The 144,179-nt window shown below is 38.8% G+C and overlaps 5 protein-coding genes and 2 long non-coding RNA genes across 10 annotated transcripts in view; 2 read left to right on the forward strand and 5 right to left on the reverse strand.

Moving 5' to 3' along the window:
• Positions 1 to 7,971: 7,971 nt before the first annotated feature.
• On the reverse strand, positions 7,972 to 35,508 carry LOC103044366 (interferon alpha/beta receptor 1a). 2 transcript variants are annotated; one of them, XM_007237680.3, is made up of 7 exons: positions 35,266 to 35,498; positions 30,580 to 30,706; positions 26,442 to 26,611; positions 22,986 to 23,125; positions 10,729 to 10,873; positions 8,986 to 9,116; positions 7,972 to 8,704 (listed from the first exon to the last, which is right to left on the reverse strand). In XM_007237680.3, exons 1-7 carry the CDS (start codon positions 35,312 to 35,314, stop codon positions 8,519 to 8,521), a joined length of 948 nt encoding a protein of 315 aa, XP_007237742.3. In that variant the 5' UTR covers positions 35,315 to 35,498; the 3' UTR covers positions 7,972 to 8,518. The 2 variants fall into 2 exon arrangements, with proteins under 2 accessions (XP_007237742.3, XP_007237743.3); XM_007237681.4 differs by lacking the exon at positions 8,986 to 9,116 and having other exon boundaries at positions 8,632 to 8,704; positions 35,266 to 35,508.
• Positions 13,814 to 23,866, forward strand: LOC111196470 (piggyBac transposable element-derived protein 4-like). Of its 2 annotated transcripts, none has more exons than XM_049485387.1 (3): positions 13,814 to 13,910; positions 15,401 to 15,581; positions 18,979 to 23,866. In XM_049485387.1, the coding sequence occupies exons 2-3, from the start codon at positions 15,421 to 15,423 to the stop codon at positions 20,498 to 20,500; spliced, it is 1,683 nt and encodes a 560-aa protein (XP_049341344.1). In that variant the 5' UTR covers positions 13,814 to 13,910; positions 15,401 to 15,420; the 3' UTR covers positions 20,501 to 23,866. The 2 variants fall into 2 exon arrangements, with proteins under 2 accessions (XP_049341344.1, XP_049341343.1); XM_049485386.1 differs by lacking the exon at positions 13,814 to 13,910 and adding an exon at positions 13,931 to 14,441.
• Positions 35,509 to 37,434: 1,926 nt separating the features above from the next.
• il10rb (interleukin 10 receptor, beta) lies at positions 37,435 to 71,980 on the reverse strand. Its single transcript, XM_049485392.1, has 8 exons — positions 71,738 to 71,980; positions 68,626 to 68,685; positions 59,144 to 59,273; positions 57,704 to 57,894; positions 52,080 to 52,240; positions 46,628 to 46,775; positions 43,606 to 43,763; positions 37,435 to 41,247 (listed from the first exon to the last, which is right to left on the reverse strand). The coding sequence occupies exons 1-8, from the start codon at positions 71,793 to 71,795 to the stop codon at positions 40,906 to 40,908; spliced, it is 1,248 nt and encodes a 415-aa protein (XP_049341349.1). The 5' UTR covers positions 71,796 to 71,980; the 3' UTR covers positions 37,435 to 40,905.
• A 23,550-nt stretch (positions 71,981 to 95,530) lies between these two features.
• Positions 95,531 to 124,435, reverse strand: LOC103045513 (interleukin-10 receptor subunit beta). The gene is made up of 7 exons (XM_049485393.1): positions 124,270 to 124,435; positions 121,497 to 121,614; positions 119,924 to 120,093; positions 115,791 to 115,945; positions 114,752 to 114,914; positions 112,632 to 112,786; positions 95,531 to 96,059 (listed from the first exon to the last, which is right to left on the reverse strand). The coding sequence occupies exons 1-7, from the start codon at positions 124,322 to 124,324 to the stop codon at positions 95,754 to 95,756; spliced, it is 1,122 nt and encodes a 373-aa protein (XP_049341350.1). The 5' UTR covers positions 124,325 to 124,435; the 3' UTR covers positions 95,531 to 95,753.
• LOC125805055 (uncharacterized) lies at positions 109,587 to 110,011 on the reverse strand. The gene is made up of 3 exons (XR_007441336.1): positions 109,937 to 110,011; positions 109,720 to 109,784; positions 109,587 to 109,665 (listed from the first exon to the last, which is right to left on the reverse strand). It is a non-coding gene; the product is annotated as an uncharacterized LOC125805055 (long non-coding RNA).
• On the forward strand, positions 117,009 to 118,574 carry LOC125805047 (uncharacterized). The gene is made up of 3 exons (XR_007441326.1): positions 117,009 to 117,499; positions 117,715 to 117,757; positions 117,801 to 118,574. It is a non-coding gene; the product is annotated as an uncharacterized LOC125805047 (long non-coding RNA).
• A 6,014-nt stretch (positions 124,436 to 130,449) lies between the features above and the next one.
• The window catches only part of LOC125805043 (interferon alpha/beta receptor 2-like), a 24,863-nt gene continuing 11,133 nt past the window's right edge, over positions 130,450 to 144,179 (reverse strand). The window contains exons 5-7 of one of the 2 annotated variants that reach the window (XM_049485394.1): positions 137,032 to 137,188; positions 133,981 to 134,096; positions 130,450 to 131,070 (exon numbers count right to left, since the gene is read on the reverse strand). In XM_049485394.1, the coding sequence (XP_049341351.1) occupies positions 131,056 to 131,070; positions 133,981 to 134,096; positions 137,032 to 137,188 (288 nt within the window). In that variant the 3' untranslated portion in view covers positions 130,450 to 131,055. The remainder of the gene's footprint in view (positions 131,071 to 133,980; positions 134,097 to 137,031; positions 137,189 to 144,179) is intronic. The other variant, XM_049485395.1, reaches the window with a different exon arrangement.

Here is a 144,179-nt window from a genome sequence, read left to right on the forward strand (position 1 = left end):
TAGCTAGGTTAGTTAATGTTATCTATATTTCATTGTGAAATGTTTTAGCTAACGTCAGCTAGGTTAGCTAATGGTAACTACTTTATTTCAGTGGGGAATGTTTAGCTAATGTTAGCTAGGTTAGCTAATGGTAACTTTATTTCAATGGGGAACGTTTTAGCTAATGTTAGCTAGGTTAGCTAATGGTAACTACTTTATTTTAGTGGGGAATGTTTTAGCTAATGTTAGCTAGGTTAGCTAATGGTAACTACTTTATTTCAGTGGGGAATGTTTTAGCTAACGGTAGCCAGCTAACTCTTATTAGATGTGCACAGAAAAAGCTTTTGGGCACACACACACACACACACACACACACACACACACACACAAACTCCATCCAGTTATCAAAATCATATTTATTTAGCTGCCATGTGTGATCAAATGTAGGCTGCTTTTACAAATATCTAGCTTGCTAACCTAATGCTAGCTAAGTTAGCTTAGCTTTAAGGCTTTCATTGCTCTCTGTACAATATATGGTAGGCTTGGGTTAAAGTAGCTGCTGTGTTTGGTGTGTGTGTGTGTGTGTGTGCGTGTGCGTGTGTGTGTCTGTGTGTGTGTGTCTGTGTGTGGCTGTGTGTCCAAAAGCTTTTTCTGTGCACATCTAATAAGAGTAAGCTGGCTAATGTTAGTCAACATTTCCCACTGAAAAAAAGTAGTTACCATTAGCTAACCTAGCTAACGTTAGCTAAAACATTCCCCACTGAAATAAAGTTACCATTAGCTAACCTAGCTACAATGGCGTAGGAACCGGGGGGGGGGGGGGGGGTTAGTTTAACTTTGGAATTAGATAGATTGGAAGTCAACGTTAAAGAAAAAATAAACTATATACGTAATGTTCAACTTGCCCTGTACCTGATCAGCTAATTACCCAGATAGCCACCGAGTGCTGGCCCAGTATTGGGCCTTAGCTGGTTTCTGACTGTCCTCAAAGGTGGCCCAGAACCGGCCACCGGACTGGCCCAGTGTATTTTTGAACGTAGGACCAAGTCTGGGCCTTATTCGGTTTCTGACTCCTCGAAGCTGGCTGAGAGTCGGTCACCGGACTCGGCCCAGTGTCTTTTTGAATGTACTACTACTACAAGCTACAAGCTATTTGTACATAAAATTTATGTAAATAACCACTTTGTACATCAATACATCAATATGATTATTATATATTATTATAGGAAACACTACTAAGGAATTCACCATTGGTTTAAATAGAGTATTCTGTTTACTCAATTAGTGTTAATGAGAGAAAAACTTTGTCTGGAAGCTCAAAGAAAGACATAAAACAAAGATTTATATTAAATTTGTGTTTAATTCATAAAGTTTACATATTTAAAAAATAAAGGGAAAAAAAGAAATCAGAAACAGATTACAATTTGCAAATTCTTTTTAACTCATTCAATTGCATACACTACAAAGACAAGAAATTTAATGTTGCAAATATTCACTCATTTTGAATTTGATGCCTGTAACATGTTCCAAAAGTTAAGACAGGGGTAACAACATTATGCATGCATTATGAAGACCAAATACGAGAACGGAGACCCCGGACTGTTTCTTTAACTAGCTGAGCTCTGCGGTACAGTTAAAAAGCTCCCCACGACAGTGCTCTTACTGCCTCTCCCTATTAGGCTACAGAGGGGCATGTGGTGTTGTGTTACAGTGTTTGTTGTTGCACCGCTAAAGTATGGAGGATGTAGAAAAAGAAATCCAACTGATTTGAAAGAATCAGGAAAAAATTGAATTGTGACCCCAAGAATAAATTTTGAATCGAATTTTGGGATTCCCAAAGATTCACAGCCCTACTTTGTACTATGAAAAACATTGGTTTAATAGGTTCGCCCAAACAAAGGTTTGGCACCTGTGGACTTCTTGTTACTTGTTACTTTTTACCGTATTTATTTTTATTTGTATCTGTTTTAATACGTGGTACCTTTGCCAAGTAAAACTCAATATTAACTCAACTTAATATTGAGATAATTGGTTTTAAGAAATTTGCATCGGCCTAAAACATTTTCACAGTACTGTACATATACACACATACTGTATAGGTTTTTGTGTGTGTGTGTGTTTGAGCTGTACTATGGAGGACCAAAAATGACATAAGTATAAATAAATAAATGCAAATATAAATGTAGAAATAATAAATATATACATGAATAAATGAATAAATAAATAAATGTTGAAATAAATAAATATATAAATAAATGCACATATAAATGAATGAATGAATGAATAAATATTTGCATAGGTAAATAAATAAATTAATAATTTCTTATTTATTTACATATTTATTTATATATTTACTTATATGTGCATTTATTTATTTATTTATTCATTTATTTATTTCAACATTTATTCATTTATTTATTTCAACACTTATTTATTCATTCATTTATTTATTTATTTATTTCCACATTTCTTCATTTATTTATTTATCTCCACCGTCCTGTACTTCCGGTATCAGTGAGACAGAACAAAAGGGACGGCACAGCAACATCGCGGCTATAACCCCTACTGCAGTAACAACTGCTGAAAATGAATGAGGGTCAACAGCTTAAAAATGTCACCGCTGCAGGCCAAGGCAGGATGCAGTAGAGCCAAAACTTTTGCAGCTCAAAAACCAATCCTGCTTTAGAGCGAGGATAGGACCGCCTACCTAACTATCATACAAATGCAGAAATACAGAAATAAATAAATTAATAAATGTGGCAATAAATCAATAAATAAATGTTGAAATGTTGAAATAAATGAATGAATAAATAAATGAAAAAATAAATAAATGCACATATAAATGAATAAATAAAAATAAATATAAAAAATTAGAAATTTATTTATTAATTTATTTATTTACCTATACAATTTTTCATGCGTGTATTTATTTTTTATATATTTATTTATTTATTCATTTCTATGTGTATTTATATATGTATTTATTTATTTCAACATTTATTTATTTATTCATTTATTTATTTCAACATTTATTTATTTCTACATTTATATGTGCATTTATTTATTGTGCATTAAAACATATTAATTTACTGACAATAATAAAATGTATCTATGATTTTCCTATTTCCTTTTTTTGCCAATATAAAACATGAATAATTTAATTGCTCTGAAAAGCTCCACTATTTTACTTAATGTTGTTTAATTCTCCTGTTGTGTCTAACAGGATAACTGTGTGTGTGTAATTTAATTTTAAACTTTTTCAAGTAAAACATTTTTGTCTCTAGTATACACTAATATACTGCATACACAAACAACTTCTAGTGTGATTTTACAAATTAGAGAAATGTTGACTAAAGCTTATTTGGTAGTAATGAGTGTGTTTATATAAAAATGTGCTAGCTAAGCAGAGTGTGCAGGAACGTATTACTGAACTCTGGAATAAACAATACAAATAAAGATTTTTTTTATATTAACTCACAGACACAGCACCATTTTATTTAACTAAAAAGCTAGCTAAAACAAACATTACACAGTGACTGGTAGAGACACACAACCACTAAGTTAACCTAGCTGACTAGCTAGCTAATGTACAACATCTAAACAAAAGTTCTGTGGAAGCATTTAGGTTAGCTAGTAAAGACCAATTCGCTAGCTAACTACCAAATTGGTTAACTAGCAAGCCTAAATGCTTTTACAGTATGTATGTTTGTAAAAGCATTTAAGCTAACACTAGCAAACTGGCTGGTTTCTATCCTAGCTAGCTAACTGTTTATAGCTTAGCTAACGTAAATACCGAAACAGTACTTCTGTTCTGGCCTTGTACACTAGTTAACAATTTTAATTTCAAGTAAAAACATACTTTTTGGTTGTCTGTTAGTAACTGTTATAGCTACATTAACATTTACATTAACATGAAATGTGTTTAATGCTACGTTCTGAGATAATTTAGCTTCAGATAATATCACCTTGATATGCTGCTAAGTTAGCTAGCTTAGCTAACTGAAGAGGCAACACAGATAGGGTTATAAATCATATTTGATGGCCAAAATATTTATTAAGTCAAAATAAATTATATTTCAAAAAAGGTACGTAATACTTAGTTAGGTTTGCTACCTACCTACAAACTTAAAAGGTTTCAGGATAGCTGACAGTTGAGGAACGTTGTAATGTTTGAGGAATCCGCGCGCCAAGTGCTACGAGAAACCGCACGGGTTGAACTGGGCTGATGCGCAGGGGCACCAAGGTAAATATCATCTAGATTCATTTACACTCTAAACGTGATCACACGTTTGGGGTGTGCGCGACGGTTGGTTTTGGGGTCTAGGGATGCTGATCGTGTGTGTGCGTGTAGCAGTACTATAACAGGCTCTGTGTGTGTGTGTGTGTGTGTGTGTGTGTGTACTATAACAGGCTCTGTGTGTGTGTGTGTGTGTGTGTGTGTGTGTGTACTATAACAGGCTCTGTGTGTGTGTGTACTATAACAGGCTGTGTGTGTGTGTGTGTGTACTATAACAGGCTCTGTGTGTGGGTGTGTGTGTGTGTACTATAACAGGCTGTGTGTGTGTGTGTGTTTGTGTGCGTGCATGCGTACGTAAGTATTCTTACTGACAGGAGTCATCTATAACTGTAAATAAAAAGAAAATATACAAGTCAGCTTTGGTAGAAAAGTGCTAACAGTAGGGAACAGTCAGTTTTCCACTTTGGTACAGGGTCGTCTGCCGTATTTGAGCCAGTACACACCTGTGTTCAGAGAATCAACAGGTTAGGTGCGACAGTCGTTCACCAGCACCAAAACGACTGCTCAGTGACACTGATGTAGAACACTCAGAAAGTGACACTGGGCCAGCTGTGGGCCAGAAGTATTTTTCTGCTAGCGACTCTAAACCAGCAGTGCCGACTTAGAAACGACTCCGGGCCAAAGTTGCTGGCTATCTGGGTACTGTTTAATTTTTAAACTGTCTTTATTAATTTAGGATTACAGGATTTACTGTGAGCAATAATGAACAAAAATTCATTTAGTTAACTAGTTATCTAGAAGCCAGATGTAGTGGATAGTCAGAATTTAGTACAGTACTTTATGTTTGTAGTTTAAAGCAGTTTCCTGATCCAGCTGATCAGCTAATAAACAGTCATTTACTGAGTTTACTGAGTTTAATCATGTATATCCAGCAGTGCATTAGACACATCATACCACCACTTACTTTATTAAATGTCTTTAAAACAGAGAAAGCTCTAGAATATGTAGAACAGTGTTAATATTCAGTAGAATATGTAAGAACAGGGTTCACAGTAAGGCCACATGTCCTGACGTTTATAATTAAAATCTTTATGAAACGTAAAGTTACATTCTTTTACATAAAAGGACACCAATCTTTAGAAGAGCTCTTAATAGAAAAATAAAAGCGTAGGATTTTTTTTAAAGAGTGGAGAAAATGTAAATATACAACAGAATTGACAATACATGATTATAATAATAATAATAATAATAACCAAATCTGTTATATTATTTTAAATATTAGGTGATAACTGATCATTTTTGTCAGATGTATATGTATATGCATAATTTTTTCTTACAACAGTAAATGTAATGTGAAGTAACATGTTTAGGTTGTAAAATCACCTTGTTAACTAATAAAAAACAAAAAACAGAAAAGAAAATATTATTTGTGATTAAAAGTAATTTCCACAAATGTTGTTCTAAGAAACTATATGGTGGGCTTGGGTTCATATTGGCAAATGTGTCCCCCCCCAATATCAAACCTGCTCCTACGCCCTTGCCTAGCTAACGTTAGCTAAAACATTCCCCACTGAAATAAAGTAGTTACCATTAGCTAAACTAGCTAACATTAGCTAAAACATTGCCCACTGAAATAAAGTAGTTACCATTAGCTAACCTAGCTAACGTTAGCTAAAACATTTCCCACTGAAATAAAGTAGTTAATATTAGCTAACCTAGCTAACGTTAGTGAAAAAATTCCCCACTGAAATAAAGTGCTCACGACTTAGTATGTGGTGCTCACAACTTAGTATGTGGTGCTCACGACTTAGTATGTGGTGCTCACGACTTAGTAAGTCGTGCTCACAACTTAGTATTTGGTGCTCACGACTTAGTAATTCGTGCTCACGACTTACTATGTAAAAAAAAAAAAAATTACACCACGTCCCTTTAGGGGCTCCGTATTTTCTGAAATACGTTGTTACTTTTACACCAGATGATCTTACGAGATGACCTTGATGGATCATCAACACATTTTCTGGCTAAATTTTGACAAGCCTTAATGTTCTTTTTGCTCAGCAGTGATTTTCATCTTGACACTCTGCCATGCAGGCTAAATTTGCCCAGCCTCTTTCTTAAGGTGGAATCATGGACACTGATCTTACATGAGGCAAGTGAGGCCTGCAATTCTTTGAATGTTGTCGCTGCACTCTTGGGGTAATTTTGGTTGGCTGGGCACTCCTGAAAAGGTTAGTCACTGTTCCACATTTTTGCCATTTGTGGATAATGGCTCACACTGTGGTTCGCTGGAGTCCCAAAACGTTAGAAATGTCTTTATAGCCTTGTCCAGGCTAATAAATATAAATTACTTTCGTAATCAGGCCTGAGTGTGGTTAAAGAAATTGAACTCAGATGTGATAAACCACAGTTTCACACAGTTTTTGTGTTTACTTGTGTTGTCTTTGATTTAAATTTGTTTGATGATCTGAAACCTTTAAGAATGATAAACATGCAAAAAAATTGGTTTATTAATAGAAGCTGTTATTGAGAAATATGTATGGCTATTTCTTACAACAGATAACAGATCGTCAGAACCTTTTTTTCACTGCAGTCATGTCATCATTTTGTAGTCGGCCGCATGTTGTTTATTCAAATATTTGGTGTTTTGGGTCTAAGCACAATAAAATCTCTAGCTTAAGAGAAGGAACACCAAATATGGGCATACAGACTAGGTCAGTGCACATAGCTGCAGAAAGCATAAAATAAGGTAATGCTGATTTGATCTGAAGCACAAAAATACAAATTATGATATGGAGTTATTAAATCTTAGTTTCCAGGGAGACTTAAGGAGTTTGTCTGCTATAAAATATATCTAGTAATATTAACCTAGATAGTGCAGCAAACCTGATGACCTAATAATGCACAGCTAAATGTTTTAGGCTACACATTTTTAGAGTTCTTTCCAGACATTTTATGCAGTCCTAGGAAGTTAGACATCCTAACAGACAGTACTTTGGAGAAGAGTAAGACTAAATATATAACCAAAGTGCAGAAGAATTAAAATCTTAATCAAATTTGGCAGGAGCTTCAAAACTCTCATCCTACTCCATTAAAGCTCCACAACGTCAGGCTTTCTGTCTAAACTTCCAAATGCTCCTCAACAGAATCTAGAATAGAATTACTGATCACAAGAAATACTAATATGACATGTTTGTAATTTATATAATTCCCTACTGTATTTCTTTTATATCTTTCAGCCCTGATGAGCTGTGCCTTCCCTCTCTCGCAGTTCACTATTATGTCATTTTTGTAAGAGCTGATCATCATTTGGAATGCACATAGTGCACCTACTACCCACCTACATATAACATAAAACAGGCTCTGTATCTCCAATGACTCAAGTCAAATAAAAAATAGCACAATAACACTGTAATACCCTCAGTTTCAGTCATTACACTTTAGAATATAATGTTTAGTACGGATCACTAGATAACAGTTTATGTCAGTGATGCACTCTACATTACTCCTACTGGTAATAATTTTATTTTTATTGTGATAATAAGATATTTGTTGATATGGAGATGGGGTACCTTTCATAATGATATTGTTAAATTTTTACTTGAAAATGTTATTGTAAAGTCACCACCATCAGAGGACGTTTTAAATGAATATGTTTACAATTCGTCAGTGCTGTTGACTTATTAAAGTAATCTTTTAATATAAAATATATTTATATAAAATATGAGTAAGAATAAGAATGAATTAGACACAATAAATAAAAAATAATGAGCTTTTATTGTGTCTGACATTGTTGGCAAAAATAAAGTAATAACTGGAAAAATGCCAAATTTTATGAAGAAGAGGTAGCACAAGTACATTTGTGAACAGCTAAGACCTTCTATAAAGTCTCTTATGTAATACCTTCAGATTTAGTTCTCTAACTAGCTTTTTATTTTCATAAATAAATCCTCAAGAACCACAAACACATTCCAGATTAATAGGCCGTTACCTGCAGCAGTAAGGAGGGTGACCATTACGGGGGTGTTCACACCTACCTCATCAATATTCATTGTGAAAGCTCCAGGCTAATGTGTTTAATTAAAAAATCTCCCACTTAAATCTTTACACTTATTTGGTACAGACCAGCAGAGAAAATATCACAGTTACTCACATCAGTACCCTAAAATGACAGTGTTTACAAAAGTGTGAACTTAATCACAATGATTCAATGCATAAATAAACAAACAACACAAAAGTGCAAAACAGTTCAAGCCTCACAATGGTTGGAAATGGAGGATTTTTTGGTGTTTTTAAATTCAGATTTTAACAGCTTTCCTCTCCAGAACCGATACCGGAGTCCTGCTCTGACCCGCCACTCCACTGGCTACACCCTGACTGGAGCTCTGCAGTGGTATCAGGTACCAGGTGTGGAGAGGGTGCAGTCACACATGCTACCTCACAGCTCATCTCCTGAGCCTCCAACAGGGGCGGATGGTCAAATGGAAGACCCTGGGAATGACACACAGCACATTAGGTTATCAATAGTGTCTCTTAAATAAAGATCATCACTTCATTCAGGAATCCAGATTCCAGAATTTTGGTCTGTCACAACAGCCATTTCTGTTCTAATGATATACTGTTTCCCAAATAATTACAATAAATTATTTATTTTCATATATATATATTCAGACACTGAATTTGGCATATTATTTTCCCCATAAAAAATATTAATGGATATTAAATAAACATAAATAAAATAAGACCAGTGTATGAGTGAAAATAATCCTTACTAGAATGCTGTCCGGGGGTTTGTATTCTCCCAGTTTCCTTCTAAATCTCAGAAACATCATCGCTGCCAGTACTACTAGTACAAGAATACCGCACAGCACAGCAAGACCTATCTGCCAGGCTAAGTATTGACCTAAAAGGATAAAAATATATTTTGTTAAAATTTTTCAACAAATTATTATAAACTATATTTTCCCAATTCTTCTAAAATTTAGCAACAGCTTCATGTGTGAGGATGTATCTACTGCACTATTAAAGGTAGAATGGGACATTCACACAGACAAAACTGTTGGTACCCCTCAATTAATTAAAGAAAACCCCCCCAATGGTTACAAAAATAACCTGACAAAAGCAATAATAAATAAAATGCTATGAAAATGAACAAATGAAAATCATTTATTTTGAACCATGCTTCAACAGAATTATTAAAAAAATCAACTCATGAAACGCCTGGACAGAAATAATGCTGCCCTTAACTTATTTTCTTGTTGCACAACTTTTTGAGGCAATTACTGCAATCAAACGATTCCTGTAACTGTCAATAAGACTTCTGCACCTCTCAGCAGGTATTCTGGCCAACTGCTCATGAGCAAACTTCTCCACTCAGGTTTAAAGCATGCTTTTTCCAGACAGCATGTTTCAGCTCCTTCCAAAGATGCTCAATAGGATTTAGGTCAGGGCTTACAGAAGGAAACTTCAGTATAGTCCAATGCTTTCCTCTTAGCCATTGTTGGGTGTTTTAGCTGTGTGTTTTGGGTCATTATCCTGTTGCAAGTCCCATGACCTGCGACTGAGCTTTCTGATACTGGGCAGCACATTTCTCTCTAGAATCCCTCGATAGTCTTGAGATTTTATTTTACCCTGCACAGATTCAATATGTTGCGATTTAATAAATACCAGTGTTTAAATTAATTTTTGCTGTACCCCACTAAGGCATATTTAATTTGTTAGAGAGAATTATGAATATTATCTATTTCTTTATTTTATTATTGTTAATATTGCTGTTGGTGAAGTTCTAGGTTACTGAGGAGGTGCTTATGAGAGGAGGGTCTCTGTGTAGGAGAGTGGAGAAGCTAGAGAGAGAGAGAGAGCTTAAGTGGAATGAGCTGGAAAGAGTGGTGCTAATGGCATTGTGTAAAAACAGCTCTAAAACAAAAGTGTGCAACAAATACACCCTGTGCCAGATGGAGCAAAGCAGCCCCAGAACATAACAGAGCCTCCTCCATCTGTCCATAGAACATTCTCCCAGAAGCTTTGTGGCTTGTCATGTAGTTTGGCAAATTCCAGTCTGGCTTATTTTTATGGGTTTTTTCTTTTTCAACAATGGTTGTCTTCCTTGGTCGTCTCCCATTAAATCTATTTTGGCTCAAACAAAGATGGATGTTCCGATCTGCTACAATTTTGCTTTTTTCAATTTCATAGCATTTTTATTTATTATTACATTAACCAAGGGGTACCAACAATTTTGTCCAATCTTGGCCTCCGTTTGGAAGCCAAGTCCTGCCATATAAAATAATAATAAAAAAATATTAGTAAATCTTTGGCTTCCATTTAATACAAACTCAGTTTGGGGGCCATGTAGTCCTATCGCTTCACCCCACCCTAGGTGTGAACGTGTAAAGTGTAGGGTAGGAATTAATCATAGGGGCAAGGTCTAAAATGGGATTGGGCCTATGAATAAGAAAAGATATAGAGCTCATATTTCTATAAACAGATGAAAATAAAGCAGTAGGGGTCTGTTGTACCTGTTGTAGACACACACTGCGGGGATGTAAAGTTGCTGCCCGTATTGTAGTCCTGACTGTAGAGGCTGACCTGCACGCAGTACTCAGTCCAGAGTTTTAGTGCAGTCAGCGAAGCATGGCAGTTCTCAAACACCTTCAGCATCTTCTGCAGGTGAAGACAAAATGAAAATAAAATGAGAGTTCTGTAAGGAAATTATGGCTGATATGCACTCAGGCTAAACATGTGTTTTCTGAATTTTTGCTGTTTTGTAAAATTCTGCATTTGAATTCCCAAAACCCACAGAGCAAAACAGCAAAAAACAGCACTGTTCAGTGGTCCAGAAAGCATCACATTAAACAAACAGCTAATTGAATCTTAATATTGTGAAGTTATGATAATTGAACAGAAATAAAGAATCAAAATTATATTAAGTTGAACTTGAGCTACTCAGTAAAAAGCTTGCTTTAATAGGAAAAATGTAACATAGCTTGATGTTTGAGGTTTAACTTGGACATCAGTATTAAGTGCAGATGTGATGTTTTACACTGAGGTCAGTTTCTCAGCAGTTAAAGGTCAGTGAGTGTTCATGTGACTCGGGGACTTAGAGATAGGGAAGTAAGTGCTGCCTTTGTAACAGTCAAATATGAACTGCGGGAACAAACAGTGGTTAAAACTGAAACTTTGAAGATCATGAGTCTCTGATGCAGAAATTCTCCCAGTATAAGGATTTCCCCTCATCTGTGTTTACAAAATAAAACAAATGCCTGACTGGATAAATTGGCTAAATTCAGACTCAAGGTAAATCAAATTTGTTTCTTAAATTACATCTAACGAGATGATCGTGTGCACTGGTATTTGCAATTGATCCGATTGTATTCGCATGTATTTGCATTTAACAATCTCTGATCTGTGCTGGACTGACTGAAATCTAATCTTCCAGAAGATGCTGCATCAGTTATGTTGGTGGTGGAGAGCACTGGAAAACACATCAGTCCAAAATCTCTAACTGGGTTTCTGTTGGGTCGAGTGTGAAGGCCTCAGCATCTGATTTGAATAGTTTTAATTCTCATTAAACCATGTAATGACCCCACGTGTGTCTCACAGTACACACTAAACTTTCTAACTGATATGTGTAGGGGGAGAATCGACCACAGTAATACTGCAGATCACTCCTTACTCACCTTTGGTACAGGGCCATCTCAAAAATATATAAATATCTTTGAAAAGTTACTTTATTTCAGTAATTCAGTTCAAAATGTGAAACTCTTATATTTTATAGATGTATTACACGCAGAGTGATCTATTTTGAGCGTTTATTTATTTTATTGTTGATGATTTTGGCTTACAGCCAATGAAAACCCAAAAATCAATGTCTCAGAAAATTAGAATATTATATAAGACCAATTGATACTTTTGGCAGTGTTGGTATTTTGCTAAGTCCTGTTGGAAAATGAAATCTGAATGTCCATAAAAGTTGTCAACAGAGGGAAGCATGAAGTGCTGAAAACACTGACTTTGGACTTGATATAACACAGTGGATCAACACCAGCAGACATGTCTCTCCAAACCATCACTGATTGTGGAAACTTCACACTAGACCTCAAGCAGCTTGTACTGTGTGTCTCTCCACTCTTCCTCCAGACTCTGCTTCCTTGATTTACATATGAAATGTGAAATTTACTGATGATCAGTGATGGTTTGGAGAGCCCCTTTACCTTCAGTGCAGCAAACTCACTCCAAAAGTTCAGTGAGGATCTCTGAATGATCCAATGTTGACCTAAATGACTGATGATGATCAATAGAATCCACCTGTGTGTAATTAAGTATAAATGCAGCTGCTCTGTGATAATCTCAGAGTTCTGTTTAAAGCTCAGAGAGCATCATGAAGACCAAGTAACACACCAGGCAGGTTCGAGATGGAGTTGTGGAGAAGTTTAAAGCCGGATTTGGATACAAAAAGATTTTCCAAGCTTTAAACATCTCAAGGAACACTGTGCAAGCGGTCATATTGAAATGGAAGAAGTATCAGAGCACTGCAATTCTAACAAGACCCCGCCGTCCCTTTAAACTCTCAGCTCAAACAAGGAGAAGACTGATCAGAGATGCAGACAATAGGCCCATGATCACACTGGATGAAGGTGGAAGAATCTGTTGACAGACAACTATAAGTCATGCACTCCACAAATCTATCCTTCATGAAAGAGTGGCAGGAAGAAAGCCACTTTTGAAAGAAAAACATAAGAAGTGCTGTTTGTACAGCAAGCTTGTGGTAGAAGGTGCTGTGGTCAGATCAGACCAAAGTTTAAAATTTTGGCCTAAGTACAAATTGCTTTGTGTGGCTGAAAAGTAACACTGTTCATCACCATGAACACACCATCCCCAAAGTGAAACATGGTGGTGGCAGCATCATGGTTTGGACCTGCTTTTCTTCAGCAGAGGCAGGGAAGATGGTTAAAATTGATGGGAAGATGGATGGAGCCAAATACAGGACCATTCTAGAAGAAAACCTGTTGGAGTCTGCAAAATACCTGAGAGTAGGACAGAGATTTATCTTCCAACAAGACAATGATCCAAAACAAAAAGCAAAATCTACAATGTAATGATTCACAAATAAATGTATCCAGGTGTTAGAATGGCCAAGTCAACGTCCAGACCTAAATCCTAGCGAGAATCTGTGGAAAGAGCTGAAAACTGCTGTTCTCAAACGCTCTCCATCCAACCTCACTGAGCTCCAGCTGTTTAGCAAGGAAGAATGCACAAACTACTGAACAGTGGGAATGATAACGGTGGACCTGGGCTTCATTTCCCCAGTGAACTCTGCAGCACCACCCTGCGGCCAGACACGGTACTGTGACATGAACACTGGAGGAGGGGGTGGCGACAGCCGACGAGAGGAAGACGGGAAAGTGCTCAGACCTGCTGGCAAAGTGCAGGGAAACGGGGTGAGGCACGAAGCTACACCGTGTGGAGATAGGGGCGAGAGGATCTGTAGCTGACTCAACAACCCTTCTGCAGAGAGATCTGGAGCTGCATGAAGCCAGGCTGCAGCGAGCTACAAGAGAACTGTCTGAGGAGGCGGAGAAAGCTAGCTTCTGGCTCTGGCTTAGAATACGGGTGAACAAGCACTTCCGGAGTTGACTAGCTGCAGGGGATGTGAGGGAGACGTCCCTGTTCACTGCCCCGCACCAGGAGGTGTTCTGCGGTAAGAGGCGAAACACCTTCAAGCGGTGGTCCCCAGCTAATGACCCTGTAGTTAGAAAACAAGGGACCGGCGCAGGTGCTACATGCTTAGAGCACAGCAGCAGCAGAACATCAGCCTGTATAAATAAAAGTCCACTAAACCTTATAAATGACTACTTAGCTTCAAATCAATTAATTTTTACAAAACACTGTAAAAAATCTTTGACTAAGTCAAGGAAAAGAAAGTGATTATGGTTGCAATTTTTGTACACCTTTTTGTAAGGGGTGGAGGGGGGGCAGAATTAAAACAAATAAATAAATACATAAACAAATACACACATTCGGTGGTAAATAAATATGTTCAGAACCCTGTATGTTTTATTCTGTGTACATATTCCTCCAGGAACCTCTGAATTACGAGATTGTTTAAGAGTAATTATGAGAATAATCCTTAAACTCATGCCACAGCGCACTAAACTGACGTCACAGCACAGCGCCTCAGAACACCAGCGAACTCCGGTTGGAAGCCACTGTCCACACTGAGGCGAACTGAGTATGTTACAGCGTGAAAACACTAAAACGAGCTGTACAATGTTCCTTCAAAACCAAGCTTTAAACTCTGTAGCTGAGGCCAGTGTTATTAGCGTGTTTAATTATAGAAGCAGATTCTACGCTGTTCTACCTGGAATTAACTAAGAAAATTACCAAAACTTCATAACAAATCCGCAGGGAACCGATACTCCAGAACCAGCACCGACAGCCGCTGAGCAACTAAAGCTCACTTTATCTGCCTTTTAAAGCTTTAACACAAACCTACACTGCTGAACATCACCAGACTTAAAGTGTTTTCACCTCTTTAAATTCTAAATGATCATTTAGAAGAATGATTATTCTTCCGTGAAGAGTAATAAAAATCTGAAACGTGATCTGACCGGAGTTCCACAGTGCGCTGTAGCATTAGCTTAAAGCTAACGTTAGATCTTTTCAAATTACGACTCTTAAATGGTTATGTAATTCTGAGGATCTAGTGATATTAAGGAGAAAAAAATTACACAGAAAAATGTATAGGAAAATATTTACCACAGAACGTGATGGAGGTGATTTATGAAAAGCCATTTTGGTCATAGACAAATGCAGCTTAGACATAAAACCCCACATTTGGACATAAACAACATGGTGCCAACTTCAAAATTTGTCTATTATTAACAGCAAACTTGAAACTCAGATTCGAACTGAATTAAATTTATTTGAATCTTAGTGTTTCAACACACTGATTCAAAGTCTGTCAAAAATGAGAAGTATAGTTTTTTGAGGAGAAACTGAATGAAATGAAATACCAAACATTTAATTCTCTGATGCAAAAGGGATTGCCCATTAACAGTCTGAGGTCTGCATATGCTAACAGTGTGGTGATTCCCAGTCATTACTTGGTGATTATGGGGCTAGAAAGGTGTGGAAACGCCTCCTCTGACTACTATAAACAAGAGTCTTTGGGTTTTGGGTTGTTTTCAGGCGGACTGAGGAGCTTCAGGATGGAACACTCTTGCGGAGCAGCTGCTAAAACCCTGCAGCAGATCCAGGAGAGCTGTGATGATCCAGGAGAGAGTGATGAGGACTGCAGCTTGTCCTCAGAAGGGAGCAGTGAGGAGAGTGAGGAGGAATTCAGTGATTCTCCTGAGGATGTTTGTGAAGAGTAAGTGGGGTTTGCTTCTCTAGCTTTTATAGATATAGATAAATATATATTATAACCATTGTGATAATAAATGAACATAATGTGAGTAGAAGAAGAGAAGTTTGTTTGAACAGAAGTTTTTTTTTAAACAAAACCCAGAAAGATCATATTGTTCAGAAATGGTATTTAACTTCCATCCACCACCTTCAGCAGAGTAGGAGCTGCATATGTGGTTGTAGGAGCCACCCTACCACACTTGTAGATTATCTCTTAAGCTAGCATAGTCTTCGACAGCCTCCGAGCATCAGCATGTCTGCTTAAGAGCAGAGTTTCCCTCCACGGAATAGTAAAAGCAGACGTATGAACGTTTTAAATGTGTCTCCTGGAACCGCAGACACAGCTTTTTTTTCTTTTAAAAGTGGATATGTTAGCTAACTAGCTATGTGTTATTTACTTTAAACACAATGCGACCATAATATGAAATGATATTTTTTTCTAACCCAAAGAAAGAAGAAACAAATTGTTGAAAGTGGGCGTGACAGAAAACTGTGGATAATAAAGCCACTTTTACAGTTCTAGTCTGTCTGTCTTTCCATGCGTGCACTTATTTATCTACACTTTAGCAACACCAAGGATACCAATCGAACCATTTAGCAGCACCTTAGCAACCACAAAAATGCAATATCAACCACCTGGCAACACCTTAGCAACAAGGCTATTTTCAGATAATAAGACTACTCAAATATGTCTAAATGTGTTACTCTATATTAATAACATATACCAGCCTGCTGAATGAGGTGCAAATATTAAGAGAATTTAGATATTATATTATATTTATGAAAAGGTTTGAGCACCCCTGATAATTTTTATGATTATCCTTAATAAGTCATTGGTTGTTCGGATCAGCAATTTCAGTTAAACATATCATACAACAGACGAACACCGAGATATTTGAGAAGTGAAATTAAGTTTAAAGGATTTACCGAAAGGGTGCAATAAATCTTTAAACAAAATTAGGCAGGTGCACACCCTTGTCGTTTTATTGAATACCTTTAGCACTAATTATTTGAACACACACATAAATATATATATATATATATATATACAGTTGAGGACGATATTATTAGCCCCCCTATGAAATTTTAAGTCTCCTCAAGATTCTGGCAAGATCCTTTTTAGCAGAGCAAGGCAGTTCTAACAGAGCATTTCTGAACATACAATTTTTCATTAGAAGGACCAAAATATTTATATTTGTGCACCAAAATATTATTATGTAAGAATAAGCTAAAATGACCAGGGACATTATTATTAGCCCCCTTTAAGAAATTAACATTTATTAAGTCATCACACAAGCCACTTTTGTGCAGTGATGTGCTTTACCTTCTCAGGTGATGTGCATAAAGGTGATCAGGTGAAACAGATGACTGCACTCAATTAAGTTAAAACATGGTATAAAAGCCTCATTATGGAGCTGGCAGTTGAGGAAGCAACATGCCAAAAACAAAGGAAATCAGTTTGGACCTGAGAAAAAGAATTATTGATGCACACAAAGCAGGAGAGGGATAAACACAGAAATCCAAGCGTTTCCAAGTGTCAAGAACTGGAGTGAGAGGCATCATTCAGAGATTCAAAGACAGCAACACAGTGCAGAACAAGCCTGGCAGAGGTAGAAAGAGAAAGATTTCAGAGAGACTGGAAAGAATACTAGTGAGAAATGTGTCTAGAGACCCCAGATTAACTTCCAAGGCACTGGCAAATGACTTGGCCACATCAGGAATCATAGTCTCTAAGAAGACCATCACTAGAGCTCTGCACAGGAATGACCTGCGAGCGTGCAGACCAAGAAAAACTCCACTTTTGAGGAAGAGGCATCTTCAAGCAAGACTTAAGTATGCTAGGGACAACCTGGAGAAAAAATATTCATACTGGAAGCGTGTCTTATGGTCTGATGAGACTAAACTAGAGCTCTTTGGCCACAGGGACACTGCTTATGTTTGGAGAAAAAAAGGACAGGCATTCAACCCAAAGAACACCATCCCCACAGTGAAGCATGGTGGTGGGAGTATTATGCTATGGGGATGCTTCAGTGCATCTGGAACTGGAAATCTTGTCAAGGTGGATGGAATCATGAATAAAGAAAAATATGTGACTATTTTGAAAGAGAACCTTAAGCAGTCAGGTGTGAAACTGGGTCTGAGACGTCACTTCATTTTCCAACATGACAATGATCCTAAATACACATCCCTCCTGGTGAAGAACTATCTCCAGATGACCAAAGTGAATGTCATTGAATGGCCTGCACAAAGCCCTGACTTAAATCCAATAGAAAATCTGTGGGGTGACCTAAAGAAAAATGTCCATGCAAGACAACCATCGAATCTAGAGGAACTTGAGAGATTTGCCAAAGAAGAATGGGCCAGGATTCCTCAAATGAAGTGTGAGAGACTTGTTGTAAACTACAACAAACGTCTGCAGGAAGTAATCCAGCAAAAAGGATACACAATTAACTATTAGGATGTGGGGGGCTAATAATTTTGACCCTGATAGTTTTTGTGTTTTGTGTAATATCTTCATTTCTGAGTGGAATACAATATAGTGTAAGCATCCAAAATAAAACTACGATGTCTAAAAAAGCTGTGTTTAGTTTATTTTGCTCTGGTTAATATCACTTGGAAAATCCTTAGAAAACAAGGACTATTTTGTAAGGGGGCTAATAATATCGTCCTCAACTGTATATATATATATATATATATATATATATATATATATATATATATATATATATATATATATATATATATATATAAGTATACAAGCTTGCCATAGCAGGTTACCAACTGCCATGATAAAAGTATTACTGAGCTGTATTAATCGCTGATTTTTAATTAAAGATTGATGTCTTTGTGCTGGTGTGATTGGGTAGGTCCTGTCCCTACCACCTAGCAACACCTAAGCAACCACCTGAGATATGATGGCAACCACTTTGGAAACCAATCCAACCACCTAGCAACCATTATGAACATCTTAGCTACCACCTGGTTGGTAGTAATAGGAGAAAGAAGAAGAAAGCTATAGAGATATAGACATCCGTCTGTCAACAACTTCCCAGCAACATTTAACAACCCAGTTGAGCTTGTCCACTGACTAGCAACACTATGGACACTAGAAACCACCCCTTCTATGTCTATTCTATGTCTCAATATGTATGTATAAATCAATGAATATTTAGTAAACACACCTGTCGATTGTTTTTAATTAGTTAATTGTTTCTATTTTCCTCTAGTTCCTGTTCATGCTAAAATCAACATTGTCAATTATGTTGACCAATCATTGCAGCCCTAATATAATAAAGGATTATTAGAATGTTGGAGTCACTATTTGACTATTTGCTCACATATTTTCTTTTATTATTTTACAGAAATGAGGAGAACATTGCACCTGCAAGGAAAAAAGCAAGGAGTCAGCCAACACTGTCCTGGAAGACAGAAAGAGATGACGATGTCGCTCCACCACCACTGCGCTTTCTTCCTGCAAGGGAGCCTGGTGTGCAGCTGAGCTCAGGGGACAATCACACTCCTCTGGACCTCTTCAAGCTCTTCTTTTCAGAGGAGGCTGTGGAAACCCTCTGCAGAAACACCAACAAGCAAGCTGCCAAGAATGTAGCCGGAGGGGTTAAGTACAAATGGACAGATTTGGGACCGGAAGAATTTTACAGATACGTTGGACTGACCTTCTACATGGCCATGATCAAACTGGATCAGATCACAGACTACTGGCGGAAAAACAGCATTTTTACCATCCCCTTCCCGACACAGGTGATGTCAAGGGACAGATACCGGTTTATATCCTGGAATATACACATGAGTGACCCAGATGAGGACCCAGCGAATGATGCCAAGAAGGGAACCTCAGAGTACGACAGACTTTTCCAGGTCAAACCACTCATGAGCACCATTCAGAGTGCCTGTAATTCATACTATCATCCCCGCAGGAATCTTGCTGTGGATAACCGTATGAACGAGAAACTTAGAAAGTTGGGGTTCAGGATGTTTGTGCTCTCAGACTCCAGCAATGGGTACACTGTAGAGTTTTCTGTCAACACCATACGAAACTTGTACGAAGACCAGGAACTCTTGTATGAGTGTGTCATGTCACTGATTAACAAAAGGTATCTGGGGTCTGGGTACCACGTGTATATGGACAGTTTATTCACAAGCCCGAAGCTCTTTAAGGACTTAATTACATGTAAGATTGGTGCTTGTGGAATGTACAGAGAGTCCATCAGAGACTGTCCACACGATGCTGACAATGCGCTGACCAGGACCTCACCTAGAGGAAAGTACCGCTGGATAAGGGATGGTTCTCTTCTCTTTGTGAAGTGGATGGACAAACACGAGGTGTCTGTCTGTTCCACTATCCATCGAGCCTTTACTGGAGATACGGTACAGAGAAAAGTAAAATCCAAAAAGCTTGTCTACACCACACAGTCCATTCCATGTCCTTCACCAGTGATGGAGTACAACAAGGTCATGGGGGGTGTGGGTTTGTCCAACCAGCTGATCCAGTATTACACAGCACAGCACAAAACTTTGAAGTGGTACAGGAAGCTCTTTTTCTACTTTTTGGACATTGCTGCAACCAATTCCTACATTCTCCACAAAGAACTGCACCAGGACAGCAGAACCTACAAGGCCTTCATGGAGGAGCTCACTACTCAGCTGTGTGGTGTGAAACAGAAGAAAGGTGTTCATGTGCCAGTTACTGCAGCTGACCAAGTCACTGATCCCAAGGTGAAGATGACAAACCTCCGCAGGACCTGTGTATATTGCCGGACGTATAGAGGAACGAAAGCAAAAACCTACTGGATGTGCAAAGAATGTGATCTGTACCTTTGCCTTTTACCAGAAAGAAACTGTTTTTACGCCTGGCATTCTGATTAGGACTGATAACTTACAGCTTATTTTTTACTCTTCAATAATTTATTGTTTGTACTTTTCTACTATTCATTAATGTCCATTGCATGTGTTGGTTTCTATACAGCATTTTCTAATAATCTGGGGAAAGGCTTTTATTGTTCTTGTTAGGGGTGGGCGATATGGCCCTAAAATAATATCACGATATTTCATGGTATTATCACAATAACGATACTCTTGGCGATATGACAAAAGAATAAAAAATACACTACTGCAACAAAACAAAACTTACATTTTATTATTGTATAAGATATGATATTGCACACCTCTAACTGAGATATTTAAAAAAAAATCCAGAATTTTTGCATATTTGTAACAGAAGTCAATGATTCAGAATGTAATGATACTAATAATAACGCACTCCAAATATCTCCATATATCCAAGATTTAAGTAAAATAAGTGATACTGGACAGATATTATCTGTCTCTATTAGATATTTAATCGGAAGTGACAAATGTGTGAATTTGTCTTTTGCTTAAACCAGCAAAAAAAAGTAGTACCCTAATGTGATATTTAGGGGTGAGTTTTATGGTACGATATTTCAGGGTATAATATCGTTCACAATATTCAAAAATGTTGGCAATATTATCACATACGATATGATCTGGCACACCTCTAGTTCTTGTTGTTATTATTATTATGAAAAATAATAATGAGAACAGAGTAGGACACAAATACATACAGACTAATGGCCATTACATTATATTAGATTGTGCATTTACACTTACTTCACCAGCATTAATTGTGTAAACTCCTGACTTTGAAAAGTGACTTAAGTAGAAGTTAAAGTGTTGAAGCTCCATACTTAAGTAAGAGTACTAAAGTATTGCAATAGTTTATTGTAAAATGTACTACTCAAGTACTGAAAGTAAAAGTTTAGTACTAGACACAGTGACAAGTATTGAAAATTAGCGGTTGTGATAAATTACCAAGCTATGGTTTGCTCACCAGTCCATCTGTCGAACTCGCTGCAAATATTTACCCTCATTTTACACTTACATCTATTGGTAGAAAAATTTTAGACATGCAGCTGCCAGGAAAAAGACAAAGAGGAAGACTAAAGAGGAGATATATGGACACAGTTAGAGAGGACATGGAGGTAGCTGTTGTGAGGACAGAGGACAAAGAAGACAGAGGTAGATGGTGGAAGACGACTCGCTGTGGCAACCCCCGAAAGAAAAAAAAGAAGATGATGTTACACTTACATCTCTGGTCGTAGAGCTTTTTAGACAAGTACTAAGTTTTTCAGACTGTGTGAAACCTAATGCTGCTTCTGCTAAAACTACCATGGCTGCAACAAACTGCCAGTTTTTGTGTTCTACTGTATACCTGGCAACCTGAGGTTTAGAAATTGGGCTGAAAGAAATGCAGTGGGCCGGTTCAGAAGCTAAAACCCACACAGATTCCTGTGATGCAAAACATCACAACAAATAAAATACTAAACTTTTTACTGCACTTGATTTCTTTTTTGAAAAACAATACGGGTTGTATTTTGTCTTGGAGCAGTGTGGAATTCGCACCAAAATTAAACGTAATAGCTGTTCAATCAGAAACCAGTCAGAGTAAAACTCAGTAAGGGGAAGCGCCACGACACAGACCTTTGCTTAGTGGTGGACTAAACAATAACACACAAACAATAATGTATAATATGGACATCAATCACTTGAAAATATTTGTTTATAATTGCTTTAATCGCAACACTATTCTGTGATTAATCATAATTAAACGCACGATTAGATTTTTAGGCATATCTCAGGATAGTTTTAAAGACTTTTTAACATGCTGAGTTTAATTGTGAACTTGAATAAAGAAAAGAAATGCTAGTGTAGCTGCATATTCTACCTTCATCAACCTAAAGCTGTGTATGTGTGAGTGTGTGTGTTTGAGAGAGAGAAAGAGTGAGATAGAGAGAGAAAGAGTGTCTGAGAGTCTTCAGCACAGTGACTTTGGTTCATAGGTAGCTTGCTGGATTAGCGTTATTGTTAACCGGGCACAGCACAAGTGGGTTTAAACCGATACAACCTGTGAAACCTGTGGATCGATAGTAAAATCATATTTATGTACTGTAGTAAAATTTGTGATGCATTTTTAATGAAATGCTTCATAATGTACGTAAATCTATAGAGACGTCTCTGACTGCTCCTGTGGATGAGTCTGGTCTGAGATACAGGTAGGTTGCTCTTGCAGAGCCAGATGTGCATGGATGAAGACATAGCTAGAGCATTTAATCATGTGACGCATACTGATTCTAGGAGATATAACACTGGCTTCTCCTTACGAATCCTTAGTGAACCAAGGTCATGTAGACACGCCATTGAATGATTCAGTGGAAGTGCTATTTTGAGGTATGAGCATTGCACATCTGTATCACAATGCCCACTAAAGTAGGCCTAAGTGTAGGAGGTTTCGACTAACACTAATTTGTGCATGGAATTGTGTGGTGTGTGTTACCTGCTCGGGTTTCAGCTGCTCCCAGTACAGAACATGGTATTTCAGCACCATCTTAGAGCTCATGATAGACTCTGATATGATTAGGATTATTATATCCCTGTGTACCCTTATGTCCACTCTGCTGGGAGGCCCAAGTAGCACTGCAACAATCAGATAAAACAGCACCATTACCGTCTTAACCTTTTCACAGTCTTATTAATCATGTTAGGTAAGTTTTCTTGTGTTTACATGCACTTAACCATCCAATCATATTCCAGCCAATCCACCTTATTCTGTGTGATGTGGAGGAGGGGTGAAACAGAGAGGACAGATGAGGAACGAGTCTCAATATGTGCTTTCTTAATCAGCCTTTTTTTATCTGTACTGGAAAGCACCCTACACATCTACACCCTGGGACTCTTTTGCCTTTTTACTGTATATACTGTTCATTTGCATCCCTGGACACTTGGCACTTTACTGTACACTCTGTACCTTTTCACTCCTGGACACTTTACTGTACATCCTGTACTTTTGCACTCCTGGACACTACACTACGCACCTTACTTAAATACAATACTTGCACAGGTTTATGTTTAATATTGTCATATCTGCTGATACCTTCTATACTTAAATTATTATTTTACTGCACTACCTCATATCTATGACTGATTACTTTCACACTTGCATAGTTTTTTTGTATTTATATATTTATGTATATATTTTTAAGTCTCAGTTTATAATTTTATAGTTTAGAGTCTTATATTCCTCACTGTGCTCTTTTATTTTATTTTATAATACTTATTGTTTGTTTCTACTGTGTACTGTTTGTTTCGACTGTGTTGTGTAACTGCTACTGGCTGCTAAATTTCCTTCGGGATCAATAAAGTATCTATCTATCTATCTATCTATCTAGAGAAGAAGAGTTACCTACACACAGTGTTAATGAGCTCGATATAACTTAAAATGGGGTGAAAAAGTGTTCCCCTTCATGATTTCTTATTTTTTTGCATGTTTGTCACTCATAAATGTTTCAAATCATCAAACAAATTTATAAATCAGTCAAAGACAACACAAGTAAACACAAAATGCTGTTTTTTTGTTATTAAGGAAGGAAAATATCCAAATATGTGTTTGCCCACTACATCTTTAAATCGGTTGTGCCACTATTAGCAGAAACATCTGCAAAGCATTTGCGGTAAATGGCAATGAGTTTCTCACAGCACTGTGGAGGAATTTTGGCCCACTCTTCTTTACAGATTTTTTTTTGTCTTAGCACTTTTGCCCGGAATCTTTCGGATGGTGGAGTCATAAACACTTACCTTAACTGAGGCAAGTGGGTCTTTTGTGACCTCTTGGATGAGTCTCTGCTGCGTTTTTGGGCTACGTTTGGTCAGCTGGCCACTCCTGGGAAGGTTCACCACTTCTACATTATCACCATTTGTGGACAATGGCTCTCACTGTGGTTCGCTGTAGTCTCAAAACCTTAGAAATGGCTTTATAACTTTTTTCAGACTGATACATTTCAATTACATTATTTCTCATTTGTTCCTGAATTTCTTTGGATATTTGTATGATGTCTAGCTTTTACGTATCTTTTGGTCTACTTTGCTTGGTCAGGGAGGTTCTATTTAAGTGATTCCTCAGTTGAGAATAGGTGTGGCAGTAATCAGTTCTTCGTGTGGCTAGAGAAACTGAACTCGGGTGTGATTAACCACAGTTAAGTCCTGTTTTAACTGGGGGCAAACAGTTTTTTTACACAGGGCTGTTTTAAAAAACAGCATTTTGTGTTTACTTGTTTTGTCTTTGACTAAATTAGTTTGATGATCTGAAACATTTAAGAGTGACACGTGAAAAAAAAAAAATCAAGGGAGCAAACACTTTTTTTTACACCACTGTACATCCACCAACCTCCACAGAAGAGGCGCTGAATCTGTGGTTAAAAGCTAAACTTAAACCATCCACCCAAACATCCATACATCTGCTCTTACCATTCTGTGGAGGAGAAACCAACACTAGACCATTCTGACTGATTTTTGCGGTCTTCCCTCTTTACACATCCATGCTCATAGATTTCCTATTAGATTAGTGTGTTCTTCAACAGCCTTACAGCTGCCAACACAACTGATTTACTGGACCAAGTTTCCCTCCACAGAAAGGTAAGAGACACATGGACATTTGGATAGAGTTTTAAACCACAGGTCTTTCAAACATATACGCAGCTCCTCTTCTTTAGAAGGTATTTGGTGAGTTAGCTAGCTAGCTATACTCTGAATAAATAACTGTAAATAATGTTTAATAATATGTTGGACTGTAGGATTACCATAAAAATATTTGCTACTGTATGATCAGTGTTCTCAGCAGTAGCTACCTTAGAGTGCATTTACTTTAAACTTGATACAACCAGAAATCATTCTATATGAACTGACTGTATATTCTAACACAAATGTGGAAGAAACAATAATAGTTATTTGAGAGAGAAATAATATAGTTATTTGAGAGTGTGTGAATTTCATGTCCACTCTGTCATCTTGGAATAACCCCACCATTTAAGAAAGTATTTTTTGTGAATTCACAAATGTCCCACTGTTTTATTTTTAAGGGACTAAAGACACTTTAAGCTCCATGTACAGCAATTAATAATGTTAATTTCGCTTAAGACACTGTCGGCCAAAAAAAAGGTCACACTATTATATTTTGTTGGACTGTCTTAAGCTTTGATTACAGTAAGCATTTGCTGTGGCATTGTATCCACAAGCTTCAGTGTCAAAACATTGATTTCTGTCCAGAGGTGCATACATTTTTCCCGCAGAATATCTACAGTTTCCTTCGCATTGTGTATGTGGAAATGCTGTTATTTTTACTATTAAACATGTCTCTTCTATCATAGTAATTTCCAAATAATTACATCCTGACCACATTCCTTCCTGAAAGATGTTTCCCCACTGTTCTTCCACTTTTTAATCATGCACTGGACAGTTCTCAACCTGGTTTCAGTAGATTGACCAATCTCCTTAGATGTGACCTCTGCTGGATTCATGCCAATAATAAAACCTTTCTGAAAGATGAACAGCTTTTCCACGACCACAGGATGAGTCTTTCCACATTGTGGTTTAACAAATGAAAAGCTACTCCCTGCATCAGTTAGGTTTACATAACTTTTTGTCAGCTGAATCATAATCGCCCATGCTGTATTTTTCAACAATTTCCATACTGAGCTTAAATACAGTAGATAAAGCTTAAGCTGTCCACCCTGTCACTGTAAAAGTATTACAGTAATTTAATAATAAAAAAGAAATCAAAATGAACAATTCTACATATCTGCAACTCTAGCTCAACCACATTTCACAGGCACAATATTCTGATGACATATATATATATATATATATATATATATATATATATATATATATATATATATATATATATATATATATAATTAATACTAATACTGCCCAAATATGGGTGTGGTTTGCTCACCATCCTCATCTGGGGTAAACCTGAGATAAGTCCAGTTGGAGTGCAGATTTTTATCTTCTGCTCTGACCCTTATCTGGTAGGTTCCTCGGAAATTCAGCTTGTTGGTAAAATCACACCAGAGTTGTCCCGAACCTTTACACACCAGCTTATAGGACCCATCATCTCTCCATCTGAAACCGACAAGACAGAGTAAACCACGTCACATGACCTGATTATGATGTAGATATTAAAAATCACATTACTGGTATATTACTGTTTTTATTTATTTGGAGTGACCTTGACACAACACAAACCATTCACTACAATTATAATTTTAGAAAAGAAAAGCATAATATATATTTTTTTATAACAGACCCAAGACACATTCATTGTAAGTGAAAGCTGCATCTGAAACACAGGAAACAGTGACCTGATGCACTGCTTTCCATGCTATTTCACTTACTAGTAGTTAGGAAGGACAAAAGCAAAAATATGTCCTGACATTGCCAAGATTTACTGCTAGATTACTAAGCTTAGTTGTCATAAGCTATTAGCATTTTAGCCAAGTAAAGCAGAAGACTTGATTACTAAACCTGGTTTATGTGCCTTTTAATGTCTCAGAATTCTGAGTAGGCATCATTTGCTCCATTTAAGACAGCTAGATCTGTTTTTTATTTGTCTTCAGGCTACAGATGGCTGTGTTTGGCTGCAATAAACAGTGTTAAAGACTACAGCAGCAATACAACTTTGGGAGTTAATCCTCTTGCATCCTGATCCTGCAGTCTGGTGTATGTGAGGGGCCATTATTGTTGCATTGGTCTCCCTAAGGTTGGTCTCTCTATAGTTGTCTCTCTAATCATGAAATTACATAACATTTAACCTTAGATCTCAAAAGCTTGTAAATTATGTAAAACACTACTTGCAAATGAAACTGTGGTTTTATGATGCCTGATGACCACACCCCTTGTTAAAAAAGGGGGTGCACACATTACTCAACATCTTGAGTCTGCTGGAGTGATAGCGACTCTAGTGACTTTCTGGCATCATAGAGCCACAGTTACATTTGTTACTAGTTTTGTTTTAGTGCCTCCGGACCACCAGAGCTGTTAGGTAGTGGATGAAGCGCACCAAACATCATAAAGACAGATGTACCACTACTCCAACAAAGCCACTCCCTGGTCAGTAACAGCCAAGTCTGAGGATGGGCCACATTCATCCTGAAATAGCTGAGTAAAGGATTAAGGGAATATCCACATTGCTGTCATTCAGATGTCGGCCAGTGGGACCTCTCATACAGCAGCCCAAGAGGCTGACATTCTCTGGTGGAGCTGCTCTAAGGTAAGAAGTTTGGAGTAGAACAGCGTGTGAAGTCTGAATATTTGGGCCACCAACCAGTTTGTGCATGCATAGGTGGACACCCTCAATGCAGAGATGGCTGCAATATACACTATAGATAGATCCAATAGGTGTTTGAGGAAGTTCAGTCCCACCAACAGATCACAAGGTCCAGGAGGTGTCAAGAAGGCCTTGCACAAGCATAATTTTTTTTTATATCTGTAAGCATAGCTCATTCTAGTGATAGGAACTCTGCCATTGTTCACAGAGCAAACAACAGCAGGAAAGCAAACTGCTAAGACACTCTCTGGTCCAGGGGCCAAAGTCAATGCTGGAGGCTTTCTAGGTTCATATGCCATATCCATCCTTCTAGCTGACAGATGGATGTCTCCGTGGTCTCAGTGGCAGGGGCTATGAAGGCCTGCTCAGGAGAAAATAAAAGAGCAGAAACCAAGCTCTGATGGCCCACCGTAATGGGTCCAAATCTGCTGTGCTATGTCAGGGTGTAGTCTCCATTCCCCTGGGTCGAGACAACTAGATGACTTCTCGTCAGGGAGTCTGCTACCATGTTGAGAGCTCTTGGGTGTGCCCAGCTCAGCAGAAGGCATACCAGCTACAGGGTCAAGGGAGTCAGGGTTCTGCCCAGTGGTTAATGTAATAGACTGAATGAGGACATGATGGTCCCGTATCTGTGGAAGAAAGTAACAGAACTATAAAGAGATTGGTTTAATCTCAAGTTTGAACTGGGCTTCGGATCCTTGTATCACTCTGTGCTGCCAAACCGCTTCCCAGCCTGATAGCCAGACGCTGGTTGTGGTGATGAATTCCCTGCACACAGGATAGACCCCAAGGGTACCCCAACAGCTAAAAACAAGCAGCGTAGCCAAGGCCCACACTTGGAGGGGAGAAAGTCCTATGAGACCGCTTGAACCCTCTGTTCTGGCACCAGATCTGGAGATGTATGGAGTGAATTTTGTGCCAAAAGTTTTACGTAAAAAAATAAAATCCACAATCAAAATTTTAAGAATCAAAAGTAAAACATGTATGTTGCAAATTCAAAAGAGAAAAAATATATATCAAATATATATATTTAAATATACTTGGTTATTTTATTATTCTTTGCACTTATTTGAAAATTATTTTAGTTTGGATTTTGCCAGTCTTTGCTTTCATTTTTGGATTTTTTTGGATTTTCTGTGGATTTTTGTGGATTTTGCTGCTAAAGACTTTTGCTTCTGGAATCTCTCCTTTGCTTCTGCTTCATTTTTTTGGTTCTGATTTTTGGCACACTTTTCACGGGTGGGCGGGGCTTAGAAGAAGGCGTTCCCCTTTAATCTCTATTGGTCACCTACCCTGAACCCTCGTCTGAGACAGACCACGCCCACCCCGCCAGCTTCAAGCGCTCTTCCAAACAAGGCGGAGCGAACGGGGTTCAGCTCACAGCAGTACCAGCAGGTACTTTTCCAATTAAATTTCATACAGACGTTATGTTTAATGTTATATTTCTTTTTTAAGTAAGTGTTTAACTCTATTAAGATGCTCATGTTAGCGGGGTGTGCTAAATATCCATGCTTAAATTATACTAGTTAGTTAGTGAACACTAACCTACCTAGTCAGTGAGTTAGCTAGTTTACCTAGGTCATCTGGTCAGTGAGTTAGTGGGTTAGCTAAGCTAGTTAGGTTACCTAGTCAGTGAGCTAGTGGGTTAGCTAAGCTAGTTATTATGCCCCAGGGTAAAGCCAAGTAAGTGCTGGTTACGGTTAACTAGCTAACTCACTGACTAGGTAACCTAACTAGCTTAGCTAACCCACTAACTCACTGACCAGATGACCTAGGTAAACTAGCTAACTCACTGACTAGGTAGGTTAGTGTTCACTAACTAACTAGTATAATTTAAGCATGGATATTTAGCACACCCCGCTAACATGAGCATCTTAATAGAGTTAAACACTTACTTAAAAAAGAAATATAACATTAAACATAACGTCTGTATGAAATTTAATTGGAAAAGTACCTGCTGGTGCTGCTGTGAGCTGAACCCCGTTCGCTCCGCCTTGTTTGGAAGAGCGCTTGAAGCTGGCGGGGTGGGCGTGGTCTGTCTCAGACGAGGGTTCAGGGTAGGTGACCAATAGAGATTAAAGGGGAACGCCTTCTTCTAAGCCCCGCCCACCCGTGAAAAGTGTGCCAAAAATCAGAACCAAAAAAATGAAGCAGAAGCAAAGGAGAGATTCCAGAAGCAAAAGTCTTTAGCAGCAAAATCCACAAAAATCCACAGAAAATCCAAAAAAATCCAAAAATGAAAGCAAAGACTGGCAAAATCCAAACTAAAATAATTTTCAAATAAGTGCAAAGAATAATAAAATAACCAAGTATATTTAAATATATATATTTGATATATCTTTTTTCTCTTTTGAATTTGCAACATACATGTTTTACTTTTGATTCTTAAAATTTTGATTGTGGATTTTATTTTTTTACGTAAAACTTTTGGCACAAAATTCACTCCATAGAGATGTTTGCTGTGAAGCAACCATCAACAACAACTGTATTTGAAACACTCAGACTTTGGCTATGCTGCTTAACCCAATTTTTTAAAACAGAAGTCCACTGAGGTAAAGAACTGGATAGCCAAGGGTTAATTGGCTAGTGTACCCACCAGCTCGACAAAGCCTTTCAAGATATGAATTCGGCTCTAAGCTGTAGCACACATACTGAAGTTTGAGCTGTAGGCTGTGGTTTAGTGGTCAGGAGGCATAAAATAGCTTAGTGTTTTCTAAAATTGCTTAGTGTTTTCTAACACACACAATATGCTGGTAGAACTCACAAGGCGTAATCAGAGGTGAAGTTGACAGGATGATTCAGGTGTGTGCCCCTCCAGGCCCACCACAGAGTGTAGTTCAGGTCCACTGCAACCATTTTTACATCATAAGGGCTGGGCAGAGATGTGGAGACTGTGTGGGGGGGGGGGGCAAATAGAACACTGGATATTATTAATATTCAAACAAAGAAAAACATCAATAGCATCTATATCAGTCTATATACAGTGCTGAAGTGAAATTGTGGAATTCACATAATAGTTTGCATAAAAGTGATAATAGTGAACAGAAAACTGTGGCAGGCCTAGTTTTTCTGGACCACCATTGACGACATACCATTGTCAATGAGAGTTAAACAGTAGAGAACTCTTTATTTTAAAATGTGCTGTGGCATGCAATATTATATATATATATATATATATATATATATATATATATATATATATATATATATATATATATATATATATATATATATTACTGTATGTTTTATGTGACTCAAGCCCTGCTTTTATAATACTAGATTTTACATCTAAAGTGGCCTGAGCCTGACTTAACTAGCTTGGGCGTAGCGATGAGGTGGAGGTGGTGCAGTTGCAGTGGTAATGTGGTGTTAGTGATGTCAGTAATGCATTGACAGTAGTGATATTGAGCGAGCTGGAGGCCAGTGCGGTAGCAATGCTAATGGTACGATAATGATGCTAACTGTGATACTAACGGCTATGCGAATACCACAGTCCTTACTTTCAGTACATCTGGCAGCAGACAATGTGGCACTTACAGTGGAAAAAGCTAACGTAAAGGTTTTCCATAGCAAAGCATTTCTATAGTGACTTTAGCTTTAAACTTGCAAATTATGCTTCCAATTGTGTCTTTTTGCTATCTTTTTATATCCTTATCCTTACTTTTTCTTTTACCATTTTCTGAGCATTTATGTTGCAAAAACAGCATTAACTGTCTAGAAGGGGCTGAGTATCCTTTTAAATCTTAATTGCTTAATTGCTGCTCGTTATGGTTCTGTACAGGTCTATGTCTGTGCCTGATTAAAACACAGTTCTAGAGTGTAAACTAGAGTGGTAATATTTAAAGGGTTGAATAACTTTGTCAATGAGGAAATCACAAAAAGTGCATTTGTTGGTATATTAGACAAAATATTCTTGTCATTTAAGTTGTATTTTTTATTATACAAGTCCTCATTTGATCTGATTGTGAACAAAACATACATGTTAAACTTGCTAAAACACTTTACTGGAGTGGGGGTTGAAACATTTTAAACACAAATGTAAGTTGCCTTATTTGCTTTTGTACTGTTTACATGAAAACAAATGGTTTACATTTACATCATTTGTTTACATGGAGAAAATAGGTGTACTGTCACTTTAAGAGTGACAGGTGCTGTTGCTTTGAGCTGCATTGGATGTTAGTAACAACAGTTTTCCCACCATGTTTTCGTTACGGTTTAAGGTTGCATCACAAATATGGTTTAAAATTGAGATTTTTGTTTGTTTTCAGCATTGTACAGCTTGGAATAAACAACAGTTTTTTTGTTCATTCTTACACAGAGTCCCGTGGAACGCAGTAAAGCAGCTGCTTTAGCCAACATTGTACACCTCACGGGATCATTGTATTTTTGTTTAAAGATTGAATCATTTTTTTACTCTCTATTGGGACTCTAATGAGGGGTGCTTGAGCCCCCCTAAAAAAGGCATAAAATTAACTTTTAAAAAGTTAAAATGAAATGGTCTTTTTTATTTAGAAATAATAAAGTACAGGTGTTTCAGATGAATGTAGCTAGTTGGGATAAAAAAAATGTTAAGTGACAAAAATAATCAAGCACAATACAACTACGTCATATATTAGTAACCAAGTTACTGACACATCATTAATTCCATCTCCTGTACTCAGAGGTGGGAATTAATGAATTACATTTACTCACATTACTTTAATTGAGTAGATTTTATGAGTAATTTGTAATTTTTAAAGTAGTTTTTAAAATTGGTAATTTTGCTTTTACTCAAGTACATTTTGACACAAGTAATTTACTTCACTACATTGGGAAAATTCCCCGTTACTGAGTAAAAACTACAATGCTGGGGGAAAAAAATTGTCTGAATTAAAAAAAATTATAATAATTGGCGCAGATGTGCTAGCACACGGATGCTCGAGCATAGAGTAACAAGGCAATGACTTCCTCATGCAATACAAAATGTGTCCCGCCGGACAGAGCTGTCAGCTTTCAAAACTTCCACATCAAACCTGCAAAAGCATGTGGTGGTAAGTATTTTTATCATTAAAAAATCTGCTTTAATGTAAAAAAACATGTAAATAGCAGTTAAAGCATAGCAATGGTAAGTTAAAATATAACAATGACCTGTAAAACTATACAAATATGGTTTATAGTCACATATATGACCATAACTTTTTAACAGTCAAGGAAAAAAAATGGATCATCACTTGTTCTTAAAAATGTTTTAGGGGGTGGTCTGAACAAATACTGCCTGAAAGATCCAAATTATTATGTGAAATAATAGTTCATTAAAAACTATTTAATTCATGATTTGTTGTACATTTTACATCAAATAATTAAAAGTAACTGTGTAACTTTTACTCAAAGTACATTTTAAATTGACTACTTTTTACTTGAGTAGATTTTTAGATGGGTACTTTTATTTTTACTTGAGTAGAATTTTAGCAAAGTAAAGGTAATTTTACTTACTTAAAAATTTTCAGTACTTTTTCCATCTCTGCTGGTACTGAATGCTAATATAATTAGCGAGCACTAAAAGCTTCATTTGTTGAGAAATGTAAAAAATCTCTGACAGTGCAATAAAAAAATATTTTCCCCACATTAAACAGTTTCATATCCTCATACAAAACATTACTCACAGAACTGATCTTCAGTCAAATAATAATTCCCCTGGAAACACTAAATATAGCGGAATCCCCCTGCTAGCAACAGTCAAGACTCTATTCATCCCAGAATCACCAGGGCAGGCAGTTATAGGTCTCGCTAAAGGGCGCCTCATTCTCTTTCAGCTCTGCTAATCAGAAAGGCCCAAATCTGAATTCTGTGTGTCATCATGGCCAAGAAGACCGGATGCTGTAATCACTGCCAAAGCTGCTTCAACTAAATACAACTCACCTACACGTGTAGAGCAGGATCTACAGGGATCTAGAGGCTCCAACAGGGTACTAGATAACGCATCCTTTCAATTACAGTACAGTTTTCACTCTAATACTGTAATCACTTTAATATATCACCAGAGGTGGAAAAAGTACTGAAAAAATTCTACTTAGGTAAAAGTAAAAGTATCCATCGAAAAATCTTCTTGAGTAAAAGTAAAAAAGAACTAAATTTTAAATTTACTTTGAGTAAAAGTTACATAGTTACTTTTAATTATTTTATGTAAAAAAGTACAACAAATCATAAATTAAATATTTTTATTGAATTTGTATTCCAAAAAATAATTTGGACCTTTCAGGCAGTATTTGTTCAGACCAGCCCATAAAATATTTTTTAAGAACAAATGGCATAGGTTTCAATGATCCATTTTTTTCTTTACTGTTAAAAACTAAAAATGTTATGGTCATATAGGAGACTATTTAGTAGTTTTACAGTTCATTGTTATTTATACAATAACTTGCCATTAACTGATATTTATATATATATATTTATTTTACAGCCAATCAGATTGTTTAATGTTTCCAATAAAAACTTATCATTAAAAACATGAAATCATACAAAAAAACTGTTGGTCGGTGCATGCGCAGTGCCGTAAAGAAGCACATATCGATAGGTAGCATAACTCGACAGAACACTGATTCCCTAGAGTAATAAGCATTACTGGGAAAAGTTTAGCTGCACTACCACGGAGAACAAAACTCACATTTAAAAACAAAATTAAATTTAGTTCTTAGTTTTAGTTTGAATTAGTTTTTTTCCCCCAGAACTTTATTTTTTACTCAGTATCGGGGAGTTTTCCAATGTAGCGAAGTAAATAACTTGTGTCTAAATTTACTTGAGTAAAAGTAAAATTACCTATTTTAAAAACTACTTTAAAAATGACTCATAAAATCTACTCAATTACAGTAACGTGAGTAAATGTAATTCCTTACTTTCCACCTCTGTATATCATTACATTCACAACATTACTATCACATTCTTACTGTATTATGTTTTAGAAATAATTTGCATAAGAATGAAGATAGAAATGACAAAGAACACAGAGAACACGACACCCCCACTCGTACAATACCGGCCTGTCAGGTCAAGTCAAAACACGCTCCTGCATCGAAGGTATTACTGTCTGTTCATTTACTGATACTACAGCACACACTCCTATACATGTGATCTGTGCCTGCTTACCCTACACTGTCTAATACTCTCTAATACTGTCCAATACTCTGTAATACTGTCTCTAAAACTCTCTAATACTGTCCAGTACTGTCTAATACTCCTTAATACACTGTGATAAGGTGCAATAATGCCTATTACTGTCCAGTACTCTCTAATACTGTCTAATACTCTGTAATAGTCAATTACTCTCTAATACTGTCTAATTACTGTCTAATACTGTCCAATATAGACCACCTATCAGTTGTCATACAATGTCTGACTAAATGTGTGAACAGGAATGAATGAAAGGCAGACAGACAGGCAATTTTACTCTACTTTCTCTTTCGAGTTCTCTTACCAGAACAGAAGATGAGCAGATACAGTCCCACATGAAGGTACAGAAGCATTCCTAATGCCAATCATCCAGTGTTGCTTTTTTTCAGTGCCAGCTGCTCGTCTCTCACAGCACGGGCCAGTACCGGTGCTGCATTCCTCAATCCATCTACAGGAAACACAGGCTAGAAAAATGATCTTTACACACCGACTCAGACAGACAGACAAAGACCTTAACTACCACTTCCGTGCCAAGCAAAACCAGCCAAGCTGAGAGAAGCAGCAGGCGTGCTGTGGTTTGAGCTGTGTGTGCTTGTGACAGCCTCATCCTGCCCCGATACCTCTGATCTTTGGCAATATGATGACATTTTGTCATATAGAAAAAAAAATACCTTTTAGGCACAAATACACACAAATATATAAATATATATACATTTTACACTCAGGAATGTTTTCTAAAATTGTTCCAGTGTTTGGCAGATTGAAAATCTCAGCCCATCTTTGGTTCTGAAAGACTCCGAGACTCTTTAAAATTCTCTTCTTATATGCAGTCGTGTGAGTTGTTTTTAACAGTAACACCTACTTTCCAGCCTTCTGTTGCCCCGTCCCAACTTTTTTCACATGCGTAGCAGGTCTGAAATGCAGGAATGAATGTTTATTAATAAATAACATGCAGGTTCATATGGTCTGCAATCAAATACAATAACCATTGCCACTTTTAAGTTTTTTTTGTTTTTTTTTCTTCTTCCATGCTCTTCCCAACTTAGTTTGATAAAATATCATAATAAGCCACACCCACTAGGAAAAATAATTTGTACATATACACTGACCATAAGCCGCAGTTGTCCATGTTATATAACATGATATATTTACACAGAAAGATGTTACAGAAGTGTTTAATGAAATAGACTATGTACACAAATAACGTTAGGAACCACGAACAGTGCCACAACGTCGCTACAGTACTGTACAAATACAGTAGCCTACCAGGAAAAGTCACGTAAAGTCATAATATTAAAAGGGAAAAGTAGAGTAATTACTTGGGATGGCAGTTTAAAGCCAGACAGACACTTTAAATTGTTTGTCATGAACAATGCTTGCCATTCATATGCTCCCACTTTACAGTTGGACACCGCTGCGACACAGCGCTCCGGTTCAGCAGAACATGTTGAGAAACTGTGTAGCTCTGCTAACTTGTGCCCTATTGTTCACTGAAACTACACATAAAAAGAAGACATGTACATGGACTTGTAGGTGGCTGAGACGATGTGTTTGTCCATTTTAGAGAGGGAATTGGAGGTATGCTGCTACTTCAGTGTTTAAAAGTGTCTGAAGCATTGTCCAATCACTGTGTGTATTTAGTTACTTGCATTTTGCCTGCTGGTTAAATAAATATCCAGTCTCAGTGTGTATCACTTTAGTGGCAGTTAAATTGTTAATTTATGAATTAGTTTGTTATTTCTTTGTTTACTTTTGTTGCCCAGACAGTGTATTTTCTTTGATATTAGCGGCGTTTTTTTTTTTGTAATATTAGTTTGTTTTTCTGCTGTTGTGTTGAGTTTTTTTGTTTTATTTCTTTTGTAATTTGTTTACAAAAGTAACAGTAACAGTCTATGCAATCTACAATACTGGTTTTCCTTTTTTATGTTATATGTAGACGGAAACGTTACATTAAGAAATCAGCTTTACATCATTTTCTGCTCATGATATGTTACAGGGCTGCTGAGATTACCATCAGTTAGCTCCATCTCTAACCTATTGCTTATTAATGTTCTGTACACTGTGCAATTTTATCCCGATTTCTAGCCTTGGTCGGATTCACTGAATTTCACGATCAGCTGAGCATTAGCTTCATCGTGCTTCCTCTGTCATGCAGTGTGTGAGGGGAAGCTATGTCCGATAAGCTGTGAAAAAAGGAGTGGCTTATAGCCCTGAAATTAGGGTAATGAAAATAGCATTTGTTAGAGAATTTTTTAAACATTTCATTGTTTTATGATCTCAGTGTTGCAAATGCAAACATCAGAATAAAGCTTAACAAACAGTACACTGCAGCCCTGCCACACAGGACACAACGACAGCACTCAGCAACTGTACTTCTGAGACTGATCACTACCACTCAAATAAGCTGATTTTGTGTTTGACATTCGGAATAAGACTCTGTGGAGAAAAGTTGAATAAAGACAGGAGGCAGAAGAACTGGGTATTCTGGTTCTCTTTATTTTATATTCCTGTTTAACGGTCAGTTATCAACAGCATCACTTCAACAACCACAAACCTGCCACTGCTGGAACTGTATGAGAAACGTTCCAAACAAATAATTTCTTGATTATATATTTTTTCATATAAAAAACTTCGTGGGCACTTTTAACATGCATGCAGAGCTACTCAGAAGCTACTTTTCTTAGAATTGTTATTTCAGACAGCTTACTTAAACAAGAAAACAAAAAGACCTTACTCCAACATTTACACAGAAGAGAAACTGATATAAAAAGTGCATACATATAAAATATCCACTGTTGAAGACAGATGCAGAATGCAGCTTTATAGAGCTTCAAGAAGCATCTCACAAACACTAACAAATATTTAAAAAAAATCTGTATCTTTAGATTCTATAAGAATCATATAAAAAACAGCCTCAGCATGTATCTGGACTGCAAAACGCAGACACACACACACACACACACACACACACACACAGACAACTCAGTTAGCATTAGCATGATTATCTGCAGAAGCATTAAAAAATGGGTATAAAGTATTATAATATTGTTAAGAGTTTGTATAAAGAAAATGTGTTTAATTTATTGAATGAATCGAAACCAACATTATTATTAGGTAACTTGCTGGCTTTGTGGAATTTAAGTTTAATAATTATTTAATCATATATTTATTGGAACTATCACGTTTTAAAACAGTAGGCTAGCTCGAACTTACTGTTAGTTTTGATAAGATTTTGAAGCTCTGCTACTAGGTACATACAGGTTTATACTGAAACTCAACATGCTGCATTATGTTATGGTAAGTATGTCATTTTCTGGCATAATTATGGTAACAGAGTTAACCAGCATGCTAGTTCTACTACTTTTTAAACTATAACAGTGTGTGGTACTGTACTGAGGTTATTGTGTGAAGATCAGGCATAATGTTGGCCACATCTGGATTCTGATTAGGGTAACAGAGGTAACCAGCATGCTAGTTATACTGAGTTTTATACTATAACACAGTGTGTGGTATTGTACTGAAGTTATTGTGAGGTTATTGTAGCCATTCACAGAAAATCATTTCCTGCTCACCATCTACGATTCGTACCACAGTAATGCAGTAACACGAAGTGGTGCAATTTGCAAACAATCTTATGGAAATACAGCTCTAAGCTAAGCGCAGCTCCAGATGAATGAATGAGTATTTATTTGTGTTTTAACTATTCATATTGGTACCTTAGTCAACAGATAAAGTATAATATGGTGCGGGATACATTTAATTGTAAAGGTCTTGAATTTGATACAGCTTATTCACTTCACAATTTATGCCAGGTTCACACTCCACAACTTTTTGAGACATGTGTGTGTCCTTCAGTTGTTGGAGACTTTCATGATAGATGACTCATCAGCAACATGGGGTCACAAATTATAAATTTTTTCTCTGTGAGAAACTAAACGCACATGAGAATCTCTAGTCCTCAACACAGAACTATTTTTATAAAGCACTGTACAAATACATTTGATTTGATTTTAGCTCCATTCACCCTTATTCATGAAGGACTCACAGCAGGCATCCTCTAGAGCAGGGGTAATTAATCAGAATTCAGTTTGGTCCAGTTAGAGAAAATGTCATCAGGCTAAGGTCCGGAACGTCGCCAATGTTAATTTGTGTTATAATTCAGTGTTTTATTCTGTTTACTGAAGAAGCCTTTAGTAGTTCTGTCAGAGTTTTATGTCACCAACAACTGAAAGACAAAACAAATTACACATACTAGTATATTTCAACAATATTTATTGTTTTAAATAGACCTGTCACAATAATTTTACGATCAACCTATCATAAAATAAATGGAAACACCCTCAATAATTTAACATATCGAGTCTAATAATGTAAATCTGTATGGTCACTTTGTTTTAAAGTGCTATATTTATTCTATTTGATTTTATTTATATTAGATTTAGGCCTGCCTGTCATAAAAATAATTACATGAATGATAAATCGTACAATATATGGAGAAATGTTTGCTGAACTTGGCCAAAATGTCAGCTTTTTTTAAAAACAGCAGCTTTATTTTATTTAATATTATTACTGTAGCATACTTTATTATGTTGTGGGTAAAACTGATGGGGGAAGTTGCCAATGCTTTTTGTCCCCTGTGGGCTGCCTTAGTTTTGAGGTAGGGTTGTTTTGTGAGCAGAGAGAGCGCGCCTGCGAGCGAGGGTTTTTCTGATCAGGTTGAGTAAAGTGGAATATTTTGCACTCTTGTCTCGGTTGTTTCTCTTTAATTCCTCAGAGTAACACCGCAAGGTTACATTACTGTTAGTATGTTTTATAACTGTAGTATTTTAATGTTTTTTCTGGTGCGCACCATCTGTATCCACTCGCCGCCTGCTTCAATTGTGTGGCTCCACGCTCTCGCATCTGCACAGATCTGATTGGCTGAGGAGAGCGTTTGGTGATCTTACAGCACACGTGATTGGTCTGTAAGTTTACTGCACTGTAAAGCACGTAAACCATAAAGACAATAAACGTTCTGCTGCTTTAAATGAACACCGTCAGAATTAAATCCTTCTCAATAGTTTATCGGTTACCGCAGTCCGCCTATTAGTGACTCCTGCTCTAGAGTTTAAAAATGATATAACAGGGGAAGATGCAGATGCAGGGGTCAGACACAACGAGAGACCTTCAGATGTCTTGTGTAGAGTCTAGGTCTCAGCCAGAGCTGAGCTGGGAGAGTTTCGCAGATGGTCATATTAATGCATGTAAATGGCCATGTGGGGATCGTTACTGAGACCCAGTTTGGTTTCCTAAATGTCCGCCCTATCACTACAGCTCACCTTAATCTCACAGTGCAGTATACAACCCAGATGGAGCCCATGCTTAACCCCTCCTGGTCCCATCACTGACTACATGTTCATATGTCTATATGTGCAGATTATCTGGAAAAAAAAGTAAACATCAGACACTGAGCACAGGTTGGCTCCGCATTCGTGGCTAAATATGGCTTTTTAGAATGCTGCTAATCTCCATAAAAGGCGCCCTACATGTGGACAGGGAGGTACTGAGCACTGAAGTCTTCCATATTGTCCCAAAAACACACAGCAGCAGCTTCAACGACTCCATAAACATTTATGCAATTTTCATGGCCTGCCATGAACAAACAACAAAATCACAGCATCCTGCCCTAGGTTCTCTGTTTCAATTATACAGAGGACGAGAAAGAGACAATATAACGTGTCCCTCTCCTTTATCACAGAAGATGTGTTGCATTATTTTTCACTTGCTGTTCGGCCTGTCAAACTCTGACAAAGTCACTGATCAAAATCTCCTCGCTCACCTTCTCCCTCTAACAGTGAGAAGCTGTCTGTTTTCTCACTACAGGAAGCAGGTGAGAGAGGGCAGAGAGAGCAGCAGCAGAACATGAAAGCGCTCTTTCATCTCCAGGCTGTTTCCTGAGGCAGTGTTACACACAGGCATCCTGTATCCTCTGTTCCTGCTCCGCCTCTCGCTCCCTGTGAAAGCTTATCGCCCCAATTTTCTCCAGTTTCACTTTTTCACCTTCTTTCAAGGCCTGGCTGGCACCCGTGCCCTCCTCAGTGGAGTACACGCCAGAGTCTCCGCTGCTGTGGCGAATGTGGTTCCTGCTGTCCTGCTCTGAATCCTGGGGCGGGTTGTGGATCTCCATCACCACGTCTGTGGCCACAGTGTCAGCAGCCAGGATGTCCAGCCGGTCGCAGCAGATCTCCACCTCTGACTCGGTGGTCAGCAAGTGCGGCATGTCTGAGCCAGGGGAGTCGCAGAGGTACTGCAGTGGGAGGGGAAATAAGGAAAGAGTGAAAATCAGTCATAAAATAATGTAGTGTTAACCAAAACAAGAGTTAGAAATGTAAGAAGTGCTGAAAGTGGATGACTAAATAACTCAAGATCAAAAGCACAGAATATTTCGCAAACACTATCAAAAATACTAATAAACACTGATAAAAGTTCTGTTGATCGATGCAAAAAATGCATTTTTCCTTTTTAACATTGAATCTTAACATTGCTCTTTATAATGCATAATTAAAAACAACATGAAAGCATTAATGTAAGATTACCACAGTGGGATTAGATTTATACTGAAGTATGTATGTTACATTACATCTTTTTAATTTAACGCACAGATTTTCCTTTGTGAACTATGTTCAAGTACCAGCTGATTTTCAGAAAGGGTTCAGCTCAGCACTGTTATACTCTTAACCATGACTTAACAGATAAACAGGGGGATTAAACAGGTAGGAGAGGAAACATGGCAAACAGGTAAAGGAAGAGGAAGTTTTTATTACATTGCTTAGCATCGCTGTTTACATCGCTAAATAAAACTGCTAATATGTCAGCAAGCTGTGTAAAATGAGTGAAGCCTGGGAGGAAGTTGAGGCACTTAAGTTTTTAAAAGCCAGGGTTTTTAAAATGTTACTATCTTAGCTCAGTGGATCAGCACTGCATTAGCTTCCAGTTAAAGTATAGTATAGTAAAGTCATGTTAAAGTATAAAGCCCTACATGAGCTCGCTCCTGAGTATATGATATAAATCTCATACTATGAACCATAATGATTACTTAGATCACAGGGTGATGGTGTACTAGTAGTTCCCAAAATTCAGAGAAGCTCAAGAGGAGGTTCTAAAAAAATAAAGTGCTCCAACTCTGGAATAATCTCCCTGAACATGGTTGATGGACAGAGGGAATTGTGGTAAACTGAGATGCTGGTGCTGCTGTTCTCCCACTGCACACGGTCACTCAGGTTTGTGGACGGTGGAGTGGGTGGATGCCAGTGTTTCAGGGAGCCTCCGTGTCTATGTAACATCCTTCTGGCTTTCTCTCTTTAGTTGTTTTATTTAGATCTGCTGGAGTCAGTCTCTGTCTTTCTGTGAGTAATTAACTGACCCCCTGATTGCCTCAGACTAGTTGCTCACTCTCCACTACCAATTACATAGAACTCTACCATGGTATTTTCTAAATACTTCCACTGCTTTTGTGGGTATTCTCCTGAATATATTACACAGTTATCAGAGAAGAGGAGGATGGATCCCTCCTTATATATTGGCCTTGGTAGTACATGTGATAGAACATGTTACAGTACATTTGATAGTAAAAGGTTTCTCCTTTGTTGCTCACTGGATGTTCTGTTTTGTATGTTCAATGTTTTGTTTGTTTCTTAGTCCTGTGATCACATTTCTGTAAAGCTGCTTTGCAACATCACACAGAGTTATATAATTTTTTTTTATTTGATCTGAAATTAGTTGATGTGTTAACACCTTAACGCTGACAGCACTAACTGATACATAACATTAAAACACTGAACTTGTTTCCCACCATTTTGTTAGCTTTTAAATCAAATGCTTCTTCCTGTTTGTGCTTTCTGTTGACCCACATAGGCTTGCGGTGTGTAGTGATAAAATGGTAAGGAGGGAAACGATGCATCAGAACAGTTGCAAATAAAGCAATATATCGTCAGGTTTCATTTAGAATGGGGAGGTGGAGTAATAATCATACTGATGAATGTGTAAATAATTAAAAAAAAAGCTTTCAGTAATTAAGGCTGTTTTATTTATGTTTGTATTCTATGGTACAAAGCTTTAATTTAAACTAAAGCACAAATAAACGTCATGTGGTTGATGGTGTGAGTAGTTACTCATAAAAAGTTCATATGTATAAATATTTAATGCTGGTGTTGGCTTTTATTAGAAACCACACGTTACGCCATTTAGAGCGATCAGGAGATGAATATATAATTTATATGTTCTTTTTTTTTTTATAAAAAAAAAACAAAGTAATATGATGCAGGAAGACGCTATTGTGCCTGATACTGTACCTGTTTCATAAAGCAAAAGGAGGCCATAAATGATAATTGAAAAATATTAACTAAGTAGAAATACCTAATAAGCTAAAAAAATATTTCTGGGATATGTTTTTTCTGGGAGACAGACAGTAGTAGTAGTGTAGTGTGTTATGTGTAGTATAATATATAAATATCAAATTGTTTTTGACAGTGCTGACATAACAATTGTTTAATATTATTTTTTTGTGTTCTTGCTTTGTGTAAGTATGTTTGTTACATACAGAAATGGATACAACAAAGTTTCCCTCAGCACAGCTGTGCGTATGATTTGGTGAGTTGAGATGTACCTCTTGTATGTGGGTCGGGAGCTGGATGGAAGGGTAGAAGGTGTTCTTGATGGCCTTAAATGACTTAAAGAAGCAGAAGGAGAGTCCCAGCACCAACAGGAAGCTCACTGCCAGCGAGAGCAGGAAGTAGAGAAAAATCTGCCAGTAAGGCATCTGACCTGAAACCACACAGATATACACACACACACACACACACAATTAATTCACACCCAGATTACACTCATATATAAACACAAAACATTTTTCCACCACAGTCACTATAGTGTCAGGTGGTTTGTAATTTTGTCTATGTACATCACATATCACAAGATTTATTTACAGTAATTTAATATACATGTAATCCTTTCAGTTACTTTTAAAAGGGTTTTAAAAGTAATGTTGCATTATCTGTTTAAGAGTTGTGGAGATTTTTTTAAACAGTTTAAAACTGTCTCTTAATTTTTTCCATGCTAAAAAGTAATTGGACAAATCAACATAATTTATAACATAAATCAACATATATCAACATAAAATAAATCGCCTGCCTGTTTTTAATACCTGGATATAGAGCTGGGTAATTAATCAAACAAGTAATTAAAACTGAATTAAACCACTGTGATTTGTAGTCACGTGGCTCTCATCCAGTCGGCAACAAGAAAACTCAAGTCCAAGAATCACATCAAGCGTCTCATACCTGAACAATATCATTTGTAATTAAATTGTAATATTGTCTATATTTAGCATTTCTGTGTAAATGATGATCACATGCTATCTGGACTTTCTGGATCCAGGTTTAATCAGTTAAGACATTAGATAATCACCCACATGATGATCCAGCCTCACAGGCTAAAGGTCAAATTCCTTTTAAACTTCTTCCTTTTAAACATCTGGTTTCCTGTTCCTGCCCCCTTTGTATTTAGAGGGCTAGTTAAGTGGAGCAGTTGCACCCTGCCTTTCGGGGCAATAAGTGGTGCAGTCAGGAGTCAGGTGCAGTCATAAGACTTGGCTGTGTCTAAGCTTTGGACAAACACCTGATAAAACTATTTTCCTGCACTGACGGCCTTGTAGACTCTTCTTCCTTTCTGTCATCATCGACTGGTATTAAGCAACGAGATGACCAAATGTCTCTTCACTGACCACTTTAGAAATAATACAATTATATTAGTCTATGATGAGGCGATTCACAAATATACAACACAGCAAACAAAACACCCTGTCACACTACTCCCGCACTACGTGCATGTAAATTATTTGCAGTCTGCGAGAAGACTGAAACCCTTCATCTCCACAAGTGAAAAGAAGCTCAGGTGACTAAATATGTAACAACATTCCCCAAAATTCAGAGGACTTCAGCAGGGGGAGGAGCCTTCTCTTATAATTTCCCCCAAGTTTAGCTTTTGATAAATCACTTTTCCGCTTGGATAAATAGACAGATACTCTTAACTCCCTAGCAGTGATGTCAGTAACTCAACAGAAGCTTCTGTTAATGAGGTACAACCATTGGTTTACGCACCCCACTCCACTGTTTCACTCTTAACATGTGATTATAAAATAAAACCAGGCCAAATTAACAAAAGTACACATGATGTCAGCCTAGACCATATACACGGTTTTGTTTTATAAAACAATATATAGTGTTTAAAACTTTTTTATTTTATATTTTTTATAAAAACAAGTATTTATGTTAAGTGAAATCAAGAAAGACCATATTTTATTTTTTATAAAAACAATTATTCATGTTAAGTTAATTCAAGAGAATTTTTTTCAGGAAATAGTTCAACTTTAAATGTCTAGAGATACATTGTTGCTGTTAAAAATGCATTTTCCAATAAAGGGAGTATTGCCAAAACTGGTTATAATGTTTATGTTAAGGCGGCGGGAGGTGGTGTCTGCAGCTGCTAAAAGTAACTAATAAAGTAACTTGTAAAATAACTTAGTTACCGGTACTTTTAAAATCAAGTAATCCATAAAGTAATTAAGTTACTTTTTAAAGGAGTAATCAGTAATCGGATTACTTTTTCAAAGTAATCTGCTCCTAAGGCTGCTGACTGAAAAGATTCAGTAAATATTAATAAAAAAAAAGGACCATGAAAATTTCCATACTGGAAATGAAACCAGGCAGTCATATCTAAATGTGGAGTCAGTCTAAATGGCAAACACTGTTTAATCGTTTAATGATCCATGTAATGAGTAAGTTAATCACCTCAGACATTTTGTTTGATTATTCAAAGCAAACACAGCCATTTAGTAAGAAGGACATTTAGAAGCAACAGGAAAAACGTAAAGAAACATTAGGTAAAATAGGCTAAAAAAAAAGGACATTTCACCAGATATTAGATGTGCACTCTTTAGATTATGTTGATTTCAGAAAATGTTAAGCATGTTAAAAACATGAGGCTGGATTCTAGTTATTTTTTATTAAACATGTTGGCATTCATGCCCCTGTAAAAACAGTTTAAAAAAATGACTGAAAGCCCAATATTGCCATGACCTTCATGTATGAGGCAAGCAGAGATCAATATCCAACCACAGCTCCTGCCCAGGTGGGCTGAGTCTTATTTTTACTTTTATATTTCTTACTTCTTATTTTCACACAGGTGGCTGGTGGTTTTCTGGTATTACAGCTAACTAATAGATTTGTGTAGTTGCTAAGATTTGGGCTAAACCAGCTGGCTGGCTTTCATGGCCTCTGCCCCTTCCAGAGATATGTTTTTAAACCTAGCAACCAATGACTGTCTTAAAAATGCTGTTTATTGCAGATACACCATCTTTTTTTTAAATCTGATAGTATTGGATATTTAGCAAACAAGCCAGAAGAATGGTTCTGTTCCATATATGGTGCTAAGTAGGCAGTCCTATGGGGACTGACACAAATGTTGTTTCTGTTCTTAAACCAGTCGGTTTCAGGTAGAGACCTTTTCTAACATATAATCATCTAACAGCCTCATCTGCCTAGCTTGTGTTTTGTTTACTATCCTAAAGTGAGTTCCAGTGCAGATCCAGTGCAGTTGTAGATGAGCTGTGCGCTGTCTCTGTAACTCACCTTCGGTCTGTTCACAGTGGATGGGACTGAAGGTGCTGCTTTTGTTGTAGAAGTCATATCGGGACTGAACCCGCACACAGTACACCGTCCACGTCTCCAGATCAGGCAGAGTCACCAGGTTAGTGGTGATAACCAGTTGCTTTTTTTTCTGTAAAATAGAATGAGAGCTTAGATGCTTAGAAATTTTGTATAAAATAATAATAAGATTGTGTGCAATAATGTGATTGGACACTTAATAGATTCATTATAGGCCAAGTTAAAATAACGGTTTAATTTTACTTAACAACATCAATCCTGAAAGGAAAACATCAGAAAAGAACACAAAGACCAGAGTAAACAGAACTATTAAAACAACAATAGTGTAGCTCACCCACAGCAGCCCATCCATATAAGCAATCATTAAGCATTAAGCTTAATAACTTTTTTCCCCCCATTTTCTCCCAAATTTACACGTCCAATTACCCAACAAACTCATAAGGACTCCCCCCATCACTAGTGATGCCCCAAAACACCAGGAGAGTGAAGACAAACACATGCCTCCTCCGATACATGTGAAGTCAGCCACCGTTTCTTTTCAAGCTGCTGCAGCATTGCTGAGCAGTCAGCGCGCTCGGAGGAAAGTGCAGTGACTCGGTTCAGATACATCAGCTCACAGACGCCCTGTGCTGCAGACATCACCCTAGGAGTGATGAGAAAAGCTCTATCTACCCACCCAGAGAGAGCAAGGCCAAATGTGCTCTTTCAGGCAACAGGCTGAGCTTATTGATTGGATTTGGTGTAGTACAGTCACAGGCAGAGATAGCTAGTAGATTAACACACTAACTCTGTTATTAAGAGCATCCGAGTGAAGAGGTTTTTCGGTGCTATGCGTTTTACACATCACAGATAAATGGTTAAAAACTTAAGTCTTTGATAACAAAAGACCCTGAAGCTGCACCATCTACAAGTAAAGCAGCCACCATATCTACGACCGAGAGAACTGAGAAAAGCAGCATTAAACCAAACGAAGAAAAGACAGCAGTTATAATCCAGTGCTAGACTTAATGTGCACAGGAACAGAAAATGATTAAGATGATTGTGCTTTAATTGGATTTAAACAGCAAATAAGGTTTTGTGCTGGGTTAAGTGGGCCCTGAGTTGAAAACAATTAGAAACCACTGGTCTAACCCAGTGTAACAGTTTGTTTCTAGTTAGTTTAAATTCTCTTCATAGTGTAGTAAAGTATGTTGTACTTTTTTATGGAAGCATCCATGTTCTCCTCTTTTTTTAAAGTTAATGTGGTTTGTTGGTAATATGTTTGTCCTGTTTTTGTGTGTGTTTCATTAAAGAACATGTGAACACTGTTCTCACACCTTTGTTTCCCTAGACTACGATCCCAGCTGTGGGAACATAACACCCACTCAATCACTTACTTCTAGTCGTAAGGTTTAAAAGTTAACATACTAAGTCAGAATGCAACTCTATCCTTTGAGTACAGGAGCACACGCAGCAGAATGAGTGTAGCAAATTCTCCTCAGATTCCTTTTATTTCTGTTCTACAGTTACAGTACATACAGAAATCACCAGCACCGTAATCTTTACCCATACTGCTGCGTGATGCACCTGCACACCTTTCACTGAAATTGTGAAAATCTGCGTTTTAGTTCCAAAGCACTAGCCAGCTGGAATTCACTGCAAAGCTCAGCTCGCAGGAGTCACTAAATCATTTTAAACATTTAGTTTCTATCCACCTTCAGACAGCCTGCAACTGTTTTAGTCGAGTTTTTTTTGGTGAGTTTTTATTTTTTATTTTTTAAATAATTTCATAAATTTATTAATTTTATTTCCCATTTTATTTTTGCCTTTTTGCCTTTTTTTTATTTCATCCTTTATTTATTTCGTTTTCTGCTTTACCTTTTAATTTTATTTCTATAATTTACTTTATAATCTAGGAGTTATTTTTAGCTACATCGTTGTTTAGTCCTGTATTATTTTTTATTTCTTATTATTAAATCTATTATTAAATTATTAAAAACACACAAACACACACACAAACACACACACAAACACTCACACAAACACTCACACAAACACTCACACAAACACTCACACAAACACTCACACAAACACTCACACAAACACTCACACAAACACTCACACACACACAAACACTCACACAAACACTCACACAAACACTCACACAAACACTCACACAAACACACTCACACAAACACACACACACAAACACACACACAAACACACACACAAACACACACACACACACTCACACACACACTCACACACTCACACAAACACACACACAAACACTCACACAAACACTCACACAAACACTCACACAAACACTCACACACACACTCACACAAACACTCACACAAACACTCACACACACAAACACTCACACAAACACTCACACAAAAACTCACACAAACACTCACACAAACACTCACACAAACACTCACACAAACACTCACACAAACACTCACACAAACACTCACACACACAAACACTCACACAAACACTCACACAAACACTCACACACACAAACACTCACACAAACACTCACACAAACACTCACACAAACACTCACACAAACACTCACACAAACACTCACACAAACACAAACACTCACACAAACACTCACACAAACACTCACACAAACACTCACACAAACACTCACACAAACACTCACACAAACACTCACACAAACACTCACACACACACAAACACTCACACAAACACTCACACACACACAAACACTCACACAAACACTCACACAAACACTCACACTCACACAAACACTCACACAAACACTCACACAAACACTCACACAAACACTCACACAAACACTCACACAAACGCACCATTCTGATTGGAAATTATTAGTAAAAAAAAAAAAATATATATATATATATAGCTGTTTTTGTACATTAACCTTTAACTATTAGATCTCAGAGTGGATAATAAAGAGGATGTGGGACACTTTCAGCGTAATTATAACTATTTTAACAAGGAAACTAGGAACTAAAGCAGCAGGTAAATCAGCGGCTGAAAAAAATCCTTCAACGCAAAACAACCAGAAAGAAAACAAAGTCAAATGAAAGTCATGCAAACAGCCACAGAACATCTGCAACGCAGACCTCAAAAAACCCCAGCTGAACAGTGCTGCTGTGCTGCAGAACGAAGTGAATCTACTTCCTTTGCTTTTTCCACAGATCTCGCACCCATTAGTATTAATATCCTAGCAATATATCACAGTATATCAACAAAATATCACACAGAAACATTTAGTACATGCCTTTATTACCTCAAGGCAAGATTGTTGTAATGCGCTACTGTCAGGATGTTCCTGCAGTAACGTAAAGAAAATGTAACCATATTAGTTCAGTCCTATCAGCACTGCACTGGCTTCCAGTCAAATTTCGCATAGACTATAAAATTCTCCTGTTAACGTATAACTCGCTCCTGAGTATTTACAAGACCTCATCTCCTATTAAACATGACTGTGATTACTCAGATCACATGTTGCTGGTTTCCTAGTAGTTCACAAAATCTTGAGTTCTGCAGGCAGAAGAGCTTTCTCTTATAACAGATAATCAAAATCAAATGACTCAGAAGACAATTCAATCTCCCACTATGATGATAGGTGATGATGTGGGTTTAAAAGTGTGAAGAAACTGGATTAAGAAAAGAGGATTAGAGAAATAGATCAGTCTAAACATGTGGTAATGCAGGTGTGTGTGTGGTGTGTGTGAGTCATATTTAAGGTTGTGGTCAATCTGCTGTGGTGTGGTGGTGTTTTTACATTCTTTTTTTAATTTGTGAAAAATAAGTACTTAGGTTTTTTTTTTTATGTAACATAAAATAATTTAATCCAGTCTGGATTCTAAATTATTTATCAATATCACATTTGAATTATTCTGGGGGGCGGGTCAGGACTGGAGGCAGGCCAGGACGTCTCTGTAAAGGATCTGGTGTTAAAAGCAGCATAAGTTGTTCTAAGATTTTAAAGTACATTTCTACATTAATGCTGCATCACAGAAGTGTAGTGACACGCCATCATGCCACTACAGAACCTGACAGCTTCTGGACTTGTTGTGGAGAACAGTCTGGATGGTGAATACTGATTACGCCAGGTTCACACTACAGGATTTTGGGCCAGTTTTTCAGTCGCTGATAAAAACTCTGCTCGGAGGCAAATCGGGGATCACTCTGCGCTCGCGCTGTCGCGTAGCGTGAACTAATGAAAGACGCTCGCCGAGCCGCTGCTGACTGACTGATCGCCCTGCAAATATTCTACATGTTTGATGTTTGGCTACATACAGCCAATGAGATCACAGAAAGAGAACCAGGGGTCAAAAACGCATCAGAGCTGTTTATGGAGAGTCTGACCACCTTTATGTCCTTTATGAATAGGGGTGAATGGAGCTAAAGCTAAAAACTTTAAAAACTACTTGTTTTGAATAGTTCTTTAATTTTAGAAAGCAGAAAAATTTTTACAAAAAAAAAACTAATAATGTGTGCCAGTATATTTCAGTTTATCTACAGAAAACACTGTTACACTGTAAAGCACAAGCATTACTGCTACTGTGAGCTGATTGGTGGGCGAGCTGATCCTGGAGCTACATGTACAGCATGTTTAAAAGGCTTATAACTGGAGTTCAAACCGATAAAATATGATGTCTGTGGTAGTTCTGTGTTGAGGACATAAGTTAATATTTCAGTATAAGATGATCAGACATTTATAAATTTAGATTTTGCTCAGTTGCTTCATATGAACTCAGTCATGTTGGACAAGTGCTGCATCGTTTTCGTGTGCGTTTGGTTCAGGTGTGTTCTCGTGATGAAACGTGTTTCTGGAGAGCAGCCAGGTGAGTCGGCGATTTCCCACAGTGAGAAATCATGCAATTAGCTGTCATTTGGGGTCATTTAGTGTGAAAGTCTCAAGAACTGAAGGACTCAGGATTACAGCACAACCAGTCGTGTAGTGTGAACAACACAATGACTGACGACTCAACAAGTCGTGTAGTGTGAACCTGGCATTATTAGGACCCCAGTACATGTTTTTACTGTTTCATTACCAGCCCTACATTTGCTCCTAGCCAGCCTTTTTATTGGAATGTGTAGCAGACCTGATTTTAACATTAACAGATGGAACAAAGTTGACTAGATTAAAATTGAAATGATGAAATGTTAAGTTATTGTGAATTACATGTCCTGTTTATTTCTGATTTGGGGTTGTAGTAAGTTGAGTTTTCTGATAAAGATGTCACAGGAATATTAGAACTACAACAGCAGTACTCTAAAATACTCACACGCTACCAGTTCAGGACAATTATACTAAGAAGCTTTTATCTGCCTATGCTGACGACACATTTTAATAAAGTGTAAAAAGAATCAGGTCAAAGCGTGGCTTGCAGTACGACTGTGGACAGGAGATCCTGTGTGTGCTTACCTGCATCTCCAGAGGATCCTTCCAGTACTGGACAATATACTGGAGATCTTTAACCCAGTCTTTCATTGAAGTGTTTTCGCTAGTCAAAGGGTCAGAGATGGCAACTTCCAGCATACCTTTTACAGGCTTCACCTCCACTGCTGATGGGGGACCGATGGCAGCTGCAGAGAGAGAGAGAGAGAGAGAGAGATAGATAGAGAGAGAGAGAGAGAGAGATAGAGAGAGAGAGAGAGGGAGAGAGAGAGACAAAAGTATAAAAAAGTGAGCAAACACCTAAACCTAAAAAATCATCATGTTTATTTATAAATAATTTTAGGCGATAGACAACACCAACTAAAGCTGTTAGTTGAAAGAACTCTCAAAATCTAAAATGTATCCAGCAAGCTTAGTGAAACAGACTTATATTTTAAGTAATGCTTTTGTTTTTGTTCGATATAAAGTGCCACAAACTAATTCATTGTTTCGTTCCAACAAGATCAGAAAAAAATTAGTCTCTAATGATGACAGAATGAGAACGAGATTCCTCATGTCGGCTGTTAAATAAATATGTTGTGTGAGAATTATTATTGTTTTTTTTTTTTTTTTGGTTACAATTTACAAAAAGGTATTGGAGAAAGAGTACTGTATCACTGGTATCAGTACTGAATCCAAAGTATTGGCATCGGTTTAGCTAAGCATTCACAGGCATCCCAAAGCTAAGGTGAATTAATCACTGCCAATTAGGGGTGGGCGATAAAATAATATCACGGTGTTTCAGGGTATTTTTGAGATAACGATACACTTGGCGATATAGGAAAACAGAAAAATAATTAATTAATTTCAGGAATATAGTATAATAGTATAACAGTATAATCATAATGTGGCAAAATAAATAATATAGCATAAAATAATATAATGCAGCAAAAAATATTGCAGAATATTTCCATGCATATAAACTGCAAACAAAAACTATAAACTAAAACAATTACACAATAAATTCACTTAAAGCTTCATAATGGACTACTTTTAAGACAAACCATCCCTATTATCACAATATGGATTTTTAATATCATGATATTTCTGTGTCACGATGTATTGTATACGATATAATATTGCCCACCCCTACTGCCAATACAAAGAAACACAAAACACAGTTTAGGACCCTTTCACAACCAGCGTGAGAGCAGGTTTATATAAACACTTTTCTCCTAGACTGAGGCTCTTCAATTTGTTTTGAAAATGGGAAGTGAAAGCTGTCTTTCATGCATTCTGACGGGAGAACGGGTTGAGAGGACACAGCAGAATGGAACTGAACGAATCCTGTGGCACAAAGAGATCAACAACTAAACTTATGTATACTTTGCATAGTTCCAAAGTAAACATAGAGGATTTGTTTATACAGTAATATTGTAACTGTTTATCTCCATTCACACCTATCAGTTAAGGACCTGGAACTGAAAGCTGTAAATATATAAATGCTTAGTTGTTTATCAGCTATGGAAGCCTATTTTCCAAATATTATTAAAAATAATAAAAAAAAAAAGACCTAATGATCTGTTTAGCACAATTTATACTTTACATAAACCGTCACTTGGGTTTGGGAATAATTCTTCCTCCTTTTATGTGTATTTTTATTAGCGAGAGAGTAGACGACAGATCTTTTATTACTGTCCCGAGTCAGTAGTGTCCAAATGTGTTTTATAGAATCTGAGACTTGAGATCTGATTTTGTGATCAGAAAGCCCACAGCACCCAACCACCCCCACCTTCCTCCACTCCCCTGCTTCATGTTATGCCCTCACAGCTGGTTAAGGCCTTTTTTGATGTTTTGGGACCATTTGTTGAGAACATCAACATCTTTGGGATCAGTAGTATGATTCCCGCAGTTTTCAAACATGAGTAGCTACTCCTCTGTTTAAAAAGCAGAATCTTGATGCTACAATGATCACAAACTATTCACTTTCTACGTTGCCATTTTTATTTAAATTACTGGACAATGATGCGTATCATCAGCTTTTACCATTTTATGTAATAAAAATATCTGAGATTTTTAGTCTGGTTTTAGGAGTGTGCACAGCAGAAGACAGTTAACTTTCTGCTGATTCTGGAAATTGCTCCATCCTTGTTATTAGATCTGCTTTTAAGTTCTGCTTTTAATACAGTCGATCATAACACTAATTTGTCACTCAGAAAAATGAGGGGGGTTACAGAGTTTTTTTTTTGATGGTATAGGTCTTGATCTTGAACACTGGATTTTTGAAAGCAACTTTTTTTCACTCTCTCTTCAGACGTGACCTGTGGTGTTCTGCAAGGGTCCATATTAGGGCCTATGCTCTTTTCCATATACTAGGGGTGTCACGATTTCCAAATTTTATCGAAATCGATCAAAATTATTTCATGGTCTCGAGCCTCGAAGTCAAAAAGAGGATCGACGATCCCTCCCTCTAAGCTACGCAAGCACGCGCTACACAAATGGAGCAGCACACTGTAGCTCAAAGAGCAGCCCTTTCTCTAGAGTATGTAGGCATTCTCATGTTCTTAAAGAAAAACTTATAAACTTATTCTTAAAGAAAAAATATAAAAATAACAATTGTTTCGTCTAGCCTCAAATAGTTAAAGAAAAAAAACATGTCATTCTCAGGGACTGAAAAAGTCTTAAAGTCTTATTTTTTTATGTAACTGTTATAGTAGAATAGAGTTCAGTTTGTTAAGGCTCTAATTGTTCTATTATTTTGTACATCACTGTTCCTGTATTTTTTTATTATTTATTTTATGTTGCACATTGCTGTTTTAATAGTGCACACTGCTGCTACCAAAAAAAAGCCACTAGATGGCATTACATATATATCGTAATTAAATTATTTAAATTTGACCATTAGTGTCTAATGTGGTGAATTACATATAATTTATATCACTTTGCATCACTTATATCAAGCCCACCTTTTGAAATAAGATATAGTAAATTTGATGAATCAAACCAATGATTGACTTTAGACTAATCTAAAACTGGCATAGGCCTCTCTGCTGTAAAAAAAAGAAAATCGAGAATCAAATCAAATCATGACCCTAAAATAACATTTAATCGAGGATTTAGAGAATCGTGACGCCCCTACCATATATATATTACAGTTGTTAATAGGAAGCATAATGCATTATCTGGAGGACATCAAAACGAAATGAAGAAAAACAACAATTTACAGACACTAAAATGGTAAAAATCTCAAAGCAGCAGTTTAACAGACAGCACGACCATAGAAGAGCAGGCGCAGCAGCAGTGTGACCATTCTAGCGGAATAACTACAATGTAAACACACAACAGTGCACCGTGTACCACATAAAATAGTGAGTAAGTCGCCTAGGCACTGCAGCAGGAGCAGCACATTAGGTTGTTTTAGCACAACCACTCATTTTATTTTTGAGTTATGACCAAGCAGGCTACAATAAATGGGCAGTACATTGCTTTAAACCAGTTTCTGCTTATTTCTTTCCGCTGGATAAAAAACTGAGTTTGGGTATTACCCCAAAGCAAGTGGAAGGGAAAGTTTAGCTGAATTTAAGCATGCGGTGAAAACTAGCTCCCCTGAGCTCCGCAACCACGTCCGAGAGACAGGAAACGGGATATTATAAGGACCAAGCAGGCTACGTGCCTGCAGGCTACATTCAACTTGCGATGGAAACGTGAATTCCTCAAGTTCACACGGCAAAACTAGTCTAGCTTATCCCTGACACTTAAACAGCTGGATTAGCATTCACTAGTAAATCTTACAGAGTCTAAGAGGAAAAGTTACAGAGTGTATCTTAACTCATTTCACTAAACTCTCCAGCTCTCTATAGAGATCAGGGTGCTTGTTCGTCTTAGCTCCTTTGTTCTGGAGAGATTTTTAACACCGTTTGTAAACTGGGTTTTTGGTGTTGCTGGGTTTCCGTCTTTATTAGCGATATAAGCAAAACATGCCCAAAGTTCTCTCCTCGAGCACATTTTATCTACAAGTGTGGACGAGAGAGGATGTATTTTATCTTAGCTGTCGCCATTCTACACACGCTGTTGGCTTGCATGTGCCTCGCAACAGAGTCAAATGAATACTCACGAATTAATTATTTTTTTCAGAAAACTAGGTTTACCTAAATCCTGCCACACCGGTCGCAGTGTGAATTAGTATTCTTATGAAGTGAATTAAATTGCACTAGTTTGACGCATTTGAAGGTAGTAACAGGGCTATATAGCTATAATATTGAAAGCATAGAACGTGTCAAATGTGGAGAGCGCGCAGTGACACAAGAACCAGTGCCATGACCTCTCCCTATCCCAATGTCTTAAATAAACTGGATTATCTGTCTACGTGGGTCAAGTCTTCTGTTTTGTTTGAATCAGACCTCAGATTTGATAAACAAATCATCCCAGTAGAAAGAAGCTTCTTCCAACTCAGAAACATTGCAAAGCCTTTTCTTTGTTTCTTTGTCTGACCTGGAGAAACTCATTCATGTACATCTATACTCACTATACTACCCTATGCTACCTTGTCCTCTTCTATACTACCCTATACTCACTATACTACCCTATGCTACCTTGTCCTCTTCTATACTACCCTATACTCACTATACTACCCTATGCTACCTTGTCCTCTTCTATACTACCCTATACTCTCTATACTACCCTATGCTACCTTGTCCTCTTCTATACTACCCTATACTCACTATACTACCCTATGCTACCTTGTCCTCTTCTATACTACCCTATACTCTCTATACTACCCTATACTCACTATACTACCCTATACTCACTATACTACCATATGCTACCTTGTCCTCTCCTATACAACCATATACTCACTATACTACCCTTAACAGATTCACAAGAAACATGCATCACCTTACATTTTAAACATTACATAGTTTAAAACATTGTTTAAACGTATTTGAAACTATAATTTTTAACTATAATTCTGTAATATGTAAGAGTTTTTTGTGATTTTGATTTTAAAGAACTTGTTTCTTTGTTTATTTAAGAAAAAATGTATATTTAAATGGAAATCATTTATATGGCTATTTAGTATGTGATTATTTTGCGATAAAAATGGTACATTTTGGTACCGTTGTTTAAATTATAATTAAACAAACTTAATAACTTAATTAAGTTATAAAACTTAATCATAAATTATTTACCTTTAGGGACATCTCAGATGTGTTCTCTCTTTTTTTTACTGCATTGTCAAAGTATCAGATAAGGACTCGGCATCGGTATCAAACGACTTAGACTTGGACTCAGAGAAAAAAATGTGATCGAGACATTCCTAGATTTTATCCCTCATTACGTGAGAAACTGCCTGAACTGCCCGACATACATAAACTGTAACCAACATGGACATAAACAATCTGCAAATGAAATGAAAACAGGATTCTAAAGTACAGTTAAACAGCTCCATTTTGTTTGTTTCAAGATCACTGCTAATCACAGTAGCCTATGCCAGCTAAAGTTACTTTGAATAACACAATTTATTTTTCTTTTGGGAAATGTTTGGATGGAAACCCAGCTACAACATCAAAATGTGTCACATAAGCAAGCCAATTAAAGATTACTCAACAAAGTGAAATGGTTGGAGTTAGTGTTTTGTAAACTAGTCCAGTAAACTGGAGCAGGCAGCTCACCGTCTCTGTCAGGACAGAATTCAATCTGGACCCAGGAGGACACGTGCGACTCGTTCTGAGCTCTCACACGAAGCAGCCACATTCCCAAATAGTACAGTTCCGCACCAGTGAAGTCGCAGTGGTGTTCCGATGTGCACTCACACACTGTTTTCCAGTCATTCTTTCGCTTCGCGTTTTTGACCTTGTACTTCCTACAGAGACAGAGGGAGGAACAGAACAGCTCAGAGACACTGGAGACTAAACCTCATTCTCAATTGTTTTGTACAACCTTGTATTAATATAATGACAACAAAGCTAAACTGAATAAGAGGCAACAACAGATGCAGCTTTATAATAATGATAATTTAGACTGAACTTTTTCCCAAAGTTGCCGAAGAAGGAAACCTATGAAACCCACATGAAATGTTTTTGTTCACATTTTGGTAAAATTAGTATACTTATCTTTGTCTAAATATCTGTGGACAAACTTTGGGCATGTAACAGAAAGCCTGGTTGGCACTTTGCCAGTCAAGACAAAAACAGAGGGAGGATTATATCATACTTTATTTATGTAAATAGTGATCTCTGGAGTACACAACGGTATTCCGCAAGGTTCAACATTAGCCCATGATTATTTTCTAGCTGCCCGGATGACACTCACTGTCTATAGACTCTAAAAATGTTAATACAGTGTATAGAAAAGTAAAGACTAGATCATGAATAACTTTATCAAGTGCAAAAGTATTACACAGACCTCAGGGAACAATGCATTATTTACATTCACAGTATTTTACCAGTATTTTATTAGGATGAGACCCAGTAAACAGTTCATGAGATCCTGAACAGCAAAGTTATGTGTTGTGTAAACTTAATAGTTATAGTCCTGCAGAAATGTTTATCACTTGCCAAAGGTTCTCAAAACGTAGTGCTCTAACCTCTATAAGCGTAAGATAAACTAAGTCATTTATCTTTATGACGGCCACAAATCCACTTGGGCTACACAGCATTTTGTCTGCAATGTAGGGAGTAGGGCTGGGAGGTTAATTAAATCTATTCGATTAACTGAAGTACTTTTTTTTTGCACTTTGACATGTTTACCTCTCTGGTTTTATGTCACATTTTTGTATGTTGCTGTGTAAATTTTTTTCGGGTACTCAGTAGTACCAAGACATTTCAATTGGTACCTTGCTGGTATCAATTTTTTTTTACCCAGCTTCAGTGGCCATTATGCTATCGTGAAAGCGTAATTAACAGCAATTAAAAGCTTTATTCTGTTACAGTAGTGAGTATGTTAATCCAGACTGTAATTGTATAGAAAAATAGATAAAATAGATTAGAATAAAAACATATATCTTCCATAAGGCCATGTAGAAGTAGCAGTGACAGCAGATCAATTACAAGACAATAAAATATTACCATCAATACTAAAGTAATGATATTGATTAGGTAGCACAATCTTACGCCAGAGACTGTGCAGTGAAGGTAGTGCTACTCTCACTGCTCGCTGTCTGATCCCAATCCCATTTCAGGATGTAATCTGTGTTGAGAGTCTGAGGCCTGACGTTTCTAGGTCTTGGCAAATTAGCCATACCTGTGGATTAAAGAAGAAAGAGAGAGAAAGATTAGCATGCTATTAGCTGGATGGCTGAATATAAAAGTAATAACAGCTTACCCTGCGTTCACACTGGAAAGCGACAAAGCGACAGGCGACCATTCATTTCCTATGGCAGGGCGCGATTTGTCGCCGCGACACGCGAGAGGCGACAAGCGACAAAGCGACAGAGCGACAAGCGACACGGAGATGAATTTTTCTCAACTTTATGCAAATGAGTTATGACGCGGTGAAGCGACATTCTAACCCGATTGGCTCCTAGCTTTTCTTTGGACCAATCACAAACAAGGCGGTTCGACGTCCTCAAGCTCCTGCTCTCTGAATTTCTAGTTTCTTTCCCGGTTCTTTCTGTTGAACGGGGTGGACCCACATCAGTCTGTGGGAACGGCTGCGTTTCCAGCGCAGTTAAATCACAGAAACGCACAAGAGTCCAGCAAGTTTGGGAGTTATAGCTGGAGAATAAAGTGGCCAAGTGATTCCTTTTTTGTGCCTTTTTTCTTGTCGGAGGCTGGACCATGATAAACGCGGGCGTTGAGCTTGACACGCCCACAAGCGACAAACGCTGGGCGACACAAGCGACTCGTCGCGTTCCAGTGTGAACGCAGGGTAACTGTTACTACACCCTGTTCCAAATTATTATACACATGATTTCATTATATCACTTTCCTAAATGGCCAATGTAAATGACAGTCAGTATAATTCATAATAAGTCATGACCCGTTAAGTATAAATCCAATTTTATTAAACAAATATTTTTATTAAAAACTCAAATTGCACTGTTCCACATTACTAAGCAGGCCACAGGTTTTAAGCAATATGGGAAAGAAAAAGGATCGCTCTGCTGCTGAAAAGTGCGAAATGAATGCAATGAATTGGACATGGCATGAAAACATATATTTAATGAAACAGATATTTAATGAAAACTGAAGCGTGATCTTTGTACTGTGCAGAGACTTGTGGCTGATTCAGAGTACAGATGGGTTTGTGCAGATAAAGGCAAAATGAGGAAGGCTGCGACATCAGCAAGGAGGAGGCGGAGTCATGTTTTGGGCCGGAATCATGGGGAGAGAGCTGGTAGCCCCTTTAGGGTCACCAAAGGTGTGAAAATGACATCAGTACAAAAATAACTCCTCTGCCTAATGTAAATTCAAGCAGAAATTGTCCAAAAACAATTGTGATAACAAAAAAGATGTCCTATGTTAACATGTAACTTAGCCTGTTAGGATGTTTGTACTGAAACAGATATTTATTTGAGTAAATGTGACCACTTAATGCTTCAAATAAAAAAGAAATGACCATTTGCAGTTCTTTACAACCAATAAAATGTTTTGAAAATGTTTTATGGTGCATAATAATGTGGAACATAGCATTTTTGTTTTTTTTTATATAAATATATATATATAAAATACTGTTAGCATTAAGAGCTTTGTTCAATAAAATTAGATTTTCATGACATGAATTTTACTGACTGTAACTTCTATTGACCATTTTGAAAATCTAAGAAAAATATCACTTGCATAATAATTTGGAACACCGTGTATATACTGTTTAATGTTTAATGTTGTGTCCTGTAGTACTGAAACACTATTATTGTGCATACAATTATGTGATGCAATTTGTTTTGTTTTTATGTGTGTCAATTCCTGACATCAATAGAATTAAGACGCTGTTACTAGAAAGCCTGTGTGTGACCGTGTAAAAGAAACACTGCTTTGAAACGAAAGCTCACAGAACCCATGCACATTACTAAATCCTGCTTTTCCAATCATAATATTACAATATGAATATTTGCCTTAATAGAGCTATTTACATTTCACTTTTTTCAGTTTTCAGTGCAAGAAGAGTATACATTATTTTCATACCAGGACAACCTTGTACAATTAAAACCGTACTGGCTAATATCTACAACCCTACTGGCCCGTCACTTAACACCCCAATCTCAGCCCTTTCCCACTTCTCATAAAACAATACTTTTGCGTTTTAGGTTATCTCCTGGATTCTAATGAGAAGAAATGCTGATATCTGCCACTTGCTTTAGACCAGCCCTTTACAACCCACAATTCTGTTCAGTTCTTCTTCTTCTACTGTTGATTACATGTGACAGATTAGTGGCAGAACAGGTGTATTTGTGCACCTGACAGATCAGTTATATCACTGCAGCTCTGCTGTTCAAATTCTAATACACTACATAGGGCTGCACAATATTTTCTGATGTCTATATTCTGCACTGTTTATTGCTATACTCGCCAACAGTTTTTCATTGATTACCGTAGTCACAGACCCCCACATATATTTGCCATTCTAAATATCTGATACAGTCAGCGACTAAGAGGCGAGTAAACAGGTCCTAATCAGTAAAGATGCTGCATCTCTGCTACTGTAACCTGATTGGTTGGTAATTTGTGACCCTGTGTCGCTGATCGGTCGTGCAGTGTGAAAGTCTCAACAATTTATGACTCAAAAAGTCGTGTAGTCTAAACCTGGTATAAGAAAAAGATAGAAAGATAGATAGGAAGAAAAATAGGAAGTGTAAATTACGTTGTTACTTCACTAACATGTGACTTCACTATAGACTCAGCTGAACGCACTCAGTAAGACTACAATATATGCAGCTATAGCAGCAGTGTTTATTTCCTCTATTAAAGCTCTTATTTTAACTCAGTAACGTAGCAACAGAGTAGCGAACTTAAATAATTTAATTTGAAAGCATCAAAACTGCCATTAGATATCATAATACAGTAAAAAGTCTAGTAGGCCTGGCGCCGAGTGGTCCAGCGGTCTAAAGTGCTGCCACTATGAGCAGGAGGTCGCAGGTTCGAACCCGCGCTCATGCAGCTTTGCCGGCGTTAGAGGGAGCAAAATTGGCCCTGCTCCCTCCGGGTGGGTAGATGGCGCTCTCTCCCCACATCACTCCTATGGTGATGTCTGCAGCACAGGGGGTCTGTGAGCTGATGTACCGGAACTGAGCCGCTGTGCTTTCCTCCAAGCGCGCTGGCTGCTCGGCAATGCTGCATCGGCAGCAGCTCGAAAAGAAGCGGTGGCTGACTTCACATGTATCGGAGGAAGCGTGTGTTAGTCTTCACCCTCCTGGTGTGTTGAGGTATCACTAGTGATAGGGGGAGTCCTAATAAATGGGTTGGGTAAATGGCCGTGTAAATTGGGGAGAAAATGGGAAAAATTTGAAAAAAAAAAAGTCTAGTAGGCCTAAACTACCCTACACTAGTATTACTGTATCAAAAATAGGAAAATCACAGCATTAAAAATGTGCTGATTTAAGAAAACATGGACATTCAAACGGAAATCATTTATGTAGCCATTTAGTACTTGTTTATTTTGTGATAAAAATTGACTTCAGTAACATTTATTTTTTTTTTTTTATAATTTTATTTCTAATTTTTCCCATTTTCTCCCCAATTTACACAGCCAATTACCCAACACACCCACTAGGACTCTCCCTATCACTAGTGATGCCCCAACACACCAGGAGGGTGAAGACTAACACATGCTTCCTCCGATACATGTGAAGTCAGCCACCGCTTCTTTTCAAGCTGCTGCTGATGCAGCATTGCCGAGCAGCCAGCGCGCTTGGAGGAAAGCACAAAGACTCAGTTCCGGTACATCAGCTCACAGACGCCCTGTGCTGCAGACATCACCATAGGAGTGATGTGGGGTGAGAGCGCCATCTACCCACCCAGAGGGAGCAGGGCCAATTTTGCTCCCTCTAACGCCGGCAGCTTGATGGCAAAGCTGCATGAGCTGGGGCTCGAACCTGCAACCTCCTGCTCATAGTGGCAGCGCTTTAGACCGCTGGACCACTGGGCGCCTTCAGTAACAATTTTGATATGTTTTTTTTTTAACTGCATTAGCAAAGTATAGGATGGGAACTCGGTATCGGCAGATACTCAAAATCAAATGACTTAAACTCTGTGGCAATAAAGTGTTTGGGACATCTAAACCCTAAACTTTACCACTTAATAGATTTACTTGCATTTGAACAGTTGTATTTTCTAATTTCCCACCTTGATCTCATTCCTGAGATTTGAACCCACAGTATCTGATTTATTTTTCACTAATACTCTACCAGGAGGCTCTTGGTGGCTCTAATCCTATCTGAAGGTACAGAGGAACAGATGTATGTCTAGGAGTAATGTGTATGTTTGCTAAGCAGAAGAATGGAACAGAGAGTTTGGAAACTGGCTTTAGTTGTTCACATTCTTTTGTATAGATACAAAGGAAAATTGTATGATTGAAGTTTGAGAAGCCAGTTTAACCCATGTTCTCCTTTCCATAGATCTATAGACAGACTCCTAAAGCAGCTGCTGAACAACAAATAACTTTTATATGCCTAAATACACAACAAAAAGATTCAGCACAATGAAAAACAACAAGTTCAAAAACTCTCTTTATGCAGCTTAATGTCTTCTGGTATAAAGAAAAATGACTCCTAACATAACTGTGTTATAACAAGTGAAAAGGGAACTGACATGAACTGGGAGAAAACACACCAAAAAATAGTCTGCGGTTCAAAGGGTTAATTGGAATTTTAATGTAAATAAAATAATCAGCATTAAAATGGCAAAATTAAATGATCTTGATATTAGTGGTATCAACATTTTACTTTTTACCTCGCTGTGCACGCTTGCCACTTTCAGCACCTTTACGTGCGTTTCATTCAAAGTACCGAAAATAAGCACAGATTTTATATACATATTTTTTTAAACTTATCGGTACTCGGTAGTATAGACACATTTTGGTCAATGTCTTTTTGGAATTAAATTTTTATACTCAGCCCTACTCATATCCCTATAATGATACAAACCTGATGTTCAAGAGTCTAGTGGTGATGGATGTGCTTTGAAGAAGCATGTTTTAATAAGATAAAAAAGAAAAAGTGGACAGGCTCTAATTTTGGCTAAGCAAAATTTAAAAAGAGGAATTAAGCACTGCGCCAAGGAGCCTCTACAGGGTTCTCTCCCTGAAACTTCAAGCAGCTTGAATAGAGATTCACCCTACGCCTCACTGAACTTTCAGCTAAAAAAAAGCAAAAAACAGGAAGCTGTTCCTCTTTAGCAGAAGGAGCTCAGGCAGCTTGTTCCACAGTTTTCTCTCTTTGTCATTTCATACTGACTCAAACTTTCCATCCACAAAAACCCTTCACAACTCAGTGCCTGAGCTCAACATTGGCGACGTGTATTTGATTAAATCACCTGTGCTTCCATACCAACAACATAACATCCACCTGTAATACCATACCAACCACCCAACAACAATACCAACCACCCAGAAACCACCTGTAATACCATACCCACCACCCAGCAACCACCTGTAATACCGTACCCAAAAAAACATCAACCACCTGTGCTACAATACCAACCACACAGCATCCGCCTGTGCTACAATAAACCACCAGGCAACCACTTGTAATACCATACCACCTACCCAGAAACCACCTATAATACCATACCAACCACCCGGCAACCACCTGTAATACCATACCAACCACCCGGCAACCACCTGTAATACCATAACAACCACCCAGCAACCACCTGTAATACCATACCAACCACCCAGCAACCACCTGTAATACCATACCAACCACCCAGCAACCACCTGTAATACCATACCAACCACCCAGCAACCACCTGTAATACCATATCAACCACCCAGCAACCTCCTGTGCTACAATACCAACCACCTAGCATCTGCCTGTGCTACAATAAACCACCAGGCAACCACTTGTAATACCATACCACCTACCCAGGAGACACCTGTAATATCATACCATGCCCAAAACACAGCAACCACCTGTAATACCATACCAACCACCCAGCAACCTCCTGTGCTACAATACGAACCTTCCAGCATCCGCCTGTGCTACAATAAACCACCAGGCAACCACTTGTAATACCATACCACCTACACAGGAAACACCAGTAGTACCATGCAAGCCATACAGCAACCACCTGTAATACCTTACCATACCCAAAACCCAGCAACCATCTATAATACCATACCAACCACCCAGCAACCACCTGTGCTACAATAAACCACCAGGCAACCACTTGTAATACCATACCACCTACACAGGAAACACCAGTAGTACCATGCAAGCCATACAGCAACCACCTGTAATACCTTACCATACCCAAAACCCAGCAACCATCTATAATACCATACCCACCACCTAGCAACCACCTGTAATACCATACCCACCACCCAGCAACCTCCTGTAATACCATACCAACCACCTGTTCTATCAGGTTTGTGTCCAAACCTTTGACTGGCACTGTATAAAGCTGTAAGTACAGCCTTGTAGAGCAGTGCAGTACATTCAAACACACCCTAGAAAAATATTAACACAGTACAACCCTTCAGGGAAATGCCTGACACAGCATGCCATTGTGATGACAGTAACCAGCATTTGCATAGATACAATCTACAAACACAAACAGAGGAATACATATAAAACTTCTGAGATGTCAGATAAACCCTCCTGACTTCACTACCACACTTGTTGCTGAGAGCACAAATTAACTCAAAGAAATGCTCCAGAATGAAGGAGAAAGTCTTCTCTGGACAGAGGAGACAGTTACTCAAACAAAAGCAGGATAAAATCAATGTATTTTGGTAAATGAGCAGGTGCCCCAATACTTTTGTCCATATAGTGTACAGTGGTTTGAAAGGATAATTGAAGGATAATTTTCGTAATTAACCTTTATAAATCATTGGTTTAGCAATTTTAGTTAAATATATATCATACAGCAAACGGACACAATGATGTTTGATAACCTTTATAGGATTTACAGCAAGTGTGCAATAATTCTTTAAACAAAATTAGGCAATCAATATTTAGTAGATCCTCCTTTTTGCAGAAATAACGGCCTCTAAATGCTTCCTACAGCTTCCAATGGGAGTCTGGCTTCTGGTTGAAGATATTTTGGATCATTCTTCTTTACACAACATCTCCAGTTCAGGCAGATTTGATGGTTTCTGATCATGAACAGCCCGCTTTAAATCACACCACAGATGAGATGATCATTCCAGAACGTTGTTCCTCTGCATGAATTCATCAGTAGATTTTGAACTGCCACCAAATTTTACTGAGGGTAGCAAGTGTTTGTCTCGGAATGCTGTGTTCTTTTTCCACCATGCATACCCCCCCTCCAAATAACTTAATTTGGTTTGTATTTTGGGGTGTCAGTGCATATATAGCTTTAACTGGAGTATTCTGGGATGTTTCAGTGCATATATAGTAAGGGTGTCACGATTTCGATATTTTATCGAAATCGATCGAAAATGTGTCATGGTCTCGAGCATCAAAGTCAAAAAGATGATCGACGATCCCTCCCTCTAAGCTATGCATGCTACGCAAATGGTGTAGCACACGGCGCGGACAAAGAGCAGCCTCTCCAGAGAATGTGGATATTCTCGTCTTCTTAAAGAAAAACTTGAAAATATAAAATTAACAGATGTTTTGTCTAGCCTCAAATATGTTAATAGTTTTGGTACCTTAAGGAGCATCTTTTTCTCAGATAAATTTAATACTATATATTTGTTAAAGAAAAAAAAAACGTCATTCTCAGGGACTGAAAAAGTCTTAGTCTTATTTTTTTATGTAACTGTTATAGTAGGATATAATTCAGTTTGTTAAGGCTCTAATTGTTCTATTATTTTGTACATCACTGTTCCTGTATTTTTTTATTATTTATTTTATGTTGCACATTGCTGTTTTAATAGTGCACACTGCTGCTACCAAAAAAAAGCCACTAGATGGCATTACATATATATCTTAATTAAATTATTTAAATTTGACCATTAGTGCCTAATGTGGTGTATTACAGATCACTTGTATCACTTTGCATCACTTATATCAAGCCCATCTTTTGAAATAAGATATAGTAAATTTGATGAATCAAACCAATGACTGACCATAGACTAATCTAAAACTGGCATAGGCCTCTCTGCTGTAAAAAAAAAGAACAAAGAAAATCGAGAATTGAATCGTAATAAAATCGAATTGAGGATTTAGAGACTCGTGACACACCTAATATATAGCCTTAACCGGAATATTCTGGGATGTCTCAGTGGAAAATAAGCAATAAGCAGCGTGGAAATAAGCAAGCAGTGTTTAACACAACAAGATGCTGTCCAAACACTTCGATAGCGACGTCAAAACTGAGTTTAAATATTCTTCTACATGATGTATGATCAAATTGCAGCTCCGTGTGTTAAAAAGAGCTGCAGAATGAAATTCGGCTTTTACATCACTTCTTATTCTGTGAGTTTATTCACTGGTTGCAAAGGAAAACCTGGACTCATGTAAACTCGTAAAGTTTTCCTGTTATCAAGTAAATATTTTGATTGGATTACTGACAATCTCAGATGTTCTGCAGTAACTGGATAATAAGGTGCAAATGTAAATGAACTGCACACCTCCAAACTTCCCACCACCATCAGGCCACACTAAACACATTGAGTGATGTTGAGGCCTGATCTCCAGATTATGTGGTAGTTTTAGCAGCACATCCTGTCAGACCCATGACATGTGATGTCCTCTTTCTGTGGATGGCTGAAACATCAGTGGGCTTGTTTAGATCTGAAGGGAGAGAAGTGCTCTCGGAAATCTTTAAGTGCAGCTTGTCTAATGGAGTGGTTTTGTGGTATACCAGGTTTTGAATGATTATAGGGAAACCATATCCTCTGTATCTTTGATTTATTTATTTAACTTTGGGTTTGGAAACCTTTGCTTTTCATTTGACCAGCTCCTTCTCCTCAGAAACATTTCCTGATATAGAAACAAGTTGTTTCTGACTTTTCTCTGAACCTTGGGACACCTCGTGCTCTGCAACATGAAAAACAGCCCTGTTTAAAAAAGTGCTCAATTTTTGGAATTGTCTTTTGTCAGACAATCCAGAGCCGCCTGAATCTCGATTTGTTATTTTATATAGGATTTGGGATCCATTTGCATATGGAATTGATTTGCATAGTGTGTGTAATAGGTCAACTGAGAGTGTTGTATCACTTTGTTTACAGGTGTTGCATTGTATAACACTTAGTGGCAAGTATTTTTAGACTATAGTGCTGCATTTACAGCATCACCCCCCATATTTTAGTAACTATTTTATTATATAATTTCATGGGATAACACTGAAGATATGACCCTTTAATACAATGTAAAGTAGTCAGCGTACAGCTTGTTTAACAGTGTAAATTTGCTGTGCTCTCAAAATAACTAAATACACAGCTATTATTGTTTAAACTGCTGGCATCAGAAGTGAGAATGGGTTCCTGCTGGAACGATACAGATTGTTCTTAATAATTTCTGTCTTACCTGACATAGAAATAGGTTCTGGTGTCCTGAAGGTCCACGGGAGGCAGGGTGAAATTGTACCTGTAAAGAGAATCGATTGGCAAGAGGTAAAATCTTCTTTACTTTTAATGGAAGTCAATGTAAATTTAAATTCTATTAGTAAATTCCTCAAGATAAAACCATGTTTTATTCTGTGTACATTTTACTCCTGAACATCACTGGATCCTCTAAAGACCTTTTAAACAGAACTCTTCAAAAGCACATAATCTCCTAACTCCTCTAACAAACTTATAGCTTCATTTCTTGCTCCCCCTCTTTTCCTTCTCTTCCAGGCCCTGCCTTACATGTTTATGCCTTGGACTTTATGTCCTGTACGGCTAAAGTACCTCATTATTTGTAAGTCACTTTGGATAAAAGCACTAAATGCGCTAAATATAATGTAATGTTTGGCCTGTCACAAAAGCTGTGGACAATATATTGCAGCAAATTATATTATTGTAAAGCTCTGCACTGGTTTCCAGTCAAATTCTGCATAGACTAGTCTCCTGTTAACATATAAAGCCCTACGTGGGCTCGTTCCTGAGTATTTGCGAGACCTCATTCCCTTAAATAATCCACCACAATTACTTATATCACAATATGCTGGTTTCCTAGTAGTTTCCAGAATTCAGAGGAGCTCTGCAGGTGGAAGAGCTTTTTCTTATAAAGCCCCCCAACTCTGGTATTACCTTCCCGATTATGTTCAGGACTCAAGACACAGTCTTAAATCTAGACTAAAAACTTTCTTGTTTAGTTTAGCTTTTGGAAATAAATGTTTTTCTCTTTAGATAAGGCTGCAGATTCAGGGGTTCATGGACAGAGGGAATTGTGGTAAACTGAGACGTTGGAGTTGTTGTTCTCCCACTGCACACGGTCACTCAGGTTTGTGGGGACGGTGGAGTTGGTGGATGCCAGTGTTTCAGGGAGCCTCTGTGTCTATGTTACCTTCTGGCTCTCTCCCTTTAGTTTGGCTGTTTTATTCGGATCTGCTGGAGTCATTAGCCACACTCTGATAATATTTCATATTTTGTGTTCTCCATTAAATCCAGTCAAAACTAATCTTGCTTTCCTCCAAGGTACTGACTGCCCACCTCTCTGACCCGATACAGATTGATGTTGGACCATTTGTCTCTACTCTCAGGCTAATTTAAAAGTTGTCTGACCAGTGGTTTTACTTGCCTCTGCGCTCACTGGAGGTTCTATGTTGTATGTTTAATGTGTTGCCTGATTCTCTGTCATGTGATCATATTTCTGTAAAGCTGCTTTGTGACATCAGTTGTAAATAAACGCTATGGAAATAAATTTGAATTGATTAAGACCATTTTAGTAATACCACTGATATAATGTTAAATAATAACATAATGCAATTACACCATTTGAAAGAGTGATTAACTGTATTCCCTTAACAACATTTAGACACTGAAATTGGATTACACACAATATATAATATATAAAAATAACAACATATAAATACAATAAAAACACTGATTTTAATGTCAACTCTTGGCTAGTTAATTGTTACCCACCGCACCAGCTGTACTACTTAAATCTGCTAGTTCTCTGATTAATTACACTAGTCTCCAAGCTGTGTTTTTTTCAAGAGCAATTTAAATTCTTTATCCCAGTGCACTGAACTCATAACAGTAAAGTAAATATCTCCAGGTGTAACAGACAGCAGGTGCTGCAGTTTAATGTCTGGTAAACTCTCACCCTTCACTTCACTCAGGACTCCTAATGTTCTCTGTTATGGCTGCGTTCCTGTTCTACAGACAGATTTTTACATTGAAGTGCAACCTGTTGGGGCTTATCGACTACAGTAAACAACGTTGTATTTAACTTTAACAGCTTAAAGTTCCACACGAAGAATGTTAACAGTTAGCAACAAAGTCCGAAGCTCCAGTTATTACTCCCAGTCCTAGCTTAGCTAGCCTAGCCTAGCTTAGTTAAGATAATAGCTTTTAAGAGTGGTTTACTGATAGACAGACATTGCTACCCTACATGTAGCTAGCATTTTATATTCCTTTAAGACATTAAACAGAGTTACATATAAACTCACGTTATCTGGCTATCGTTCTCTATCGTTATTGTTATTAAATGGCTAATCCAGGTCCAGACAGTAAAAATCCAGCCCAGGATTTTGTTTCAGCTGCCTGGGCGGCTCTGTTGCAGATAGGCTATACACAGATACATTTAAAGCTTATTTTACCCAAACTACTCAAACTACTTTTCGACAGATTTAAATCTTTTTGGAGTTCTTTACAGGTTTCTGACAGAATCCAACAAAATTCGACTATTAAAATTCACACACGCACAAAAATCCAGGAACTTGGTACAACAGTATTTATTAATACGTATTTAACGTTATCAAGAGGCGCTACACTATTTTAATGTACTTAAACGTAGTGAACATGATGAATATGGTATTTTATATTTTTATCAATGAGCTAAGCATATATTAGCAAATAATTATCATATCGCGCTATGCTTTCATTAAAAATATAACTTACGCTAACAGGCGATTAGAAACTATCCTAGGCTAACACGTAATGTTAGGTGCTTGTAATGCTTTTTACGCTTTGTATACAGTCACATCCTGTGTAGATTACATTGATGTCTAATTCAAAATATCAGAATATTTTGATACATTAAATTTAGGCTATAAATCATGATTCACATTTCGACCTCACATTCCGACAGTAATCCATCGTGTCCACGACCACTTCGCTAGGTGGCCGTGTCGCGAAAACATGGGGGTCCTAGAACTGCAGCCTCGGGTTCTGCAGTCAGACCCTTCTCGATCCACTCCTGAAGTTGGAACAAAATCCTGGGCTGGATTTTTTCTTACAGGATATGGAATGCGTAGCTAGTTACGTTTCATGAGCTTTGATTAGCTCGCTAGCTGTAGTTTCGTTTATATCTGCACATTTAGCCCGAGCCCGTCAGCCCTCAGCGGCCACAAAAAACCCATGAAGGACAAATAACGCTATCTGCCCATATAACCTACAACACGGACCTTACGGTGACTTATGGTCACAGAGCCGGATTCATTTTAGTGGGTTTATATTAACAACAAACGCAGTCTAAAAAAACTCACCCACTGCTGGAGAAATTCCAAACCACAGGAGAAAGCTGAACACGGCGCGGAGCTTCATTTCTCTTCAGCTTCTGATCGGAATCTCCCTGATTATCACACGTTACGGTAGGAGCGTGATCCGAACCGAACGCAATGTTCCACACCGAGCGGAGAGCGGACTGAGGGGCGGAGAGACTCCTGCAGGTTTCGGTGTGACTCACCTCCGTCTATCGCTGGATCTGAGCGTGGAGCCGGGCGGTAGAGCGCCCCCTGCCTCTCACACTGTTTACCCCCTGCATTGAGTTGCGCAGCACACAAAAGGGTGAGTGGCTAGGCGAGTACCAAAGTGAAAGGCTATATTTAGTTGTGAGAATCTGTAGACGTGCTTTCATGCAGAATATAATAATCTCATCACTAACTACAGCGTTTCTAAAATAGTATGAGATACTGAATGATCAGCAAGTGACAGTTTGGCTTGTTTTCCTTCAAGCCTCAAACTAGATCATTGGAGCTGCTACATAGATCATTAGGTCTGGCCAATCTGATGATACCCCAAATACCTGAGTTTAAACATCTAGCTTTCCATTCTCCTTTTTTCTAAATCCTAAAAAATTGTCCTGTTCAGCAGAAGCTAGCAGGATTTTGCGGCATCTAAAGTCCAAAAACAATGAGGCTCTCTGAAACTTACACCTAACTCAGGAGCTCAGTGAATTCCAGCCTGGTACTTTGATATCCAGGGTGCGACTTTTACAATGAAATTGGAGGGGTCAGTGCAGACGCTTCAGTGAACTGAAGTAATGCCTTCAGTACGTAAATGATAAATCCATTCTGTTCCACATTTTCAAGCCTGTGTGTCACCGCAGCAGCATTTCATGTGAGTGTTTCACGGAATATATTTAAGAAAACTAGATAGCAGCACTACTTACACATAGTGCCTAATGAAAATGCAAACCACGTGGCCAATAATATGAGTAAGGCAGGCAGCCTAGAGAAATGTAACCAACACAGAATAGTATGGTTTGTTTGTGGTGTTTGTGTTACAACTTCTTTCCACACTTAGATACTATAAATCTACTGTAATATTTAACAGTATAAGTAAAAAAAGATTTACAAATATCTACCCCCCAAATATTTGGTAGGGTTAAGGATTATTTAACCCCTGATTCCCAACATAATTTGTGCCCTGGTGATAGGATGCCACGTGTCCAGTCGTGAAATTTCATCACTACTAAATATTCCAGCTGTCTGTCCGGTTTTGGTGGTTGCCAAGAGAATGATACAATGATCTGACTGTATTGTGCCCAGTCTAAAGTTTGGTGGAGGGGCAATTATGGTATGGGGTTGTTTTTCAGGAGCTTAGTTCCAGTGAAAGGAACAATAGACAATAATTTCAAACAATTATTGACTGCCAGGCACACATTTATGACACATTTAAACACATTTTGCCCAGTTTTGCCCATTTTTCATTATAGTTTAATTTTATTTGGTTTTTATTCATTTTAATTAGTTTTTAGAGTGGGTTTGCTAGTTTTTTATGAGTTTTTATTTTTTTTATTAGTGCTTTGTTTAGTTTTTATTTGTTCTAGTATTAGTTTTAGTTTTTTCATACTTTGGCTTAATTGTGAGGTGCAGTTTTTAAAACAATGTTATAAAACTTAACAAAAGAAACCATTTACAAAAATATTCAGATACTGTTAAACAACCAACTGTCCACAAACACAACAGTAACAGTCCAAAAGCTAGCAACCTTAAGTACAAAATATATGTAATACTGCTGCTTAAAATAGCCAATAGAACAGACATGAATATGAAACACACATCACATCAGAGGGCTTAATCTGAGAAACACAAACTCAGAAACCCAATAAACGCTATAGGTTTCACCATTGGTGTAGGAACCGGGGGATGGGTGGGACAAAAATAGGTGGATTGGCCCCCCAAAAAAGATAACGTTCCCGCTCAACTCAGCTGTACTATTAACAAGGGGACAGGCCACTGACCGCAGTGTGAATGAGAAATCTCTTAATGCCTATCATGGAGCCGGTTCAGTGTTAGTTTTAGGAATACCAACATGTTTTGTGTGGGGCTTGAGGCAGGATCTCTCTGGGGGAATAATATTCATATTTAATATTCAGCTGGATGAATTGGGCTGGATGGTTGTGCTTTAAATCAAATTTTAGATTAGCAGTGTTGCCAGATTTCTTTGCCACTTATTTGAAATAAGCAAAACATACCGGCTCATTTGTGCTGATGGTTCTCCTCGCTCATTTGGCTTAAAGGCAAATGACTCCCGCACCGGAGACGTGAAATACGGCTTTAAAACACCCAGTCCAACCCAGACTGGAATTACTCTAAACCTTATCTAAAGCTGTTTAGTTTTGAGAAAGTCATATTCGAATAGGTTCGCTAGCTAATACATGTCCACACACTCACAGTCTCCACTGTGTGCGGAGCCGAAAAGAGAGCAGCACGGCGTTAACAAGCCCACGCAGAAACGCAATGGCTATTATCCACGTCAGCAAACATTATCGCAAATAAGCCGATATAGTTATTGCGACAGGCCTGATATATAATTAATATATAATCTGAGCTGGCTTGCACTTTCACCTTTTTGGGTGCCAGCTTTACACACAAGGTCAGTGATAAGAGCAATGAATCACAACAATAACAATATATGCAATAAAAAACGCTTTAGGGTAATGTTTTGTTCTGCTAACAGACTAGGAGGGTTTGTGTTATCTAACATTTATATTTACTTTTGCCAAAAATCTTTTTCAGAAAAGATCACCATTGTACTGATTTTTTTAAAGAGTGGAGTAAATGTAATTAAACAAATATACAACAGAATTGACATGCTAATACATAATAATAATAATAATAATAATAATAATAATAATAATAATAATAATAATGATAACCAAATCTGTTGCTATATTATTTAAAATATTAGGTGATAACTGATTTTTGTCATATGTATATAATTCAGACATTGCGCACACAATTTTTTCTAACCACAGTAAATGTAATGTGGAATAACATGTTTAGGTTGTAAAGGGACCTTCGATTGGATGTAACAAATAAACATAAGTACAGAAAAAATGGTTTATTCGTGATTCAAAGTAATTCCACAAATGTTGTTCTACAGCACTATAGGGTGGGCTTTATATTAGCAAATGTGTTCCCCACTCCTACACCCAGGGAAATATTTGGAAGGTCTGGGGCCCTAAGCAATGTTTTTTCCAGGGGTCCTCATCAAATGGATTCTTTTGTATAGCAAAATGGGATATTACGGTTTCATACACCTTTTACAAGGTAAAATTCAAGCACTTTCAAGCACTTTTTCCAGCACCTTTTTCTTTTAGCTGGGGTATATTAATGACAACGGTGATACATCAAAACTGCGATTCAGCGATAATCAATATATCACAAAACTATTCTCCAAACTTTACAGTGACTATGCTACTGAGAAACAAAATACTTCTAAGTAAGTAAATAGCAGAAATTATGAATTTATTTGTGTCAGTTTCACACTATTTAAATACCAATGTTCTTCACCGTATGTTTACCCTATTTATTTGATTGAGCAGTTACTGTAATATGTCAAATTTGGGGGTGGGTTGAGAGCATTTATTCAATTCAATTCAATTCAATTTTATTTATATAGCTCTTTTTACAACAAAGGTTGTCACAAAGCCGCTTTACAGGAAAAACAGGTCCACGCCTCTTATGAGCAGCACCACAGAGATGCCAATTTTATGGTGACACAGTGGCAAGGAAAAAACTCCCTTTAAGAGGAAGAAACCTTGGAAGGAACCAAGACTCAGTCCGAGGAACCCATCCTACTCGGGTTGACCCGCTCAGTACAAACAAACAACAAACAAATAACAGAACAAAACAGTACAGAGAATTAATGTGAACTATGGCTAATATAACAGGTACTAATTTATGAATATAAGAATGTGATGGGCACAAACTATAGAGCTATGGCTAATACAGAAACAGATACTGAGTGTGTTAATGGTAATCAGTGCAGGGTTGCAGAGCCGGAGAACAACACAGCGGGCAGTGGAGAGCCAGGCTGGAACATCAGGAACAGGGCATCTCCATACATGTAAAAGAGATAGATAGAGAACACAGAAAGGAAAGGAAGAGAAAAAAAAGCAGAAGTTAGAAGGGTTGTGAAATAATTCTGATGAGTAGAAGGACAGGGCTGATTCCTGAAAGCTGGAACCACAGACGGACACATCCAGGAAGACCGGCCGGCCAGGCGTCTCAGCACATGTGAGAAAGACAGAGAGAGAGAACAGAGAGGGGAGGGAAGAAAAAGGGGTTAGAATGGTTTTATAAAACTCTGCTGGAGTGGGATGGGCTCTGGTAGCAGCAGCTCAGGACATGGGGAGAGAAAGAGAAAGCAGATGATTAGGACAGGGTTTATATTTGCTGGATAAGCTGTAAGAGGAATTTTGTAATGAGACATTACTCAAAAGCTTGAGCAAATAGAAATGTTTTGAGTCTAGATTTAAAGATTGAGAGTGTGTCTGAGTCCCGTATATTAATAGGGAGGCTATTCCAAAGTTGGGGAGCTTTATAAAAGAACGCTCTTCCTCCTGCATAGTTTTTTCTAATACGCGGGACTAATAACAGGCCAGCGTGTTGGGAGCGGAGTGAACGCGGCGGATTGTAAGGAGTAAGGAGTTCCTGTAGATAATGCGGGGCCAGACCATTAAGGGATTTATACGTCAGGAGAAGTATTTTATAATCTATACGAAATCAGGTAGCCAATGTAGGGATGAAAGAATAGGTGTAATGTGATCGAACTTTCTAGCTCTGGTAAGCACTCTTGCGGCTGCATTCTGAACTAGCTGGAGTTTATGGAGTAATTTATGTGGACTTCCAGCCAACAACGCGTTGCAGTAGTCCAGCCTGGAGGTTATGAATGCATGTACCAGCTTCTCAGCATCTTCCAGAGAGAGTATACTGCGGATTCTAGCTATATTTCTTAAGTGGAAGAATGCAATTTTGACTATGCTACATATGTGAGCATCAAACGAAAGAATTGGGTCAAAGATGACCCCAAGGTTTCTCACAGTTTTACCAGGTATAATTAAGTGACCGTCTATGTCTACAGTATTAACATTTATGTTTTTATCAATATTAGGACCTAATAGAAGGACCTCAGTTTTATCAGAATTAAGTAAGAGAAAGTTGTGTGTCATCCAATTTTTAATGTCTTTAATACAGTCTGTTATTTGATTTATACAGAGCTCCTCGTTGGGTTTAGCAGATATGTAAAGTTGCGTGTCATCAGCATAGCAGTGAAAGTTAATACCATGCCTACGGATAATTTTACCCAGTGGTAGCATATAAAGAGTAAAGAGTAATGGACCCAGTATTGATCCTTGAGGGACACCATATTTTACTCTAGACTGATAAGAGCATTCGTTATTTAAGTAAACACACTGGAATCGATCTCTCAGATAAGATCTGAACCAGGTGAGGGCTGATCCTTTAATTCCTATAAGATTTTCTAACCTATCAAGTAGAATAGCGTGATCTATGGTGTCAAAGGCAGCACTTAGATCTAGCAGTACAAGCATGGCATTACTGCCCCTATCAAGAGCTGAAAGTAAATCATTAGTTACTCTAAGTAGAGCTGTTTCAGTACTATGGTTTTGTCTAAATCCAGATTGAAAAACCTCATGCATACTATTACTTTGTAGATACAAGCGCAGCTGGTTAAACACAATTTTTTCTAGGATTTTGGCTATAAAGGAAAGATTAGAAATTGGTCTATAGTTAGCAAGCTCGCGGGGGTCCAGATTTGGCTTTTTGATAATGGGCTTAATGACCGCCAATTTAAGAGAATTGGGTACGTAGCCCATGCTAAGGGATGAATTTACTATTTCTAGTAATGATTTTCCCACCTTTGGCAGTGCCTGTTTCAATAATTGTGTGGGTACTGGATCTAATATACATGATGTTGATTTTGATGAGTTAATTACACTAAGTAAATCTTTTTCTGTAACCGGGCTGAAACACTCTAGGTGTGTCTCAGAGCTGGAGCAGCATTCATCGATATCTATAAGTAAATTTTGGGGGTGATACTGAATTTTTTGTCTAATGCTATTAATTTTATCATCAAAGAACTTCATGAAATCATTACTATTAATGTCGACAGGGATAACGGAGCTAGTTTGTTTTTGACTGCCAGTGAGTTTAGCCACAGTATTGAAAAGGAATCTAGGATTGTCTCTATTTTTCTCAATAAGCGATGAAATATACTGGGATTTTGTTTTAATTAGGGCTTTTTTGTAGTCTGTGAGACTATGCTGCCATGCTAGCCGGAAAAATTCTAGTTTTGTGTGTCGCCATTTACGTTCAAAGTTACGAGCGGTTTGTTTTAATGTACGTGTGTGGTCATTATACCACGGTGCTAGCTTTTTATCCCTGATTTGTTTTATTTTTGTCGGCGCTACGCGGTCAAGGTTAGAGCGGAGCACAGTTTGTAGATTTTCTGTTTTGTGCTCGAGATCATGCTCATAGGACGGAAGGGAGATGGTTAAGTCGGGGAGTTTATTTACAAATTCATTAGCAATTGCGGTTGTTATTTTACGCTTGCTGATATAGCGGGGCGGGAGGAGGATATTTTGATTAAAAACTATTTCAAACATAATTAGATAATGATCGGATATTGAGTCATGTTGAGAAAGAGTAACTATATTCTCAGCCTCAATACCCAGTGTCAAAACTAAGTCTAATGTTTGACTACATCGGTGAGTGGGGCCAATTACATTTTGTTTAAAGCCTAGAGCATCTAAAACTGATTTAAATGCAATTTTTAGTGGATCCTGGTCCTTTTCAAAGTGGATATTAAAGTCTCCAACAATTATGATCTTATCAGAAAGAAGAATTACTGCTGCTAGAAGGTCAGCAAATTCACTAATAAAATTTGAGTAGGGTCCAGGAGGACGATACAGTGTTATCAGCAGAAACGAATGCTGCGTTTTGGAAGCAGGAGACGGGCCTGCTACTTTAAGACTAAGAACTTCAAACGACTTAGCATCCAATTGTGAGTTTTGAGATATACCTAACATTGAGTCATAGATTGTGGCAACACCACCGCCACGACCAGAGCTGCGTGGGTAACAAATAGCTAAAACCTGGGAGGGTAGACTCATTTAAAGCGATATATTCATCAGGTTTAATCCAGGTTTCACACAGACATAGTGCATTAAGGTGATTATCAGTAATAATATCATTAACAATAACTGATTTCAGTGCTAGCGATCTTATATTTAATAGCCCTAGTTTCATACGGACGCTGCTGGTACTCTGAGAGACGGATGCTGTTGTTTTAATTTTAATAAGATTATTAAAACAGATTTTCTGAGTTTTTCGGTTTTGAGCGACACGGGGGACAGACACAGTCTCAATCCTACAAGGTAAAAATGCACTTGTATCTGAAAAGGGCAAATAATTAAAACTCACAGCCTTATGCACAGGAAAGTGGCAAGATAACTCATTAGAACAATGTATATTACTAAACTGCCCATTACTTAGACCACTAACCTGGCCGGTATGACTGGTTAGGGCCAGTCAGTCCCGGCGTAGCACCGCCTCAATGTTACCAGAGAGGACGGTGGATCCCAGGCGGCTGGGGTGAAGCCCGTCTCGGTGGAAGAGGGCTGGACGTTCCCGAAAACTCTCCCAGTTGTCCACGTAGCAGAGCACCAGTCCCGCAGCCAGCAGTGGAGAGCGTAGAGGCGGCTAAACGGCTGGCTCCCGCGGCGGTAGGTGGGCATCGGACCAGAGATGAGGAGGCGGGCGCGGGTCAGTCTGCGAGCGGTGTCCAGAAGAGCGCGAAAGTGCTCCTTCAGGACCTCACTGCGCCGGGCGGACGTGTCGTTGGTACCCACATGCAGGATGACGGTGCCGGGGTCCCCGCGATGCCGAAGCACCGTAGGAAGCCGCCGGGCGACGTCCAGGACCCGAGCTCCTGGAAAACACGACACTGCAGCATTACTCTTAGCGTTAGACACCTTTAAATGCCTAACAATGGAATCTCCGACAATGAGGGTACTGCCCTTATCTGTTTTCCTCGGGGCTGGGGGAGGTGAAGGAGGCGACGGCGACGAGCTGAGGACCTCAAACCGGTTTGCGGAGGCAAAATCCGGCTGAGAAGGTAGGGGGGAAACCCGCTTTCCTCGGCCGCGCTGCCGCTCCCAGGCCCCTCCCGGAGCGGGGGTGAAGCAAATGACCGCCGGGGTCCGCCGCGCCGGCATCACCGGGTTGGAGACGGCCGCGAAGGCGGCGTCGCGGGATTCCTCCAGCCTCGTCCTCTGCCTGTGGAGCTCCGACTGCCTCTCGAGCAGGCGGTGGATCTGCTGATCCAGACGGACGAGCTCCTCGCCGAGTGTCAGGAGAGCACGATCCTCCGCACACGCCATTACCTCGAAGTAAGCACAAAACACACAAAAAAACGGCAAAAATCGATAAATAACACAAAAATAATGGCTACCTGAGGGATTTTATAAGTTTAGGAAGGTTATAAGACGGTTAAAAGTTAATAAGTAGTAGAAAACGTAAACAAATAGCTAAAACAGAGAGGAGCTAAACAAACAGCAAGTAGGTACGCAGGCCGGAAGTTGCGTCACTCACCGCGTCACTCCCATTTATACATACATATACTCAACATTATTGATTTGCTTTTTGTCACACTGCAAGAGATGGTATTATGTTTATGTAAACACAACCAGAATTGTGCTTGGTAATAGCAGAAGGAGATTAAATTAAAGCAAAGTAAGTTTTATGATTATAAATGTATCTGTAGAGTATCCAACTTGATTGGGTCAATAATGAAACTATGACACAAAAGATCACTAGGCAAATAACCTTCAATCATTTTTTTTTACAGAAAATGTCCCTGGGGATCGCCTGGTTCCACCACAGCGCTGACGCCGGGCAAACAGCCCCGGAGATTGGCTCGTTCCACAGCGCTGATGCCAGGCAAACAGCCCGAAGATCGGCTCGTTTCACAGTGCTGACGCCGGGCAAACAGCCCAAAGATCGGCTCATTTCACAGCGCTGACGCCGGGCAAACAGCCCGAAGATCGGCTCATTTCACAGTGCTGATGCCGGGCAAACAGCCCCGGAGATTGGCTCGTTCCACAGCGCTGATGCCAGGCAAACAGCCCGGAGATTGGCTCGTTCCACAGCGCTGACGCCAGGCAAACAGCCCGAAGATCTGCTTGTTTCACAGCGCTGACGCCGGGCAAACAGCCCGAAGATCGGCTCATTTCACAGCGCTGATGCCAGGCAAACAGCCCGGAGATTGGCTCGTTCCACAGTGCTGATGCCGGGCAAACAGCCCCGGAGATTGGCTCGTTCCACAGTGCTGATGCCGGGCAAACAGCCCCGGAGATTGGCTCGTTCCACAGCGCTGATGCCAGGCAAACAGCCCGGAGATTGGCTCGTTCCACAGCGCTGACGCCAGGCAAACAGCCCGAAGATCTGCTCGTTTCACAGCGCTGACGCCGGGCAAACAGCCCGAAGATCGGCTCATTTCACAGCGCTGAGGCCGGGAAAACAGCACCGAAGATCGGCTCGTTTCCCCCGCGCTGACGCCGGGCAAACAGCCCCAGAGATAAGCACGTTCCAGATGTTTCATTTCTTGCTGCTGCGTAAAAATTGGTGAGCTTTGTCAAGCTTTCAGTGCTTGACTGGACCGCTGGGATAAGACCATTTCATAGTTGTATCAAAGCTACCTTAGTCTACCTCGCCTAGCTTACCTTGCATTGTGGTGTCAAACAAAAAAGAAATAATTTATAAATCATTAAATAACAGTTCTTTTAGAGTGTATGTGTAAGAGAGAGAGAGAGAGAGATTTATCAGTTCATCCTCCTGCTTGGGGTGTTCTGGTGTATGAGCTACTCACAGGTAAACATACTTACAGTTAGCACTCTTATGCTGCTTCTCAAATTGACTTATAGCTGTGTCTAATTTATTCCACATACTCTACCACCAGTTTCACTACACTACAGAACATTTTCAGTATTCTAATGCCATACAGAATTCTGCAGCTTTCTCAGTGTTTTCTGTCATTACTTCGTGGCTAGCTGACAACTGTAAACAGAAGTAACGTCAATGACCACGAGGGGACAATCTGTTACACTCATTCTACTGTGGGACACGCTTGCACACGAATGGGAGTCGCATTCTGGCTGGAAGGCAGAAGTCTGGACAACACTTTCCTCGGAGTAAACTGTAGTGCCTTAAGAAAGGAATGCTGCCACAGGCTCTGCTCCCTGCTCTGCTCTCTACTACTCTGGTCTGCTGCTGTGCTGGTCTGCTGCTCTGCTGCTGAAAGCTTGCTTTAATCTTCAGCTTCTACACTTTTCTCTGTTTTCTTCTCTTTTACTCTCTTCACACTTACTAATCCACTTTTAGTCTGCTTCCTCTTTGCTCTACACACCTATTAATCCACTCTCAGTCTACTTTTATAGACTTTTTCCTCAGGTTTGCTGGATTAGCTGTTTGCTGCTGCAGTTTGTTTGTGTAAGTTTCTAAATTCAACTGAAACAAGGTGAGTGCTTTTTTTTCTCCATGGCTTCTGCTCAGGTTTACACCTGTTCAGAGTGTGGCATGTTTAGCTTAGATCCCTTGTCCACCGATACTGGTAAAAATAGTGGTATTTGTACTAAGTGTGAGATAGTTAGCACCTTAGTGGATAAGGTGAATAAGTTAGAGCTGCACATCCGGGGTTTAATAAGGGACAGACAGCAGGATTCACTGTTAGCAGCCCCGGGTGTCTCAGGGAGAGTAAGTACCCCCTCGACTCCGGCCTTAGAGCCCTCACAGCGGGGCGAATGGGTAACGTCTCGGCGGCATAGTCGAAAGGCTAAGGCTAATGCTAATGCTAAGGCCACAGCCAGCCCACCTGAACACCACGCTCCCCCAGTTCACGTGTCAAACAGGTTTGCCCCGCTCAGTGAAGCACCAACTTAGGAGCCTGTTAAAGGTACTCTGGTGATAGGAGACTCTATCGTCCGACACGTGAAATTAGCTACTCCTTTAGGGGCACCAGCGGCAACAGTTAGTTGTTTACCGGGAGCCAGAGCACCGGACATTAGTGGCAACCTTAGGCTGTTAGGGAATAGGAGATATTCGAGGGTAGTAATTCATGTAGGGGCCAATGATATTCGTCTGTGGCAGTCTGAAGTAACTAAGGCTAATATTAAAGAGGTGATTAAACAGGCCCAGACGCTGTCCGAGGAGGTAATCTGCTCTGGCCCCATCCCAATGAGGCATGGTGATGAAGCTTACAGCAGGCTTTCTTCGCTGAACCGCTAGATGTCCAAGTGGTGTGCAGAAAATCATGTGGGCTTTATAGATAACTGGCTACAGTTTGAGGGCAAGCCTGGTCTTTTAGGTAGTGATGGTGTCCCCACGCGGGAGGGTGCTGCCTTACTTTCATGCAGCATAGTCTTTTAGCTAGTTTGCAGAGTAGTGTTAGAAGCTGCTGACAATCCAGAGCCGGGACCAGGCCGCAGACAGAGAGGCTTAACCAACCGTCTGCGAGCTGCAAAGATTACCTAAATACCAATGTACTCAGACTGTGTCTGTCCCCCGAGTCAAACAAAAACATTAAAAAACAATCGTATCCAGACTGTAGTACTAACACTTCAAGCCTAAAGATTGGTTTACTTAATATTAGATCTCTAAATTCAAAAGCAGTTATAGTGAATGAAATGATAACTGATCAGAAATTCGATATTCTGTGTCTGACAGAAACCTGGATTAGGCCAAATGAATATGTAGCATTAAATGAAGCCACCCCTTGCAGGCTATAATTATATACACAATCCGAGGTTGTCTGGTAGGGGTCTGCATACTTTTCCAAAGTACCTTAGTTAGCAATCAGAAACACTATGATAGTTTTACTTCTTTTGAGCTTCTTTACACCAGTATAATTAATCCAGTTACAAAAAAGAATGCATTTTCCTTCATTAATATCTACAGACCACCAGGGCCTTATTTAGAATTTTTTAAAGAATTTAGTGATTTTGTCACAGACTTAGCAGTAAGTAATGATAAAGTGATTATAGTTGGAGACTTCAACATTCATTTCGAAAAATTGGATGATCCATTAAAAAAGGCATTCACATCAATTTTAGACTCAGTTGGTATTATTCAAAATATAACAGGACCTACTCATTACTGTAATCATACTCTGGATTTAGTTTTGACCCTGGGTGTGAGCATAGATAACCTGAATATTCGTTCTCAAACCTCCGCAATTTCAGATCATTACCTTATTTCATTTAAATTACATCTCAGTCTTTAATACGTACATCCCCTAGCTACTCTATAAAACGCTCAATAACATATTTTACAGCCCAACAATTTACAGATAAGCTTCCCGATTTATCAACTCTGTCAACTCTAATGTATTCTCCTGTAGACCCAGTAGTACTAGACAAACTAACCAAAAGTTTAGAAAATACCTTTCGCTCTACCTTAGATGTTGTAGCACCCCTTAAACATAAAATAGAGAGAAGAAAAAGCTTGCACCGTGGTACAATGATCAAACTCGTACCTTAAAGCAGTTAGTACGAAATTTAGAGCGTAAATATCGGTCAACTAAACTGAAAGTGTTTCACTCTGCGTGGAAAGACAGTCTTGTTAAATATAGAAAAGAACTTAATAAAGCCCGCTCAGCGTATCTGGCCTCACAGATCGAGATAAATAAAAATAATCCTAGAGTTCTCTTTAGTGTTATTTCCAAATTAACTAAAAGCCAGGCAGGTACTGAACGTCAGATTCCAGCCATTCACACCAGCAATGATTTTATGGACTTCTTCGATAGTAAAATTGAAAACATTCGGGATAAAATTAAACAGATAAATATTACAACCTCTCTGTCATCTGCTGTGGCTGATCTAGAACAAAACCCTGTTACTGAAGTTAGGTTGGAAGTCTTTAACCCACTTCCACAGCTAGAACTAGAGAAAACAGCAGAACCTGCACACTTGATGCAGTTCCCACAAAATTATTAAAGCAGGTACTACCAGATATAATTAAACCTCTGTTAATGATAGTAAACTCATCACTCACCCTGGGCCATGTACCCAAAGCCTTTAAAACAGCTGTAATTAAACCTCTGATCAAGAAACCAAATCTTGATCCTACTGTACTGTCTAACTATATGTAATGATCAGATATACTCAGACAAGCGCAGATGCAGTATAAAGAATATTTTATTAAATAGAGCAGATATCAATAATAACAACAGGGTAGTCAGACTGAAATATAATGTCAGCGGGAGCAAACAACAACCAGAGAGGAAAAGTACTAACCAGAGTGAGGGACAGTCCAAAGTTCATGCACGGGAAGGCAAACAAGAGAGGATAATCCAAACAATCAGAAACGGTAACAGTCCAGGTAATACACAGAGTTCCAACAATAGGGAGAAGGCAAAAATCAGAATCGAGAATAACAAACCAGAGAGTCAAAACCAGGAGATCAAAAATACAGATAACAAGAATATGCTTAGTAATGAGGGCTAACCAATCGATTACTCGGCACAGAGTGTAAGTGAAGGGGGTTTTTATAGTGTGGGTAATCAATATTCAGGGCTTCCGGGTGGTGGCAGGTGAACAGGTGAGTGCGTGATGTCAGAGTGTGGTGTGTTCTGGGAAGTGTAGTTGGGAGACTGGAGATCGTCTGCAGCGCTTAATGTGGGAGAGACAGCAGTGCTTTTAGCACCAGACCTGACAGTACCCCCGCCTGATGGAGCCGGAGCGGGAGGGATGCGGGGGCGACCTCGGCGACACCCACCCGACGGACAGGGAGTACAAGCGGGAGCAGCGGCAGGAGCGGTGGAGGTGCCGTACCGGCGAGGGCTGCGTGAGTGGGAGACCTGGCGGACGGGTGCTGTGGAGGACTGGGAGCATCTGGGACGACCCCGAGGTCGGGGTGCCGGCTTGCCGGGGTAGCGAGCATGGAAATCAGCGAGAAGAGCAGGATCCAGCACGTTCCCAGCAGCAACCCAGCTACGCTCCTCCGGACCATAACCCTCCCAATCAATGAGGTACTGCAATACGCCACCTCTCCGGCGAGAATCCAGCACCTCACCTTTCTCTTGAGGAGAGAAACATGGAAAGAATTATTGACTTTATACTGTGCAGGGAGCTCCACCCGGTACGACACTTCATTAATTTGAGACAGTATTCGAAAGGGGCCAATGTACTTGGGCAGGAGCTTCCTGCAGCACCCCTCAAACCTAAAATCCCGGGTCGAGAGCCACACTCGGTCACCAGGTTGAAAGTGGGGGGTATCGCCTCGGTGCTTGTCAGACTGCTCCTTGTATCGCTGCAAAACCTCTGAGACCTGCCGGTGAGTCTCCTCCCACACACGCTCGCTGCGATTCATCCAGTCATCTACAGCTGGCACATCAGAGGACACCACTGTCCACGGTGCCAATGGGGGTTGGTATCCCAGAACACACTGAAAGGGAGTGAGACCAGAGGTGGAGTTAATAAGTGAATTTTGTGCAATTTCAGCCCAAACGAGATAATGAGACCAGTCTGTAGGGTATTTAAAACAGTATATACGCAGAAACTTTCCCAATTCTTGATTTACCCTTTCACATTGACCATTGCTCATCGGATGAAAACAAGTCAGACTAACATGAACACCAAGGTGTTCAAAAAAGGCCCTCCAAACTCTAGACGTGAACTGGGGTCCTCTATCAGACAAAATATCCTCCGGAACACCAAAATGACGAAACACATGAGTGTAAATAGCCTGAGCAGTTTGAAACGCAGTAGGTAAAGCAGTAAAGGGAATAAACTTAACCCCCCGAGAAAACCTGTCTACAACAGTAAGAATTGTGGTATAGCCCTAAGACACGGGAAGATCCGTGACAAAATCCATGGCTAAATGCGACCAGGGTCGCTCAGGTACTGGCAAAGGCATGAGCTTACCGGCTGGAAGGGTTTTTGGGGTTTTACACTGTGCACAAATAGAGCACGAAGTAACGAAAGCATGCACATCAGCTCTCATAGTGTCCCACCAATACCGAGAGGAGATTAACTGCAGCGTGCGAGTAACACCAGGATGTCCAGAAGATAACGAAGAGTGAGCCCACGTGATAAGTCTATCTCTGAATTTTGACGGAACGAACGTTTTGTCTGGAGGACAGTCCTCCGAAGATGGATGACCAGCATTAAATTCCATAATCTGATCATCCAACTCCCAGCGAATAACAGCGATCTCCACTGATGGTGGAAGTATGCGCTCCGCTTCAGCGGACTGAGTTACGCTGTCCGAGGTGCTGAAAACCCGGGAGAGCGTGTCAGCTTTGGTGTTGCGGTGGCCGGGGCGAAAAGAGATGGAAAACTGAAATCTCGAAAAGAATAACGACCAGTGAGCCTGACGGGAGTTCAAACGTTTGGCGGTTCTGAGGTATTCGAGATTTTTATGGTCTGTGAGTACGACAAAGGGGTGTTTAGCCCCTTCCAGGCAGTGACGCCATTCTTCTAATGCCATTTTGACTGCCAGTAATTCCCTCCTAGTTGCGTTCGGCGGCCGACAGCTTACGCGAGAAGAAAGCTATGGGGAAAAGTTTAGGAGGTGTACCACTGCGCTGGGAGAGTACGGCCCCAACCCCGGTTTCTGAGGCGTCGACCTCGACTACGAAAGGGAGGCTCGGGTTAGGATGCTTAAGTATAGGTGCCGATACAAAAGCCGCTTTAAGTTTATCAAACGCGTGTTGGGCTTCGGGGGACCATCTCAGGATTTTAGTAGCTTTTTTGGTTAGGGCAGTAAGAGGTGCAGCAACACTACTGAAATTGCGAATATATCGCCTATAAAAATTTGCAAAACCAAGGAAACGCTGAAGATCCTTAATAGTATGAGGGACGGGCCAATTAGTTACGGCTTCAACCTTATCATCGTCCATGAGGACGCCGTTTGCACTTATAATGTAGCCGAGGAATGCGATACGCTGTTGGTGAAATTCGCATTTCTCTGCCTTAGCATAAAGATGATGCTCTGACAGGCGTTGGAGGACAGAACGGACGTGGGCAATGTGGGTATTTAAATCTGGTGAGTACACCAAAATGTCGTCTATAAATACGATTACGTATTTACCCAACATGTCCCGGAATACATCGTCCATAAAGGATTGAAAAATGGACGGAGCGTTAGCGAGGCCGTAACTCATCACGAGGTATTCGTAATGACCATTGGTGGTGGTAAAGGCAGTTTTCCATTCGTCGCCTTCTCTAATACGGACCAGGTTAAATGCGCTGCGGAGATCCAATTTAGTTAACACTTTGGCTTCTCTAAGTTGTTCGAGACCTACTGGGACCAGTGGTAGGGGATACGTGTATTTCTGCGTGATTTCGTTGAGACCCCGATAATCAATACAAGGCCTGAGGCCCCCACCCTTCTTATTAACGAAAAAGAAACCCGACCCAACTGGCGATTTAGACGGGCGAATGAACCCCTGTTCTAGCGCTTCGTTAATGTACTCTTCCATAGCTTTCTCCTCGTCTTGGGTAAGTGGGTAAACGCGAACCTTAGGCAACGTGGTGCCTTCTTTCAAGTCAATGGAACAATCGTACGGGCGGTGTGAGGGTAATTTAGTTGCGTTTATTTTACTAAAAACTTCTGAAAAATCTGCATATTCAGGAGGAATGTCAGGAGTAACCTGAGCATCTGGGCTCTCTACCGAGGTGGACTGAACAGCTACTTTTTCTAACACTAAGCAGTGCGAATGACAGTACGGAGACCAGGACTTAATATCCCCTTGGGACCATGATATGACAGGGTCATGAGTCCTTAGCCATGGAAGACCAAGAATGAGCTGGTGTTCAGTTCTCGGAAGGACGAACAGAGGTAGCTCTTCGAAGTGGAGCGCGCTGGTCTGGATCGTGAGAGGCACAGTCTGCTGCGTAATGGGTCTGGAGCGCACGGTGTTCCCATCAACAGCGCGGATACAGATGGGATGATGCAGACTTCTGGTGGGGATGCCTCTCTCTCTAACCAGGTCCGCGCTGATGAAGTTGCCCTCGGCTCCAGAATCTAAGTGCTGAGACAGAGAGTACACTGGTTGGACAGGTAACAGTAACACTGAGCGAGAAACATTTGGATTTAAAATGTTCAGGATTGTAACGTACCACATTAGCACGTGGAGCGTTCTCCACGCGCTGTCCCGGTGATGAGGTTTGCGATGACCGGGATAGAAGCCCACTGGTAGCCTTCATGTGACCCGAACCTCCACAGTATAGACATAGGTGGAGGCGAATTCTGCGTTGGCGTTCAGCAGCCAACAGCCTAGCCCTCTGAACTTCCATAGGTTCTGGGTTAAAGTACACAGGAGCAGCTGGAGCCGGTGGAGTAATGACAGGGGCTGGAGAAGGTGGCGTGCTGATGGGCAGTTTGGGTCGCCGGGACAGCAGCTGATCTAGGCGAATAGACATAGAGATGAGCTGATCCAGAGTCAAGTCATCGTCTCTGCACGCCAGTTCTTTTTGTATTTCTGCATGAAAAACGTTAATAAGTGCTGCGTTGTTCCAAGCACTACTTGCTGCTAGATTGCGGAATTCTAGCGCGTAAGCTGCAGCTGACTTGTTGCCTTGTTTGAGTGAGAGAAGTAACTCCCCGCAGGACTGACCATACTTGGTGTGATCAAACACACAACGAAACGTTTGCAAAAAAATTTCGTAGCTTGAATCAGATAAAGTGTCCCAAACAGCTGTGGCCCATTCAAGAGCTTTACCAGATAAACGAGATACTATGAACCCGATTTTAGCTTTATCGGTTGTTGGGGGTGTATTGCTGAAAAAAACGGAGCACTGCAACAAAAAACCACTGCATTTCTCAGGATCTCCGTTAAACATCTCTGGTTTGCTAACCGAGAACCCAGACCCTGTAGAAGCAGGTGGGGGTATGGCAGGTGATGCTGTAACAGGGGGTGAGGGGTTCGTAAGACCCCGAAGGTGTTCCAGAATTTCTGAGAGCTGCTGCTGTTGGTTAGCCTGCTGGCGAGCGAGCTCGTCCACAGCTTGGGTCACACCAGCGAGTGTTTGTTGGTGTTGACCGAGCAGCTTGCCCTGGTTAGCTAAACCAGACCGAATTTGATCTGCATCCGCTATCTTATCCATAATCAGCGGCCGAGTAATCTGTAATGATCAGATATACTCAGACAAGCGCAGATGCAGTATAAAGAATATTTTATTCAATAGAGCAGATTTCAATAATAACAACAGGGTAGTCAGACTGAAATATAAGGTCAGCGGGAGCAAACAACAACCAGAGAGGAAAAGCACTAACCAGAGTGAGGGACAGTCCAAAGTTCATGCACGGGAAGGCAAACAAGAGAGGATAATCCAAACAATCAGAAACGGTAACAGTCCAGGTAATACACAGAGTTCCAACAATAGGGAGAAGGCAAAAATCAGAATCGAGAATAACAAACCAGAGAGTCAAAACCAGGAGATCAAAAATACAGATAACAAGAATATGCTTAGTAATGAGGGCTAACCAATCGATTACTCGGCACAGAGTGTAAGTGAAGGGGGTTTTTATAGTGTGGGTAATCAATATTCAGGGCTTCCGGGTGGTGGCAGGTGAACAGGTGAGTGCGTGATGTCAGAGTGTGGTGTGTTCTGGGAAGTGTAGTTGGGAGACTGGAGATCGTCTGCAGCGCTGAATGTGGGAGAGACAGCAGTGCTTTTAGCACCAGACCTGACACTATAGACCTATTTCAAACTTACCGTTTATTTCTAAGATTTTAGAAAAAGCTGTGGCTCAACAACTTTGCTCTTACCTGCAAAGAAACCAAATCTATGAAAAATTTCAATCTGGATTTAGGCCTCATCATAGCACTGAGACAGCTTTAGTTAAAATAACAAATGATCTACTTACAGCTGCCGACCCTACTCGTACTTCTCGATCTGAGAGCAGCCTTTGATACAATAGATTATAATGTCCTTTTAGAAAGACTAGAGAACATGGTTGGTGTAACTGGAACTGCTTTATCATGGTTTAAATCGTACTTAACCGATCGCTATCAGTTTGTGAGGATAAATGATATGTCTTCCAGTTATACCAAGGTAAGATATGGAATTCCACAAGGCTCTATATTAGGACCGTTATTATTTACATTATATATGCTCCCACTGGGCAAAGTTATTAGAAAACATGATGTAAATTTTCATTGTTATGCGGATGACACGTAGCTCTTCATATCAGCCAAACCTGATGACAGAGTGAGATTAAAGAAAATTGAGGATTGTGTAAAAGATGTGAAATTGTGGATGTCGCACAACTTCCTCCTATTAAATAGTGAAAAAACAGAAGTTCTCCTACTAGGCCCCAAAGCTGCTAGAAATAAATGATCAGACTTAATGCTAAATCTGGCTGACTTCTCAGTCACACCTGGTTCAGCAGCTAAAAACCTTGGAGTTATTATAGATTCAGATCTAGCATTCGATAAACACATATCTAATGTTACTAGAACAGCTTTTCTACACCTCCGTAACATCGCCAAGCTAAGAAATGCCCTATCACTGCATGACGCAGAAAAATTAGTACATGCCTTCATTACCTCAAGGCTAGATTATTGTAATGCACTACTGTCAGGATGTCCCTGCAGTAACTAAAATAAACTTCAGCTAGTTCAAAATGCTGCAGCCAGGGTCCTTCCTAAAACTAGAAAATTTGACCATATTAGTCCAGTCCTATCAGCACTGCACTGGCTTCCAGTCAAATTCCGCATAGACTATAAAATTCTCCTGTTAACGTATAAAGCCCTACACGGACTCGCTCCTGAGTATTTACAAGACCTCATCTCCTGTTATGAACCACCGCGATTACTTAGATCTCAGGGTGCTGGTTTTTTAGTAGTTCCTAAAATTCAGAGGAGCTCTGCAGGAGGAAGAGCTTTCTCTTATAAAGCTCCTCAACTCTGGAATAATCTCCCCGAATATGTTCAGGACTCAGACACAGTCTCAATCTTTAAGTCTAGACTGAAAACGTACTTGTTTAGTTGAGCTTTTGGTAATTAATGTTTTTTCCTTTAGATAAGGCTGCAGATTCAGGGGTTCATGGGCAGAGGGAATTGTGGGTAAACTGAGATGCTGGTGCTGTTGTTCTCCCACTGCACACGGTCACTCAGGTTTGTGATTGGTGGAGTGGGTGGATGCCAGTGTTTCAGGGAGCCTCCATGTCTATGTTACCTTCTGGCTCTCTGCCTTTAGTTAGGCTGTTTTATTTAGTTCTGCCGGAGTCATTTGCCACACTCTGATAATGTTTTATATTCTCTTTTTTACATAAATCCAGTTAAAACTAATTCCATCTCTCTGCCTTCCTCCGAGTTACTGACTGCCCACCTGTCTGACCCGATACTGATGTTAGACCCTCAGGCTCTCGCATCTCCTGTCCGGCCAGAATGATGGAAGTTTCTGAAGTCAGCTCTTCTCCATCACCCACCACAGATCAGCTGCTCATCGTCCATCTTATTCTCCACTACAGTTTACATCCAAGCCATTAGTGGCACTATTATACTCCTGAATATATAAACCTATGTGGATGTATGAAAGACTTTTTAAAATTAATTTAAAAGCCGTTTGACCAGTGGTAGGATGGTCCCCCCTTAAATGTGATTCTTGGTCCTCCCAAGGTTTCTTCCTCCTCCTGCAGCTCTGAGGGAGTTTTTCCTTGCCTCCGCGCTCACTGGGGGTTCTGTATTCTGTATTTTCTATGTTTAATGTTTTGCCTGATTCTTTGTCCTGTAATCATGTTTCTGTAAAGCTGCTTTGTGCCAACACCTGTTGTAAAAAGCGCTATACAAATAAATTTGATTTGATTTGACAGACAATATTAGAAATATTAAGTGAAATGAATATTAATATTTGCTGAACATGCAGTATGTGTCTTCAGTCCCTTGAAAATAAAACATGATAGTTGTGATGTCAAGGATGTTAAAGGTAACTTTCTTGTAGGAGTGGGATTATCCCAAAATGGCTAGGAATTCTGGGACACATTAAAATAGCTAAATAAATAATGTAGAAATGATTAAATGTTTACATTATTAAATGACATATTCAAAACTTTAATATACACAGTGGGGGTAATTACACTGCTCAACAAATAAAGGGAGCACGTTGTGGTGTGGTAGTGTAGGCTTGAGCAGTTATGGAGTAAAGATTCACCACAAGGATACTGCATGGACACTTCCAGGTAAATTCCAGTGATTTTTCTTTTATTTAATTGTGCAAAAATAGCAAAAAAAATTACATTCACGAAGTTGAAATAATTGAAAAATTATTGCGACTACCCGGTCAGCCTCTGGCAGTCACCAAAATATAAGGCTCAAAAGCAGCCTAAGACTATGGGCTGCAAAAACACACAGCCAATACACAAACTCTACTTCCACAGCAATCTGAAAGGGAAAAGATCCCTTTCACCTTTGAACACAGTCCTTTTAAACCCCAGGCCCCTTCCCTAATTCACTTGGCCCATTCCATTATTGAGGTTCACACAGCAGACGTTCCTTTGATCATTACACCTGACAAAAAACACCCAATAATTATATATACAAAGTATCTAAAATACATATGTGACCATGAGACACTGTTTTACCAGTAAGTATGTTTTAGCTAGCTTATTAATTAACCTTTTTCTTCTTTTACCGGCTTTACCAGTGAGACCTCCAGGTCTGGGAAGATATTTCTCAGAAGAACATTGTCACACCTGGCGCTGTAGGCGCTTCTGTCTCTCCCACAATCAGCTCTACCTGCAATCTGCAGCCTCCGGACTCCATTGCCCAGGATGCACCTCACACTGGAACTACACTCATGATCACATGACACATCACATGCTTCTACCAGGAAGTCGGTCCCCAGAATACTAGGCCTCATGGCCTATAATAGGGGCTCATTTTGCACCTGTGCTCCGCCGAGTATTGATGGTATTTTTCCTCATACAACGTGTTTCTTTTGCCTATTTTTGTATCTCTTGTTTTTTTGACCTTGCTTTGTTCACCGACTCTGATTTTTGCCTGCCCTTTGATATTGCCTGCCTGTGTTTGACCTCTGGACTGTTTCTACTCTGGTATGTTGTATCCCTTCTGCTGTTGTTCGCCCCTGTTGATATATTTCTGTCTGACTATCCCTTTGTCTGCTACTTTATTTAATAAAGTCACGTTTTATCTGCATCAGCGCGTGTCTGAGTCCTGTCCAGCCATGACAAACATCCGCCGCCTCATCAGGAGCAGCCCAGGCGTAGTGGGGAGGTCATACAGGCACGTGGATCCACACACACTACTGAGCCTCATTTTAACTTGTCTAGAGGAATTTCTACTAACGTTGGCTCATTTGATTTTCCACTTTGATTTTGAGTATAATTCCAAATCCAGACCTCCATTAAATTTTTCATTTACATTGATTATTTTATGTTACTTTGTTCTCTACGCATTCCACTATGTAATAAATAAAGTTTTTGAACTGCAATATTTAACATTGAGATCTAGGATGTGTTATTTTAGTGCTACCTTTATTTTTTGAGCAGTGTATTTGGTCTCCTGCTGATTTTGTAAGTTTACAAATACATGAGCAATCTACAATTCTTATGGTAGGTTTATTAAAACAGAGAGAGACAGAATATCAACATAAAATCCAAAACAAATAAAAATATAGCCGCAAGCACAAACTGGCAGAACTACTAGAGCATTTTCCAAGATGAAATGTAATTGCAAATTTGTTCTACATTTAGTTTTGAATTAAACAGCACCACCGGTAGACTGCATAATGTGATTAATAGGTGTTTTTGTACAACTATAGTTTTTTTAGTGCTGTAGCACTTTAGGTAAATCTAGATCCAGGGACTAGTTAAAAAAGGCCAGTTTGAGACAATTAGCAATGATAAATAAATAGTGCATCTTTATAACACAGTTTAATTTACAATTTTCTCTGGATTACTGTACTGAATATGGCAAAACCAAGCAAAATATAATGATACATAATTATTTTTATGCACTCACTAGTGGCCATAATGTTTGAAACTTTGTAGTTTGATAGCTTTACCATTTAACGTTTTATCATGATTGGTGAATGATATGTGTGCCAAATGCCAAGGGCAAGACCAAAGAGCTGTCAAATGACATCAGAGATAAGATTGTGGATCTGCACAAGGCTTGAATGGGCTACAGGACCATGAGCAAGAAGCTTGGATAGAACAAGAACACTGCTGGTGCTATATTTCTGGTTCTGAGAAAGGTGATTGTGAGCCCAGAATTACATAGGTGCTTGTTAATGATCTCAAGGAAGCTGGAGGCACAGTCACTAAGAAAACCATTAGTAAAGCAGTCCGTTGTGGATTGAGATCCAGCAGTGCCACTGCTGAAGAAGGCCCATATACACACCCATCTGAAGTATGCTAATAAAAACCTGAATGATAGAGAGAAGCCTTGGGAGCTTTTTGGCATCAACTCGACTCACCATGTTTGGAGGCAAAGAAATGCTGAATATGACCTCAAGAACACCATGCCTTCTGTCAAGTCAAAAACATTCTGCTTTGGGACTGTTTCTCTGTTAAGTGTACAGGAAGACTTTGCCACATTTGAGGGGTTGATGAACGAGGCCATGTACTATAAAATCTTCAGATTTTAAGTCAGAACACTAAAGATGGATCGTAGATGGGTCTTCCAGCATGACAATGACCAAAAACCTGCGGCCAAGGCAACAAAGAGTGTACACAATATTAAAAAAGTTGTTTTCATATTGACGCAAATACAAAATGACCGGATAAAAGAAAAAATATTTTTAATACGAAACTACATCACACTTTTAATCAATAAAAAATATTCATTTTAACTAAACCTTCACTTTAAAAATATAATTGACACAAACCTGTAGACAGTATGAAAAGTGCACACACCAACTCTGATTTTATCAAACTGGTATAATAATAGAATATTCTATAGAACAGTGTAAAAGTAATACGCTCTTCTGAAGTTCTGAACGCAGCATTACTGCAGCAGCAGCCGCTGCATCTCTTCCTCGCCTGATTGGCGCACACTCCTTCCTGCGTTCTCCTCGTTTTTCCTATGCTCCCGTTCACACAGCATCTCTCCCCGGTTCTGTCCGTCCTCTGGTTTGGGGGAGATGTTTGCATAAGGCCGAGTGCGGTTAGAGCCTTGCGCCTGCTGGAGCTGCTGAAGAGCACTGGGGTCGTCCAGACACTGAACGATGCTCACCTCATGATAACGCTCCTCCGGCTGAGGGCTGTTCTGCATGGCCAGGAACAGGGAAGATTTGGGACGCTCGCATAAGTACTGAAAGAGTGAAAATGGAAAGAAAACCAGTGAGTGTGAGGCAAATATGTATATATATACAGTACCAGTCAAAAGTAGAAACACCTTCACCAATGTTTTTATTTTTTATTACATTGTAAATGAATACATCTAGGAACACAGAAGGAATCATGTAGTAAACTTAAAAGTGCGCATCTTATACAGAGTGCAGCTAACTTGTGGTTTTAGAGACTGGTAACTCTAATGATAACTAGAACTCTTGCTCTTCCTTTTCTGGAGTGGTCCTGTTGAGAGCCAGTTTCATCATAATGTTTTTGATAGTATTTGTGACTGCACTTAGGGATACTTTCAAAGTTCATTTTTTCTTTATCTGGGAGGTATATATAGGACTAGGGGGGGGGGGGGGGGGGGGGCTTCTCGGACATTCTCACAACCCAACGTTACATTAATAAGGACCTGCAACCAGAAGGCCCTTAATGTTTTGAACACACACTTCGTTGCTCTGTTCTTTTTGTAACCATTTATTTGATGTTGAGTGAATATAGCTACCATTTGTTGGAATTTAAAAGCTACCAAATACTATGTTTATTGTATTAAAGTTCTGTACTGTAACTCCATATTTATATGAAATAAATAAGTTTAATGGACAGACCTGACACCTGACACCTACCTATTAACTAAAAGGAGACTAGGTCACCCACACCAGTCATAAGTCACTCTTGGTGTGTTTAGGAGACACCTAAGACCTTTAACTCACTTGAGGGGTCTGAAAAGTCAATAAGTTGGCACCACGGGGTTTCACTCTTACTTTACCTTTTACTTTATGCTGATTTAACACTAAATTTATTTTTCCTAAAAGGCCACACTGTTCCAAAAACGAAGCTGCTGAGGTGCACTGGCTGTTGGCTGCATGCAGAATAGACTGCTATGGGATATAGGATATGGTGTTCATCCTCATTCCTCAGGGTCAGAGACAAAGCTGAGCCGGACAAAGTGAGCTGAGACGATCTGTGTCGAGTTACACTCACAAACTGAGCTCTGTATTTCTAAATAAATACCAGTTTGGTAGCCAAACAATATATACGTATATTTATATATATATATATATATATATATATATATATATATATATATATATATATATATATATATATATATATATATATATTTATATATATATATATTAACTAAGTAAATTTGGAGTAAATATGTACTAGATTTGGAAAGCCTAAATCAGGGTAAAGAGTTGCAAGAGTTTATTATACTTTTTAGATAATATTTTACTATTGTTGTTATTATTAAGTTGGCTTGGAAAAGCCAACTTACTGTTCTTCGTAATCTTATTCTTATTATTAAGTTGGCTTGGAAAAGCCAACTTACTGTTCTTCGTAATCTTATTCTTATTATTATTATTCTATTCGCAAAATTTAATCACTATCTCCTCCTAGGGCTTTTGACGTAGAACCACGAAATTTTGCAGTATCGTAGGACCTATACCCGAATAGGTTGCTTGTGCTTTTTTAAGCGATACATCGTACGGTTTTCGTAAAAACTTCGTAAACGTACGCTTTTTTTTCCCATAGGAAATGAATGGGGGACAACTTTGAACGACTGTGTAGGTAACAATTTTTGACATACAAAGATAAAAATCGGACGGTCTATAGAACTTACCGTGTTCTTTCCGAAAATTTAAACGTTTTGACGATATGTCGTACGGTTTTCGTACAAATGTCGTACGAAGTTTTCCCATAGAAATGAATGGGGGGCCCAGAGTTCTAACTCACACACGAGCAGCTCTGCGCACGGAACCCCTTCTCTCCCCTGCTCCTCCAGTACTGTGAGTGTATGGAGGAGCTGCTGTATGGAGCAGCTATCAGTCAAAAGTTTGGACACCCCGGCACCCCAGCCAGGGCTTAGCAACCACCTAATAACTGCTTAGCAACCACCTTAGCAACCACCTGGAAAACATTAGCAACTGCCTAGCAACCACTTAGCAACACCTTAGCAACCACCTGGAAAACGTTAGCAACTGCCTAGCAACCAGTTAGCAACCACTTAGCAACCACTAGGAAAACGTTAGCAACTGCCTAGCAACCACTTAGCAACCACTTTAGAAATGATAGCAACTGCCTAGCAACCACTCAGCAACACCTTAACAACCACTAGGACAACGTTAGCAACTGCCTAGCAACCACTTAGCAACCACCTTAGAATCGATAGCAACTGCCTAGCAAGCACTTAGCAACACCTTAACAACCACTAGGAAAATGTTAGCAACTGCCTAGCAACCACTTTAGAAATGATAGCAACAGCCTAGCAACCACTTAGCAACACCTTAGCAACCACTAGGAAAACGTTAGCAACTGCCTAGCAACCACTTAGCAACCACTTTAGAAATTAAAGCAACTGCCTAGCAACCAGTTAGCAACCACTTAGCAACCACTAGGAAAACGTTAGCAACTGCCTAGCAACCACTTAGCAACCACCTTAGAATCGATAGCAACTGCCTAGCAAGCACTTAGCAACACCTTAACAACCACTAGGAAAATGTTAGCAACTGCCTAGCAACCACTTTAGAAATGATAGCAACAGCCTAGCAACCACTTAGCAACACCTTAGCAACCACTAGGAAAACGTTAGCAACTGCCTAGCAACCACTTAGCAACCACTTTAGAAATTAAAGCAACTGCCTAGCAACCAGTTAGCAACCACTTAGCAACCACTTGGAAAACGTTAGCAACTGCCTAGCAACCACTTAGCAACTGCCTAGCAACCACCTGGAAAACGTTAGCAACTGCCTAGCAACCACTTAGCAACCACCTGGAAAACGTTAGCAACTGCCTAGCAACCACTTAGCAACTGCCTAGCAACCACTTGGAAAACGTTAGCAACTGCCTAGCAACCACTTAGCAACTGCCTAGCAACCACCTGGAATACGTTAGCAACTGCCTAGCAACCACTTAGCAACCACCTGGAAAACGTTAGCAACTGCCTAGCAACCACTTAGCAACCACCTGGAAAACGTTAGCAACTGCCTAGCAACCACTTAGCAACTGCCTAGCAACCACCTGGAATACGTTAGCAACTGCCTAGCAACCACTTAGCAACCACCTGGAAAACGTTAGCAACTGCCTAGCAACAACTTAGCAACTGCCTAGCAACCACCTGGAAAACGTTAGCAACTGCCTAGCAACCACTTAGCAACCACCTGGAAAACGTTAGCAACTGCCTAGCAACCACTTAGCAACTGCCTAGCAACCACTTGGAAAACGTTAGCAACTGCCTAGCAACCACTTAGCAACTGCCTAGCAACCACCTGGAAAACGTTAGCAACTGCCTAGCAACCACTTAGCAACTGCCTAGCAACCACCTGGAATATGTTAGCAACTACCTATCAACCACTTAGCAACCACCTGGAAAATGTTAGCAACTGCCTAGCAACCACTTAGCAACTGCCTAGCAACCACCTGGAAAACGTTAGCAACTGCCTAGCAACCACTTAGCAACTGCCTAGCAACCACCTGGAATATGTTAGCAACTACCTATCAACCACTTAGCAACCACCTGGAAAATGTTAGCAACTGCCTAGCAACCACTTAGCAACACCTTAGCAACCACCTGGAAAACGTTAGCAACTGCCTAACAACCACTTAGCAACCACTTTAGAAATTATAGCAACTGCCTAGCAACCAGTTAGCAACACCTTAGCAACCACCTGGAAAACGTTAGAAACAGCCTAGCAACAGCTTAGCAACCACTTTAGAAACGATAGCAACTGCCTAGCAACCACTTAGCAACACCTTAGCAACCACTAGGAAAACGTTAGCAACTGCCTAGCAACCACTTAGCAACCACTTTAGAAATTATAGCAACTGCCTAGCAACCAGTTAGCAACAACTTAGCAACCACCTGGAAAACGTTAGCAACTGCCTAGCAACCACTTAGCAACACCTTAGCAACCACCTGGAAAACGTTAGCAACTGCCTAGCAACCACTTAGCAACCACTTTAGAAATTATAGCAACTGCCTAGCAACCAGTTAGCAACACCTTAGCAACCACCAGGAAAACGTTAGAAACAGCCTAGCAACAGCTTAGCAACCACTTTAGAAACGATAGCAACTGCCTAGCAACCACTTAGCAACACCTTAGCAACCACTAGGAAAACGTAAGCAACTGTTTAGCAACCATGTGTAATACATTAGCAAATAACTATCAACCACTGAGCAACAGCTTAGCAACCACCTGTAAGACGTTAGCAACTGCCTAGCAACCACTTTCAAGATTTTAGCATTTATCCAAATGTTTTTAGATTTCAGGGTTTAACCAAACATTTTTAGTTTTCAGCGTTTAACCACACATTTTTAGATTTCAACGTTTAACCAAACGTTTTTAGATTTCCGTGTTTTTGGCATTTAGCGTTTAGCAACCATTTTAACTTTTTAACGTTATTAGCGTTCTTTTCCAAGCCAACTTAAAGTTCGTTCACGAACTTTACCTTTTCTAGTTATTAAGTTGGCTTGGAAAAGCCAACTTCTTGTTCTTCGTAATCTTCTTATTATTATTATTATTATTATTATTATTATTATTCCGCGCTCAAAATTTAATCACTATCTCCTCCTAGGGCTTTTGACGTAGAACCACGAAACTTTGCAGTATCGTAGTACCTATACCCGAATAGGTTGCTTGTGCTTTTTTAAGCGATACATCGTACGGTTTTCGTAAAAACTTCGTAAACGTACGCTTTTTTTTCCCATAGGAAATGAATGGGGGACAACTTTGAACGTTTGTGTAGGTAACAATTTTTGACATACAAAGACAAAAATCGGACGGTTTATAGAACTTACCGCGTTCTTTCCGAAAATTTTAACATTTTGACGATACGTCGTACGGTTTTCGTACAAATGTCGTACGAAGTTTTCCCATAGAAATGAATGGGGGGCCCAGAGTTCTAACTCACACACGAGCAGCTCTGCGCACGGAACCCCTTCTCTCCCCTGCTCCTCCAGTACTGTGAGTGTATGGAGGAGCTGCTGTATGGAGCAGCTATCAGTCAAAAGTTTGGACACCCCGGCACCCCAGCCAGGGCTTAGCAACCACCTAATAACTGCTTAGCAACCACCTTAGCAACCACCTGGAAAACGTTAGCAACTGCCTAGCAACCACTTAGCAACACCTTAGCAACCACCTGGAAAACGTTAGCAACTGCCTAGCAACCACTGAGCAACCACCTGGAAAACGTTAGCAACTGCCTAGCAACCACTTAGCAACTGCCTAGCAACCACCTAGAATACGTTAGCAACTGCCTAGCAACCACTTAGCAACCACCTGGAAAACGTTAGCAACTGCCTAGCTACAACTTAGCAACTGCCTAGCAACCACCTGGAAAATGTTAGCAACTGCCTAGCAACCACTTACCAACCACCTGGAAAACGTTAGCAACTGCCTAGCAACCACTTAGCAACTGCCTAGCAACCACTTGGAAAACGTTAGCAACTGCCTAGCAACCACTTAGCAACTGCCTAGCAACCACCTGGAAAACGTTAGCAACTGCCTAGCAACCACTTAGCAACCACCTGGAAAACGTTAGCAACTGCCTAGCAACCACTTAGCAACTGCCTAGCAACCACTTGGAAAACGTTAGCAACTGCCTAGCAACCACTTAGCAACTGCCTAGCAACCACCTGGAATACGTTAGCAACTGCCTAGCAACCACTTAGCAACCACCTGGAAAACGTTAGCAACTGCCTAGCAACCACTTAGCAACTGCCTAGCAACCACTTGGAAAACGTTAGCAACTGCCTAGCAACCACTTAGCAACTGCCTAGCAACCACCTGGAAAACGTTAGCAACTGCCTAGCAACCACTTAGCAACCACCTGGAAAACGTTAGCAACTGCCTAGCAACAACTTAGCAACTGCCTAGCAACCACCTGGAAAACGTTAGCAACTGCCTAGCAACCACTTAGCAACCACCTGGAAAACGTTAGCAACTGCCTAGCAACCACTTAGCAACTGCCTAGCAACCACTTGGAAAACATTAGCAACTGCCTAGCAACCACTTAGCAACTGCCTAGCAACCACCTGGAAAACGTTAGCAACTGCCTAGCAACCACTTAGCAACCACCTGGAAAACGTTAGCAACTGCCTAGCAACCACTTAGCAGCTGCCTAGCAACCACCTGGAATATGTTAGCAACTACCTAGCAACCACTTAGCAACCACCTGGAAAATGTTAGCAACTGCCTAGCAACCACTTAGCAACTGCCTAGCAACCACTTGGAAAACGTTAGCAACTGCCTAGCAACCACTTAGCAACTGCCTAGCAACCACCTGGAAAACGTTAGCAACTGCCTAGCAACCACTTAGCAACCACCTGGAAAACGTTAGCAACTGCCTAGCAACCACTTAGCAACCACTTTAGAAACGAAAGCAACTGCCTAGCAACCACTTAGCAACACCTTAACAACCATTGGGAAAACGTTAGCAACTGCCTAGCAACCACTTTAGAAATTATAGCAACTGCCTAGCAACCACTTAGCAACACCTTAACAACCACTAGGAAAACGATAGCAACTGCCTAGCAACCACTTAGCAACCACTTTAGAAATGATAGCAACTGCCTAGCAACCACTTAGCAACACCTTAACAACCACTAGGAAAATGATAGCAACTGCCTAGCAACCACTTAGCAACCACTTTAGAAATGATAGCAACAACCTAGCAACACCCTAGCAACCACCTAGCAACACCTTAGCAACCACCTGTTATATGTTAGCAATTGCCTAGCAACCAGTTAGCAACAGCTTAGCAACCACCTGGAAAACATTAGCAATTGCCTAGCAACAGCTTAGTAACCTTTTCAGAAATGATAGCAACCGCCTAGCAACACATTAGCAATCAAAAGTTTAACCAAAAGTTTTACGATTTCAGCATTTAAACAAGCGTTTTTAGATTTCAGCGTTTAACCAAACGTTTTTAGATGTCAGCGTTTAATCAAACGTTTTTAGATTTCAGCGTGTAACCAAATGTTTTTAGATTTCATCGTTTAACCAAACGTTTTTAGATTTCAGCGTTTAATCAAACATTTTTAGATTTCAGCGTTTAACCAAATGTTTTTAGATTTCAGCGTTTAACCAAATGTTTTTAGATGTCAGCGTTTTTAGCATTTAGCGTTAACAGCATATCAATGACTCTTCACACTCTTCAGACAGAAACAGCTTAGCAACCATTTTAACTTTTTAACGTTATTAGCGTTCTTTTCCAAGCCAACTTAAAGTTCGTTCACGAACTTTACCTTTTCTAGTTAAGTTGGCTTGGAAAAGCCAACTTATTGTTCTTCGTAATCTTATTATTATTATTATTATTATTATTCCGCGCTCAAAATTTAATCACTATCTCCTCCTAGGGCTTTTGACGTAGAACCACGAAATTTTGCAGTATCGTAGGACCGATACCCGAATAGGTTGCTTGTGCTTTTTTAAGCGATACATCGTACGGTTTTCGTAAAAACTTCGTAAACGTACGCTTTTTTTTCCCATAGGAAATGAATGGGGGACAACTTTGAACATCTGTGTAGGTAACAATTTTTGACATACAAAGACAAAAATCGGACGGTCTATAGAACTTACCGTGTTCTTTCCGAAAATTTTAACGTTTTGACGATATGTTGTACGGTTTTCGTACAAATGTCGTACGAAGTTTTCCCATAGAAATGAATGGGGGGCCCAGAGTTCTAACTCACACACGAGCAGCTCTGCGCACGGAACCCCTTCTCTCCCCTGCTCCTCCAGTACTGTGAGTGTATGGAGGAGCTGCTGTATGGAGCAGCTATCAGTCAAAAGTTTGGACACCCCGGCACCCCAGCCAGGGCTTAGCAACCACCTAATAACTGCTTAGCAACCACCTTAACAACCACCTGGAAAACGTTAGCAACTGCCTAGCAACCACTTAGCAACACCTTAGCAACCACCTGGAAAACGTTAGCAACTGCCTAGCAACCAGTTAGCAACCACTTAGCAACCACTAGGAAAACGTTAGCAACTGCCTAGCAACCACTTAGCAACCACTTTAGAAATGATAGCAACTGCCTAGCAACCAGTTAGCAACCACTTAGCAACCACCTGGAAAACGTTAGCAAATGCCTAGCAACCACTTAGCAACCACTTTAGAAATGATAGCAACTGCCTAGCAACCACTCAGCAACACCTTAACAACCAATAGGAAAACGTTAGCAACTGCCTAGCAACCACTTAGCAACCATCTGGAAAACGTTAGCAACTGCCTAGCAACCACTTAGCAACTGCCTAGCAACCACTTGGAAAACGTTAGCAACTGCCTAGCAACCACTTAGCAACTGCCTAGCAACCACCTGGAAAACGTTAGCAACTGCCTAGCAACCACTTAGCAACCACCTGGAAAACGTTAGCAACTGCCTAGCAACCACTTAGCAACTGCCTAGCAACCACCTGGAAAACGTTAGCAACTGCCTAGCAACCACTTAGCAACCACCTGGAAAACGTTAGCAACTGCCTAGCAACCACTTAGCAGCTGCCTAGCAACCACCTGGAATATGTTAGCAACTACCTAGCAACCACTTAGCAACCACCTGGAAAATGTTAGCAACTGCCTAGCAACCACTTAGCAACCACCTGGAAAACGTGAGCAACTGCCTAGCAACCACTTAGCAACCACTTTAGAAACGAAAGCAACTGCCTAGCAACCACTTAGCAACACCTTAACAACCATTGGGAAAACGTTAGCAACTGCCTAGCAACCACTTTAGAAACGAAAGCAACTGCCTAGCAACCACTTAGCAACACCTTAACAACCATTGGGAAAACGTTAGCAACTGCCTAGCAACCACTTTAGAAATGATAGCAACTGCCTAGCAACCACTTAGCAACACCTTAACAACCACTAGGAAACCGATAGCAACTGCCTAGCAACCACTTAGCAACCACTTTAGAAATGATAGCAACTGCCTAGCAACCATTTAGCAACACCTTAACAACCACTAGGAAAACAATAGCAACTGCCTAGCAACCACTTAGCAACCACTTTAGAAATGATAGCAACAACCTAGCAACACCCTAGCAACCACCTAGCAACACCTTAGCAACCACCTGTTATATGTTAGCAATTGCCTAGCAACCAGTTAGCAACAGCTTAGCAACCACCTGGAAAACATTAGCAATTGCCTAGCAACAGCTTAGCAACCTTTTCAGAAATGATAGCAACCGCCTAGCAACACATTAGCAATCAAAATTTAACCAAAAGTTTTACGATTTCAGCATTTAAACAAGAGTTTTTAGATTTCAGCGTTTAACCAAACGTTTTTAGATGTCAGCGTTTAATCAAACGTTTTTAGATTTCAGCGTTTAACCAAATGTTTTTAGATTTCAGCGTTTAACCAAATGTTTTTAGATGTCAGCGTTTTTAGCATTTAGCGTTAACAGCATATCAATGACTCTTCACACTCTTCAGACGGAAAAAGCTTAGCAACCATTTTAACTTTTTAACGTTATTAGCGTTCTTTTCCAAGCCAACTTAAAGTTCGTTCACGAACTTTACCTTTTCTAGTTATTATTATTATTCCGCGCTCAAAATTTAATCACTATCTCCTCCTAGGGCTTTTGACGTAGAACCACGAAACTTTGCAGTATCGTAGTACCTATACCCGAATAGGTTGCTTGTGCTTTTTTAAGCGATACATCGTACGGTTTTCGTAAAAACTTCGTAAACGTACGCTTTTTTTTCCCATAGGAAATGAATGGGGGACAACTTTGAACGTTTGTGTAGGTAACAATTTTTGACATACAAAGACAAAAATCGGACGGTCTATAGAACTTACCGCGTTCTTTACGAAAATTTTAACGTTTCGACGATACGTCGTACGGTTTTCGTACAAATGTCGTACGAAATTTTCCCATAGAAATGAATGGGGGGCCCAGAGTTCCATCTCACACACGAGCAGCTCTGCGCACGGAACCCCTTCTCTCCCCTGCTCCTCCAGTACTGTGAGTGTATGGAGGAGCTGCTGTATGGAGCAGCTATCAGTCAAAAGTTTGGACACCCCGGCACCCCAGCCAGGGCTTAGCAACCACCTAATAACTGCTTAGCAACCACCTTAGCAACCACCTGGAAAACGTTAGCAACTGCCTAGCAACCACTTAGCAACACCTTAGCAACCACCTGGAAAACGTTAGCAACTGCCTAGCAACCACTGAGCAACCACCTGGAAAACGTTAGCAACTGCCTAGCAACCACTTAGCAACTGCCTAGCAACCACTGAGCAACCACCTGGAAAACGTTAGCAACTGCCTAGCAACCACTTAGCAACTGCCTAGCAACCACCTGGAATACGTTAGCAACTGCCTAGCAACCACTTAGCAACCACCTGGAAAACGTTAGCAACTGCCTAGCAACAACTTAGCAACTGCCTAGCAACCACCTGGAAAATGTTAGCAACTGCCTAGCAACCACTTAGCAACCACCTGGAAAACGTTAGCAACTGCCTAGCAACCACTTAGCAACTGCCTAGCAACCACTTGGAAAACGTTAGCAACTGCCTAGCAACCACTTAGCAACTGCCTAGCAACCACCTGGAAAACGTTAGCAACTGCCTAGCAACCACTTAGCAACCACCTGGAAAACATTAGCAACTGCCTAGCAACCACTTAGCAACTGCCTAGCAACCACTTGGAAAACGTTAGCAACTGCCTAGCAACCACTTAGCAACTGCCTAGCAACCACCTGGAATACGTTAGCAACTGCCTAGCAACCACTTAGCAACCACCTGGAAAACGTTAGCAACTGCCTAGCAACCACTGAGCAACCATCTGGAAAACGTTAGCAACTGCCTAGCAACCACTTAGCAACTGCCTAGCAACCACCTGGAATACGTTAGCAACTGCCTAGCAACCACTTAGCAACCACCTGGAAAACGTTAGCAACTGCCTAGCAACAACTTAGCAACTGCCTAGCAACCACCTGGAAAACGTTAGCAACTGCCTAGCAACCACTTAGCAACCACCTGGAAAACATTAGCAACTGCCTAGCAACCACTTAGCAACTGCCTAGCAACCACTTGGAAAACGTTAGCAACTGCCTAGCAACCACTTAGCAACTGCCTAGCAACCACCTGGAAAACGTTAGCAACTGCCTAGCAACCACTTAGCAACCACCTGGAAAACGTTAGCAACTGCCTAGCAACCACTTAGCAGCTGCCTAGCAACCACCTGGAATATGTTAGCAACTACCTAGCAACCACTTAGCAACCACCTGGAAAATGTTAGCAACTGCCTAGCAACCACTTAGCAACTGCCTAGCAACCACTTGGAAAACGTTAGCAACTGCCTAGCAACCACTTAGCAACTGCCTAGCAACCACTTGGAAAACGTTAGCAACTGCCTAGCAACCACTTAGCAACTGCCTAGCAACCACCTGGAAAACGTTAGCAACTGCCTAGCAACCACTTAGCAACCACCTGGAAAACGTTAGCAACTGCCTAGCAACCACTTAGCAACCACTTTAGAAACGAAAGCAACTGCCTAGCAACCACTTAGCAACACCTTAACAACCATTGGGAAAACGTTAGCAACTGCCTAGCAACCACTTTAGAAATGATAGCAACTGCCTAGCAACCACTTAGCAACACCTTAACAACCACTAGGAAAACGATAGCAACTGCCTAGCAACCACTTAGCAACCACTTTAGAAATGATAGCAACTGCCTAGCAACCACTTAGCAACACCTTAACAACCACTAGGAAAACGATAGCAACTGCCTAGCAACCACTTAGCAACCACTTTAAAAATGATAGCAGCAACCTAGCAACACCCTAGCAACCACCTGGCAACACCTTAGCAACCACCTGTTATATGTTAGCAATTGCCTAGCAACCAGTTAGCAACAGCTTAGCAACCACCTGGAAAACATTAGCAATTGCCTAGCAACAGCTTAGCAACCTTTTCAGAAATGATAGCAACCGCCTAGCAACACAATAGCAATCAAAAGTTTAACCAAAAGTTTTACGATTTCAGCATTTAAACAAGCGTTTTTAGATTTCAGCGTTTAACCAAACGTTTTTAGATGTCAGCGTTTAATCAAACGTTTTTAGATTTCAGCGTTTAACCAAATGTTTTTAGATTTCATCGTTTAACCAAACGATTTTAGATTTCAGCGTTTAATCAAACATTTTTAGATTTCAGCGTTTAACCAAATATTTTAGATTTCAGCGTTTAACCAAATGTTTTTAGATGTCAGCGTTTTTAGCATTTAGCGTTAACAGCATATCAATGACTCTTCACACTCTTCAGACAGAAAAAGCTTAGCAACCATTTTAACTTTTTAACGTTATTAGCGTTCTTTTCCAAGCCAACTTAAAGTTCGTTCACGAACTTTACCTTTTCTAGTTATTATTATTATTCTATTCGCAAAATTTAATCACTATCTCCTCCTAGGGCTTTTGACGTAGAACCACGAAATTTTGCAGTATCGTAGGACCTATACCCGAATAGGTTGCTTGTGCTTTTTTAAGCGATACATCGTACGGTTTTCGTAAAAACTTCGTAAACGTACGCATTTTTTTCCCATAGGAATGAATGGGGCCAAATTTTAAACGTCCGTAACCGCCACAATTTTTGAGATACGAACACCAAATTCGGCGAGGTTATAGATCTTATCGAGATCTTTAAATTAATAGGAGGTTGCGAAGTGATACGACGTACGGTTTCCGTACAATTGTCGTACGAAGTTTTCCCATAGAAATGAATGGGGGGCCCAGAGTTCCATCTCACACACGATTAGCTCTGCGCACGGAACCCCTTCTCTCCCCTGCTCCTCCAGTACTGTGAGTGTATGGAGGAGCTGCTGTATGGAGCAGCTATCAGTCAAAAGTTTGGACACCCCGGCACCCCAGCCAGGGCTTAGCAACCACCTATTAACTGCTTAGCAACCACCTGGAAAACGTTAGCAACTGCCTAGCAACCACTTAGCAACACCTTAGCAACCACCTGGAAAACGTTAGCAACTGCCTAGCAACCACTTAGCAACAACTTAGCAACCACTTTAGAAATTATAGCAACTGCCTAGCAACCAGTTAGCAACCACTTAGCAAACACCTGGAAAACGTTAGCAACTGCCTAGCAACCACTTAGCAACACCTTAACAACCACTAGGAAAACGTTAGCAACCACTTAGCAACCACCTTAGAAACGATAGCAACTGCCTAGCAACCACTTTAGAAATGATAGCAACAGCCTAGCAACCACTTACCAACACCTTAGCAACCATTAGGAAAACGTTAGCAACTGCCTAGCAACCACTTAGCAACCACTTTAGAAATGATAGCAACTGCCTAACAACCACCTAGCAACACCTTAGCAACCACCCCAGATACCATAGCAACACCTTAGCAACCACCTAGCAACACCTTAGCAACCACCTAGCAACCACCTAGCAACACCTTAGCAACCACCCCGGATACCATAGCAACACCTTAGCAACCACCTAGCAACACCGTAGCAACCACCCCAGATACCATAGCAACACCTTAGCAACCGCATAGCAACACCTTAGCAACCACCTAGCAACATCTTAGCAACCACCCCGGATACCATAGCAACACCTTAGCAACCACATAGCAACATCTTAGCAACCACCCCGGATACCATAGCAACACCTTAGCAACCACCTAGCAACCACCTAGAAACACCTTAGCAACCACCCCAGATACCATAGCAACACCTTAGCAACCACCTAGCAACATCTTAGCAACCACCCCGGATACCATAGCAACACCTTAGCAACCACCTAGCAACCACCTAGAAATACCATAGAAACACCTTAGCAACCACCTAGCAACATCTTAGCAACCACCCCGGATACCATAGCAACACCTTAGCAACCACCTAGCAACACCCTAGCAACCACCTAGCGACACCTTAGCAACCACCCCGGATACCATAGCAACACCCTCGCAACCACGTAGCAACATCTTAGCAACCACCCCAGATACCATAGCAACACCTTAGCAACAACCTAGCAACACCCTAGCAACCACCTAGCAACACCTTAGCAACTACCTGGTATATGTTACCAATTGCCTAGCAACCAGTTAGCAATAGCTTAGCAACCACCTGGAAAACATTAGCAACTGCCTAGCAATAGCTTAGCAACCTTTTCAGAAATGATAGCAACTGCCTAGCAACACATTAGCAATCAAAAGTTTAACCAAAAGTTTTACGATTTCAGCATTTAAACAAGCGTTTTTAGATTTCAGCGTTTAACCAAACATTTTTAGATTTCAGCGTTTAACCAAACGTTTTTAGATTTCAGCGTTTAATCAAACGTTTTTAGATTTCAGCGTTTAACCAAACGTTTTTAGATTTCAGCGTTTAATCAAACGTTTTTAGATTTCAGCGTTTAACCAAATGTTTTTAGATTTCAGCGTTTAACCAAACGTTTTTAGATTTCAGCGTTTAATCAAACGTTTTTAGATTTCAGCGTTTAACCAAATGTTTTTAGATTTCAGCGTTTAACCAAATGTTTTTAGATTTCAGCGTTTTTAGCATTTAGCGTTTAGCCAAAAGTTAACAGCATGTCAATAACTCTTCACACTCTTCAGACGGAAAAAGCTTAGCAACCATTTTAACTTTTTAACGTTATTAGCGTTCTTTTCCAAGCCAACTTAAAGTTCGTTCACGAACTTTACCTTTTCTAGTTATTATTATTATTATTATTATTAGGGGGCCTTGACTCTTTAAAGTTGTAAACAGGTGGGCCGTAAGGTAGAGAAGGTTGAGAACCCCTGCTATAATATATATGCTATTTTCTGCAAAAAAAAAAATAATCTTAGAAATAATAATAGAAATTTAAATAAAATAGAAATGTATAATGTATAATATAATAAAACGTAATGAAATGCTGTTTTTTATGGCAGGATCTCTTTGGGTGTATAGTAAGTAACCCTCTCTGACAGCCTAAGGAATGTTGTGTCGTCACATTTATATAAAACACAGTTGAGCAGTTGGGCACAGAAAACTGCTAGACAAACACAACAGATATCACAATAGAGAATACTGATGTCAGCAAAAAAATGATTGATATCATTTCCATATAATATATGATACCTTTACATTTACTTAAATTAAAGAAATTAGTTGCCTGATGTTTACTTATAATTTGAGATAATTAAACTTAAAACATAATGTCATTTTGCCTAAACTGTAAGTTTGTTTGTTATATGTTATTTTTGTTATATTAGTTGTTTTGCACAATAATTTACACTTTAAATGTTATTTTCAGATGAATAAAATGGATTTGCATTTAGTCTTCCTTATGATATCATTTAACTAAAATACAGACTTTGATTACCCCTAGAAAATTAGACGAAGAAAATGCTATAGAGTGCACAGCATAGAACACAGCCAACACAGAGTTAGCAGCTGAGCTAGGTTTTACAGCCAACAACATCAATGCCAAGTAGTTAATCATCGTATATGACCTACGAGTTTATCTAAGATAGCCTGGGCGTGACTACACACTGATGGTGGGAGATGAAGCCATTATGCAAACAGATTGTGCCAAAAACAAATGGACAGAAGCGGTCAGTGGTGACAGATTAAACTTATTGTATTGTTTGTTTAAAATTAGCATGAATCTGTAACACTGATCTGGTCTTCAAACGCTACTGGCTCAATCAGGTGTTGCATCTGATCTAGAGAAGTTAAAGATTTATTTAAAGCTGATTATTATTATATCACTTTTAATGAAGAAAGATATCAAGATGCACAGTAAGACTTTCTCTGTGCAAGAGGAATGTCCAGCTGGCGTGGTTGTCTAAGTTTATCTAGATGTCCATTTATAGGGATTAGAGTTGGCATGGTTGTGCAAGGTTATGTAGATTTCTATTTAAAGGTGTTATAGCTGGTGTGGTTGTCTAAGGTTATCTAGAAACTTTCCAAAAAGTTGAATGAAGGTGGCATCACTAGGGCAATCCAAAGACTATGCCACTCAGGAGCTCTGTAACAAGAGCAAGAGCCTTACACTGCGTACTGTTCCATGTCAGAAATTTTGGGAAATTCTTGAACGCCCCTACTGGTTAGATTTCCTACTGAGTCTCATCAACCCTGACATCAGAATCCAAGATGGCCGCCCCGCAGGTCAACAGTAGTAAAGCAGTATTAGAATGTATTATCCATTTTTTTAGTGTCTCATTAAATCAATCCTACACATAGTACTGTACTACTTCTGAAGAAGATAACATGATTTTTTAAATGGTAAAAGTACCACTACTGTGACTAACAGTGCTAACCCTGCTAGCTCATTACTAAATAGAACGCGCAATATAACAGAAACATAACTCTAAAATCTCATCTAAACCTTTTAGTCGATTTTAGTTGTATTCTGTTGTCTAATACAGTGCATTCGCCTTGTGCCTTATACCAATGTATAACAGCATGACCACGATCAGGACAACAGCTTCCTAAAGAGCGTGCCACAGCGGCTCTGAAACAAACACGTTCGAATGGACAATTTACACACACACACACACACACACACACACACACACACATAGAGTGAAACACAAACCTGCTTAAAGTGTTCAGGCAGTTTGGCTTCCGGGTGCAGAAATCTGAAGCCTTTGTAGGAGAACCAGCAAGCAAAGAATACCAGGACCACAGAAACCAAAACGACAACGAAGCTGCCCAGCAACACCACCAATATCAGCCACAGCTCAACATCATCTACACACAGAACCAGACAAAACATTTAGAGATAATATTCATACAAAATAATACAAAATACACAGAACATTTTTAATACTACTGATTAATAGTAATACTAATTAATAATGTAGTAATAAGAGAAGAAACAAGGTTACAGTATATAATGCAGGCCCCAGGGCATGATGCTACCAACACCATGCTTAATAGGACAGTGAACTGGCAAGAACTTGGCAATACGATACATTAGTGATGGGCGATATGGGAAAATCATATATCATGATATGTAATTTTTTAAATCATGATAACGATATATATCATGATATACCATATTTCAGTATGTTTTCAGTTATTCTTTAAAAAATAGGACAAAATAATATCATTGCTTACTTACTTATTATATTTATTTATAAATAAAGTTACAAACACGAAAATGAGAGTATTCAATCTGTAATTTCAGTTTGTTTTAGTTTTTTCATTTAATTACCTTTTTTATTAGTTTCAGTTAAGGAGAACTTTCACTTTCAGTTTTCATTATTTCGTTCATTTTCGTTAACAATAATACTTAGTTACCTAGCTATATGGTGATTATCATACCATAGCTTTATATAAAATAAAAATAGTATTAAAAAACAGATCTATTTCCTAGAGACCCGCCCCGAGGAAAGTGATGGGAAATCTCAGGTCGGGTCCGGGCAGAGAAATAAAAGTCAAAGGATCCTGCTATTTAAAAGAATGGAAAATTAATAACAATAATAATTTAGTTCTGCATACTAGACTTTAGATTGTCTGCCACACCACCAGCTCATTATAAAATGACACAGTGTCTGTCTGGATTAAAATAGTTAGATAAAGCTATTAAATGAATAAATCAGTGAGACGTACTGTGTGCTAAATAACAAAGAAGGCAGCAAAATACTAGAAGCTAATAAGCTAATAACAACATTTAATAAAAACAGAAAAATAGATATTTAATAGGAAAATAACCAACTAAACTAAGCTCAAAATGCTAAAAGAAATATAATCCAATGAATTCTAAAAGAGCAAAACGAAATAGTGAACACACAGATGTGCATGAATAACTGATGGAATTGCTGTAGAAACGATACGATATTTATTGTCATATCGCACAGCACTACGATACATATCATGACACAGTGGTTATGGTTTAATAAATTGCAATACTCTAAGCAAGCCGGTATTATATTCATAAAATCTGAATAACAGAAAAGTTTACTTTTTATCCAATCAGAACAGAGTACTGCACTGCAATCTAGTGTGCGGCGATTCAAAACAGAACTAAATGAACCACTTCTGACATCAACTCTTACAACTAATAATTATTATGATATGAAGATTTACAAAACAAAATATAGCGATAAGATACTATGCTATGGATATTTTCCTACCCCCCTAAAGCTAAACAGTCACTCGTCATCTGGACATTGGCCAAACAATCTGTCTCATTTGACCACAGAATTTTTTTTTCTTTGTCCACTATGTTTAGCTATAAACTGATTCCCAGCTGGGCTGAAGGTATAAGAAGGTATTCCAGTTCCTGTTAGGCCTGTTCGTTGGTCCAAACATATCTGAGGGTGATGCAGTCTAACTAGGTTGAGGACACAATTCTGACTAGTAAATCCAATGTTAGCTCCACACATGTTATCTGTGCTCCTGTTAGCTGTGCTCCTGTTAACAGTGCTGAAGATCAGTATAGATTATTTACAGGAGAGTGCCTGTTAAATAGTGCAGGAGGAAATACAATAACACTTACTCAGAGACTGTTGTGATGACACAGACACTGTGAAAAATGTCTACTGTTCTCTGTACTGTTCAATTCAATGAGTAATGTCTCTTTTTATTAATAAGGAGACAAAGGAAAGCTACCAGTCAGTGCATAAAATTCATAATTTTGACCCTGTATGTTTAAGTTTGACCCTGTGTTCAGAAAGAAAGAAAAAAGAAAAAAAAGAAAAGAAAACTCACCATTCTCAGTGTTGAGAATACAGGTGTGGTTGCTCGGCAGGCTAGGTTTGCCTTTCGATTCCTCAGTAAATGAATTTGTCAGAATCTCCACTTGCACGCAGTACCGGACATTTGGTGTAAGACTCTGAAGCATTACCCTGCTCTGTTCTGCCCTCAGCTCTTTCTGCAGATAATAATAAATAAATATAAAAAAACTGAGGCTCTAATTTCCAAAACTAGAAAGTCTAGAACAGGCTTAGTGCATTTCTGGGAAACTAGTTCAAGGGGTTTGAATTTAGCATTGTACTAAACTACTGACTAATAATCAGTTATGCTCTACTACAATTACAACACTGTAGAATAACTAAACTGTAATAAGAGAAGATCTGCTCACAACTTTACACACTTTGGGTTGACTTCCCAGATAGATCAATCCTAATACAGAAAAGAATACATTGAAAGAAACAGCCCAGGAAAAGTCTAAATCCCTGTCCATAATGCTTTCATATATAATGTTTAATAAAGATTCGAACAAGTGAAATATTTTTCACTTTCACTCAAAAGGGCAAATTGACTATGTGTCTATTTAACACCATTTTACAGAGTTTCCTCTAATTTTTTGCAGCACTGGTGGCAGAACCACAAACAAAAATATTATTATTTTTTTATTTTTTTTTATTTTTGGTTATATAAGACTTGCCCCGCAGCAATTAATGCAAGTTACTCATGCTGTTAGACGAACAACAAATATTGGTAAGAAAGCTAGCATCTCTATGATTGAGAGTAGAAAACAAACTGCCCATAACAGCAACCCTCCTTGGCTGAGTAATGGGATTGGTAATGGGAGAGTTGACCAGTTACGATCTCTTAGATTCCCAGCCACAGATTTTAGTGCCATGTTCTGTGTGTCTCCCAGTGAATCACCCATACGTTTAAATATTTAAAATAGTTTAAAAAGAAATTATCTGCAAAAGTCAATATGATTGCAACATCATCTATACCCTATCTCACAAATTTAACAAAAACTACAAATAAAAACTAAAAAACATGGTCCTCTTACCTTTTCCACTTGCCCGTCAATCCAATAACGAATACGGTACGACATAGAATTAAAAAGTTCCTCAAGATTGCTTTTTTTGAGGGTGGGGCCAGTGATGTTTACCTCAATCTCCCCCTTTCTGCTCTGCAACTTCACACCTGGAGCGCTTATTACAGCTGCAGACAAAACAAAGAAGATGCTTTCTCAGAACAGAAAGTTAGCAGTCAAAAAACAACAAAACAAGTAAAAAAAAATTCTGTCAATTCCTTAATGCTTATCTGTCTCTATTTCATCTATTGAACGGTGAGCTGCCTTAACATTTAAACTGAGCACTGTGATAGTACTGGAGTGAGGGTACTGTAATAATAAAGTGCACTGTGATAGGACTGGAGTGAAGGTACTGTAATAATAAAGAGCACTGTGATAGGACTGGAGTGAAGGTACTGTAATAATAAAGAGCACTGTGATAGGACTGGAGTGAGGGTATTGTAATAATAAAGCGCACTGTGATAGGACTGGAGTGAGGGTACTGTAATAATAAAGCGCACTGTGATAGGACTGGAGTGAGGGTACTGTAATAATAAAGCGCACTGTGATAGGACTGGAGTGAGGGTACTGTAATAATAAAGTGCACTGTGATAGGACTGGAGTGAAGGTACTCTAATAATAAAGAGCACTGTGATAGGACTGGAGTGAGGGTACTGTAATAATAAAGCGCACTGTGATAGGACTGGAGTGAGGGTACTGTAATAATAAAGAGCGCTGTGATAGGACTGGAGTGAGGGTACTGTAATAATAAAGCACACTGTGATAGGAGTGGAGTGAGGGTACTGTAATAATAAAGTGCACTGTGATAGTACTGGAGTGAGGGTACTGTAATAATAAAGTGCACTGTGATAGGACTGGAGTGAGGGTACTGTAATAATAAAGTGCACTGTGATAGGACTGCAGTGAGGGTACTGTAATAATAAAGTGCACTGTGATAGGACTGGAGTGAGGGTACTGTAATAATAAAGTGCACTGTGATAGGACTGGAGTGAGGGTACTGTAATAATAAAGCACACTGTGATAGGACTGGAGTGAGGGTACTGTAATAATAAAATGCACTGTGATAGGACTGGAGTGAAGGTACTCTAATAATAAAGAGCACTGTGATAGGACTGGAGTGAGGGTACTGTAATAATAAAGCACACTGTGATAGGACTGGAGTGAGGGTACTGTAATAATAAAGAGCGCTGTGATAGGACTGGAGTGAGGGTACTGTAATAATAAAGCGCACTGTGATAGGACTGGAGTGAGGGTAATGTAATAATAAAGTGCACTGTGATAGGACTGGAGTGAGGGTACTGTAATAATAAAGCGCACTGTGATAGGACTGGAGTGAGGGTACTGTAATAATAAAGCGCACTGTGATAGGACTGGAGTGAGGGTACTGTAATAATAAAGCACACTGTGATAGGACTGGAGTGAGGGTACTGTAATAATAAAGAGCACTGTGATAGGACTGGAGTGAGGGTACTATAATAATAAAGAGCACTGTGATAGGACTGGAGTGAGGGTACTGTAATAATAAAGCACACTGTGATAGGAGTGGAGTGAGGGTACTGTAATAATAAAGTGCACTGTGATAGGACTGGAGTGAAGGTACTGTAATAATAAAGAGCACTGTGATAGGACTGGAGTGAGGGTACTGTAATAATAAAGCGCACTGTGATAGGACTGGAGTGAGGGTACTGTAATAATAAAGAGCGCTGTGATAGGACTGGAGTGAGGGTACTGTAATAATAAAGTGCACTGTGATAGGACTGGAGTGAGGGTACTGTAATAATAAAGTGCACTGTGATAGGACTGGAGTGAGGGTACTGTAATAATAAAGCACACTGTGATAGGACTGGAGTGAGGGTACTGTAATAATAAATCACACTGTGATAGGACTGGAGTGAAGGTACTGTAATAATAAAGAGCACTGTGATAGGACTGGAGTGAGGGTACTGTAATAATAAAGTGCACTGTGATAGGACTGGAGTGAAGGTACTGTAATAATAAAGCGCACTGTGATAGGACTGGAGTGAGGGTACTGTAATAATAAAGTGCACTGTGATAGTACTGGAGTGAGGGTACTGTAATAATAAAGTGCACTGTGATAGTACTGGAGTGAGGGTACTATAATAATAAAGAGCACTGTGATAGGACTGGAGTGAGGGTACTGTAATAATAAAGCACACTGTGATAGGACTGGAGTGAGGGTACTGTAATAATAAAGTGCACTGTGATAGTACTGGAGTGAGAGTACTGTAATAATAAATCACACTGTGATAGGACTGGAGTGAAGGTACTGTAATAATAAAGAGCGCTGTGATAGGACTGGAGTGAGGGTACTGTAATAATAAAGCACACTGTGATAGGACTGGAGTGAGGGTACTGTAATAATAAAGTGCACTGTGATAGTACTGGAGTGAGGGTACTGTAATAATAAAGTGCACTGTGATAGGACTGGAGTGAGGGTACTGTAATAATAAAGAGCGCTGTGATAGGACTGGAGTGAGGGTACTGTAATAATAAAGCACACTGTGATAGGACTGGAGTGAGGGTACTGTAATAATAAAGCACACTGTGATAGGACTGGAGTGAGGGTACTGTAATAAAGCGCACTGTGATAGGACTGGAGTGAGGGTACTGTAATAATAAAGCACACTGTGATAGGACTGGAGTGAGGGTACTGTAATAATAAAGTGCACTGTGATAGGACTGGAGTGAGAGTACTGTAATAATAAAGTGCACTGTGATAGGACTGGAGTGAGAGTACTGTAATAATAAATCACACTGTGATAGGACTGGAGTGAAGGTACTGTAATAAGAAAGAGCGCTGTGATAGGACTGGAGTGAGGGTACTGTAATAATAAAGTGCACTGTGATAGGACTGGAGTGAGAGTACTGTAATAATAAAGTGCACTGTGATAGGACTGGAGTGAGGGTACTGTAATAATAAAGCACACTGTGATAGGACTGGAGTGAGGGTACTGTAATAATAAAGTGCACTGTGATAGTACTGGAGTGAGGGTACTGTAATAATAAAGTGCACTGTGATAGGACTGGAGTGAGGGTACTGTAATAATAAAGAGCGCTGTGATAGGACTGGAGTGAGGGTACTGTAATAATAAAGCACACTGTGATAGGACTGGAGTGAGGGTACTGTAATAATAAAGCACACTGTGATAGGACTGGAGTGAGGGTACTGTAATAAAGCGCACTGTGATAGGACTGGAGTGAGGGTACTGTAATAATAAAGCACACTGTGATAGGACTGGAGTGAGAGTACTGTAATAATAAAGCACACTGTGATAGGAGTGGAGTGAGGGTACTGTAATAATAAAGTGCACTGTGATAGGACTGGAGTGAGGGTACTGTAATAATAAAGTGCACTGTGATAGGACTGGAGTGAGAGTACTGTAATAATAAAGTGCACTGTGATAGGACTGGAGTGAGAGTACTGTAATAATAAAGTGCACTGTGATAGGACTGGAGTGAGAGTACTGTAATAATAAAGTGCACTGTGATAGGAATGGAGTGGAATAAATTATTACAATAATTACATTATCGACTTATCATACAATAATGGAAACACCCTCAATAATTTAACTTATCGAGTCTATTAATGTGAATCAAAATACTATATTTATTCAATTTTATTTTATTTATATTAGATTTAGGCCTGCCTGTCATGATAATTACATGAATAACAAATGACAGCTGAACTTGACCAGAATATCAGCTTTGTTTAAAAACAGCAGTTTTATTTTATTTAATATTATTACTGTGTACTCCGCCTGTGTGGCTCTGCGCTTCCGAATCTGCACAGATCTGATTGGTAGATGACAGCGTTTGGTGATTTTACAACACATGATTGGTCTGTGAGTTTACTGCGCCGCAGAGCAGCAGTAATGAACATTGTTAGAATTAAATCTCTCTCAGTAGTTTATCGGTTTGGGTCTGCATTGGACAACGTCTGGGTCCGGACCCGGACCGCAAATTAGTGTCCTCTGTTCTAGACAAATGTGAAAAGCCCTATATGTCACACAAATCCACAGTAACACTTTAAAATACAGGTTCATCATTGGAAAGTAAGAGTTAAATGCAAATTAATCCACGCTCACTGATTTTATCCAGAGATATGTTTTCCTTCACTATCCAATCAGAGCTATTTCCTTCACGCTCTGTCCGCACGCGCAGATCATACACCCCAAACGCAGAGACCATATCAGTGAAATCACAACTCAGTGATGAGGTGCTCCAGCAAACAGTCAGAAAAAATGGCTGATAATCTCTAGAAGACAAAAGATTCACATACACAAAAAATGTTATACATAAAAATATCAACCTGACTTCTCAATCTAAAAATATTTTTTAGGTAACTCACCTGTGTTATTCAACATAAAAAATAATAATTAGTTAAAAAGGCAAAGGCAACAACAGCATACTGGACAATGTGACAGGACAACAAAAGTAAACAGACAAATAAAAACAGAAAAAATAAATAAAATAATAACATCTAAATAAACTTACAAAATGACTAATTAAGCATCTGATATCTGTCCATTGTGGTTTTAATTACACCTACAGTGGTTTAAAACTGTTTGCCCTCTTCATGATTTCTTTTTTTTATGTATGTCACTCTTAAATGTTTCAGATCATTCAACAAATTAAAATATTTTTTAAAGACAACACCAGTAAAAACAAAATTCATTTTTTATTATTATGGGAGAAAAAAATCCAAGAGGTCACAAAAGAACTGCCTCACTTGCCTCAGTTAAGCGTTCATGACTTCACCATAAGAAAGAAACAACACAAATGGCCTGCATGGCAAAGTGCCAAGACATAAAGTACTGCTGAGCAAAAAGAACATTAAGGTTCATCTCAATTTTGCCAGAAAACATCTTGATGATCTCCACCCCATGGACTGATGAGACTGGAGTTAAACTTTTGGGAATCTGTATTTTCCACATTTCAGAAAAAGAACATCAGTAAAATATGGTGGTGGTAGTGTGATAATCTGCGACAGTTTTGCTGCTTTAGGACCTGGAAGACTTGCTGTAATAAATGTTCCGCTGTCTACCAAAAAAATCCTGAAGGAGAATGTCAAGCCATCTGTATGTGACCTCACATTTTAACAAACTTGGGTTCTGCAGCAGAACAATGATCCGAAACACTCCAGCAGGTCCACCTCTGAAGAAAAACTAGTGAAGATGGAGTGGAGTGGCCTAGTCAAAGTCCTGACCTGAATCAGATTAAGATGCTGTGTGGTATGACCTTAAAAAGGCGATTCATCCTCAAAAATCCTCCAATGTGGCGGAATTACAACAATTCTGCAAATAAGACTGGACTAAAAGTCCTCCACAGCTCTGTGATAGACCCATTGCAAGTTACCACAAATTCTAGATTGCAGTTGTTCCTGCTTAAGTTTTGGTTTTCACACAGGGCCATGTAGATTTTTTTCTGCCTTAATAACAAAAAACATTTTAAAAAATGAATTTTGTGTTTACTTGTCTTTAACAATATTTAAATGTGTTTGAAAGGGGTGAAACAAATAAGGAAGTTAATTAAAGAGTTAAATAAAAACATTAGGGGTCCCAGCTTCGTCTGTACTGTCCTTCACTGCAGATAATTCTGTTTCTGTTTAATGAGTGAAACTGGATTTTGTGGTGGCTCTGGCTCCCCCTGAACTCTGACCTGTACTCGGCTGTATAGGTGAAGTTCTGCCCGGTGGAGTTCTTTGGTGGGTTCCACTTCAAAATCAGCCCCATGTCCTGAGATATTACTGTCACATCCTCAGGGCTGGGAACTTTACCTGTGAGCAATAAAGACCATACACATGACATAAGCATTATATTATATAAGCAAATAGGTAAAAGCCTCCCATTGGATAATAGCTGCATGGGTGATTATGATTCAGCTGGAAACAAGTTATTTAACCCAAACGGACGCTGTAAATATTTTTTCATTGTTAAACAATGATGTGTAAAGACCCATCCTGTGGTCATGGAAAAGATGTTCATCTGTTTCATAATTATTGGCATGCATCCAGCAGAAAAAAACATAGAGACAAAAAAACATAACAGAAATTGCTGAAACTATTAAAATCAGGGTAAAAACCGTCCAAAACATTAAAAACTGAAAGGACGTTGGGGAACATAATCCTCCAGCAAGGAATGTTGTCGGAGAAAAAAATCTTGAATGATGAACAAAATTGATGATCACTGAAATGTTGAAACAGTAAATAGAAGAAATACAACAGTAGAACTCAGGGCTAAGCTTAATAGTGAGATTAAAAGCATTTCCACACACAATGCAAAGAAAACTCAAGGGATCAGGACTAAACAGCTGTATAGTCTTAAGAAAAGCACTTATCAAGCGAAAAAAAGGCTTCAATTTGCTAGAGAGCAAAAAGATTTGACTCTGAAGCAATAGAAGGTCGGTCACGTGGTCTGATGAGTCCAGATTTAGCTAAGGGGTAACTGTAATAGTTTACTGGGCCTATTTTTACTGAATGATATATGCATACAACAAATATGCATACAACAAATATAAAACATAAATAATATAACATTTAAAAAGTCAACAAACACATTAATTCACATTTATGTGTTCTTCTCATAAGATAAAACAATGGGTGATATTAAGACTGTAAAAATGGGGATAACATATTTATCATATACACATATATTACACAACAAAACTCTCACAGTTTGTTGGGAGATTCAGGGAAATTCTCACACAACATAAAATTCTCTAGTCGTTGTTGCTTTGTCTGCTTCAAAAAATGCTCTCACCCTGATAGCAAAAATTATTGAATAAGAGCTGAATTATGGTTGGATTACATTTTTAAATGAAGGAAAAACAACCAATGTTGTGAAATGTGCTTCCCTCGAATAATAATAGCAACAACAACAACAACAATGATATAGAGCTGTGCTCAATGGGTTCAGCAGTGCAGTGGGTGGGACTGATGGAGGAAGTAGAGGTGAATTTATAGTAAATTCTCTCTGGGTTTTCCCAAATCCCAGAGGCTACAGGCACATACACACACACACACTCCCCTCAGAGGCGGAGAACTAAAACTAACAGACACACATTGATTAATGTAAAGATACAATAAAAACACAGTAATTGTGAAAAAGTAAAGATAGATTAATAGTAAATTTGGTGGGATTACATTCTTAAATGTTGATAAATAAGTAGAAACCGTAAATGCACAGTACTGGTGAATAAGTAAAGACACAGTAAAAAATACAGTAATAGTAAATAAGTAAAGACACAGTAAAAATACAGTAATAGTAAATAAGTAAAGACACAGTAAAAATACAGTAATAGTAAATAAGTAAAGACACAGTAAAAAATACAGTAATAGTAAATAAGTAAAGACACAGTAAAAATACAGTAATAGTGAATAAGTAAAGACACAGTAAAAATACAGTAATAGTGAATAAGTAAAGACACAGTAAAAATACAGTAATAGTGAATAAGTAAAGACACAGTAAAGATACAGTATTATTGTATAAGTAAATACAGTAAAGACACAGTAATAGTGAATATGTGAAGACAGTAAAGATACAGTATCATTGTGTAAGTAAATACAGTAAAGACACAGTAATAGTGAATAAGTGAAGACAGTAAAGATACAGTATTATTGTATAAGTAAATACAGTAAAGACAGTAATAGTGAATAAGTGAAGACACTGTAAAAACAATGATGGTGAATAGACGAGAAAAACAGTAGACAGTAATAGTGAATAAGTAAAGGCACAGTAGTAGTAAATAAGTAAAGATACAGGAACAGTGAATAAGTAAAGACAGTAATAGTGATTAAGGGAATATACAGTAATAGTGAATCAGCAAATACACAGTAAAGACACAGTAATAGTGAATCAGTAAAGATACAGTAAAGACACAGTAATGGTGAAAAGTGTAGATACAGTATTGACAGTATTAGTGAATAAGTAAAGATATAGTAAAAACAGCATTAGTGAATAAGTACAGATACAGTAAAGACAGTAATAGTGAATAAGTAAAGGCACAGTAGTAGTAAATAAGTAAAGATACAGGAACAGTGAATAAGTAAAGACAGTAATAGTGATTAAGGGAATATACAGTAATAGTGAATCAGCAAATACACAGTAAAGACACAGTAATAGTGAATCAGTAAAGATACAGTAAAGACACAGTAATGGTGAAAAGTGTAGATACAGTATTGACAGTATTAGTGAATAAGTAAAGATATAGTAAAAACAGCATTAGTGAATAAGTACAGATACAGTAAAGACAGTAATAGTGAATAAGTAAAGATACCGTAAAGACACAGTAATAGTGAGTAAGTAAATATACAGTATTAGTGAATAAGTAAAGACAGTAATAGTGAATAAGGACAGATACAGGAACAGTGAATGATCAGCTGATCATGCGGGCAGGTTATTGATTGTGAGGAACATGATCGAGCGGGTCTGACCTCCAGCAGCGGCGCGCGGGCAGAGCAGCAGGAGGCTGAGGAGGGTTCGGATCATCGCTCCGGGTTCGGATCAGTCCGGATCAGTCCGGTTCAGGTGGGGAACTCGGGTCCACGCGGCCGATCTGCGCTGCTCCCCTCGGTGTTTAGAGGAAGTACTGGGCGGGACTTGATGAGAAATCGAAAGAGGAAGCTGAGCTGTGTATAATTAGCATATAAATAGCAGGAGAATATCTCTCCTTCTCCCCGCCCTCAGGAATAACATTATAAATATAATATAACTGCAGGAACACTGCACTCACTGAGAACTGTACTGACCAGATACGCAAGATAATTACTCACCTTTAATCTATAAATAATGCATTGTACACTAATATAAAATCATTCCTGTTTAATCATTTTTAGTCACGTTTATACATTGTAAAAAAAAAAAAAGTCTGAGAAGAGTCAACATATAGAGTTTCAGTCAGAAATATTCAATTCCTCAATGATTTTAAAGATTTATATTAAAAAAAAAGACTTTTAAGAGCAAGATTTTGCTGGTACATAACAACCGAGAATCAATTTGATTCTGATTTATATAATCATAATTCAGTTTGATACGTTGATCCATTTAGGAATATTCCAGTTACAATTTAGAGAACTTATATACCAACCTCAATAAACATATTTGTGTTTATTGTCATATCTAACAGTATCGGATTAACATGTTAAAAATGTAATTGTTTATTTGTTTATGAGATTTTATTTGGAATTTATATGTCTTCAACTGATCCGCAAAATTTGGTTAATCACAGCATTATATACAGACAAGCAGAATGAAAAAAGCTTTGAAAATAGCTTAAAAGTTCAGGTGCTATCAAAATCACAAAAAGATTTTTAATTCCGTCATGTGTACTTATGTGATATGTCAATTCCCCATCAATTCCCCATCATTTCCCCATCATTTCTAATAAGTGTTTAATCAGATAAGCTCTGTGGAATGACAGCCTGATGATTCCCCTGCTTTAGAAATGAATCAGAAATGGCACTGTATCAATATGACTCTGCACTAGCGTCAGCATCTGCGTCAGGCTTAGCCTAGAATCAGATTCTCACCAATCACAAAGTGCTTAAGGTTTCTCTGTTATTTCTCTTTTATTTTATTTTAAAACAATGTACTTTTTTCAGTAATTAGTTTTATACTGTAGGTCCGGACCATGCAATGTTTTTAAAGATTATTAGTTAGCCTGTGCACTGCAGTAATGAGGTAACTGACTAATTGTGCTGCAATTTAAAAGTACTTTTATTTTGAAGTAAAGATCAGGTCCTCTCAGCACATCAAAATTGAATAAACAAAAGGACAATAAGCTGCACCTGCTGACCATCTACAAAATGTTAACTTTACGTCTAAAATGTTGATGCTAGTTATCATTTCTGAGTTCAGTAATGTTGTAGAAAATGTTGTAGATGCAGGGCTGTGCAGGCTAGCTAGCTCACATGCGAGTTGCAGTTATCATAGCCATGTTGTATTAAATTATTTAAATTTAAAATTGAATACTAATACACTTTAAAATATGTTGTTATATTTAATTAAATTGCTAAAATTATATTTTGTTATTGTAAAGAAGAATACAAGTAATTGAAGCACTGTTTCTGTCTTTCTGTTCTGTTTTTTTTTTTTATTTTACTGATAGACAAACACAAAGTATTGCAAGTGTGAAGTGAAAATGATACATGTTTTTCAGAATGTTTATCAAATAAAGTGTAATGTGCAAAAGTTTTCAGCCCCCTTTTGTCATAGCTAGGACAGGACTCAGACATGTACAGATGCAGATATTGTGTTTATTAAAGATAAACAACGGTACAGGGTTGGTCAAAAACGGAAAAAGGTTAATCACAGCAAACAGGAACCACGTAGACAAAAGCATACCATAAACAGGGACTGTCAAGAGAATCATGCACAGGGAATCCAGCAGCAAAGATAATCCAATAGGCAAAAACGATAAACAGTCCAGGTCAAACACGGTAAATCCAATATCAGAGAAACAGGCAGAAATCGGCGTCGAGAAAACAAAAAGCACGGTCACACGAAATAACAGAGACTAGAGATAGAATGCTTTGTAATGAGGTAGAACCAACAATACTCAGCACAGGTGTGTGCATGGGGTGCTTTTTATACTGCAGGTATTCAGTATTCAGGACTCCCTGGAGGAAGCAGGTGTCAAGTGATCGTGTGTGTGTGATGTCAGCAGGTGGTGCATTCTGGGTAGTGTAGTTGTTAGGCTGAGAACCTACGTTAGAGCTGAGTGTGGGAGGAACAGGAGTGATTTCATCACCAGACGTGACACCTTTACTCTAAAACCCCTATATAAAATCCAGTGCAATCAACTGCCTTCAGAAGTCACTTAATTAGTTAATAGAGTCCAGCTGCATGTAATTTAGTCTCAGTATAAATACAGCTGTTTTGTGAAGGCCTCAGTGATTTGTTAGAGAAAACTAGTGAACAAACAGCATCATGAAGACCAAGGAACTCACCAGACAGGTCAGAGACGAAGTTGTGGAGAAGTTTAAAGTATTGTTAGGTTATGAAAACATATTCCAAGGAGCAATCCATCGTCACTGGTCAGAAAAGCAGCCAAGAGGCCGCTCTGGAGAAGCTGCAGAAATCCACAACTCAGGTGGGAGAATCTGGATACAGGATAGAGCTTAGATTGTCTGCCCGAACCCGACCTGACCCGAAGACCTTCAGAAAATAGTCTGAGATGTAGGCATCTGTTTTTTAATTCTATTTTTATTTTATATAAAGCTCTGGTGTGATAATCACAATGTTGCTAAGTAACCAATTATTATCGTTTACGAAAACGAACGAAATAACGAAAACTGAAAGTGAAAAAAACATTTGTGTCAACTGTATCTAATAAAAACGGTAATTAAAAGAAAAAACGTAACTACCTGGAGCTGTATTGTGTGTTTATAAAACGAACTAAAACGAACTTATATTACTGATAGAGTACCATCATTTTCGTGTTTAATTTATTCATGAGCGCTGTTTTCACACCCGGAGTTGTACACCGGGGGGTGTTGTGCCGATCCTGTTTGCAAAGCAGAGTCGGATTCAGCAGAGATTCGGGCTCGGGCTCATAATGACAGTTTATGGTTTGGGTTGGGTCGGGCTCGGGCAGAACGTGCACGGGCTGGGTCGGATTTTTTGGGCCCGATCTAAGTTCTAAAACAGGACAACTATCATAAGTCATGCGCTCCACAAATATGGCCTTTATGGAAGAGTGTCAAAAGGAAATCCATTGTAAAAAAACATGAATTGGGATTTGCAGTTGCAGCAAACATGTGGAGACATGACGGAGACCAATGTTGAATTTTCTGGCCTAAATCCAAAGTGCTATATGAGGAGGAAATTAACACTGCTTATCACCCTAACCACACCATGCCCAAAGTGAAACATGGTGGTGGCAGCATCATGCTCTGGGGCTGCTTCTCTTCAGCAGGGACAGGGAAATTGGTCAGAGTTGATGGGAAGATGGAAGGAGCTAAATACAGGGCAAACCTGCAAAAAAAACCTGTTGAAGGCAACAAAGACTTGAGACTGGGAAGGAGATTCACCTTCCAGCAAGAAGTGACTGTTGCAAGATGTCTATTAATAAAAAACTAAATAAAATACATTTAAGTTTGTGGTTGTAAGATGACAAAATATGGAAAAGTTCAAGGGGTATAAAAACTTTTGCAAGCCACTGTACAGTAGTATTATTCAATATAAATATATTACTTAGCCATTTAAATACTGCATTATATTAACAGTTTAACAAGATTAACAGCTAAAAAAATAAATTTGTTCAGATAAAATGTTTATATCAATTTATTTAGCTTATATTTTAAAAGTTATTTGTTGAATACACACAAACCTGCAGAGGTGAACAGGCCTAGGTGTCTTGCACCCACTGTGAAATTTGGTGGAGAATTGGTGATGATCTGGGGATGCTTCAGCTAGGATGGAATTGGGCAGGTTCATCTTTGCGAGTGACACATGAATCAAGCCGCATACAAGATTATCCTAGAAGAAAAGTTGCTTCCTTCTTCTCTGGCAATGTTCCCCAACTCTGAGGACTAGTTTTTTTCAACAGGACAGTGCTCAGTTCCACACAGCTAGATCAATAAAGATGTGGATAAAGGACCATCAGATCAAGAGTCATGGCCAGCCCAATCTCCAGACCTGAACCCCATTGAAAACCTCTGGAATATAATCAAGAGGAAGATGGCTGGTCACAAGCAGTGGCATAAGGTCACCCAAAAGCAGTGTGAAAGACTGGTGGAGAGCATGCAGAGACACATGAAAGCTACCAATTCCTTAGATAAAACTTTATTATTGTTGTCGGTTCTAAATAAATATGAACTTGTTTTCTGTGCCTTATATGAGGTTTGAAAGTACTGCATCTTTTTCATTATTTTGACCATTTCTCATTTTATGCAAATAAACACTGTTACGGAGGGAGATGTTTATATTTTTCTTTGTTGCCTTCCCTTTTCTAAGCTACCTCATTCTTGCGCTCTCCTTCACTCTTTCTATCAGTCCTGCAGGTTACCTGTGAGAGGGAGGAGCTGATTAATTGATCCTGGTCCTGCGTCACTATAAAGCGCTGGCCGATGTGGAGTGCAGCGCGACACCCGACCCATTCAACCACCACGCCGCCCAGACCAAACCACCTGTCGTACTATTCTGATTGTTTGTGCTGTCGTGAGTCAAAACGGAGCTGTTTAGATAACTAAAATATGTTACTTAACTTTGTTATACTACTTCTGTAAATACACTTCAAATAATACTAAAAGCCAAGGTAGCACTGTAGGGGATAAGGCCTGTTTCTTTGGGAGGGGGTTTCTTTTCTCCTGTGTTTTGTTAGTTAGGGAGGGAGGGAAGATTTATGTATTTTTATTTCCTTTTTTTTTGTTAGGTAAGTGAGCTCTAAATTTCTAAGTTAGTTTTGTTTGTTTGTTATTTTAGGCATTTCTTATCCCTGACGTAAATGCTACTGATTATTATAAATAAATCATTTTGGCTTGTATTTCTGTGGTTGGTATCATCTTTGGTCTGGGCTAAAAATGCGTGAGCGGGTGTCGTCCTAGCATATGTTACTGGTCTGGCTTTCCAGGCCGTAACAACACTGTAAATTAAAATATTTTTTAAATTGTGAATTTGGAAGAACTGTTGTCAGTAGTTTATTGAATAAAATCACAATGTTAATTTTACTCAAGTGTTAACATCCTATAACGCTAGCTTCAATAACTGGTTGACCCTCCTTTAGCAGCAATAACCTCAGCCAAACAATTCCTGTAGTTGCAGATCAGACCTGCACAACAGTCAGGAGGAATTTTGGAACATTTCTCTTCACAAAACTTTCAGTTCAGCAATATTCTTGGGATACCTGGTGTGAATCGCTCTCTTGAGCTCATGCCACAGCATCTCAGTTAGGTTGAGGTCAGGACTCTCCAGAAGCCGTATTTTCTATGTTTTGTGTCATTGTCCTGTTGCATCATCCATCCTCTGTTGAGCTTCAGTTGGTGGACAGATGACCTAAAGTTTTCCTGCAAAATGTCTTGGTTAACTTGGTTAACTTTTTCCATTGATGATGGCAATCTGTCCAGGCCCTAAACCATGATGCCCCCTTCACCATATTTCACAGTTGGGATGAGGTTTTGATGATGATGTGCTGTGCTTTTCTTCACACATAGCGTTGTGTGTTCCTTCCAAACAATTCAATTTTGGTTTCAAAACTGGTGTGTTTTATAGGGCAGGACCGCTTTAACCAACACATCTTATCACATCCTGGCTCCAATTAGCTTTTAGAAAAGTAATTAGCCTAATTGTTTACATGCTTTTCCCCCCTCACTGTGAATGTTAACATGTTGTGTTTAATAAAACAATGCAAACATTTCATTTTCTGTGTGGTATTAGATTAAGCAGACTGTGTTTATCTATTGTTGTGACTTAGATGAAGATCAGAACATTTAATGACCAATAAATGCAGAAATCCAAGTAATCCCAAATGGTTCACACACTTTTTCTTGCAACTGTATATTATAGCCAGATATCTTGAGGTGTTTGGAACAGTCATTGAAACAGTTTATGTTTTGTGGACTGTTGTCCTGTCACCTATTTATCTATTATTGAAATAACACAGATGTAATTATACATATTTTAATGCAGTTAATCTTTATTTTGTACATATGTTGCTTGTTGGGGCATATACAGAACATTGTGTACATTTTGTGTTGATTTTTGCTTATATTCATATCAACTAATAAAAAATGTTCTCACAAAGTTAGTTAGTGCTCAGATTAAATTCTAAATAATGAGATCACATATAATAATGTAAAAGAAACAGTATGGTATTCAGTCCAAGGCAAATAATACATAGAGCAACATTCCTTATACAACAGCTTCAGCATTTCCTATTTTATTTTATTTTTTCATTTTCAACAGAACACAATCAATTAATTAGCTCTAATCATTAACAGGAACCAGAAACAGAGATTCTAATGACACAGTAATACACAGTACACCCCAAAGGTTAACACTAGAAGGAAGTTAATATTCAGGTTTTGGAAAAGTATACCTTAAACTGAACCTGAAACTCAAATTCTTAAACTACACCTGCATCAGCCATACAAACTTTCATCAGTCCGACTGTGTTTCTACATGTCTAGCCATCGCCTTTGTACTCTGGACACTGGGAGAACCAGGCCTGCAGAATGTGGTCTGGGCTGTGCTCAGCAATGCTCAGGGGCCAGGTACCATCTTCACCAGTTGAGAGCCTAATAAGTTCATATGCAGAATGTGAGAGAAACTTACATTACAGCAAGAAAAGACATTATCAGACAGAGCAGTCTTAATATGAAACTCTTGTCAAAAATGTACAGCTCATATAGCCTAAATCAGGGGTTAACACCTAAATCAGGTTTACGCCAGACTCATCACCAAATCCGCTTCTGTCTATACAGACATTTTATTATTTTATTAAATATATATACAGTATCCAACAAAAGGTAGTACACCTTTCACATGTCTGCAAATATTTTATAATTTATTTATTAACTTGTCATGGGACAACACTATAGAAATGAAATTGAACTCAACACACAACCAAAATAAATAGCTGGCAATACAAGCATGGTGGTGGTAGCGTCATGGTCTGCAGTTCCAACATGTACTGTGACATTCTGAAGCAGACCATGGTCCATTGCCTTTGGAAACTGTTTTTTTAATGCTGTAATGGCCCTTAACACAACTCCAAGATGTGAACTGCCTTGCAGAGGAAGCTGAAGGTAAAGCTGATGGGCTGGCCAAGTATACAGTCATATGAAAAGGTTTGGGCACCCCATTAATCATTCATCAAGAAAAATATCAGAAAGGCAGAGAAGAAGAATGGTGAGAACAGTCAAGGACAATCCACAGACCACCTCCAAAGATCTGCAGCATCATCTTGCTGCAGATGGTGTTACTGTGCATCGGCCAACAATACAGCATACTTTGCACAAGGAGAAGCTGTATGGAAGAGTGATGCGAAAGAAGCCATTTCTGCAAGCACGCCACAAACAGAGTTGCCTGAGTTATGCAAAAGCACACATTCTTCTTCTCTGCCTTTCTGATATTTTTCTTGGCCTGCCACTTCTGGGCTTAACAAGAACTGTCCCTGTGGTCTTCCATTTCCTTACTATGTTCCTCACAGTGGAAACTGACAGGTTAAATCACTGAGACAACTTTTTGTATCCTTCCCCTGAACAACTATGTTGAACAATCTTTGTTTTTAGATCATTTGAGAGTTGATTTGATGAGCCCATGATGCCACTCTTCAGAGGAGATTTAAATAGTTGAACAACTTGCAATTGGCCACCTTAAATACCTTTTCTCATGATTGGATACACCTGGCTATAAAGTTCAAAGCTCAATGAGGTTACCAAACCAATTTTGTGCTTCAGTAAGTCAGTAAAAAGTAGTTAGGAGTATTCAAATCAATAAAATGATAAGGGTGCCCATACTTTTGCACCGGTAAATTTTGGTTTAATGCATATTGCACATTTTCTGTTACAATACAATAAACCTCATTTCAATCCTGAAATATTACTGTGTCCATCAGTTATTAGATATATCAAACTGAAATGGCTGTTACAAACACCCAAATATTTAGAACTAAAAATGATTAAGATTAATAGGGGTGCCCAAACTTTTTCATATGACTGTATCTCAAGACCTAAACTCTATTGATCACTGTGAGGCATTCTCAAGCAGAAGATGGATGGAGGAGTGGAAAAGAAATCCAGTAGCAACCTGTAAAGCTTAGTAAACTCCATGACCAAGAAGGTTGAGGCAGTGCTGGATTATAATGGTCACACAAAATATTAATATTGGCGCACAATTTGGACACTGTGGGGGGTACTTGCTTGTGTTGCAGTTATTAAGACATTAATGGCTGTGTTGAGTTATTTTCAGAGGATAGTAAAGCTATACTGCTATACAAGCTTTTCTCTGACTACTCTGTTATATCCAAGTTTCCTTTCTATATTGTTGTCCAATAAAAAGATATACAATCCCCTCCAAAAGTATTGGACCAGTGGGGCCAATCTAATTATTTCTGCTGTAGACTAAAATTAAAATATAAATATGAGACAAGATATCAACATTTTAGCTTTTTATGTATTTACATCTGGTAATTTGCATATAGTTACATCTGAATCTGATACACAATCAGGTCAAGTCAAGTCAGGCCTCTTTCTTGAGGGCAACAGTATAGGAACTCATGACTATCAGGTGTGTTTTGTTGCTTAGGCTCCTGAATCATGGATTATTAAAAAAATAATAGATGTAATAGATGTAATAGATGTAAGTAATAGATGTTAAAGAGGTAGTCCAATGAAAACCACAGCGGTTAATGACAGAAACATTGTTCATGCTCTAAAACAACTGTTTACTGTTCCCGAAAAAGGAATCTTCTTGTAATCCCAAACATACCATGGTCATGGCTTGCATGGCATCATCTCAGATAGTCTCATAAATCTTGATTGATAATGCCACAGATGATGGAAGGAGGACAACGAACTCAAAAACATTCTGTCTGTCAATTTAAAGAAATATGCAACCAAACTGATTGGGAGATCCTTCACCATGCTGCAAGATAATCACCCCAAACACACTGTTCATCAGGGGCAAGAACTGAAAGTTTTAAACTGGCCTAATCAATCTCTAAACGTAAATCTTTGGAGCATGCTTTTTACCTGCTAAAGAGGAGACTGAAGGGAGTAAACATACACCAATCGAAAGAGGCTGCAGTGAAAGCCTGGAAAAGCATCACAAAAGGAGAATGGAGAAGTGTCCATGGGTCACAGGCTCGAGGTAGTATTGCAAGCAAAGCATTTGCAAGTAAATATTCAGACTTATTCACTTTAACCAATTTTAAGTGTATCTGTTCTTTTATATCTTTTGCTTGGGACAAAAATGTGTGAGTTCAGACGAAAGGTGCTATCTTCCTGAACTGCGTATTAGACCCAGATATAAATACATAGAAAAAAGCTCAAATGTTGAACTTTGGTCTCATTATCATCTTTTAATGCCAAGCCCAAATGTTTTCATGGGATTGGCCTCACTGTTCTAATACTTTTGAAGGTAAGTGTAATAGAATATTTGCAGAAATATGAATAGTATATATATTTATTATATCTTTTTTTTACCAAAGCTCTTAGTAAGACCTTGTGAAGACAACCAAGCTGCCCACTGTGCACCAGGGCTGCACAGAACAGCACCACCAAGAGGAAGAGTATGCAGAGTGCAGTTAGAAACACAGCCACTATAAGAAAACAGTAAACATTTAAAGTCAATTAAACAGTATTATTTTATTTAAACAGTAAATTCATACAATTTTCATGTTTTAACGTTTTACTTAAATCTTAATTATTTTCAGTTTTATGATTGTTTATATTTATTTATTAACTGTTATATAGTTTTTTTCGTTTAATTTACATGATTAAACTTACTCATATATTTTTCATTGGCTTTTTTAGTTTCAGATGCATTGAATGTGAGAGTTGTTCTTAGAGTATTTCTATTAAAAAGAAGGTTGACTGATTGATTGATTCAATTCTTTTTATTTTTGCACAATATGTTACAGATTTTGAATATACAGTATAGAACTAACCATCAAGCAACAATCATCCATAATCACAAGTTATTCTATGCTTTGAAGAAACACCTTTTTCAGCTATTACAGATGCTAATCTACATGCTTTAAATAACAAGATGTGGGCAGTTTGTCTTTTCTTCAGGCAGACGTCCCGAGCGTCCTAACACTAATGCCAATAGGCTAGTACACAGCAACTGAGAGCTGATTGGTCATGTAGGTCAGTCTCAATTATAAGATAGTAAATCTACTATGACACACAAAGTAATGTTAAGTAATTCTTTAGTTGGCTCTGCCTCTGCAGCTGCTGGAAGCACCACCAGTCAAAAACTAAAATTGAGGTTGGAAAAACAAAACACGAGAGGGTAACACAGGCAATGGGATAAACGCTTCGTAGAGTGGTAAACCAAACAATACATATTGGTGTGTATATACAGTGCCTTGCAAAAGTATCCGGCCCCCTTGGACTTCTTATACTTTTGCCACATTTCAGGTTTCATTCCATTTCACAATCGTGAAGTGGAATGAAATTTATCGGATATTTTAAACTATTTTTAGAAATAAAAAAACTAAAAAGTGGGGTGTGCAAAAATATTTTACTTTCAGTGCAGCAAACTCACTCCAGAAGTTCAGTGAGGATCTCTGAATGATCCAATGTTGACCTAAATGACTGATGATGATAAATAAAATCCACCTTTAAACACTAAGATCAAACAAGGAGAAGACTGATCAGAGATGCAGCCAATAGGCCCATGATCACTCTGCATAAACTGCAGAGCTTTACAGCTGAGGTTAGAGACTCTGTACATAGGACAACAATCAGTCATACACTGCACAAATCTGGCTTTTATGGAAGAGTGGAAAGAAAAAAGCCATTTCTCAAAGTTTGCCTCAAGCCACCTGGGAGATACACCAAACGTGGAAGAAGGTGCTCTTGGTCAGAACTTTTTGGCCACAATGCAAAACATTATGTTTGGCATAAAAGCAACACAGCTTATCACCATAAACACACTTCAAACATGGTGGTGGCAGCATCATGGTTTGGGCCTGCTTTTCTTCAGCAGAGGCAGGGAAGATGGTTAAAAGTGATGGGAAGATGGATGTAGCCAAATACAAGATCACTCTGGAGTCTGCAAAAAGCCTGAGACTGGGACGGAGATTTATCCTCCAACAAGCAAAATCTACAATGGAATGGTTCACAAATAAATGTATCCAGGTGTTAGAATGGCCAAGTCAAAATCCAGACCTGAATCCAATCGAGAATCTGTGGAAAGAGCTGAAAACTGCCGTTCACAAACGCTCACCATCCAACCTCCAGCTGTTTAGCCAGAAAGAACGGGGGGAAATTTCAGTCTCTCAATGTGCAAAACTGATAAAAAGGTTGAAAAGTTTAATACTTTTGCAAGGCACTGTATAGTGGTATGAACAGGTGTGATCAATATTCTGGTGATTGACTTCCTGGTGGTGCCATGTCAGTTTGTGGTGCATTATGGGCACCAGAGGCTGTAGATCACAGGTAGAGCTTAGTGTGGGAGTGACAGGAGCACATCAGGATTCAGCATCAGGAGTGACACATAAAATGTATATTTTTTTAAACCTCACACAAATAAAGAATAATATCTAAAAGTATATCTAAATGCTTAAATGGTAACCTTTTCAATGATTAAATTACAACAACTGGTCATAAAATAACACCTCTGCTATTTTGTTTGTTCCAGTTTATGCTGCTGTTGTTGTTTTATCTGGTTGATGCTATTACTCTATGGCTGTATTTGGTCAATTAGGAACGTGATTTTAAGTTTAAGTTGTTTCTGAGGTGAACAGTAGCAGAGTTGAGTTTTTTAGTATTAATTCCATAAGACTAAAATATAATCTAATATAATAAAAGTAACACCTCTTGTTTATTGTGTCAATAATAAATCAAAATGATACCATGGATTAAAATATAACACTATCATAGATAAAAAATATTATCCTAAATATAATAATGTTTAACTAACCTAAGAACCTTCACAGGACTACACAACTAAAGCTGTAGATTTTATTTTTGTTGGTGTTACATGTAGTTTATGAGAGTTAATGATTTTTTCTGAAATAAAGGTTTTTTCATATATAAATGTGCTTTTTCTAAATGCAGATCCAATACGTCTGAATAGTTTTGAAAGAATTTTAGCGGTACCTGTTGTTTTTCAGGTGGAACTGCACAAAAAGACATTCGTAAGCCGTTACAAGTGGGTCACAATTCTTAGGTTATGAACAAGCTTCAAAACTATGTATTTTACGAAGGTTTTTGGGAAACACTCTTAATTTTAAGAATGTTTGAGGTTATGAAGTTCTTAGCCTTATGAACGTTTAAGAAACGAACCCCAAATTGGTATCAGCTGATACTTTTGAGAATTTTGAGACTCTAATTGGATTGGGTGTCAAAATAAATTGATTGGGACAAATCATTAATCTATTAAATTATAGTATAGTAAATTTTAATGAGTAGAATCATATTAGCACATTGTTGCTAAGCTCTTGTTTAATCCAAAGCCAGATTTAGCTAGTGAGGTTAGGCAGTTAATAATATTAAAGCTGTAACTGCAAATGAAGTAAACTGTACCTGTGCTGACTGGTGGTGGACTTGTAAATGCACAGTGAGGTCCAGAGGGAACTACAGGGTTAGTCAGGCTGGTTACCGGAACGACTGTAATGCAGTATTCAACACCTCTCTCAAGATAATCAATTCGACTCTCTCCGGAAGACACCCTTAAAACAAACTGAAAAAGAAATGGGTATGATTCATGAACTCCAAAATGTGTGTTTCAGAAACATTCATAAAGAAGCCCGGGTGGCTACAGTGGCCAGTCAAATTCTAACATTAACATGAGAATAATGAACATGCATGCTGGCTGGTACAATAATATGACAGGTTTTAGGATTACATTTTTTTCCCAGGATTATTAGGTTGGAAAATTGGAAGAACTTAAAACAGTGCCACAAATTTACAATCTTAACTCTGACTTGGCCATTGTAGCATAATGCTTTTTCTTCATTAACTGCTTCTGCATTTTCTGGCCTTGTGCTGTAGATCATTGTCCTGCTGAAAGCCCACTCAACGTATCTGGCCTCACAATTCAAGATTAATAAAATCAACTTTAATAATCCTAAAGTTTTCTTTAGTGTTATATCCAGCTATTCAGCAATGATTTAATAGACTTTTTTCAATAATAAAATGAAAAATATTCAAGAAAAATATCTGAACAAAAACATCAAATCTGGATATAAATCTAATCTGGATATAGGCCCTATCACAGCACTGAGGCTAAGCGAGAGCTTTAGTTAAGATAACAAATAATATGCTTCTTGCCACTGACCATGGCTGCGTTCTCTACTGGCATTATTCGACTCCTGAGTGCAGCTTTAGATTTAGTGGATCATTCTCTTCTCATACACTGACAAAGAGGAGTCACTGATACAGCATTATCAAGGTTCAAATCATATTTAACTGACTAACTTATCTAACTTTATTTACAGTTACTCTACTATTAGGCACAAATGCTGCTGAATAAATTATCAGCCTTAATGCTAAATGGAGTTACTATAGATTCAGACCTAGCATTCGATAAACACATATCTAATGTTACTAGAACAGCTTTTCTACACCTCTATAATATTCATTTTGCATGACAAAGAAAAAAATAACACATGCCATCTTTACATAAAGGCTAGATTATTGTAATGCGCTACTGTCAGGATGTTGCAGCGGTAACTTAAATAAACTACAACTAGCTCAAAACGCTGCAGCCAGGGTCCTTAATAAAACTAGACAATTTGACCATATTAGTGTAGTCCTATCAGCGCTGCACTGGCTTCCAGTCAAATTCCGCATAAACTATAAAATTCTCCTGTTAAAGCCCTACATGGGCTTGGCAGCTTCAGCTCTGAGCGCCGCCTTCACTGAACTGAAAATAACATAGACATATATATACATACTGTATGTCTATGTCATTAATGATGGAGGAGCTCAGAGCCGAAGCTAGAGGCACACACTTCTTGTGCACTTTTTAAGTTATTAATGCCTCGTTTTAAATGTCAGGGCTCTCCAAATTCTAGCAAGGAGGTGTGGAGCTACTTTGAACCTGGATAACAGTGGAAAAAGCAATTTATCGGGGCAAATTATGCCCTGTGTCACCCAGTCTGAAGGGTGTTTGGACAAACTGTTAAAATGTCTGGATCTCAGAACATCTCTGTGGGAGAATGGAGGTGTGCTATTCATCAAAGGTAAGTGCTTTTTATTATGTTTAACTACACCACGAGTTCTTCTTTAATTGCTGCTCGATATGGTTTTGTTCACATCTACAGGTGCTTTCAGTGCCTGATTGAAAAAAGCTGAATGAAACTTTTCTTCTTGAGAGTAGTAAGGGTTGAATAGTTTTGTCAATGAGAAATCACAAAAAGTACATTTGTTGGTATGTTAGAAGAAATACTGATGTAATTAAAGTTGCATTTGTTTATTCTACAAGTCCTTATTTGATCTGTTTGTGAACAACTTGCTGAAACGTTTTACTGCAGTGAGGGGTTGAATGACTTTGAACACAACTGTAAATTAGTCTTAACGGTACATGACAGTACAGTGATATGTCATGTGCTTGTATATGTGATAGTACAAGTGATATTCCATATGATAGTCATGTGGTCATACAAATAATGTAACATGTGATAGTACAAGTAATTACATGTGATAGTACAAGGTACATGTGAGCCTTGGTTTCTCCAGTGTTTCTCCAGGCAGTTTTTACTTGCTCACTGTTGCTCACTAGTGATTCTGTGTTGTATGTTTAATGTTTTGTCTGATTCTCTGTCCTGTGATCAAATTTCTGTAAAGCTGCTTTATGACATTAGTTGCAAAAAGCGATATATGAAAATAAATAAATTAGATTTTATTTTATTTGAATTTTGACAGGTGATTTAGATTTTGTTTTAGTCTTAATCCTTTGACTAAAATAATAATAGTTTTAGTCACATTCATTCTTAGTTTTAGTCTATCATGTTATTTTATGGTTTTACTTTTTTAGATGCGTGTTATTATGTTGGCATTATTTATGGCGAACCTGTATTAATACAACAGTTTCAAGTTTTGTTATGTTTGAATTATACTGACACTAAAATATTGCAAAGCAACTGAGCTTTAAAACATAGAGACAAATTAAGCCAATACATATTTATAATAAGATTACTTGCTTTAAGTACCGTAGTTTTCGTACTATAAGAGCGGATAAAAAGAGCACTATTAATAAACGTTTATTTTCTGGTCTATTTTTATACACAAAGCGCACCGGATTATAAGGGGCATTATGTAACACTTGTAAGGAACAGGGTTTTCGCCATGTTTTCCTTCTAATTCAGCCAGTCTGGCAGCTGAGTGGCGAAACCTGTAAAGTTAAGCTAAGTATAGTAAACAAAACTGTAATTCTTAAAAAAACATTTTCTTTTAAAGTCAAACGAGCACTGGATGTTAATCTACACAGATTTATTTTCTGAAAACTGTTTATTTGGGTGAGTGAAGCACTTTCGCTTTTTTACAGTGGGCTTAGATTTCCAGATTTCCACTAAATTTTCACTTATGATGCCCGGCAGCGCTACACTTAAAGTTTAAGTTCCGGTAAACCAGAGTGATATTAGGTAGTGCTATGTCCCATGTAGCTTTTAACACTGTAAACACGCAGACTACAGGGCTTAGAGCGGTAAAGGAGTAATGCTAATGCTGATCCAGCAGTGCCAGCCAGGGTTAGCAGCAGGCTACAAGCCCATAATACTCACCTCTAAATGGCAAAAGAGCTAGCGCTTAGCATGGTTAGCTGCTAAGGCTAATGCTGCTCCAGCAGTTTTAGCCGGGTTTAGCAGCAGGCTACAACTGGTAATACTCACCTCTGAACAGCAAAAGAGCTAGCGCTTAGCATGGTTAGCAGCTAATGCTAATGCTGCTCCAGCAGTTTTAGCCAGGGTTAGCATTACATTAAAATACATTACATTCCATTTGGCAGATACTTTTGTCCAAAGTGACTTACAATAGTCAAGTACAAAAGTAATAGAAGTTTAAAGGCAAAGACTTATTTAGATAGGGCTTAAAGGAGATCAAAGGGAAGTAATGGGATAGAGGAGTGAAGGAGGGGAAGAAGGAAGTGAGGTTAGGAGTAGTCAGTGTGTTAGAGGTGTTAGCAGCATGCTACAAGCTGGTAATACTCACCTCTGAACAGCAAAAGCTAGCGCTTAGCTCATTTCCCGGCTAATGCTAATACTGCTCCAATCTCGAGTCTCAGTGCTGGAGAACTAAACTGAAACTCCTGTAAAACGCTGCACTATAGCAAAGTGGCTTTACTGCTCCTTACACCCTGACGGGGAAAATTCATACATATGAGGCTCACTGATGATTTTTGGGAAAATAAAATGATTTTAAGTTGCATCTTATAGTGCGAAAAAAAAAAAAAAAAAATATTTATTTAAGATTGTAAGTGGTAGACCAACACAAAGTAGCACATAATTGTAAAGTGGAACGAAAACAATACATGGTTTTCAAAAGTTTAATCAAATATAAATTTGAAAAGCGTGACATGCAAGAGCATTCAGCCTGTTTTACTCTGACACCCCTAAATAACTGACAGATCATTCCACTTTAGCTCTGGCTGTATGTTTAGGGTCATTGTCTTGCTGAAAGGTGAATCTCCTTCCCAGTCTCAAGTCTTTAGCAGCCTCCAACAGGCTCTAACAGGATTGTCCTGTATTTAGCTCCATCATCTTCCTCTCAACTCCTTTGACCCAGCTAAAGAAAAGCATCCCCACAGCATTATGCTGCCACCAGGTGTGTTCAGGATGATGAGCAGTGTTACTTATCTGCTACACACAGCGCTTTGCGTTTATGCCAAAAAGATTGGATGGTCTCATCTGACCAAAGCACCTCTTCCACGTTTGCTGTGTCCCCTACGTGGCTTATGTCAAACTGCAAATCACACTTCTTATGTCTTTCTTTCAGCAATGGTTTTCTTCTTGCCGCTCTTGCATAAAGGACAAATTTGGGGAATGAACAATCTTTCCTGTGGACAATTTCCCAGCAGAGTTGTGGATTTTTTTTAGCTTCTCCAAAGTGACCATGGGTCTCTTGGCTGCTTCTCTGATCAGTGCTCTCCTTGCTCGATCTGTCATCTGGACGGCCGTGTCTTAGGTTTCGTAGGTTTACAGTTGGGATGATGGAAGTGATTAGGCGTGGGATATTTTTTTTAACCTAACCCTGTTTTAAACTTCTCCACATCACCTGTCTAGTGAGTTTCTTGGTCTTCATGATGCTGTTTGTTCGTTAGTGTTCTCTAACAAACCACTGAGGCCTTTATAAAACAGATGTATTTATACTGAGACTAAATTACACACAGCTGGACTTTATTAACTAATTATGTGCAGTGTTGGGAAGTAACGGATTACATGTAACGGCGTTACGTAATCAGATTACAAATTATGAGTAACTGTAATCCGTTACAGTTACTGCTTCAGTAAGTGGTAATCAGATTACAGTTACTCTGCTAAAATAAAAGGATTACATTGCGGTACTTTCCTATTTTTGCTCTTCCAATCCAACACTGACAAAACGCAAATAACATTTTGCGGTGAATCGCTCTGATATGACAGGGAACTGTCTGCCCCTCCTCCCGTCTCGCTGCACACACACACACAGGGAGGAGGGGCAGACAGCGGCTCCGCACACACAACGAGACGAAATTAACTGACATTTTGGTCAACGAATAAAAACGAGACGAAAATGTTTGGCAGGGACGAAATCCAATCAGAACTGATTTAGTTCTGTGAAAGGAAGGGACCAGTTAAGAAGAGATCCAATCACTGCTACTTTAGCGAAGGCGGGATAAGCGGGGTCAGGGCCGGCGCAAGGACATATACAGTGGGGGGGCGTCAGATATTTTCAGGGGGGCGGTGCTTATTCAAGTGAAACGAATTTTGCTACCTCTCGCAGTGAACCTGCACAATCTTATTGGTTCCACAATACGGTGCTAAAATGCAGCCAGTAACACAATTAGTTTGCCTCAGCATTATCAAATGCTGATAACAACCAGACCAATTGCTTTAGAAAAAAAGCTAAATTATTTTTAAAAATATTGTAAAATAATTAAGTCTTATTATATACAATAGGGGGCGGGACACTTCGCCTGAGGGGGCGACGCCCCCTTTCGCCCCCTTGTGGTGCCGGGCCTGAGCGGGGTACTCAACCAATCAGTACCCGCCTCTCCTGCAGTAGCGCCGCGCGCTCAGTTACAAACCCGGGAATTAACCTGTCGTTACGGAGCTCGACTGGAAGTTAACTCGACAGTGTTCAGCAGGGAGAGAGAGAGAGAGGAGAGGCGATATATTTCTCCTTTGACGTCGCAAAAAACAAGATAACGTGTAAACCGCGTGGAGCGACTCCATCTCCGGTAAAAACACCACTAATCTTTCAGCTTCTGCAGAGCAGAGTCACACAGATCTCCATGCAGAGATCCGCGTTTTAATGCTGATGTTATTTCATGAGCTGATGGTGTGTTTAACTCGGCAGTACACAGAACTGATACAGAACCCTAACTCATTAAGATCATCTGTTTAGTCTCACAGTGGGAAAGATATAGCTAGTGTTAAAGCAGGAACAAGTCAGAAAGGAACTCAATAATATACCCAAAATAAAACAATAAAATAAGTCAATCTATGAACCTAAAAGTCTGTGTAAAGTTCCTTACTCCACTTCCTCATAAGTTTCTCACTTTAACTCATGAAGTCTCTCAATACATCCTGAGAGCATCTCTACAGGACAGTGTGTGAATGTATGTTTTTTTATCTCATTTATAGACTGAGGCTCCAGTAGGTGTGCTGGGTTAGTGCTGGAGATAACACTAGATCCTTTAAAGGCTGTTTTTGCATCTACAACGCTGTTCAAACTATAATTTAACTATTCAGATGTTTTATGACCTGATTTCTAGAGCAAAATTTTAAATGTAACATATGTATAGTCACACACCTACAATAATAATAATATACATTAAATCATATATAAATATATTTCATTTTCAAACATTAACAATATTACTCAAGTGGTTATTAAACGTTTCATTTCGTATAAGTGTATAGTTAATAATTCTAGGAAACTGATGAAAAAGCATTTACATTTACACCCTTTACATTTTAGTCGACTAAATTTACTGTAATTTTAGTAGACTATATTCTTATGACATTAAGTCGACTTAAACTAAAAACATTTCAGATGACTAAATTGTGACTAAAACTAAATGCTATTTTCGTCACAAGTCTATGACTAAAACTAAATCAAAATTTGTTGTCAAAATTAACACTGGTGGCAAACCTGCAAATAGATAGCTTACAGTTGTTGTTACATTGTTTGGTTTTAAATGGTTTTATCATCAATTTATAGAAGTGTTTCATAAAATTGTTTGATGAAATGGTTTCATAAGTATTTTTATAGGGTGATTGAAAAGGCTGTTTTATTTGTTTATCTATTTGTTAACTGGAAAGAAAAATAAAATAATAATATGCAATATGTGGTTGCTACATTCATTCAGGCTTAAAAAAATGACAATATTTAAAGTAATCCAAAGTAATCAGATTACGTTACTCACTTGAAGTAATGTAACTGATTACGTTACAAATTACATTTTGAGTGATGTAATCAGTAATCTGTAAGGGATTACATTTTAAAAGTAACCTTCCCAACACTGATTA

This window comes from Astyanax mexicanus, chromosome 11, assembly GCF_023375975.1.
Source record: "Astyanax mexicanus isolate ESR-SI-001 chromosome 11, AstMex3_surface, whole genome shotgun sequence".
Classification (NCBI taxonomy): Eukaryota; Metazoa; Chordata; class Actinopteri; order Characiformes; family Acestrorhamphidae; genus Astyanax; species Astyanax mexicanus.

Bases quoted from the DNA above. Each gene is read 5' to 3' on its own strand.
- LOC111196470 (XM_049485387.1), top strand. From the start codon at position 15,421: ATGGAACACTCTTGCGGAGCAGCTGCTAAAACCCTGCAGCAGATCCAG. The intron at 15,582-18,978 runs GTAAGTGGGGTT...ATTATTTTACAG, and splicing joins CCTGAGGATGTTTGTGAAGA to AAATGAGGAGAACATTGCAC.
- LOC103044366 (XM_007237680.3), bottom strand. From the start codon at position 35,314: ATGCTTCTGTACCTTCATGTGGGACTGTATCTGCTCATCTTCTGTTCT. The intron at 23,126-26,441 runs GTGAGCAAACCA...TGATTGTTGCAG, and splicing joins GTTTACCCCAGATGAGGATG to TGCTACTTGGGCCTCCCAGC. The intron at 10,874-22,985 runs GTAACACACACC...CTTCACCTGCAG, and splicing joins AGCAGCTGAAACCCGAGCAG to AAGATGCTGAAGGTGTTTGA.
- il10rb (XM_049485392.1), bottom strand. From the start codon at position 71,795: ATGAAGCTCCGCGCCGTGTTCAGCTTTCTCCTGTGGTTTGGAATTTCT. The intron at 68,686-71,737 runs GTGAGTTTTTTT...TTCTCTTTACAG, and splicing joins TGGAATTTCTCCAGCAGTGG to GTACAATTTCACCCTGCCTC. The intron at 59,274-68,625 runs GTAAGACAGAAA...TTTAATCCACAG, and splicing joins AGAACCTATTTCTATGTCAG to GTATGGCTAATTTGCCAAGA.
- LOC103045513 (XM_049485393.1), bottom strand. From the start codon at position 124,324: ATGATCCGAACCCTCCTCAGCCTCCTGCTGCTCTGCCCGCGCGCCGCT. The intron at 121,615-124,269 runs GTCAGACCCGCT...TATTGCTCACAG, and splicing joins CCCGCGCGCCGCTGCTGGAG to GTAAAGTTCCCAGCCCTGAG. The intron at 114,915-115,790 runs GTAAGAGGACCA...TATTATCTGCAG, and splicing joins TTGACGGGCAAGTGGAAAAG to AAAGAGCTGAGGGCAGAACA.